General features: G+C 40.4%; 4 protein-coding genes and 2 long non-coding RNA genes across 6 annotated transcripts; 3 read left to right on the forward strand and 3 right to left on the reverse strand.

The window, feature by feature from the left end:
- Positions 1–14,923: 14,923 nt before the first annotated feature.
- LOC124266002 lies at positions 14,924–16,814 on the forward strand. Its single transcript, XM_046700819.1, has 2 exons — positions 14,924–15,232; positions 16,657–16,814. The coding sequence occupies exons 1-2, from the start codon at positions 15,041–15,043 to the stop codon at positions 16,789–16,791; spliced, it is 327 nt and encodes a 108-aa protein (XP_046556775.1). The 5' UTR covers positions 14,924–15,040; the 3' UTR covers positions 16,792–16,814.
- Positions 16,815–43,156: 26,342 nt separating this feature from the next.
- Positions 43,157–80,018, forward strand: LOC124265997 (DNA repair protein complementing XP-C cells-like). The gene is given in 24 exon segments (XM_046700817.1): positions 43,157–43,223; positions 44,736–45,882; positions 46,170–46,257; positions 46,467–46,551; positions 46,883–47,107; positions 48,018–48,086; positions 48,531–48,623; positions 50,085–50,404; positions 50,407–50,613; positions 50,968–51,095; positions 51,523–51,573; positions 52,073–52,165; positions 52,880–52,953; positions 52,955–53,036; positions 54,210–54,267; positions 55,303–55,414; positions 56,315–56,359; positions 65,761–65,805; positions 68,949–69,044; positions 69,177–69,258; positions 71,119–71,215; positions 72,655–72,748; positions 74,777–74,866; positions 79,680–80,018. Coding segments are annotated over 23 exon segments (3,519 nt in total). The 5' UTR covers positions 43,157–43,223; positions 44,736–44,753; the 3' UTR covers positions 79,836–80,018.
- Positions 80,019–82,836: 2,818 nt separating this feature from the next.
- Positions 82,837–83,658, reverse strand: LOC124265998. The gene is made up of 2 exons (XR_006895607.1): positions 83,278–83,658; positions 82,837–83,009 (listed from the first exon to the last, which is right to left on the reverse strand). It is a non-coding gene; the product is annotated as an uncharacterized LOC124265998 (long non-coding RNA).
- A 3,760-nt stretch (positions 83,659–87,418) lies between these two features.
- LOC124265999 lies at positions 87,419–90,914 on the reverse strand. The gene is made up of 2 exons (XR_006895608.1): positions 90,380–90,914; positions 87,419–87,601 (listed from the first exon to the last, which is right to left on the reverse strand). It is a non-coding gene; the product is annotated as an uncharacterized LOC124265999 (long non-coding RNA).
- A 26-nt stretch (positions 90,915–90,940) lies between these two features.
- On the forward strand, positions 90,941–113,430 carry LOC124266004 (G/T mismatch-specific thymine DNA glycosylase-like). The gene is made up of 7 exons (XM_046700820.1): positions 90,941–90,947; positions 93,119–93,168; positions 107,353–107,422; positions 108,637–108,769; positions 109,210–109,292; positions 110,421–110,497; positions 112,178–113,430. Exons 1-7 carry the CDS (start codon positions 90,941–90,943, stop codon positions 113,036–113,038), a joined length of 1,281 nt encoding a protein of 426 aa, XP_046556776.1. The 3' UTR covers positions 113,039–113,430.
- A 13,447-nt stretch (positions 113,431–126,877) lies between these two features.
- LOC124266000 (mannan endo-1,4-beta-mannosidase-like) lies at positions 126,878–128,602 on the reverse strand. Its single transcript, XM_046700818.1, has 2 exons — positions 128,318–128,602; positions 126,878–128,052 (listed from the first exon to the last, which is right to left on the reverse strand). Exons 1-2 carry the CDS (start codon positions 128,558–128,560, stop codon positions 127,090–127,092), a joined length of 1,206 nt encoding a protein of 401 aa, XP_046556774.1. The 5' UTR covers positions 128,561–128,602; the 3' UTR covers positions 126,878–127,089.
- Positions 128,603–143,017: the final 14,415 nt, after the last annotated feature.

Raw genomic sequence — 143,017 nt, forward strand, 5'->3', positions numbered from 1 at the left:
GACGACAAATGAAAGTACACACCTACTTTTCAGGAACTACTTTCCCTCAAAATATAGTACATGCTGTTCGCAAAACGTACACACTGTTTGGTGCTTGTAAATGACAATCGAAACACTTTTTTCAAAATATTTACGTTTAATTCGAAAAATGATCCCGAAACACCAAATGCATACTTTCTTTTGTACGTGAGTATATTAATTAAAAACATGGTCACAACTAACTGCATTGGGAAAATGAACAAAGTATATCCCAGGGCTTGGGAACACCACTTTCAGCAACTTTCTTGTTTTAGGGCAACATTTTTAATTTCTGTGGTTCTCATCGCCCGACCAACCCTTCTAATTTGATTGCCGACCCCTCAAAAAAACTTCTTCTTTTTCTCATTCTAACACCACCGACTCGAACCTATAACGTACCGCCTCGTCATATAAAATGTTTATCTTTTAATCAGTCGCAGTCACAAGTCCAAAGAACGCAAGAAATTGTAATAAGAATTACAATAAATGAGAATCAAGAACATTATTCAAATAATTTTGACATTATTATTATTTTTCTCGTCCAACCGACCCATGTTCAGAATTTGGTGGCTACGTGAAACACATAAGAAAAATGATGCCCTTACATCATGGATGCAGAAAAATTAGCTGACACATTATAACCATGTCTGGAATCGAACCCAGTCATCAGCCAGATTTATTTGTACTGCGAAGCATTTCGAGTCGGGGGCATCTCAATTTTTTAATCTATAATCTTCGCACATACTATACACGAGGGCCTGTGCCTCCTCTCCCTCCCCACAATCAACTCAACCGTTTTAAGACAGAGCAGAACGGATCGTGTCCTAAAACACGTCTTAATTTGGCACAACAGCAAACTGTCTCGGATATTCCAAACGTCAAACAAATGACACTTCAGCATTAACTGACTTTGTGTTTACGATCCTCAGTTAGCCCTTTCGTTCATTCGTCTCCCGTCTCTGTTAGTGGGCCGTCGTTTCACCGTTGAACATGTATTTGTAAATCGCCACACATTCGTCAACAGCCATGTTCAAACATTCCCTGTGTCGGTCCGCTGTTACGCCACCTGGCGGCATGATCGCGGCGCTGTCTGTCTAACAACTTCCTGTCACATTCGAGATCCTTCTGTTGCTTACAGAAAAAGATGCTACATGACTTTAATGACAGCAATGGTACTTTTAATGTTAAGTGTTAATGTTCTGACAAACATGGAAAATGCGTATTCTTGCCTCCATATCAGTTACGGGGCAACAAATAGATTAGTTGTATAAGGCGCTGGAATTCGCTGTACAGAGTTGCGCCCCTTTGACACAGAAACCCATTATCCTTTGTTCGAATCCAGGATCGTCCCGGCTATGTTTATATATAGGATAGTCGACACCATATACGCCTGAAACCTGAAATCACTTGAAATAAGGGTTCGATTCCCAAGATGGGTGCAACTCACGCCCTTAAAATAACTTAGTTAAGCACCCCCTGACATATCTCACTATTGACTGAGCCCCGATCTCAACCCTTTGGCACATATCTGGGACATGATTGGTCGTCTTGTGCAACAAAGGGATTCTCCTGTACAGAACCTTGCCCAATTGGAAGCTGCTTTACACGAGGAATGGCGTAGACTGCCACTTCAGAGGATCAGGAGGCTGACAGGGGGTATAAGGAGGAGAGTGCTGTCAGTCATACAGTCACATGGAGGTTACACTCGGTATTGACATTGAATCGCGTAAGGCACGCAAAGTGACATTTTGAATGTTCACATTCACCAATGAATTCAACATTAAACATTCCAGGGCCATACTTGTACAGATATGGTTTTATATGAAAATCAGTGTATTTTTAAAATGAGCAAGCATCACCTTAAAATCAACATGAATTCCAATCATTTTGTCATTTTGTATGAGTCAAAGGATCATACGGGTCATAATAACTCATGTTTTTCTATCGTGGTCACCACGAGAAGTTTTATGTACGTGTTGAAAACCTATCATTGCAAAACTACAGGGGGTGCTTAATTAAGTTCTTTGTGTATATATTATTAATGTTAACAAAATATGTAGATGCGTGAAGGATTTTGACAATGTGATCTTGTCTCCTTAGAGAAAGAAGGGGCGGCATCCAGGAGCGCTTTCATCTTAATAAATCCAACAAATATAAGACATCTTATTAAAATCAAATTTTAATTCTCGCTACCTGGAAACAAAGATCAGAAGACACTTACTCACACTACGGCCGCTATGTTCCTCTGCTTGTTTCCTGTTTCACGCGGCCCTCAGCAATATTCCAGCTATATGGAGGCGGTCTGTATTTAATCGAGTTTGGACCAATTAATCCGGTGATCAACAGCATGAGCATCGATCTACGCAATCGGGATACGACGACATATGTCAGCGAGTCTGACCACCCGATCCCGTCAGTTGCCTCTTACGACAAGCATGGTTTGCAACGCAAATTGAGGGAGTGAGGGTTCAACTCGCCATCTGTTTAGAGACTGACATTTTTAACCGATTTTGCTTGAAATCTAGTTCTCTATTTCTTTACACAGTCTCGCTTGACCCGTGGAGACCCGGGTTAGAACTGACAACCAGCAACCCATGCTTGTTGTTTAAGGATCGGGTGGTTAGACTCTCTGACTTGGTTGACACGTGTCATTGTATCCCAGTTGAGTGCGGGGTTAAAGAAAACAACAAAGACTGTTTCTATGCAACTGAACCGTAACAATTTTTCTGATATTTGAAAAAATAAATATCACAAAAAGTGCGGGTCCATTAGTAAGTGCAAACATTATATGTTTTTATTTTGTTTTTATTTTGAAGAGTCAATACATTATCCGCAGAGTAGCTTAACAATGAAATGACTCCCACTGAATTTTCCAATATGTTGAAAGAGTTCTATCTGAAAGTATTGACTCAAGTGGCCTGCTCGTACTATTCAACCGATGCCAGCTTACATCTTTCTACATAATGATCTCAAAGACGCTTCCAATATTGACAACCACGCTTCTACTAAAAAAGCTTCATAGAAAGCATATTGTCGTTGAGTTCTTTCCTGCATTTGCATCGCCTAGATCATGCTACAGTTTCGTGACTGATAACATATCGATATAAAAGGGGGACAACTCCAGGTGAAGACGAATAATACAGTTCAAGGGTATTTGAAGGACGTAAGCAATGATAATGTTGATTCAAAAATGAGTAATTGAGTTTAGTTTTACGCCGCTCTTAGCAATATTCCAGCAGTATGAAGACACCTGAAATGGGTTTCACACATCGTATCCATGTAGGGAATCGAACCCGGGTCTTCGGCGTGACAAGCGAACGCTTTAACCACTAGACTACCCCACCGCACCCCATTCAGCAATGAGTGACTGAGTATGGTTTTACGCCGCTTTTAACAATATTCCAGCATTATCCCGGCGGGGGACACCAGAAATGGGCTCACACATTGTACCCATGTGGGGAATCGCACCCGGGTCTTCGGGACTAGCGAACGCTTTAACCACTAGGCTACCCCACCGCCCCCTATTCAGCAATGACAGGAACGAGATAAACACGAAGTGATGTGATGATAATGAATGAGTGATGTTTTATGCCGCAATCAGATACAGCCATTAGACTGTATGCACAAAATAGGAGGGGCTATGCAAACCAGTGGTTGAAGTGGATGCAGGAAGCTAGTATGCAATAAGACGTCATATAACCACCGTTGTTTCTTGGGAGGAGCATTGCTGGTGTCCCCCGCCGTGATATTGCTGGAATATTGCTAAAAGCGGCGTAAAACTAAACTCAGTCAGTCAGTCAGTCTTGGGAGGAGAGGGGCAGTGGGTATCCAAGTGGTTCGCTCGTCACGCCGAAGACCCGGGTTCAGGACCCCACATGGGTACAATGTGTGAAGCCCATTTCTGGTGTCCCCCACCGTGATATTGCTGGAATATTGCTAAAAGCGGCCTTACGCCATACTCACTCGCTCACTCTTGGGAGCAGACCACTAGATATGCGAAGTGTTGAAAACGTTTACTGTGGGTCCTAAAACCTTACTCAGAGTAATCATTTCCAGAAACAGAAATTACATTTTTTTCATTATTAAAATTAAATTCATTGCAAATTGACTACATTTTTAACGTAAAAAAACCCATAAAGTTTCATAAGCAAGTAATCTGCATTTCAACGTATTTTGAAGGTGAACTCCAGAACCCGATTTTCGGTCCAAATGCATAAAAATATGAAACGGAAGGAAATTGCCTTATATTCAATCTGGAGCGTGTGCTGTAACCATAGTTAAGACACATGATCGGAAACTCAGTACCAGCTCCCTTGAAGATTTAATGCTTTATTGCAAAGACGAGACAACTTTGAGAGATTCCACATGTTTAACCACGAAATAGCTTCCAAATTGCAGACTGTTTATATAACATAAGGACAGACGTAACCTTTGAAGTTTCCGCCAATCAATCCACTTTTCGGGCAGTCGTAAACGCTGTTTGTCTCTATTGTTTGATGGATCGATCCTTCCCATACTTAAAGCATTGGCTTGGCGGCGAGGATTTCAGTGTCGGCACGATTTCAGTCAAATCTTCGCCTGATTATGCTCTCAGCTCGTCTTTCCACATACGGTAACTCGTTGTGATCGCTTGAGGTATGGTACAAGATTAGGTCCGTTATGTATATAGGTATGCACTGGTGGCATTGCCGTAGGTTGAAAGTGTAAAGAAGACATGGAATGGTGATGTATTTGGATCTTAAGAACACTATATCAGGCTCTTGGCGGTACATTAAAGAGTTGTGCAAAACTTTTCCATTTTTATGTGTGAAAGGGTTGTTGATGTGACCTTTCCAAAGTTCTGTGTCTGCTTGCATTTATTTACATCACGTTCTTTTTTAAGAAAGTATGTATGATTATGCCATGGACTTGCTTTGTTAAAATACTTATTGATTGTGAACTTGTTGAATTGTTTACTCAGAAGTTTATGAAAATCAATATCTTAAAAACCGTCGCAAATCTTTAGGGGAAGGTCAAAGGTTTTGCACTAGAAAGCTTTTAGAATATAAACAAACAACGAATTTAAAGAGGCTTTATCTCTAACCCCAAAATGTAATTCATCCTTTTATCTAATTTAGAACTGATTACTACAACTTGCCTATTACATAGGGCACTATGCACCCTGTGACTCCTAAGCACAAAGTATGTGCTGCAGCTTATGTCAAGTACAGTTTCTGACCTCTCGTTTACGTGCAGTGTGAAATTCAATGTCATGTGTTGCAATAAGTGAATTAATATTAAAAAATAAAATAAATTAATATTACAAGCCTGATTTGCCTTTCTCCCATGTTGACTACTCCATTCTCCGTGATATTGCTGGATTGTTGCAAAAAGCGGCGAAGAACTAAACTCACTCACTCACCTACTGGTGAGTGAGTTTAGTTTTTAGCAATATTCCAGCAATATCACGGAGGTTGGCACCAGAAATGGGTTTCTCACATTGTATTCATATGGGGAATGGAACCCGGATCTTCGGCGTGACGAGCGAACGCTTTAACCACTAGGCAGCCCCCCATTGGTCCACAGTCTTACCGTAAAACTGTGAGTGAATGCTATTTAGCGCCGCAGTCCGCAATATTATTTTTGCATCATGGTGGCTAGTCTGTATTGACCAGGCGGTCCAGGTACTGGTTCTGCGAGTGCCTGTTAAGTCGCAAAAGAGCTAGAGAGTAGTCATTATCTGCCGAAACAGATACCACTGGGCGCAATGGCTGGGTGAGTGAGTTAGTTTTATGTCGCTTTTAGCACTATTCCAGCAATATCACGGCGGGGGAAACCGGAAATGAGCTTCACAAATTGTACCCACTTTGGGAATCGAACCAGGGTCTTCGGCGTGACGAGCGGAGGCTTTTACCACTGGGCTACCCCACCACCCCTGGACGCAATGGGCAACACATTGGAGACAATGACATGAGAGGATCACTAAACTTCATTCTCGAGTCACCAGCATGATTACAAGAAGTCATCTCTGACGACGGGGAAGTCATAATCGGCATCTTTTCTACCCCAGACTCACCACATCACTCACCAACTGTGAGTTCATAGCTTAAAGGTATTATAGTATAAAATGTTTGTCAGGTGAAACACAAATACCAAATCTATTCCAGAATAATCGAATCATTTCCTGTGTTAAATTCAGCTAATTGTTTCAATCATATAAATGGTGAAAAGGCTTTCATACAATATGTATGATAAATCAATGAAATATTTCCAGACCGTTTGATAATATGAAAGAGAAACGTCAAACGAAAAGCTTCGCTCTTGGTGGGGATAAACATGTGTATTTAGCTGTTGCAGTCTTCATAGGGACATCTTTGCTGATATTTCATTGCCCCAAGAACATCCGAATAAACCCGGGAGTAAGTAATTATCAATATCCGCTGGTCGATATCCATTCTGACACTGTCAGACAGACCACTGGACCTCCTCCGCGAAGTGACTTCCTGTCAAGAGCTTGCCAAGGGAGGTCACTCTCATCTAATAAGCCTTCGTTCTTGTGAGATGATTAATTAAGCCAAAAGGCCCTCCTTCCTCACGACACTGGTGAAATTGAAGCCAGATCCGGGCTCTCGTGTCTTGTGATTGTGGGTGATTAATGTTTGTCCCTATTTGAGAGCCAGGGTGATATCTGACGTTCTATGGCCTATGTCAGGGGCCAGAAACGGTGGGTGCCGTTGTTTAAACGTCGCGTGGACGACGACTATTTGGCCATCTTCTGTTATAAACATGTCTTTTTACCAAGAAAAGAGCCTTGTTGGGCGAGCATCTTTTAAAGGTCGCGTGGACTTTGAATATACACAAACCATTGATATGTTGCACATCGACGTAAAGCTAGTTCCCAGGCCTAACTGGTGGTATAATCAGAACTGACCTGTCTTTAACAGGTTCGACGCCGGGGCGCTTTTAAGGCCGATTTAACCCGATTTACGGCAGTTTTTCATGCTGCAGGTACTTGTTATGTTTCGTACATCGACCACACGGTTTTGTTGTTACTATGGATTGAAAGCCCTGTGTCTTGGCTTTCACGTCATGTGCGACACGTACGGGTGTCGTCACGTTTTCCCCACCCTTAAAGCAGCCCGAAGCTAGGCCCCATGCGTGTGACGGGAGCCAAAACAGCTAAGATCACAAGGGGTCTGATCTGTGCATTAAACACTCAATCAACGATTGGCGCTTTCAGTCGTAATTCCCGCCACTTGGTTGGCTTCCATGTCTCACTCAGAAACTCTCGGGTTAGGCATTACAATCAAAACATCGGAACAAAGTTTGTGTGCCCCACCCAAACAAGTGCCTCTGCAAACATGACACCGATCAAGGCTCAATTGAAGACAATGTTGTGAGTAAGAACTCACCATGAAGCTACTTTAGGAATGTAATTGTGTTTATCTTGTGTGAAGGTAGCCTTTAGCAACAAACAATAAGAATTAAATATCACAAAAACCGTGTCTCCGTTTTCTCTTCACATGGAAAAAAAGACAATACCAAGGCTAAACACAACGATGAAAACGATTTATTCATCCTTCCAGGCAACATCAAACTAAGTGCAAACATAGCAAAATTGAGTTCGCCATCACACCAGGTGGAATTAAAGACTAAACCATAGCTAAGCGCAGCAATAAGAACGTTTAACATTCACCATCACGCCAGGTGGAATTAAAGACGCGATCCAGGAAAAACGCAGCAATAACAGCGTTTCATTTCATCCTTCCACACAACATCAAACTAAGTACAAACATAGCAAAATTGAGTTCGCCATCACACCAGGTGGAATTAAAGACTAAACCATAGCTAAGCGGAGCAATAAGAACGTTTAACATTCACCATCACGCCAGGTGGAATTAAAGACGCGATCCAGGAAAAACGCAGCAATAACAGCGTTTCATTTCATCCTTCCGGGCAACATCAAACTAAGTGCAAACATAGCAAAATTGAGTTCGCCATCACACCAGGTGGAATTAAAGACAAAACCATGGCTAAGCGCAGCAATAAGAACGTTTACCATTCACCATCACGCCAGGTGGACTTAAAGACGCTATCAAGGAAAAACGCAGCAATAACAGCGTTTCATTTCATCCTTCCAGGCAACATCAAACTAAGTGCAAACATAGCAAAATTGAGTTCGCCATCACACCAGGTGGAATTAAAGACAATACCAAGGCTTAGCGCAGCAATAAGAACGTTTAACATTCACCATCACGCCAGGTGTAATTAAAGACGCTATCCAGGAAAAACGCAGCAATAACAGCGTTTCATTTCATCCTTCCAGACAACATCAAACTAGGTGCAAACATAAGAAAATTGAGTTTCGTCATCACACCAGGTGGAATTAAAGACAATTCCAAGGCTTAGCGCAGCAATAAGAACCTTAAACATTCACCGTCACGCCAGGTGGAATTAAAGACAATATCCAGGAAAAACGCAGCAATAACAGCGTTTCATTTCATCCTTCCAGACAACATCAAACTAGGTGCAAACATAAGAAAATTGAGTTTCGCCATCACACCAGGTGGAATTAAAGACAATACCAATGCTTAGCGCAGCAATAAGAACCTTAAACATTCACCGTCACGCCAGGTGGAATTAAAGACAATATCCAGGAAAAACGCAGCAATAACAGCGTTTCATTTCATCCTTCCAGACAACATCAAACTAAGTGCAAACATAAGAAAATTGAGTTTCGCCATCACACCAGGTGGAATTAAAGACAATACCAAGGCTTAGCGCAGCAATAAGAACGTTAAACATTCACCGTCACGCCAGGTGGAATTAAAGACAATATCCAGGAAAAACGCAGCAATAACAGCGTTTCATTTCATCCTTCCAGACAACATCAAACTAGGTGCAAACATAAGAAAATTGAGTTTCGCCATCACACCAGGTGGAATTAAAGACAATTCCAAGGCTTAGCGCAGCAATAAGAACCTTAAACATTCACCGTCACGCCAGGTGGAATTAAAGACAATATCCAGGAAAAACACAGCAATAACAGCGTTTCATTTCATCCTTCCAGACAACATCAAACTAGGTGCAAACATAAGAAAATTGAGTTTCGCCATCACACCAGGTGGAATTAAAGACAATTCCAAGGCTTAGCGCAGCAATAAGAACCTTAAACATTCACCGTCACGCCAGGTGGAATTAAAGACAATATCCAGGAAAAACGCAGCAATAACAGCGTTTCATTTCATCCTTCCAGACAACATCAAACTAAGTGCAAACATAAGAAAATTGAGTTTCGCCATCACACCAGGTGGAATTAAAGACAATACCAATGCTTAGCGCAGCAATAAGAACGTTAAACATTCACCGTCACGCCAGGTGGAATTAAAGACAATATCCAGGAAAAACGCAGCAATAACGTTTTATTTCATCCTTCCAGACAACATCAAACTGGGTGCAAACATAAGAAAATTGAATTTCGCCATCACACCAGGTGGAATTACAGAGAAATATCCTGGCTAGTTCGTAGACATTGAAAGCATGTGCCCCTCACCTGGGAACAATACTTCCAATGCCTCGGCTGACCGACTGAATTTTGAACCAAGTGTAGAAAATTACTTGAGCCAAGGATTACATTTCAGTTTCACGTGCCCGACTTTACCTCGATGTTTAATTTTAATAGTATTATTAGTTCTTTGTTTCGTGTTCTTATTGTTTATTTTACGTTTTAACCTTCTTTGTATTAATGCTTTTTAGCTTTAAATTTATGTCATTGCGGTTTGGGTTAGTGATTTAGCTTAAAGAGAAGGCCGTAGGCTTTTGGTTTAATTTTATGTTAATTCGGTTTTGGGTTAGCGTTTTAGATTGGAGAGAGAAGGACTTACTGCCTTTTCACGTTAAGTTTATGTTTTAATGGTTTGGGGTTAGTGCTTTAGTCTAGAGAGAGACGGTGTTAACTTGTACTTTTATTTTTGCATTCCCCATTTGTATGACCAACATGATAAGGACGAAGCATTTGTGCAACACAGTCATATACCCACATGGATAACCATAGCTCACGAATTCAATACCCAAACAATTACATAATGGACAGATAATTCAAATATGTCAGCACAAGTAAATAATACGAAACATGAAACCTGGAAGGATACTACTTTGATTTCAAATTCTGATTGCTGTGAAGGCGCAGTTGAGTCTACGTAAGAAGGTCGTCGTGGTAGATCAGATCTCTGTGATGTCTCCAGGTACTGTTGATAATGGCAGTGGAGCTGCCACACGTGATGAACAACACATACTACACTTTACATCAACATGCATAACAAACGTCAGAAAACGTCAATGTCCGTCTGGCATGTCATGCCCTCGCGTCTACCCATCAACTGGGTGCCTCAGACACTACAGCAATAGACCTCTCCTTTCCCATATGCCACACCTTAGGGAATTGCAAAGATTTGATACGGCAAATCATGTACAGTTACCGCCAAGTCGTCTCTGAGCCATTGCCAAGACTCGAGCTGGTTTGCCTGTGCCAGTCGCCATTTCGCCACCATCGCCTCTCCTCTAGGGTCGGCCCTTCACCCCTGCCACACCAGCATTTCGTCCTGAAAATCACCACCGTTTGCGCGTGCTTACTGCCAAGTCGCCTCTGAGCCACTGCCAAAACTCGAACTGGTTTGCCTGCGCCAGCCATCGTTTCACCACCATCGCCTTTCCGCTAAGGGTCGCCCTTTCACCCCTATGCAACACAAACATTTGTGCTTGCTTCCAGCAAAGTCGCCTTTGAGCCACCTGTAAAGACTCAATCTGTTTCAGTTCTGCTACACCATGGCTGTCTGTACATCGAGCATCTTCGGGAGAACGAATGATGAATAGCATGAGCAACGTCGCGCGCCGTTAGACAAGCTAAGCACCAAGTGAACCAAGTGCTTGATTATGGTGGAGGCCGGAATTATCCCTCTATGCACTACCATCTTTCCGACCTCCGTGGGCAGACGTAGAGGGCAGCGTCGCAAATTTCACATCGTCGTGCCCGGGGAACAAAAGCACATATTTTCGAGCTAGTGGCCAACCTGGCTCCTTCCCCTATAGTTTGGCATGAAATGCATGTGGACCCGGTTTTTTGTAAATATCTCTTCAAACAATGACCCAATCGATCTCAAACTGTGCAAGTGGATGTTTTGTCAGACAACCTAATCACATTGTAAATCACCGATGTTATGCATTTGTATTACGGAATCTGTCTATGTAACTGTCAACAAAATAAACAGCAGAACGCAGACGGCTTGCAGAGGGAGGGAGCCAATGACCTGTAACAGCGGCAGTGGTGGGTCATAAAGGTAAATGCACGTTTTACATATACGTGTTATACGTTGTTAGAAGGGCTCTTTAAAGGGCTTTCATATAAGTTATAGAAATAAAGGATCGAAGGACGGGTATAGAAATTATAGCCAAACACTACATCCGCTGATGTCGGAGGCATTGGACACGGGAGCGGCATTTTCAGATGTGTGTAGCACATTTGCCAAATATTGCACATGTACGTGTCATACGTCGGTAGAAGCGCACTTTAGAGGGCTTTCAAATAAATTATAGAATATAGGATCGAACTAACTACGGGTATAGAAATTATAGTGGAACTGAACATCCGCTGATGGCGGAGGCATCGGACACAGGAGCGGCATTTTCAGATGTGTGTAGCACATTTGCCAAATATTGCACATGTACGTGTCATACGTCGGTAGAAGCGCACTTTAGAGGGCTTTCAAATGAATTATAGAATATAGGATCGAACTAACTACGGGTACAGAATTATAGTGGAACTGAACATCCGCTGATGGCGGAGGCATCGGACACAGGAGCGGCATTTTCAGATGTGTGTAGCACCTGTGCAAGATATTGCACATGTACGTGTTATACGTCGTTAGAAGCGCATTTTAAAGGGCTTTTCGATGCACTAAAATATGAATATTAACACTACAGGTATTGCTGTGATGGTTAGAATCCAAACTATTCTACTTTTTAGTTCTGTCAAGCATATTCATTCCTCCCAGAATGTATCACCTATTTCATCACGGCTGCATAAAGCTGCATAAATCGCCTTACACGCGCATACTGCGTGTCCTTGGATAGCTGGATCCAGCTGGAGCTACACGGAGAATGTTTCCGTTTGTTTTTATGCAAATTTATAGCCGAGCAATTATGGTTTCTGTGATTTTAAGCTGAGCGTTTTTCTTCCACGTAGGTCCCGGTGGAAGAAATTTGTTCCACCCAGCCTCCGGTGGAAGTCGCACGCGCCATTGCATTTTGGAAACCTTCTACTTTGTCATATCTATGCATGTTGTACATTGTTGGAAACCTGAGGAAACGGAAAGGAAAGGAAAGGCGTTTTATTGCCCGCTCTTAGATTGAATCTTTCCTCCAAAAAGAAACTATGTCGGTCAGAAAATGGAACAATATAACAATTATTCACATTTGACATATGCTGCATAATTTTGTTTGAGAAAATGGCGCACATTCAGCCTACTGGATGCATTCATCGCCATTATAAAATTACACCGTAACGCCAAATAATGTCATGTCACCGTACACGAACATCCTGCTCGAACCAAGGACAGAGGGAGTCAACACGATACGTGTATTGCATTACGATTAACCATCTAATAATCTTGTCTGTTCACGGAAACTATTTTTCATCTGTCACCCGAAAATATCCAAAATACACTATTGCGGACAATGATGTACACAAAGAACAAACTTTCTTGATAGGGCGTCTTCTGTATCAATCACAACGATGCACGGGTTCCTGGGATGGGACTTATTATGTGTTAGACACATATCGTACAAGTGGAAACTTTCTCCTACTTGAAACAAAGTTCGATCAAGTGTATACCTCAAACTAATGTTCAAGTAATGTTCATGTGGAAGATTAATAGAAGGTTGTACTACAAAGCCAAGGCCATTCTTGCAGTCAAAACACCAGTAAACGTGGTAAACTTAGGGAGGGCTGTGGGTATATCTTCACATGCATCATGACATGTTTCAGTGATCGTTTTTGGACTCGGCAGGGTCGCCAGTATGAGTGCGTATGATACCGACGACGATGTGTTTGTTACACAGCCTTGTTTCACGAACACTTTTGAGGTGGACATTAATTCTGATTTTGAAACTTTGTTAAATTCTGACTTAAATACACTTCCAAACTCTAATGTGGGTCAATGTGAGTTCATTGATTTCGAACATGTTTCCTCAGGTTCTGATTCTGATCTGTACAAAGCGAGCCAAAACATTGAATCTAACCTTGTAAATTTTCTACCTTGTAACCCGTGTTCGCACGTAACGTCATCAAGAATACTTCAAAGAGTCGTCGCGTCTGAACAAAGTGTAGATTCAAGTTCAGCAAGGTTTGGCCAGCCAGTATCAGATCTGGGCCTTAAGAAGTTCTGTAAATCAGCATATTTATCGAACACTGAAAACAAGTGTAAGTGGGCACTTGGTTTGTATCAAGACTGGGTGAAAGACCTGCGTAAGAGGGGCAGAACAGAGGACATGGAACTGAACCCTGACATCGTTTCCTTGGCTCATAAAGAAAGGGAGCTGAATAAGAACTTGATGTTTTTCATAACGGAGGTCAGAAATAAGAAGGGCGAGGATTACAGAGGAAACACACTGTATGAAATTATCTCTTCCCTTCAGTATTACATCAGAAGAAATGGCACTCAGTTAAATTTCTTCGAGTCTCCTGTCTTTCATGGATTAAGGTCCGTGTTAGATGCAAGAATGAAATCGCTGGCGGCACAGGGAATTGGGACGGAGAAAAGGCAGGCTCAAGTGATTAGTGTAGTCCAGGAAGACGTGTTGTGGGAGAAGGAAATCCTGGATGAACGTAACCCACAACGTTTATTAGATACAATGGTGTATTTAATTGGCCTTAATTGTGCTTTGAGAGCAGGTGATGAGCACAAGTCCCTCAGAACGGGTTCAAATTCACAGTTCGAAATAATAGTAGGTGACGATGGGTGTAAACGTCTGAAATACAAAGAAGATGTATTGAAAACATACAGAGGTCGCTTAATGCATCGAAAGTGTGAAAGAAAATGCGTCATCATTTCCCAGGATTTTGAGCGTCCAGAGAGGTGCCTGGTCCGGCTTTATCAAAAGTACATGTCACTCAGGTAAGTTATCGATCAATTTGTCAATAAAATATATCTTTAATTATTTTAATGAAGTGACATGTGAGAGTCTTTTTCGAGGTCTGTTTATTTGTATTGTGATCTTTAGTTAAGGCGAAGTAACAATTTACCTTCTGAAGTCACGCAGTTGAATTTGTTCCTGTGATTTTCTTGGTAGAACAGGCCTCGGTATACCTTGGCAGACTTTAAAGCGCGCGTGTGTGCGTGTGAGTGCGTGTCGGTGTGACGGGGTTGGGAGGGGAGAGGGTGTTGGTTGGGGAGATAGAGAGGGGGAGACGTGTGCCAGGTGCTCTTGAAGCCAGTGCTTAAAGCGTCCGCGCGTCGAAGACCCGGGTTCAGTTGCTCACAAGGGTACAATGTGAGAAGCCCATTTCTGGTGTATGCCGCAGAGATATTACTGAAATATTGCGCTGAGCGGCGTGAAACACAACTCACTCACAACATTGGTTGATAAAGGCTGCCGCGTTACAGCTGAATATTGCTGAAAGTGGCATTGCCGCTCATCTCCAAACAACCAAATATATTTGATTCCAGTGGTGTTAATACATTACTGAAAAGAACTACATATTCCAAGTAACCAAGAATCGAAATAAATCGAACAATATTTAACTATGACGTCATACTCTTGTGACGTCATTAAGGCATAAACAAAATAAAGTGCACAACCCGGTGCAAGAGAAAATGTCATTATTCACTTTAACTCTATCATGTTTGAGACATTGAAAACAATGTTTATAGTGATTACATTGATTTCATGTTATTTCAGACCTAAAGACGGAAAATGCACCGCATTTTACTTGAGGCCCCTGAAATTTATCAGAGACGATACATGGTATGCCGACATTCCAGTTGGGATGCACCCTCTAAGAGGCACTGTCAGACGACTGTGTAAAATGGCAGGATTTAGTGGGTTTTATTCCAATCACTCGCTGAGGGCAACTACCGCAACTACTGCAGCACATCTGTACGATCACGACTCTGGCCTTGAGGAACAGCTGACAACTGAGAAGACAGGACACGCGTCTCTGGCAATCCGAAGCCTCAAGGTATGGCTGGCTGCACTTGTTTATGTTATTTGCTTGTCCGTAAAATACTTCGCGGATTTGACAAAAGTGAGTGGGTGCGTTTATTTTTATGGTTTTACGCCGCTTTAAGCAGTATTCCAGCAATATCACGGCGGGGTACACACGAAATGGGCTTCACACATTGTACCCATCTGGGAATCTACCCGAGGACCAGGGGACGCTTTTAGCCACTTGACTACCCCACCATGTCAAAAGTCCATTCCGATATAGCTGTAACATGGCTGAGTGCGGCTTTAAACAACAAACAGAAACAAAAGTCCATCGTTAGCCAGTTAATGGTAATTTGTTAGATTTGAAAATAATTTTAAATGCCCTCAAGTTACCTAAAAAGTCGTTTTGGGGGGTAACATTGCAAAAAGACCTAATTTCGTATTCATGTGATACCTGAAAAATACAAGTGGTGGCATTGAGTTTATCGGAACGTTTTAACAACTATGCTACCTAGGGCTGCGGAATATAACCGGTTTACCGGTATTTACCGGTTCAGACATGAAAACGATAACGTATTGCGATATGCTGATCGAAAACCGGTATTTTGACGTGCTTTCGGAAAACTTCGTAACACTCGGAAATCTTCGGATATTTCCGTTTTTCACACCGGAAGTCAAGTTTAGTTCGGTTTGAAGTTGTGTTCTTAATTTTTGTTCAAGTGTTGCGCAATGTTTTGGATCTGAATGATTTAAGAATTTACTCATTAATGCTCAGTGGCTTTTTGAGAGATTTCAAACCAGTAACCACTTAGGTGATGTTAAATTGTTGTTTTCCTTGTTTCATTTGTTTCAAAATATTATTTACATTTTTATATTGTCATGATTGAAAGTTTTTATTAAAGCTTAATCAAGCATGGTGATTTTGTTGTGTTTTGCTTTATAAATCAAGCAATATCTCAATTATAAGTAGGTTTTTTGTTTAAAAAATCTTCTTGCAATATATGTTTTCGCATCTCAATATATTGCAATATGAAAATTCTCTGCAATACCCACCCCTAATTCTACCCCACCGCCCGGTGATCGATAGATGTTTTCTAAGAGGGTGAAAAGTTATTTATGTGTTACTTATCAGAAGGAGGAAAAGTAGCAATCTTGCCATTTTTCTAATGTTGATACTTTTTATGACATTATTCATTTTTTAATTGATCAAATACAGCTGAGCATCGTTCATTACTCGGAGGGGCAGTGGGGTAGCCTAGTGGTTAAAGCGTTCGCTCGTCACGCCGAAGACCCGGGTTCGATTCCCCACATGGGTACAATGTGTGAAGCCTATTTCTGGTGTCCCCCGCCGTGATGTTGCTTGAATATTGCTTAAAGCGGCGTAAATCATACTCACTCACTCATTACTCGGATGCAAAAACAAAGAAACTTAAGAAATTTATTCCTTCATTGTAGAGGACCTCGGCAGAGATGGAAGCCCGAGTTGATGGCGTCTTTCAGAGGAAATCTACTGAACCAGAAACGGCACCCACGTCAACCATATCAGCTTTGACCAGTACCGATGAGATGCATTGCGGCGCTGCTTCGTGAAGTGAACGCCATAATAAACTGGTTCTGAGGGACAGTGTTGTTTTGTCGCTAAAATTCTCATTTTGATAATAAACCTTATGTCAACCGTGATATAATCTAATGTTATATGTTGTTGAAGATAGTTAAAGGAACAATGTCACACCACACTTCTCTAAAAAACAATAAGGCATTTCTGTCAATAATCAGCCCTCAGGGAAGCTACCATATAATTTATTCAGAACAAAATGAAGTATCATGGTTTAAATTAAAATCTACACATACTTCCATACACAACAAAGGTTTTCCTTCGTTATTCAATGACAAAACGGCATACTGTAATACTATACATTGTCTAAAAAAGAAAACAGAATCCTTGATTATGCAACCTAATTTTGAGATTGCGGTTATCAGAACCATAACACATATGTTTAGGGACATATAATGTAGAAAATAGGATTGACATGTACAATTAGTGCCACTCACTGTCAAACACAATTCCCACAATGTCCAAATTCATGATTCGCAATAAGTATCGCAATACACGGTACCTGAATCGCAATACAATATATTTGCCAATACACAGCCCTACTGCACAGTGCACCTATCCAAAGTCAACAACGTTGATGTGACTCTTGTTTTAAAAATTATTAGGCCAGACCAATATTATTTCTTGTTTTACGGATCCGCCTGTCATATTTTTTCAAGAATAAGATTTTTTTTTATAAATTTCCAGCTTAAAACATAAAATCCTAATGTTTTTATTGGCCAAAAATGTAAACTTATTTAGAAGGAATATTACTTTGACTGGTGATTTTATTTTTATTTCTTTTCCCTCCTGCCTTTAGGTTTTCTGAGGACAAAAGTCCGTAAAACAAGAAATATAATTGGTCTGGCCTTACATAGAATTTCCTGCTCGAGACCTGTCAAGAACGCTCCTGTTCTTCCTCAACAGGAAAGTTTATGACTGCAAAATCCATGCATGGTATACGATTCCAAAGTCCTTCACCTTTACAATCACTAAACTGATAGAACATGCTGCCTTTTTATTCAATTTCGTGAGGACGACGACATTACTGTCCTGTTTTATCGAAATTACTACCTCATCCATTTTTTTATGTCTGGTGCGTTTTTCATGTTATTTGAACATGAGACATTTATGCTTTGGCAGTGTGCATTACGAAATTCAGTTCCTGATGTTTGAGGGGCGGTGGAGTAGCCCAGTGGTTGAAGCGTCCGCTCATCACGGCGAAGACCCGGGTTCGATTCCCCACATGGGTACAATGTGTGAAGCTCATTTCTGTTTCCCCGCCGTTATATTGCTGTAATATTGCTGGAATATTGCTAAATGCAGCGTAAACCTAATCTATCTAAACTAGCAACTAAACTGACCAACCAAACTCACTCACTCACAAATAATCTAATCACGTTGCTGGAGGTCTGTGTTTAGTATAATCACAAATTCCCACCCTCCCAGTTGGTAAGGGCGATTATCAGGGGATTGTGACCCCCTGACAGCGTATTACCTGGAGCCAACTTTCGCCTTAACAGGCACCTGGAGAATTTCATAACCTCCCTCAGACTTGACTTTGGTTTTCGTGTCCAATATTTGTATTAAGGACAGGATTTTCTGAAATTGTTCGATGTTGTTTTTTTCTTTGAATTCTGAGCCCGCTATGCTGGCAGCTCTTTAGCATTTAAGTCGGCAAATATTACCTTAAAGTTAAAAAAAAGACAAGTTAAGTCTTAAAATAGCTGCAACTTGTTTGTAAAAAGGTTAGAAAAAGCGAAGTGCTTTTTGTTTGTTGTTTAACACTGCACTCAGCAATATTCCAGTTATATGGAGGCGGTTTGTAAATAATTCAGTCTGGACCAGACAATCAAGTGATCAACATCATGAGCATCGATTTACGCAATTGAGATACGATGGCATGTGTCAACCAAGTCAGCGAGCCTGACCATCCGATCCCGATAGCCTTTTACGACAAACATGGGTTGCTTAAAACAATTCTAACCCTCATGGGTGTCCAGACATGGGTAACACTAGCATTTGTCTCTAACGTGGTGTCGTGGACACCACAAGTGACAGCGGTATTCACGACAACCGTGACCGGATCTCTTCACCTCCAAAACGGCTTTAGTGAGTGAGTTTATTTTTACGCCGCACTCAGCAATATTCCAGCTATATGGCGGCGGTCTGTATATTATCGAGTCTGGACCAGACAATCCACTGGTCAACAGCATGAGCATCGATCTGCGCAATTGGGAACCGATGACATGTGTCAACCAAGTCATCGAGCCTGACCACCCGATCCCGTTAGTCGCCTGTTACAAGCATATAGTCGCCTTACGTCTTCAGTAATATGTGCAGCCACAGAAAGCATCTCCGAATGCTTATCAAATCACTCACTTTCACAGACGTCCAACCCGACCTCCGACCCTTAATACGCTGACATTTTCATTACATTAGTAAACTTACATGGAACCTCATTATCGATTTTCTGCTAGGGAGAGGCTAAACAGACTGACCAAGAACGTCCAGGATTAGCTATCTGGTCATAGCTGGACGGTAAGTAGCATGGGGTCGGGCGTCACATTACGTCTACAGCCAGACTAGCTGAGGCCTGCCGTGAGATTCGTCTGAGTGGACGAACAACGAGGTTTGATCTGCTTGTTGGCGAGTGATTGCTGCGGTTATTATATCCTTCATGTTGAAAACTGACGTTCGTCAGACTGACACAGACACCAGGTCTATTAACAGCACTGCTGTAGGAATATTCAGTTGTAACTGAGTGTCTGGTGAGTGAGTGAGTGAGTTTAGTTTTACGCCGCACTCAGCAATATTCCAGCTATATGGCGGCGGTCTGTAAATAATCGAGTCTCGACCAGACAATGCAATGATCAACAGCATGAGCATCGATCTGCGCAATTGGGAACCTATGACATGTGTCACCCAAGTCAGCGAGCCTGACCACCCGATCCCGTTAGTCGCCTCTTACGACAAGCATAGTCGCCTTTTCTGGCAAACATGGGTTGCTGAAGACCTATTCTACCCCGGATCTTCACGGGTCTGAGCGTCTGGTACTGATTAAAAGTAGCATAGAGTAAAAGAGTGAGTGAGTTGGTTTTTTGCTGCATTTAGCAATATTCCAGCACTATCACGGCAGAGGACACCGGGTCTTTTGGCGTGACGAGCGAACGCTTTAACCACTGGGCCACCCCATCGCTCCAGTAATATCAAGGGGAGGAGGCGTCACCCAGTGATTAAAGCGTTCGCTCGTCATGACGACGACATAGTTCGATTACCAACATGGTTTTGGTATGTTACTTCACCACTGTTGGTTCAATCCCTCCCTCCATCAACCCGTGTACCCATGTGGAAATCGAACCCGGTGTTCCGCGTGACTCGTTAACCATAAGACAACTCCACCGCCCCTAAATTCAGGACGAGGGGTGCATACGAATAATAAACCTGGTGAGGATTAGCGCCAAAACAGATTTTTGGAAAGGGTCCAGGGTTAAGAAAGCAGAATTCTATTAGAACACGACATTCGTTCAAATACAAAAGGGGCGGTAGGGTAGCCTAATGGTTAAAGCGTCCGCTCTTCATGCTGAAGACCCGGGTTCGATTCCCCACATGGGTGCAATGTGTGAAGCCCATTTCTGGTGTCCCCCGCCGTGATATTGCTGGAATATTGCTAAAAGCGGCGTAAAACCATACTCACTCACTCACTCAAATACAATAGTGAAGGTATTAAAAATGCCAACTCTCAACTCTCAGGGGAGCGAACACCGAAATTTGACGTGATGGGGGAGTGTACTATCCACTCGACCACCACACAAACCACATGCATAGGGTAGATGAAATACGTGATACGTGCGCCTCGCCACTCACCCTTATGCAATTTACAAAATATACCTCTACAAAATTTTCGCATCACTCCAAATCAATGACATTGAAGTGTTTAACATGCGAGGTACTTTGTGTTAAGCCGTTTTAAAAAGTATTTTAATTGTGTCATGGCTTGTCGGTTCCGTATGCAAAACCATCCACGTTTACACTCTTGTTGAAGCCAAAAAGTAAGGTTCTGTCAAATCTTGTAACATGCGTCTGGGATTCGAAGTCTTTATCATAGGTTCCTATCACGCGTAAGGGACGTAACTCTGCACAGCGAAGTCTACCGACTGAGGCTACAGGGTCATCCATGCCACCGTTTATCACAAGATCTCTAGATGTCCTTTTGTCTGTTCACCAAAATGTACGTCCGGTCGCGTCCAAAGATTCCAACCGAACGGTCAAGCACTGTCCAGCAAGATACCAAAAAAACAAACTATCAGTTTGTGCTGTTGACCATCACAAATTCCTTGACCTCTACGAGAACATCAGAGTCTCACATTGCTTGTTTAAAGGATTATTTATGCAAAGGGCCATCTTAGAAATGTTGCAATTCATCTCCTCAAATATCTCCTAATGCGCGTTTGAAGCCACGGTTTGTGTATTTTGGGTGCAAACAAACATTTTCCTGTTTGAAGGAGTTTCAACATATTTTTCTTTCGCCAGTGACGCGTTTGGCCATTCAACCCGTCATGGATATGAATACAGGGATTTGCTCGTTATCCGTCTTTCAATACAATGTCTCACTTCTCAAACTGATATAACCTAGCATAAATTTGTACGTTGCATCCAAATAATTGATATTTTGTTGTGTTCGTGTTCTGGCGCTACGGCTGATCAGAGCCACACGATAGGCATAGTCGGGCCGAGGCAGTTGGTATTCGCATTTTTTAAACAAACACAGACCCAGCGTTGCCAATAAAAAGAATGTTATTTTCGCGATACAACGTGATGACAGAGGCCATCTGTTTTAAGCGTTAGTCGCAAGTTCAAGGCCTCGGGGTCGTGTGCAGCGGGTGATGTCACATAGGGCAACGTCCTCGGCAGCTTATTGATGTCTTGCGATATTTGATGATGATGTTTACAGCACAGGGGCTTGAAACACTAAACACTGTCATCAAGGTATGTACTGTCACTAACTGGGTCTTAGCACTTTATAAAAGGAAAGGGATGTAACGAGGTCAACACACCAAGTTCGTTTCAGGGCGAATTCAACAATGCTGTATCTGTCCCATTTAAAGTATGTACACATTTCAAGCCAATAGATGTACCTACAATATAAGACATACAGCACAAAACTCGAAGCAGTACTTTGGGAGCTAGGGTCTTCGGACGCTCGAAAAATCGTGATTTCTCGATTCCGAGCCAAAATCCCTGCTCAGAATTCGTAGCGGTAACTCACCCATTTTCCTGTTTATTTCACAGCATACACAAACGACATGCATCAAAACATGTTGAACTGATGGCGCCTGTCAGCGCGCTAGTCGCCATTCTTTCGGAGACACTTACATCTCACTGGCATAATGAGTATGCGCTCGCTCTCTCTCTCTCTCACTCTTCTCTCTCTCTCTCTCTCTGTGTGTGTGTGTGTGTGTGTGTGTGTGTGTGTGTGGTCACAGTTATCAGTGATCGCCCAATGTATCCCTTCGACATACATATTAGAAATTATTGGTTCTGTCTTTGGGTGGGATACAGACATAACATTCCACAGGACTGAAAACTTACTATCAGATAACAGGCCATATTGCCTGAGATGGTCAACATCCATTTGGTGCCACGTTCCGCAGGATCGTTCAGAAGGACCATTACGCTGATGGCAAATGTTTGTAAGGGGGTAGACATATTGATAAAATCTTCTTACAAATGACCAGGTCAACATGCTCCTCAATACTTGACCCAGCATTCTCCGATGACATTAGGTGACCCTGGACCAGGTTTCAATATGAGATTAAATACGACGTCCTAACCAGACAACACGTCCAACGATCACTGCAGGACCCCAAGAGTGAGTGAGTGAATGAGTGAATATGGTTTTACGCCGCTTTCAGCAATATTCCAGCAACATCACGGCGGGGGACGCCAGAAATAGGCTTCACAAATTGTACCCATGTGGGTAATCGAACCCGGGCCTTTGGCGTGACGAGCGAACACTTTAACCACTAGGCTACCCCACCATCCCTTCAGCCGCTGGCGTCTGTAGGAACTATTTAGCCAAATTTCAAAAGAACAAGATTACTACCTTTTAAAAGTCTGGTAAGTTTACATTTAGCTTTGAAAGTTTTGGGACTTGCGTATCCTCTCAGGAGGACATGCTGGGTTTATAAACTTGGGAGCAATGGTCACAGATACTGATACTGATTCGAATGTTTATCCGTCAAGGTGAACGCTTCAATGAGCTACCATATGGGAAATACGGCGATGTGATGGTGACTCTGTTTTGGTATGAGCTAGGTTACCTTAACCTTCATCACGGAACTGTCTCTATCGCCATTCGTAACTACTCGTGTCATTCCGGCAAGCCGCATGGCGTCTCGTACCCCTCTCGTGGCCATGGTTTATGACTGGGCCCTGTCTAAGTGCAAACGGGCATGCAGATGAAAATAGTCTAGTACTATTACCAAGGAAAGTTAACTCTGAATGTCCAAACATGGCTCCAAGAATATCGTATATCCCGTGGGCAAAACAGCAATACAGTTATTCTCTTTGTAAATATATTTCAGTGTTTAAAGTTGCTGATCCTTTAGCTCAAAGTTTATGTTTAAATTATGCTTTGCATATTTTTGAGAAGTTTCAAAGTTCAACAGCGCCGCCAGTTTTACAACGCGCGATTTGATTGGTTTGCCACGATTCTTGGCAATAATGGCGTACGATATGGGTACGAGTCTTCTTGTAGGTCACGGAAAGAGGCGAGTGGTTACGAATGTCTCTATCACGTCAACAGAAATCTAACAAGATTATTGTAACTGTTTGATTGGATTTTGCAGAGACGAAATTCCTCAGCCACTTATCCTTTCTGCTTGAACGATATTGGACTTAGTGCTACACTCCAGGATGACAATACCAGACCCCTCCGAACTCGCGTTGTTGAGACTTCAATAACGGATTGTAAGGAAACAGTGGACAGCTTAATCGCCGGATCCGGCACCAATACAACATCTTTGGGACGTCCATGGTCAAGGGTTTCGTGCTAATCTTGCACCTCCTGTAAATCATCAACAAACTCATTCAGTTTCTACAATCAGGGCACCAAGCCGTGTCTCGGGCAACTTAAGGAGAGTTGTTAGGTCGATGAGGCGCCGCTGTGAATACACCGAACGTAGAGGAGGCCATTCGCGCATTGTTGACATTTTGGTCTCCTGTTTCACTTTGTGAGGCGAAACTTGTCATTCCAAAGCTATTATTCATCCGCCATGGCTGTCGGTGATTAGCAATATCCCATCAAACGGTTTCAGCAAAGGATATACTAATGGTCTTTATTTAACATCGTACAGCTGTAATACTACTGAAACAAATACATACTCATGAGTTTGTCACAATAGTACAATCGACTCTGCTTTTAGCAGAGATTTCTCATGGATGTGGAAAGGGGTTTATCGCTTATACTTGATAAATGATTTGCAGGAACTGATATTAATACTGACCAATTCCAAGATGTTTTACAGTTCCAGTGTAACGGTAAGATACGAATATAGAGGGCACTCGTTTAATACATATTCACCTCGACACACAAATAGAAACCCACATTCTGACACACATGTACATACACACGCATGGACAAACACATGCTCACACAAGCGCAGACCTCACCAACTACCTTCAAGAGCCGTTATTTACACAGTATGATAAACTGGGCATTCATGTTTCATGGTAAATGTCAACGTGACCCAGGGTAATGAATGCTCCTGATACTATCTATTAGCGGTGGTCCAATTAATTGAAATAATCGAAGATTGGTCGCAATGACTAAACGACCAAGCAATCGATCATGTTTTGTCATAATCGAACACAAGCAATTTTGGAACACTTGTTTGCAGTAATAATATTAATCACAAGGTTGATTTTGAATGTTACGTTTTATAAGCACTACAAGCTCGTTCCAAGTCGTGATTAAATTTATCTTGAAGACTCCAAGAAATTTATGTTCCTAACACACTAGTCATCCTTTAAAGACGTGAAATTTGCACACCAAATACTAAAGGACTGCATGGGTTTTTTCATTATTTTTTGTGCATTAACAAACATAGCCAGGACAATTTGATAAATGACTCTAACCAATTATTTCGATGATTGATCGGTTGTAATGGACCAATCATCAATTATGAGATTTTAATCAATTCCCAACACTAGTATCTATCCAGTGATCTACGTGCGTTATACTGAGTTATTTTCAGAAAGAGTTTATACAATATTCTGGAAGCCATCCAGTGTGTCTATGGTGTACCTTGTTAATCTCGAGTACCTGTCAACGCCATTCATCACCATCACTCACAATCTTCATCGTGACCAAGAGGTTAAAGCGTTTGCTCATCACGCCGTATGCCTGGGTTCGATTCCCCACATGGGTACAATGTGTTCCCCGATGTGATAATGCTGGAATATTGCTAAAAGCGGCGTAAAACTAAACTCATTGATTTACTCCACGTCCGTAAGTACCTGAAACGGTTTTGAGCCTATCCATTTCATAAATGCAGACTGTACTAACGTTCACTGTTTAACACTGGAGACGGATGAATATATCAATGTTAACGCTTAGGCAACGCCAGATAAACGAATTTTCGTTTTCACTATACCGTTATCAGATGGCAGGTTGGTAACAGACGTTTATCTAGTTTGAACATGTACATGTTGGGAGACGATTGTTCTGCATATATTATACGTAAGTTTCATGTATTGTTTAGTCCATAGCAGTGGTAACGTAAGGTAAAATGATGATGAAAACAAGCAGTAGTAACAAAGCTAATTAATAAGTTTTGGACAAGCCTTCAACTTAAAGTGAGTGAGTGAGTGAGTGTAGTTTAGTTTTACGCTGCACTCAGCAATATTCCAGCTATATGGCGGCGGTCTGTAATAATTGAGTCTGGACCAGACAATCCAGTGATCAACAGCATGAACATCGATCTGCGCAATTGGGAACCGATGACATGTGTCACCCAAGTCAGCGAGCTTGACCACCCGATCCCGTTAGTCGCCTCTTACAACAAGCATAGTCGCCTTTTCTGGCAAGCATGGGTTGCTGAAGATCTATTCTACCCCGGATCTTCACGGGTCTTCAACTTAAAGCATGACCACTGGTTGTAGGAACGTATACCTATCGTATCTCTCTACGCAAAGCTGGAATGATGGATTTCTGGGTTAAAGTTTAAATGACTGTTCTGTATTTTAGTATAACAAAAGCAAAAGCAAACTGACAGGTTAAGGAAAGAATATGTTGGAAAGTGGCTCGTAGTGTTAAAAAAAACAAGACATGTTGTCCTAGGTTATTTATTTGATACGGTTACCAGTTTTGATTTATTTGTGTTTTTTCTTATTTACTCTATTTGTGTTGGCTTAAGAATCCTTTCAGACTGTTAACGTTTGGGTGATGGTTTGGGACTATTTGGTCATATCAAATTTCTATTTGGTCAAATTGCATCTCCATAACGTACATCAATGCCCAGGTCTACTCCCATTTGTGAGAACTCCCAATTGTGAGACTCCCAGTTCTGAGACAGTGGAGTAGGTAATTAACAAAGAAAACACACCACACTCCCCTGTCTGATAGAATGGCTTAACCCTAGCTACTTACTGATTTGATATGTAACTGAATCTTTTGGAGGTAACTTAATGAAACTTTATAAGATAAATTGATTAACATACTCCAGTAAATGTCCTTAAAAATTAAACACTTTGATAATGATAATAAAATATGTTTAAACCAAAATGACTTTCAAACTTCATAATAGTCAATAAAAATGTGTTATCATAATTACATATTCTTCTGAATAAATAAAATATTTAATGAACTATTTCTTCTTTGTAAATAAAATCTTTGATAATCTATTTCATTAGTCAACTCATCAATGAACTATGCCTCCTGTGGGTACTCTTCAACAACTGGGCTGATCCCACTTTCATTGTAGGGATGTGGAAACACCACCTATGTGCACTGAACCATTAATTAATGTGTCTCACAACTGGGAGTTCTCACAAATGGGAGGTCACACAATGCCCATGATGAATATATGTAACATATGTAATATATGGATAATCCGGCTCAGACAAGATTAGTTATATACTGACAACGGAGAGCTGTCTCGTAGCTGGAGTGTCGCTGAGTGCGTTGCTACACAAATAAGCAGAAATATGACTGTACCTGATTTCTGGGTAGGCGTGTGGAACTTGGTATGGATTGAAAGGTTTGATAAACAGTTCACAAGTTTGACAGGGCACATATACTTTTTTAATCAATAACAAGGCGTTTCGTGCCACGTTCCACCCACGAGAACTCCGTGCAGCAAGTGCAGTAAAGTCACACCTATTCGCGGTGGACGAGACAGCCTATGGTGAATAGGGATTTAGCCGGGTTATAAAACTTGGGCCAACTGTAGGGCGGGATATTCATGTGCAGAAGCAATGCAATTTCAGAGTACTCTCTTTGGATTCGAACCACGGACTTGATCCGATGTTGGACATCTTTACCAGAAATTGATTCCATAAGACCAAAAAAGAAGCCATTTTATTTTTTTGGCCCAACCAAGCTACTATACAAGTGTACCCATGTTGGAAATGAACAGATGTATTTCATACCAAATTTATAAAATTGAAAACGTAAACAATACAATATATTCGTACATAATACTTATGTTAGCCTATGAGTCACAATGTATTCAGTTTGTTTGACAATTTGATTATCCCATACACTGTATAGTCCAGAAGATTGACGAGCTTCAAATTCCATTTTCAGCCAGTTAGATTCCAGCCCGCATTGACAGTCATTTGACAATATGGAGTATGTAGTCTGTCGCCATTTATCATGATCTGGGTCGTGAGATTTCTGGGAAGGCCAATTAGTCCACCCAGTTTCAGCTTCATTAGATCAAGGCGCGTTATGGTAGCCGTGCGGTTAGGTAATACTGTTACTTTACCCAGGGAGTCAGGCGACGTATCGCAATATAATGAGCACCCTCATGGGGATTGCTGAGGAAAATTGATCACCACTAGCTGTGCCCTGTCGTAAAAGGCAACTTAAATCCAATGTGCTAACCCAAGGAGCCTGGAATATATTTCGAGGTGTACCGGCTGGGAATTAAATCTATGATCGGCCTGGGTTTCTGTGATCGATGTTATTGGAATCACATATGGGCTGTGTGATCCATTTGGGTCTTCAGTTTCTACAATAGCTTCCTCTCTGGTAGCTTCATCCCGAAGATAACTCTTCCCATTCTGGAATCCATCTGTCTCGTACAGTGCTTGTCAGTGCGTTCCACAATCCATGTAGCGCAAGCTGAGATATAAACTTTTAAGATATTATCGGGCGTTTCAGCTGATTCTGTGCGCACCTGATGAACTTAAGGTTGTGCTTGAAACTTTACTCGTGGTTGTGTTTGTATTGTCAAGCAGATCCCTCGCTCTGCTCTGAACAGTGACCTTGACCTTCGAAAATCTTGCTATCGTTAGATATGGCATATATGGATATCCTGGGAGAAATTAATGAAATTACATAAATTTTCATGAAAGTATATTTTGTGTGGTGTGACTTGCCGTCTGTTTAGTCTTAGATTCGTCTCACGTGGCAGACACATGAATGTGCATTCTAAACACATTCTACTGAATTCCCAATGTAGGACAGCAGGTTGTAAGATCATGCCACCCAGACCAAGAAACAACTATCCGGAAACTCCAAAACAGTTATAATACTTTGGCAACTCTAGATTTCTTCAGTTTCAGTGAAATGACATTCTTTAAACTTTCTTATAATATATAATGATAGACATATGTTACATTAAATTTCTTACAAAACATATATTTATTTTCATTTCAGAAATTAGAGGCAGACCCAAGCACTGGAGTCTCAATGATTACAAGCAGCTTCTAGACAAGGATCTTATTGATTACACTCAGTACTGGAGACCGATCCACAAAGCTTTCGTAACGTTACGACCTATCGTAACCCTATGCTTTAATCATTGGCTTACGACTGGCGTAGTGCTACGAACGGTTTATGACTAGGGTTACAAAATACAAACAGGTTCACCCTAGGATTGGAGACCTTCGTTCCGATCCACAACGCGTTCGTAACGTTACGACCTGTCGTAAATCCATAGTTTATCATAGGCTTACGAATGCCGTTGCCCTTCGAATGATTCGTAAAATGCCCTTCAGAATCACAAGTGTCAAAAAATTCCCCAAAATGGACACTGTCCAGTAAAAGAGGTTAAATATTTTAGAATATAAAGCAATGTATAAACAACGAAACATTATCAACAGCATACAAAAACAACGGATTTCGCCATACAATGACAAGCGAGAGGCCATAAAGAGGCTCGTCGGAATACGAGTCACCAAATATAACTCGAGCTAAATACAAGCAAGGCTGTTAGACACAGAGAGCACCTGATGCTAATCCCTGTGCTGTGTATTAGGAACTCAGTATCTACAAGCCAGGCTTCTCACTTTAGACATCTGACTCCAGTCTGCTTACAGTCCATGCGTCATGAGCAAGGATTCAGTTGGGAATGCGTCTGACTTCTTCGTTATCTAGAAATATTTCAATAGAACGAAAGACAAAGGTACTGTAGCCATTTAGGACCATTCGTATATTTTCTTGAAATTTCAAGATATTTTAAGTTGAAACTTATTTGTCTGAAGTCTTAAGTACCTATCTCGAAATATATTTGTATAGTGCACATATTTTGTTAGTTCATTACATTAATTTGAAATTTCAACTGGTCCATGGAGGGGTAGTCTAATGGATAACGCGTTCGCTCGTCACACCAAAGTCCCGGGTTCGATTCCCCACATGGGTACAATGTGTGAAGCCTGTTTCTGGTGTCCCCCCGCCGTGATATTGCTGGAATATTGCTAAAAGCGGCGTAAAACCATACTCACTCACACACTCACAACTGGACCGTAACATCCAATCTTAGCTTAAGGAAAGATGTTGCATGATATAAAATCACATGATATATCAAACGGATATTTCAGTAGTTTTGAACCTGTGACCTCTGTATACGTATCCTTGTGAGTGAGCCTCTAAGTGAACAATCACTGACAAGCACTGTCAACAAGGGCTGTAACGATGCAGCGAACTATCGATGAATTGCAATTGATGAGTCTCCAATAGCAATTAATCGATGGTAGAAACGAAAAACTATCGATTCATCGATAGTATGTGTGACTATCGATAGTTTAGTGATTGACTTCCGTTGATAAATGCACAGCGCAAAATACAGGATGTTTGGGTGCAGACTAGCATTGCGTTTATGTTTTAACTGTTTAATGGATCTGGGTTTCCAGTTTCTTGTCAGTTATTAAAAGAGACTGAAACTTCAACTATACATTCATTCAGGAAATAACTTCAAATGAGACATATGAAGGAGAGAAAAACTATCGCAATAGTATGTTGCAATAGACTATCGCTATCCCAATAATTGTTTTCACCTCAATAGTCACCCCTACAGTGACAACCTATGGTGAATAACTTTTAAAAGTCGGGGTTTTTCTTCAGTTAATTTTACGCCAGGAAGAAATATTTTACGTCCGTTTCTTCAGGTTCCTGATCAATAATCGGAACATAATGATTGAAGAATGGTTCATGATTTTCTTTCAGTCTGTGCGTTGCATACAACCTCCTACTTTTTATTGAATGAAAACCTAAGCCCGGAGAGCCCACTTTTTCTATTAGGCCTGCATTCTCAGTCAAGACATCGGAATCTTTTGTCATCCTTCACGTCAACATGTTGATCCTGGGTCATTGCAAAATGTAACACATTGACTTTTCAGTCAATAATTTAACTCCTAGCCTTAGAGATGAGAGTCCCGGCGACAGCACCCGTTGATATTACCACAGTCCCAACGATTGATTACACCTCCGTAGTGGAGACCAGAATCACAACAGGTGCGCCCTAGTACTGGAGACCACAAAACGTTCCTAACGTTACGACCTGCCAATTTCTCCTGCATCCCCAGTCAAGACATCGGAATCTTTTGTTATCCTTCACGTCAACATGTTTATACGGAGTCCTCGGAAAATGCAATGTATTCATTTTTAAGTGAATAGTTTAACCCAACCTCCAAGGATGAAATGGGCGGTCGGGTTGCCTAGTCGTTGAGGCGTTCGCCCGTCACGCCGAAGACCCGGGTTCTATTCCCGACATCGGTACACTGTGTGAAGCCCATTTTGGTATCCTCCGCCGTGATATTGCTGGAATATTGCCAAAATCGGCCCAAAACCTCACTCACTCACGAGATAAAACTCCGCATCCGCTTATACCAGAGACGGGGCGGTGGGGTAGCCTAATGGTTAAAGCGATGGCTCGTCACGCCGAAGGCCCGGGTTCGAATCCCCACATGGGTACAATGTGTGAAGCCCATTTCTGGTGTCCCCCGCCGTGATGTTGCTGGAATATTGCTGAAAGCGGCGTAAAACCAAACTCAGTCAGTCAGTATACCAGAGACAATCTCCGACAGCAGGATGAGGAGTTGCTCAACATAGATAATGATATGTACTGCACTATGTGAAAATGTTAAGAGAATTCTGGACTTGTTACAATAAACTGAAGTACAAAAAGAAAGTACACACTTTGTGTTTTGAGATTATTTTTTTATAAAAAAACGGCGTAAATGTTTTGAAAAACGTTTTTATTGTCACTTTCTAGTCACAAACATTGTGTATGTGTTACCAAAGTACCACATATCGTAAAGCACCACAGATATTGTATATTTTGGAATAATCCCCAAACTGCCAGAGATGTCGTGAGTGGATGGATGGGTGTTGATGGATGGGAGAGAGTGGATGGATGAGTGTTGATGGGTGGGTGGTGGATGGATGGATGGATGGAGGATGGAGTGATGGATGAGTGAGTTGATGGATGGATGGATGGATGGATGAGTGTTGATGGATGGGTGAGAGAGTGGATGGAGTTTGATGGATGGGTGAGTGGATGGATGGATGAGTGGATGGATGGATGGGAGAGGATGGATGGATGGATGGATGATGGATGGAGTGAGTGGATGGATGGGTGGGTGAGATGGATGATGGATGGATGGATGTTGGATGGATGGATGAGTGTTGATGGATGGGTGAGTGGGTTGATGGATGGAGTGAGATGGATGGATGATGATGTTGATGGATGTTGGATGAGTGGATGGATGGGTGAGTGGATGGATGGAGTGGATGGATGATGGATGAGTGAGTGGATGGATGGATGAGTTGATGGATGGATGAGTGAGTTGATGGATGTTGATGGATGAGTGAGTGGATGGATGGATATGAGTGAGTGGATGGATGGGTGAGTGGAGTGGATGGATGGATGAGTGAGTTGATGGATGGATGAGCGTTGATGGATGGATGGATGGAGTTGATGGATGGATGGATGAGTGAGTGGATGGATGAGTGTTGATGGATGGGTGAGTGTGGATGGATGGATGAGTGATTGATGGATGGATGAGAGTGAGATGGATGGATGGAATGAGTTGATGGATGGATGAGTGTTGATGGATGGATGAGTTGATGGATGGGATGAGTGGATGGATGAGTGAGTTGATGGATGGAGTGAGTGGATGAGTGAGTGGATGGATGATGAGTGGAGGTGGATGGATGGATGAGTGAGTGGATGGATGGCAAGCATGGATGGATGAGTGATGTGGATGGATGGAGTGAGTTGATGGATAAGGATGGATGGATGAGATGGATGGATGGATGGAGTGTTGATGAGTGAGTGATGGATGGATGAGAGTGGATGGATGGATGGTGAGAGGATGGATGAGATGTTGATGGATGGGAGTGAGTGGATGGATGAGTGAGTGGATGGATGGATGGGTGAGTAGGAGTGGATGGATGGGTGAGTGGATGGATGGGATGGGAGTGGATGGATGGATGGATGAGTGAGTGGATGGATGGGTGAGTGGATGGATAGTGATGAGTGAGTTGATGGATGGAAAGATTGATGGATGGATGGATGGGTGAGTGAGTGGATGGATGGGTGAGTGGATGGGATGGAGGATGGATGGTTGATGGATGGGTGAGTGGTTGATGGATGGGTGAGTGAGTGGATGGATTGGTGAGTGTTGATGGATGGATGGTGAGTGGATGGATGAGTGTTGATGGATGGAGAGTTGATGGGATGGATGGATGAGTGGATGGATGGATGAGAGTTGATGGATGAGTGAGTGGATGGATGGGAGAGATGGATGGATGAGTGAGTTGATGGATGGGCAAGGATGGAGTGGATGGATGGATGGTGAGTTGATGGATGGGTGTGAGTGGATGGATGGATGGGAGAGAGGATGGAAGCATGGATGTGATGATGGGCAAGTGAGTGGATGGATGGGTGAGTGGGATGGAAGGATGAGTGAGATGGATGGAAGCATGGATGGATGAGTGAGGATGGATGAGTGGATGGATGGGTGAGTGGAGATGGATGGATGGTTGAGTGGATGGAAGGATAGGATGGAGATGGAGGTTGATGGATGGGAGTGAGTGGATGGATAGGTGAGTTGATGGAAGGAAGTGAGTGAGTGGAAGCATGGATGGATGTTGGATGAGTGAGTGGATGGATGGGTGAGTGGATGGAAGCATGGGAGAGAGGATGGAAGCATCCATCCATCCATCCACTCAACAATCCATTCATCCATCCACTCAACAATCCCATCCATCCATCCTCTCAACAATCCATCCATCTATCCACTCACCTATCCATCCACTCACCTATCCATCCATCCATCCACTCACCTCCATCCATCCATCCATCCATCCACTCCACCTATCCATCCATCCTCCTCTATCCATCCATCCACCTCACTCTATCCATCCATCCACTCACCTATCCATCCATCCATCCTCTCAACAATCAATCCATCCATCCATCCATCCATTCCACCTATCCATCCATCCATCCATCCATCCACTCTCACCTATCCATCCATCCACCATCTATCCATCCATCTACTCACCCATCCATCCATCCACTCCATCCTATCCATCCACTCACCCATCCATCCATCATCCATCCATCCATTCACTCTATCCATCCATCATCCATCCATCCACTCACCTATCCATCCATCCATCCATCCACCTATCCATCCATCCATTCATCCACCTATCCATCCATCATCCATCTATCCACTCATCCATCATCCATCCATCCATCCACCTCACCTATCCATCCATCCATCCATCCATCCATCCATCCATCCACCATTCACTATCCATCAATCCATCCATCCACTCCATCCATCCATCCATCCATCCATCCTCACCTATCCATCCATCCATCCATTCCATCCATCCATCCATCCATCTATCCATCCATCCATCTCCATCCATCCATCCACCTATCCATCCATCCATCGTCCACCCATCATTCCATCATCCATCCATCCACCAACCCATCCATCAATTCCTCATCCTATCTAATCCTTCCATCCACTCACCCATCCATCCATCCACCCACCCATCATTCCATCACCCATCCATACACCCACCCATCCATCTACCCACTCACTCACCCATCCATCCACCCTTCCATCCATCCACCCTTCCATCCAATCCATCCACTCCACCAATCCATCATCCATCCATCCATCATTCCATCACCCATGATTCCATCCACCCACCCATCCACTCACCCACCCATCCATCCTCCAACCCATCTATCTATTCCACCTATCCATCCATCCATCCATCCTTTCAATCCATCCATCTATCCATCCATCCATCCATCCACCATCCGTCCATCAAATCCATCCTTCCATTCCTCCCATTTTCCATCCATCCATCCATCCATCCCATCCACTCCGTCCTCCAGTCCGTCCTTACCCATCCATCCACTCCTATCCATCCATCCATCCATCCACTCCCGTCCATCCATCCACTCGTCACCATCCTTCCGTCATCACATCCATCCATCCATCCACTTCACCCATCCATCCATCATCCATCCATGCTTTCCATCTCATCTATCCTTCCATCCATCCGTCACTCCATCCATCCATCTCATCCTCTCTCCATCCATCCACTCACTCCCAGTCCATCCATCCATGCTTCCATCCCATCTCCTATCCATCCATCCACTCACCCATCCATCCACACTCATCCAACATCCATCCATGTTTCCATCCTCTCTCCTATCCTTCCATTCACCATCCATCCACTCACACCATCCAACATCCATCCATCCTTCCATCCACTCTCCTATCCATCCATCCATCCATCCATCCATCCATCCATCCTCATCCATCCATCCTTCCATCCACTCACCCATCCATCCACTCACCTTATCCAACATCCATCCATGCTTCCATCCATCCTCATCCATCCATTCCATCCACTCATCCATCCACTCACTCATCCAACATCCATCCATGCTTCCATCCTCTCTCCCATCCTTCCATCCACTCACCCATCCATCCACTCACCCATCCAACATCCATCCATCCTCTCTCCCATCCACTCACCCATCCATCCACTCACTCATCCAACATCCATCCATGCTTCCATCCTCTCCCATGCTTCCATCCACTCACCCATCCACTCCTCCATCCAACATCCATCCATGCTTCCATCCTCCACTCTCCATCCATCCCCATCCATCCACTCACCCATCCATCCACTCACCCATCCAACATCCATCCATCCTCTCTCCCATCCACTCACCCATCCATCCACTCACTCATCCAACATCCATCCATGCTTCCATCCTCTCTCCCATCCTTCCATCCACTCACCCATCCATCCACTCACTCATCCAACATCCATCCATGCTTCCATCCTCTCCATCCAATGCATCCATCACCACATCCATCCATGCTACCTTTCCATCCTCTCCCATCCTTCCATCCACTCACCCATCCATCCACTCACTCATCCAACATCCATCCATGCTTCCATCCTCTCTCCCATCCTTCCATCCACTCACCCATCCATCCACTCACTCATCCATGCTTCCATCCTCTCGCCCATCCTTCCATCCACTCACCCATCCATCCATCCACTCACTCATCCAACATCCATCCATGCTTCCATCCTCTCGGCCATCCTTCCATCCACTCACCCATCCATCCACTCACTCATCCAACATCCATGCTTCGATCCTCTCTCCCATCCATCCATCCTCTCGCCCATCCTTCCATCAACACACACATCCATCCATCCATCCATCCATCCATCCACCCACTCACGTATCAATCCGTGTGAAATTATTCCCTTCTCCAACTACAACAGACGTGTTGCCTTGAAGCTTGTCTTACTTGAATCATGCGGGTTATGTAATTTAAAGAGACGATCTAAGGATGTCCATATTACGCACATACTTGTCTTAACCCTAACATACAAGAACGCTGCCTTTGTTGTGCTTAAATGCCGGGTCAGAAACTAAACAGCACAATTTCCTTTCAGGGAAATCTTGAGAAAAGACACGCATCTCTTTAGAAGGACAATTGCATCGTGTAATCACTTCACATTATACAGATCCATTTAAGGTGTTTCAGGACTTGGACGGTATACTTGTCTGGGCTGACCGGCATTAATCCCCAATGTAATTTGGATTTTGCTCTCAAAACACGTGATGCACTCACAGACGGCTTGGTGAACAGAAATTGAAATTTAAAGACCTTGTATATTTATCTACCCCTGGACAGCGACAGAGTCTGATCACGTAGTGTCGGGTCAGCTTCTACAAATCAGCTATCGGGTTCTATTAACGGGATCGATAAGGCACTATCTACTTTGGTTTTATTTGCGAGCGAGCTGTTACGTTGGGTTTGTCTAAGGGAAGCAACTCTACATAAACATTTTGTCGCCTTAGATGATGGGGCACCCCAGAAGTAATTTTTCTTTCACAAGTCTATAATTTCCCCACAACTTATTTATATTCAGGTGTTGACTAGTTTTACTTTGAGTAGTTATTATTGTTATCGGGCTACTGGTGGATAACGCGTTCGCTCGTCACGCTAAAGACCCGGGTTCGATTCCACACATGGGTACAATGTGTGAAGCCCATCGCAGGTGTTCGCCGCCGTGATATTGCTGGAATATTGCTAAAACTCACTCACTCACTCACTGATGCTGGTGGAAATCCTAGAGTGGCGCAGGTCTCAGGTATTTATCAATTATCAATGATGCCATCCACAGTATGGTGCCGATAAACGCATGATCGATCGAATTCACTTCCACAGTGGCCCAAACTCACCGTCAGCTATGCCCGTAACTACCCTGTCCCAAGTGACGACGACAGTGACTACTGGGTCAAGAGAGACAGTTTCGTGGAGGACCGACATTTTCATTGTCTCACGAAGGCACTGAGCAGAGTGGCTGCCTTCTGGAGAATATCATCGTTGATTTCACATCCATTATGTGTGTGAGTGAGTTAGTATAGCTTGCTCTTTGCTTTAGTTTCCCCATATCGCGGTGGGGAGCACAAACAACGGGTTTCACGGGTGTTCTGGTACTTAAAGTGGGTACAGAAGGAGCACGTTCCTTTCATATCACTAATGGAATAATATTGTGTGTAGGTGTATGTTGGACGGAACACAAACATGATTGAAACATGCATTATTCTGATGATGATGATGATGATGGTGATGATGTTCATCATCATCATACTCACTCACTCACTACATATTGTACAACACGGTCCGCGAACTACTGCAAAACCGCTAATGCGGCGTTAAATAATACTCACTGACTACAACATGGCCGACATATACCTTTGTTTGACTTTAAATACGGATAATTAAAATCAAAGTGAAGCTCTTAAAATTTATCTTACCAGCTGCTCTGACCATGGCCTTTGTCAGTTTAGCACACCTTGGCCAGCTGATCAGGTTCACTGACCAAAAACTTGCACGGACAACCAGTGCTGACGGTGAGGAGAATTTATTCATTACAAGCAGCTGCAGGTTATCATGCTCTTTGCCTTACAATTAGACGCCCCGGGCCTTGTCTTGGCATTTAGATGAACGGGAATATAGGTGGACACGTAACATATATATTCCTTAATTGAACCATGCGCACAATGATCGCGCAACTGGGGTAAACTCTACGGTATGTTGAAAAGAATGGATGGATCAGTCTCTCGTCAAACTAAGTCGGGGGGGGGGGGGGTAGGCATGCACAAAGGGAGACCACTCTTGTCAGCTTGTCAGCCAGCGTTTATCAGCGAATTGTTTTTCCGCAGCAAATTGTGCAGCTACCGACAACCTTAAACATACACCACAAGCTACACACCAGCAGACGGTGCCCATATCAGGTGAATGGACTTTGCCAGCAACTACTTACGTTCACCAGTTTGCTAGTTAATACTCGGGGTCGACATAAACACAACATGCACTTCCTTTTATCCTCAACGGTAACCATGGCAACGGCCGTCACGGCAGGATCTGCTTCCTTGTTTGTAGTCGTTTTCGTGTTTGTTTTGGTGAGAGAAAGGCCTTTCTTCCTCAGTTCTATGGAAACAAATGGCCCCTGTCGAGAAATCCTGACCTCTATATATATATTAACTTGGTGCAAATAACCTTAACGTATGTCTGTCCATTATAACCGGCACTGCATGTGTATAGACTGCAACTTCTCTTTCTGAGATAAACTTCTGTGAAATAACAAGAAAGGGAATCGGAAGACTTGGATCATTCTGACTGAAAACGATTCTCAACTTTCCTCACTGGTACTGATCTTAACAGGGCTTTAGAGAATTGACAGTGTGTTTTCAACATCTAACAGGTACGACGTTTTAGTGAACTACGGTATATCCGGTGTTTGAACATACAGGCATTGATTTAAAACCTAAAATTCGCCAGTTGTTTGGCCTTATGAGATGCAGCTAAACCTGGATGTTTGACGTTGCCAGAAACATTCGATGACGCCTCGTTCTGACTTCGTCTCCATGTAGTTACCGTTGTCGTTGCCAACGGTCCCCTCTGTTTTTAACAGAATCGCTATCGCTCTTACTACCTATCGCTCTGCATTTCGTTGACTACAGCATCGTTCCGAGTTCTGCTACTGACAAGATGTTTACAAGGCTGCATATTCAAGGTATTTAAGCAGACATTCATTGTATTTTAAAGTGTTTAAAGTGTAGATTACCAATGAAATTGGCCGTAGTTTGACAGCAGTAACGGTGGGGATGACTGGCCGCCATTTGCAATTTTGTGAAAATTCCCAAATATGTATCTGTTTAATGTCTTTTCTGCCAGTGAAATGAAAGCTCTCGGTATTTATATACGACGGACGGTATTGTTATAATCCTATAGACATGTTTTTACCATTTATAAGACATGGTTTCCGAATATTTTTTTCTGTCCAAATATTCGGGCTATAACGGCTTTAGTAATAGATGGATTGTGTATCAAAAGAGTGATTAAATGCCCATTATTATTCCTGTAACACATTCTCGTGGCCAATACTCTTCCCGAAAGAGACTCCATTGGCTCCATGGTCTATATTATTGGCAATCCGCCTGTCTACCATCTTTCGTTCTGGGCCCGCCCTGACCACGGCGAGACACTCCTGCCCCAGTCACCATCACCTATGTCGACTATTACCCTGTCCCAAGTGACGACGACAGTGACTACTGGGTCTATGAGGACGAGGACGACGACAGTTTTGTGGAGGATATTCACCCCGTGAGGAAGGCGCTGAGGAGAGTGGCTGCCTTCTTTAGGAGAGTATTCTCGTAGATTCCTCATCCAATGTGCATGTGTGTGTGCGTGTGTGTGATGTGTGTGTGTGTGTGGTGTTGTGTGTGCGAGAGTGCTTGTTGTATAAGGTGTGTTTGTGAAAGAATGCGCTTTGTATGTTTCAAGTGAGAGAGAGTGTGTGTGTGTGTGTGTGTGTGTGTGTGTGTGTGTGTGCGTGTGGCAGTGAATTTGTAGGTGTGAGAACGTGTTTATGAAGTTTGATCGGATGTAAACGTGTATGTGTGCGAGAGTGCTTGTTGTATGGTGAGGTGTGTTTGTGAAAGAATGCGTTTTGTATGTTTGAAGGAAGAGAGGGAGATTCTTCTGTGTCTGTGATGTACATGTGATTTGCATGCCTGTTCTGATGTGCATGTTTTCAGGTTGGCTGACACGTTTGGCTGCCCGTATAATCCCCTATTATCCCATTTACCCCTCTTTGGTCTTTTTTGGCTACAATTTTGGGCTTTCTTTTGGACACACCCTTTCGATCAAGTATCTTTTGGCATACCCTTTGGCTGACATTTATTCCTCTTCTAATAAGAGGACCATTCTTCCCTTTTGGCCCCGATTCGGATACTTTCTTTAAGCACATGCCATTCTATTTCTTGATATATAATAAATATTAGTGAATGGTATACACATGAGTCTGTTTTCCTTCCTTCTTTGGATCTACTAAGAACTAGGGGACAGTAACATAGCAGGAGAGGCAATTGAACCAAGCCTGTTTTATCGTTATACAACTTGAAGTTGCTATAAGAGTAAACGAATTAACAAATGAAGATATTGAGGGGTCGTTTGCTCTATCCCGCTGTGTTGCTGTCTTCTAGCCGAGTGTTTAACAAGTTCTCTGTGATGGAAATGACGGAGTCTATAGTCGTGTGCAGCTGTAGCTACAAACCTGATGTCGGAAGTCTAGATATTTTACGATGGCTTTACTTACTATAAGTTATATGCACAGGTGAATGATCGAGAGTGGTCTCCCTTCACTCTTTGTGGCTGTTTAAGCGTCACCCCGTCTTTAATGAGTGAGTCTGCTTTTACGCCGCATTGAATTGAATATCCTCACTGCATGGTGAATTCCGTAATATAAATAAGAGCATTGCATCTAAAGAACTACTTAGTTGGTGGTTGGTGTGTACGTAATAACAAGTGGATGATAGTGGTCACAACATAAATGGATTTCACACAGTATGGGTTCGAACCCAGGACTTCGGCGGAACAAACGCTTTAACCACTAAGCTATACGCCAGCCCATGTATCTTAAAGCATCAGAAAACGCCAGTTAAAGAATATCAGCGCTTAGTTTCAAAAGACTCAAAATCAGCATTAGAGATCATATCTACTGCCTTCAAATGACGAAAACTTAAAAAACTTCAAAATTAGAAAATCCCAAGAAGCAATCTGCATCACAAGATACCAACAATCAGCCGTGAATATATATGTTTTGTTTGAGTGGCATTCTTGAAGTTGGTGGTATAGAGATAACAAAAATTTATGGATGATCGACATCTTTATTTTATTGATTTCCGAATCTATACCGAAACGTCGCTATTGTGAAAATAAAGAAGTTGATCATCAATAATGTTTTATCATCTCCGTGAAAATATACATTCAAACATTAACATCTTAATGCTAGACATCAACATACAAAACTACTCAAAACTGTAGACTGAAACAATTACTAACAGTGGCACATGACATGACGCCAATTTCAAACATAGTTTTTATACTGAGAAGTGATATCTAGCCAATGGATACATTAAATAATATTAATGATGATAATATCTGAGATGATGGTTCCACAACATATTATTTTAGAAGTATTTATACATGTTGCACGATCACTACATACATGTGTGTTTATGTTTAATGCCGCACTCAGCAATATTCAAGCTACATGACGGCGGTCTGTAAATAATCGAGTCTGAACCACACAAGCCGGTGATGGTCATCATGAGCATCAATCTACGCATTTGAGATCATGTTACGAGACCCGTGAAGATCCGGGGTAGAATAGGTCTTCAGCAACCCACGTGCTTGCCATAAAAGGCGACTATGCTTGTCGTAAGAGGCGACTAACGGGATAAGGTGGTCAGTTTCGCTGACTTGGTTGACACATATGTCATTGGTTTCCAATTGCGCAGATCGACTGTTGATCACTGGATTGTCTGGTCCAGACTCGATTATTTACAGACCGCCGCCATATAGCTGGAATATTGCTGAGTGCGGCGTAAAACTAAACTCACTCACTCACTCTTACGATGACAAGCCTGGCCATCTCATCATGTTAGGGGGCAACAACAAGCACCGTGTCTATATTATCTTCACGAGTTTCTTACATAATGCTTTCTTAAAAGAAGTTGCGTGTTTAAAACCTTGCCACCTCTCATCGAGGCGAAGTGATGGAATTCATGGCGTCTTCAAAAATATAATTAATTTAGTGTTGAGCAGATCATCGTATACCAACTGCGTACATCGATGCTCATTCTGTTGATCACTGGATTGTCTGTTCCTGGCATGATTATTTACAGACCACCGTCGAATACAGCTGGAATATTACTGATTGCGGGGGGCGGGGGGTAGCCAAGTGGTTAAAGCGTTCACTTGTCACGCCGAAGACCCGGGTTCGATTCCCCACATGGGCAAAATGTGTGAACCCCATTTCTGGTGTCCCCCGCCGTGATATTGCTGGAGTATTGCTAAAAGCCGCGTAAAATCAAACTCACTCACTCACTCACTGATTGCGGCGTTAAACAACAAACAATCAAACAGCAAATTTCGCGCCAAACTACAAGGCGAAACTACCCTTTCAACAAAATTACAGTGGATGTCTTCCCAGTTCGACTTGCCACACGCCTCACATGTTCCAAAATTCGCAAAAGACTGAAGAGTTAGTGAGTGAGTTTAGTTTTACGCCGCAAATAGCAACATTTCAGCTTTATGGCGGCGGTCTGTAAATAATCGAGTCTGTACAAGACAAGCTAGTGATCAACAGTATGAGCATCGATCTACGCAATTGGTATACGATATGTGTCAACCAAGTCAGCAAGCCTGACCACCCGATCCCGTTAGTCGCCTCTTACGACAAGCATGGGTTACTGAAGATCAATTCTAACCCGGACCTTCACGGGTTCGAAAGACTGAAGAATAATGGACATTGAACAATCTTTCTCATTTATCTCACACCATGACGTTTTAAACAATTCCATACACATTGAAATTGTTTCACTTCCGTGCTTTCGTGAGTCACGAAAGAGTATTTATTTATTTAGAAATAATTAAGACACCGAATACATTTTGACAATCGAACATCGTGATGCACATTGAGCTAAAAGCACTCCATTGACCCTACATTAAAGGGAGGTCACTCTTATGCTAACCTCAATCGGAACATCTTCATGCCGAGAAGATCCGATTGTAAAATACTCTCCGTTCCTAGAGAAACCTTAACTCTCATGTTGCAATATTGATACACCTAAGTGGTTAGTAACTTATTACATTATATTATATGTATAAGTATAAATAGCACAAGACGCTTGTTGTATTTGGCAATACAGCGTAGGAGATAACAAACTGAAATTTGACATTTTACCTTATCTGGTTTGAGGCTAACTATTGCATAAACATAGCCATGTGCATTTGGCGGGTAGTTCTGTCAATATACAGAAGCAGAACTCAATTCTAGGTAATCATACATTGTCATGGTGCTTGGTGTGGATAGTTTATTTAATTATGGAAAACATTTAATTCCACCTGTCTAGTTGATTGATTGCAATTGAGAGACATGGCCAACTGTCGTCTCTATCAGCGGATTCTGTGTTGTCGATTTTGGGTGGAAGTGTGACCCAGTTTTGGTGTTTAAATTTTTGTTGAGTCAGATTTTCGTCAATCACGGTTTTTATCGCGGCTCTCGGCTAGGTATTTACTAATCTGGTAGCTATGAGGCAACATTCAAGTTTTCCGGACTTAGTCTATGTTGGCGCTAACTGCCGGCTTTCACAGATATAACATGCCTGAATTTCCGATCAGTTGTATTAGGCTAGGGTACATTACTCCAAACTCTGTCCTCAGCCTTTGTCAATCCATGGGTTAGGGTTAGTTGTGATGTGGGATGCACATGTTAGCAGAGACCATATACGGATGTATGGTCTCTGGTGTTAGCTAATATTAATACACATAAATATACTGATATGGATACGCGTGAAGGTCCGGGTTAGAATATTAATCTTTAGTAACCCATGCTTGTCGTAAGGGGCGACTAACGGGATCGGGTGGTCAGGTTCGCTGACTTGTTTGACACATATCATCGGTTCCCAATTGCGCAGATCGATGCTCATGCTGTTGATCACCATTTGTCTGTTCTAGACTCGATTATTTACAGATCGCCGCCATATAGCTGGAATATTGCTGAGTGCAGCGTAAAACTAAACTCGCTCACTATACTGTAAAGAAACCTGTATGATTTTTGTAAAGTATCCATTTTTGCAGAAAAAAATGGTTAATACATATGCACTTAAAATTTACTTGCAGTACAGTAAGGTAATTATTCAGGTGCCGATTACTGGGGTGAAAAGGTAACAGATCTGCACTAGGCTGCATTCACCAATATTTTTTATCCCAGGGCATAGGATTGGGGTTATCTACCTTGACCCTCACACAACTAACCCTAAGGATGAAGGAGGCATGAGAAATCAGTGAAGTGATAAGAAAGAATTTTTATGTGAAGTGCAAAGTCGTCTAGTTATATGCTGTATTATTTCTTTTTAAAAAATAGGGCCGGTGGGGTAGCCAAGTGGTTAAAGTTAAAGTGTTGGCTCGTCACACCAAAGATCTGGGTTTGATTCCCCACGTGTGTGCAATATGTGAAGCCCATTTCTAGTGTCCCCTGCCGTGATATTGCTGGAATATTGCTAAAAGCAGAGCAAAACCATACTCACTTTTAAAACTCTTTAATTGTTGGCAAACAGATTCTATAATCATCCATGGTCTATATGTTTTCAAATTATCAGAGGTGGGCCTGGTACCCTTCACTGTAAGGTAAATCCATAAAAATAGTTGTCTCATGTTTTCCTGGAAAAATGTGACTATACATCAAATATGTATATGGTTGTTTGTGCCTGTGTGATTATCAGGCGTTTGTCACCTGATAATTAGCACTTGTCACATGTGATCTGATGTTTTCTTGTTGATATTAAAGGTGGAGTAATAATCAGTAATGCCACCAAAGAGAAAAACAAGAGGAACTGGGAAATCACAGACAGATAAGGAAACCAAAGAGAAGTCAGATAATTATGATGTTGAAAAAACAGAAAGTAGCCAGAAAAGTTCTGTAAGAAGAATTAAAAATGAAACAAAAGAAAAGAATGAAAAGAAGACACGTCCTGTTAGGAAAAGAAGAAGTGAAGAAAATATAGACAAAAATGTGGTGCCATGTAAACAGAAACGAAAAGAAGTAAAACTAGAAAATTCTGTGTGTGAACAGAAAAGTTGGAATGGAAAGAAATCAAAATCTGGCAAATTGGTTCAGGAAGATTCACAGGAAAATATGACTGCGACAGAAGCAAAGAGAATGAGTAAAAAACAAATAGATTCTATTGATTCTTTTAACAACAAAAAAGCCTCAAAGAAAGTATTAAAACAAAAAGGTGAATTAATGCAAGATGGAAAAAATAAGCCAGAACAGGAGGATATATCTGATGAAGGAAAAATTGTTCATGAATCGTTGAAGAAGAGTGATAGTGAAGATGATGATAGTGAAGATGATGATTTTGAGGAAGTAGAAGACAAGACTGTTAAGGAAGTAAAAGTGGAAATGGTTGCCATGGAAACAAAACCCGATATATCACAACCTGTTGGTGTAATGAGTGATTCAGATTGCTCAGACTTTGAAAATGTAGAAAGTGTTGTTAAGTCCAAAAAAGATAAGGCAAAAACAGTTAAAAAGAAGCCTGCAGTTAAAACAGTTAAAAGCAAACCTGCAGTTAAAACTCTTAAAACTACACCATCAGCAAAGAGAAGAAGTAAATCTACTTCCGATGTAAAGAGCAAGTCTGGAACAAGAAAAAGGCAACATGGAAAAGCTGCTGCAGAGGTAAAATCTAAGTTCTCCAAGATGGATGGAGTTAAGCCTGAAGCAGACGTCCCTTCGGCTTCCCAAGTAGAGGATCTCGATGTGGGGGACGTTACAGCTGTCTTGTTGAGAATGGAAGGCGCAAGCTGCTCTCAATCAGTACCTTCAGGTCAAGGTGAAGGTGGGGAAAAGGTTAAAGGGTCAAGGTCAACAACTGATAGTGAAGATGATGATGAGGAGGAAGAGGATAGTGAAGACTGGGAGGAAGTGGAAGGTAATTGTTCATCAAGTTAAAACCACGGGTTTGATTCCCCTCATAAGTACAAAGTGTGAAGTCTATTTCTGGTAACCATGGTAACCCTTGCCATGATATTGCTGGAACATTGCTAATAGCCCAAACTATCTCATATCATTGTTGTGTGTGTGCACCTGTTTGGTTTAGCCATGCTGTAAGTTTTTACCCAAAACATTTTGTCACAACTTCACCTCTAACTGCCTAACCATTCCACATTTACAGGAATTTCTGTTTAGTTCAACATGCCAAACTCTCTTTTTATTCAGATCACAAAGGGAGCCCATTTAAATCTCAGATTCCACAAGAGCCGGTGGAAATCACTCTAGAAGCACCAGATATCATGAGGAAGAAAAGGTAGAGTGGAACCGTGAAGAAGAGTGATAGAAACCCTTCAGATGAAGTGTGTTCATAAAAGGATAGTCACACATTTTATTTCAGTGCTTGATGTTTCTCAAATTAAGTGTGAATTTTTTCACTTTTTATTATTATTATTTTTATTTGAAAAATTGTGAGGTTTTATTGTTTCTAATAACAAGGAACCAATCGTTTGTATTTTGCTAAAGGAAGAAGAAGAAGTTTGACTGGCTTGGTTATATTCAGCAAACAATGAGAAGATTTCAGAAGGATGTTCGAATGAACATTCATAAGGTAAGCATGTAGTTAAGTACACGCTGTTTCTTGACAATGCGCCTTCTCAGAACAACAACTTAGATCTTAGGAATGTACAGGTTAAGTTCCTGTATGTGGTTTAATTTTGGATTGAGTTTCTAAAAACTCCATCTAAACTGACATACCGTATCTCTAAGCCGACATTTTTCACCATGTTTATATTTCTAGGTTAAACTCACTCATTAGTTCTAGCAAGGGTCATGATCCAAGTGGACAACTGACCAGTATTTGACCTTCACATTGCTTATCCTTTGACCTTCACATTGCTTATCCTTTGACCTTCACATTGCTTCCCCTTTTACCTTCACAGGTGCATCTTCTGTGTCTGTTGTCCCATGGATTCCATCAGAGCAACATCTGCAACGCTGACACGCTTGTGGCGCAGGCTGTCTCGGTCATCCCTTCCAGGTTTTCCCGTGGCCCCACATCCTGCAGCTTGGAGGGGTTGAGGCAGATTGTGAAGTGGTTCCGAGAGGAATTCCCCCTCCAGGCCAAGTCACAGTACTTTGATGGTGATGAGAACAATCCTGGACTGGTATGTAGCCTAGTGTTCCCAGTTCTCACAGGACTTGTGGTATATATGGTACTGGCACATCATGCATTCCTACATATTGATTCTGTATTATCAGCTAGGGCTGGGATGGGTAGACATTTTGGACCACAATAGCTGAAGTAGCATAACCCAAACTGATCTGGGTTCTAGTTAAAGAGTTAATTTCCTTACATACAGGACAGTCATGGTGACTGAAACTTTTAAAAGGTGGCATTTGGTATTATTTTGTTCTGTATTCCACAATTTTGAAAAACAATATGAAACTTGTACAGTGCGGAACTGAGCTTTATAGCTGATGACCCATCCTCTCTGGAAACACTTGGCTTCAAACATGCTTTGTTCAGCATGTTCAATATAACGGCACAAGAGGCCATAGCCCTGCTGATGTGGCTGAACCATTCCTAAAGTAAAACACATATCGAAGATACAACATGCAAGTTCATATGCGATATGTAGCTTAATATAACTGTTGGTGATATTAAAAGAAATAACTTACATCGTTTTCCTGGCACATTAGCAATAGCAAAAATAGTGTGTTTTTTCTAAGGGAGATAACTATGCAAATAATTTCAAGGAATGTTTGTGTACTGTTTTTTGTTGTTTTTGTTTTGTTTTTTTTTTGTTTTTTTTAAATGTAGTCACTAGTCAAGGTGGTGAAGATTTGAAACCAAATGATTATTGAAACATGACATCGGACATCCTGATCCATTATATAAAATTGTGGTCAAAGTTAACCTAAGGATTCATTTGCTACGCCCGTCTATGAATGTGTCCTCGCATTTTCAGATGGAAATATATATCGGAGTTAAAGTTTTGAATGAGATTGGAGAATGACTTAATCATCATGTTTTGTTACCCTAAACAAGTTTTGTCAGACATTTGTATCTCTCAGATTAAAGAAGCTCAGTTAGAAGCAGCCATTTCAACCCGCCAGATCTGTGATGGCCGAGTTCTTGCGACTGTAAGTATTATACCATCTGATTTCTGTTACCGTTTCATGTAATTCTACATCTTCAGTAGTCCATATTCTATATTGTGTGGTCTGTTGTGATTCTAGTAAAAGATTTATCCTGGAACCACTAAACTAAGTGTTCGAGACTTGAAATTTTGGAGAAGGTGTTAATTTGTTGTTGAGATTTTTCCTCAAGTTGTTAGTTTGTTAAAGGCAGAGGTATTTTACCATTTTATTTTACCTTTGTATTTTGCTTTCAATGCAATAATATAGGCTAAATGTTTAAGTCCTGTACTGTTGTTCTGTCCTTTGATGTGTTAGGTACGTTTCCATGATAATTGTCAGTAAGTCAGACAGTCAGACAATAGTCTTCAGTCAGTCAAACAATAGTCTTCAGGCAGTCAAACAATAGTCTTCAGGCAGTCAGACCATGCTTTCTTCCAACCTATCCAGATTTTCATCATTTTCTTGCGGACAATGGGATTTGATGTACGACTGATGATGTCTCTCCAGCCAATGGGATTCAAGGTTATGGAAGAAGATAAGGTAGGTGTCAGACTATTACATATCATTATGATGTTTGATGATGTTGAACATACTAGTCAGGGTTACACCAGATGAAAAATGTGTTTTTACACCAGATTGTTCATGCAGTTTGAGAACATATACCGTATATTACCATAGATAAGTCGATCTAATAGATATGCTGACCCCCTATCTTTTTTGGTCTTCAAAATTTGGCTTATCTACGGTAATGTACGGTACACATAATTTAAAGTTAAACTGAGAGTCTTGTACTAGATGTATCCTGATGGACAAAATTTAGGAAATTATTGTTCCGATCAAAATGTGATTGTAAAAGTAATTGTGAGTTTGTGTGTGATTGGTTGGTTGGATCTTTGTTCGTGTTTCGATATGTAGAACTACATTGTATCATTGCTGTGAGTAGGTGGCTTCTTCGAGGTAATCCTCACTCAACCTTCCTAACCCCTGTCCAAGGGTCAACTCCAGACTAACACATTCTCTGCTTATCCTAAGGTTCAAATCCTGGTTAAGGGGCGGTGGGGTAGTCTAGTGGTTAAAGCATTGGCTCGTCATGTCGAAGACCCGGGTTCGAATCCCCACATGGGTACAATGAGTGAAGCCCATTTCTTGTGTCCCCCGCCGTGATATTGCTGGAATATTGTTTAAAGCGACGTAAAACCAAACTCAGTCAGTCAGTCAAATCCTGGTTAGATTGTCACATGTCACTTTTCAACCTCCCATCGCATTCCTACCTCATCCCTACCTCATCCACAATGTCATGCTTCGGTGGCCAACGGGTGATTGTGTAACTTTGATTGTGTACATTATAAGTTGTTCACTGGTCTTGAGGGGGACATGGGCTGATGTACCCTCGATGTCTATGTTCCCTGAGCCCGAAGGGCAAGGGGAACATAAAGAAACATTGAGGGTACATCAACCCATGGGCCCCGAGGGACCAGTGGACAACGTATTTATCTTACCGAACACCTCAATGATAATTTTGAGCTGTTTGAAGCACAGGTATCGGATCATAGTATGGAGTACCAGACGACAAGAAATGTTTTTTAGAGTTATCTCCCTTCCATCGATTTGCATTTGCAAAACATCGGTAATTTCAATACATCATACGTGATTCAATGTTATTCGAGACAAAGAATTACCACTACACGAAGTACCAAATGAGTTTGGCATTCCCAGCGGGGTACATAGAAAATGTTACTCGCTTGTAAGAGGGGTACATTGAAAATAATAGAAGAGCGCACAGCCAATCAGAAAACGACATTTATGTGTGAGGCAAGATAAAATGTAATAGAGATGCAGTACAGTAGAAAATCAAGAACAATGATTGTCAAGAACAAAAATCCTGAGAAATACCTTTGTCTGCCTTAATAAATCATGGTTTAATTTTGCAGGTGTTGTTGATGTGTAAGTAGTATGAAATTGGCTGTGTATGGATGGTAATACGGAAATGTTTATCTTCAGTTTAAAGTAAAGAAAAATCCAAAACTGAGGACAACCCCACCACTTCAGGAACAACTCAGGATAAAGAAGAAAACGGAGAAAAAGGAAAAACCAGTGTTGGAAATACTAAAAGATCAAAAAACTCAAAAAGTGTTTCTGCTGGACAAAAAATTAAATCTAAATCCAAAGTTATGGCGGACAAAGATTCTAAAACCAAAGCCAAGAATAAAAAAGCTGATAACAAGTCTAAGAAGGGCAAGGCCAGCAAGGGGAAACAACTCTCGAAGAAGAAACTTTCTTCAGAGGACTCTGATTCTGATGGGGAAGAGAAACCCAAGAAGACATTACGGAAAAGAGATGAGAAGAAAACGATGAAAGAAGAAATAGATGGGAATGAGTCTGGGTTTGAAGAAAGTGTTCCTAGTGACTGTGATAGCAGCTTCTCAGAGGAGGAATATACTGTGAAGAAGCAGAAAGGAAAGCGAGGAGGCAAAGGAAAACAGAAAGCAGTGAAGAAGGAGAAGGTGGAGGAAGAGGTCGTTGTACAGAGGTATGGTGGGATTTGTTGATACACTGTGTAGAAAGTTGTCTGATAGGTATTTCTGGTCGGTTTTGTCTGTTGCATTTCAGAAGCACTACAAGCTCGTTCCAAGTCATGATTGAATTTATCTTAAAGACTCCAGGAACTTTTTGTTCCTAACATACTAGTCATCCTTTAAACATGTGATATTTGTAAATGCATTTTGTGCAAAAACCTGAAAGAACTACATGTTTTGTTTTTATTTTTTGTGCATTAACAAACAACCAAGAAAATTTGATAAATGGTGCTTACCAATTATCTGTTATGAGAATTTAACCAATTCCCAACACTACTATGAAGTACAAGGTTCACTTGGTGCTTCAGCTCTGGGAGTGAGTTTATGGAGGAAGAGACATCCTTCCGAAGTCCCCTGAGGGAGAAGTTGAACAAGAGGAAGAATAGGAAGGTTCTGTCTTCTGACTCGGATGGCGAAGGAAGATCTGGAAATAAAGGTAGGTTTCCATATCAATATAGGATTTGGGGAATCTTTCAAGTTAGTGAAGTGGTTTGGTTATCAAAGGTGTGGCAGGTATGAAAGGAAGAAAACATACACCCCTAAACCCATACACCCCTTAACCCATACATCCCTACCCATACACCCCTAACGCCATACACCCCATACATACCCATACACCCCTAACGCCATACATCCCTAAACCCATACACCCCTAACCCATACACTCCTCATGTTCTTACACACATAAACATCTATACACCCAAACACCCTGAGGTAAACATCTGTACACCCAAACACCCTGAGGTCTACGGCCCTAAGGTCATAAACCCATACACCCCTGTGCTTGCACCCTTATCCCCATACAAAACTGAATGTGCCTCTAACTTTCAAATGTCATGATATAACCACTGATGGCGTTTTAGGTTGTGACATCTGGACGGAAGTGTTCCTGCCAAAAGAATCAAGATGGCTGTGTAAGTATTGCAGAAATATCTGCTTACTGGTTGAAACTGAGAAACAGGTTCACTCTAAAACATTACCCTAACCAATCATTTTGTTTGCATGTTGCTTAATGCTGCAATCAGCATTATGTCAGTTTAAACTTTCCCAGTGCTGCAATGTAGCCAAGAGTTGCTTCCCTTAGATGGTCGATCCCACATCAGATGAACCTCCTGTTTATTCAACTACTGTTTTATTTATGTTTCTATAGGGCTTTAAGATTATCAACTGAAAAGGCCTTAAAAGGCCTTAGATTTGCTGGCTGATAATCTATCCGAACCGTGTTATCAAACCAAACTTTCAAAGTGTTTGATGAACACAATTCGGTGTCATGTATGACTTGTATAATTTTAACAATGCCCTGTAACTTCAGTTATACAGAGAATGTATCGAACACACTGTATAGTAAAGAGTTACCTGCTGTTTTTGAATGAGTTGATTTTCAATTCATTTACCTTCATTCTCTTCATCCAGGTGTTGACTGTGTGCACAATATTATAGACAAGCCATATGAGATAGAATCCAAGCTGGTCCAACCAGTTCACTATGTGATCGCCTTCAGTGCAGGTGAGCAGACGGTCATATCGTGCTACAGAAGTTTTTTTGTTTGTTTATTGTTGTAAAACGTTACACAGAGCAATATTCCAGCATATGGCAACGGTCAGTATATAATCGAGTCTGGACCAGACATTCCAATGATCAACAGCATGAGGATGGATCTACGCAATTAGAATATGATGATAAAAATGTGTCAACCAAGTCAGCAAGTCTGACCACCCGATCCCGTTAGTCGCCTCTTACGACAGGCATGAGTTGCTGAAGACCAATTCTAACCTGAGTTTACCAGAATTCTGAGTTTTAAAGAATAGTGAAACTTCAAACACATTGGGACTTTATGCCATGGACCATGGGAGTTTTCAATCTTTGTTTGTGAAACTTGTTTCATGGTATACACCTTGTTTTAGCATACAATCTTTGTTAATAAACACTCTGTAAGGTATCAACATTGGTATCTTCAATGGCAGAGAATTTGGACATTTAAGAGCACGTATAAGGTTTGATTGATAAGGATAAGGCTAGAGGCATTGTGGAAGAACACTTTGTCTGCTTATTACGATCTGACCATGATGTATGAACTGTCGGCCATACACATATCTAGATAATTTGACTCTGTGTGGGATGTTGACATTTTATAGTTTGTCGCATTTCACTGAACTGGGCTGAAAATGCAGTTTTGAATTCTTACTGTATATCAGGCCTGTATATGTATTCTTGTGGTAGGTGGGTACCTCCGAGACGTGACTGCCAGGTATGCCTCTCAGTGGATGTCACACACACGTAAACTGAGAGTCGATCCAAGAGTGGTGGGATGAAACTCTGGAGATCTACAAGAACCCAGCTCCTGAGCATGGGGATAATGATGAAGATGATATAAGAGGTAGGAAGATGTGACTGATATCCAGGAGATATTTCTTCAGCTGAATTTCTTTGTGTGCACCACCTGTAGTATATTCTGACCCTTTGCATATTAGACACAGAGGTACAGATAAGCTGTGTATCTGCGTAAATTACGCAAATATTTATGTGAAAACTCAATTCCTATTAAGACTATTGTGTACAAGTACTCATAAATGTTTGTAAATACTCAATAGATATGATCTTACATGTGTACACGTAAAAAAATGATCAAATAACTGAGATATATTGAGAAAGATATTGCAGTCTTCCTTATCATTTCTCATATTACAGATCAAATAGAAATAACAAACACGTAAACCAACATTTAAGCTTTATTATATTTTTACAAGTAATGGAAAATGGCAAAATACTCAATTGAGTTTGAGTGAGGTGGGTACAATTTGTTTGGTTACTCAAAGGAAAACTAAAATACCCAATTGAGATGAACACAAGTGAGTACATAACTCAATGACCCAAAAGTTATCTGTAGCTCTTGGTGCATGCGATTTACACTTCTCGAAGTGGAAGTGGGCTCTTCCAGATGTTCGATTTGCACGCTTATCTTCTCAGAAGTACTTCCCGCTCTTCTCATTCACGAGCAGAAGAGCGTGATCTTCGGCTGTTCGATATAAAACCCAGAAGACTCCTCTTCCTGAACAGGTTTCTCTTCCGAGAAGACGGACCACCTCCGTGGTGTAGTGGTTAGAGCGTCTGCCCAGAGAGAGGAAGGTCGCGGGTTCGATCCCCGACTGCGTCATACCAAAAGACGTTAAAATATGGTACTTGTTGGTCCCTGCCTGGCGCTCGGCATTAATGGGTACAACAAGGACTGGTCGGCTCGGAGTCAGTATAATGTGTCTGAGTGGGGTATTCATGCTTCACTGTGGCATGGTATCTCAGTGGGCTAGCACTATAAAACCAGCTTCAGTCTGGGCTAGTACAAGCAGCTGCACATACACATACACACGCACGCACGTCGTCATATGAGCGAAATATTCTCAAGCACGATGTTAAACCCAATTTCACCTCACCTCACCTCCGAGAAGACGTATAATTGCATGCACCTCCTGAGACACTAACCATTTCATTCTCCCCATAACATGTTTGATGCCTGTAAGTGTGCTGTAATACAGGGCTTTGTCTCTACTTCCAGCCCAGCTCATGAAGAGACCCCTGCCAACAAGCGTCGGCCAGTTCAAGAATCATCCACTGTAAGCATGAGACAGCAACACTCAAACTGTTATTCCTCTCAATATTGTTGTAATTTAAACCTATCTAGTATCACCAGCAGGGATTTTGTTTAAGATTCCAAAGTTAGCACCATTTGCATGCAAGTTCAGATAAGATTATTATTCAGTGAGTGAGGGAGTGAGTTTAGTTTTACGCCGCACTCAGCAATATTCCAGGAATGTGGCGGCGGTCTGTAAATAATCGAGTCTGGACCAATCCAGTGATCAACAGCATGAGCATCAATCTGCGCAATTGGGACCGATGACATGTCAACCAAGTCAGCGAGCCTGACCACCCGATCCCATTGGTGCCTCTTACGACAAGCATGGGTTACTGAAGGCCAATATTCTAATCCGGACCTTCACGAGTGATTATTATTCAGTTGCTACTACGTTGACATAAATATGGAAGGATAAAATTTTCAATTTGCTAATTTTATTGATATTTGCTGCAGACTTTTGACCAAATATGTGTCTCTGGGCAGATTTCGATAAATCCCTGACAAGCTATCAATGTAGAAATCTTTCACTTTCATAACCAGAATCAAATATCTATCAAAATTAATGTGACAAATGTTTCATTTGCAAATTCTGCTATTTTTGGGGTTGAGTCTGATCCAGGTCGTGCATTTTATGGTTCATCTTGAGAAGCCTTGAAAAAAGTCAAAAAGCCTTGAAAAGCCTTGAATTTGTACAAAATCACAAATATTTCTTTAGCAAAGTATTAAATTCATGACTAATCTTACTTGTCGTACTAGCTATGAAAGTCTTGCTAAAGAAATTGTGAGGTTCGCCTCCCTTTTAGATCTTATAGAATGCTGTATTACAAATTTATTCTAGAGACCCAAGCTAATAATCCGACTGAAAGTGTCAAGATAGTATCAGTTGACAACCTTGAGAAGGCTCTGAATTTTAGTGTTTTATATCTATATGAAGCTTGGAACAGATATAAATAACTAGTTTGAAATTTGAGAAGCTCGCTCTAATACTATATGCCACTGTCTCATGTCCCATCAGGTATGCACTGTCTCGCCATCTGCTGAAGTACGAGGCCATCTTCCCAGAGTCCTCTATCCCCCTCGGTTACATCCGGGGTGAACCTATCTACGCCAGAGAGTGTGTACACACTGTAAGTATCACTGGTGTTCTAGATTCTTGGGAGGAGAGGAGGAATTTAGCTGGGTTACCAAGCAGTGAACCCTTGGTAGGCAAACTGGAGAAATTGCTTTTTTTGGTGTAAATTCTAATTCAACATTGCAGAGATGAAATATTAAATATTAAAATCCCTTCTAATTTATTGGACCTGTTACACGGTGTAAGATACAAATCACCCCTGTTTAAAAGGATTATAGCTATGACAGTGACAGATTAATTTGGGGATATTGTTTTTTGAGTTTGGAATTATTTACTGACAATGCAGTCTTTGTGTCAAGTCAAGGTAAATGAAGCTGACCCAGTGATCAAAGTTAGCTCTGCAGAGTTGTTTCCCTTTGCTGACAGGATCTGAACACTGATTGGCCCCAGTATGATTCATTGTGTGTGTGACCAGATCTGTTGTTGTATTTTGATATCCACAGTCTGAATCAGTTAAGGCTGCCTGGTCATGAAACAACTCCAGGAATTAATGTTTTCTGACACATTTTGGGAAGGAGTGTGTCGGAAAAAACTACTGAGATGCAAAAAAAATTCATTTGATGTTATCAGTGCGGGATGGTTCAAACCATCATTAAATAGTTATTGTAAACATTTTATACAGATATGCATTAGTCAGTTTTGTGGTGGTACTCTGTAAGTGACGCTGTTTGGGTGTTGGGTTGAATTTGTTCATCAGCATCCCATTCCAGGATTGGGTGATAGATTATATTGCCATGGCTGATTCCATGTCAGCATGCCTTGGTGGGATGGATTGGTGCTCACGATATCACTCACTGGATTATCTGGCCAAGATTCCATCATATAGCTGGAATATTCCTGAGTGCAGTAATTAACAACAAACAAATCTAAGAGTTGATCTGTCTTGTTTTCACAGCTCCATTCCCGAGAGAACTGGCTGAGAGAAGGGAGAGCGGTCCGGGTAAGAATGTTGTAATTGGTCAATTTAAATCTGCATGTAACTCATGAAGATCCGCTTTAGAATTGGTCATCAGTAACCCATGCTTGTCGTAAGAGGTGACCAACGGGATCAGGTGGTCAGGCTCACTGTCTTGGTTGACACATGTCATCGTATCCCAGTTGTGTATATCGATGCTCAATGGATTGTCTGGTCCAGATTGTATTATTTACATACCACCCACCGCCTTATGGCTGGAATAGAGCTGAGTGCAGTGTTAAACAACACCAACCAAATCTGCATGTCAGTCACCTTCAATCTGATTTTGAAAAATGTGATTTCCTGCATTGCATAATCATGTATTCTTGAACATGCTCCGTAAGTCGGGTCTTGTTTTATGAAATGGCCTCAGATCACATTTATTTCGCATCTGTGCTATCTAAATTGACGACACATGTAGACTGATTTCAAACCTTTCTGGCAATAAATATTAAGTTCGGAGTCAATATCAAACAAAATAGAGCAAATCAAATATTTGTCCCATCCTCACCTTGTCAGAATAAATATTTTGTTCTTTATTATCTACAGTGACAGAACCGTTTGCAGTAATTAATATTGGTCCTGGGCTGTACAGTAACTGCGTGCTGACTAAGGGACCATTCATATATATATGGCTAGGGGTGGGGGTGATGATGATTTTATGGAGAAGCATGTAAAATGTGAATGACAAACACCCCCACCCCCACCCCCATGTCATGTACAAAATCAATGACCTCCTCCCTCTTCCCATGTTTTTAAAGCATAATTTTTAAATAGTTTTATGTACAAAATTGATGACCCCCTAGAAACGTGTACAAAATTGATGACCCCTAGAAACGTGTACAAAATTGATGACCCCCTACCTCCCCAGATTTTAAACCAGGTTCTATATTCTGTGTTGGTTTTGGCCATGGGAGTGAGTGAGTTTAGTTTTCGCCGCACTCAGCAATATTCCAGCTATATGGTGGCGGGCTGTAAATAATCGAGTCTGGACCAGACAATCCAGTGATCAACAGCATGAGCATCGATCTGCGCAATTGGGAACCGATGACATGTTGCAACCAAGTCAGCGAGCGTGACCAACCGATCCCGTTAGTTGCCTCTTACGACAAGCATGGGTGACTGAGGGCCAATATTCTAACCCAGACCGTCTTTTGGCCATGGAAAAACTAAGGCTGGGTAACTGTGGTCTGAGGCCTATCAGGACACATAACAGTATATAACTGAACTAAAACTGAAAGGCATTGACTTTCACTAAAATGGCATTAAAAAGGCATTATTTTACACCACACTTCTCTCTAAAAATATCAAATGCATTTCTTTCAATAATACTAATTATCAGTCCTCAGGGAAGCTACCATATAATTTATTCCAAAAGCATTACATACTTAGATTACAATATTAAATTAAAAAGTTCGAATTAATTACTGCTAGAGGTGTGACGATATAGAAATTTGAGATTTGATGCATATCATGATATGCTATCTGAAGTTATTTTCTTTAAAAACATTTTGATTGCAAGTAACAGTGTAAATTTTGACATAACCGTCAATTTCTAGTGAAAATTATCAATTTTAAGGTCAGCGATACATATGATACGAAAGAAGGTATCGATATATTTTGCGTCAGATAAAGTATCACGATTATCGATACTATGATATATCGTCACAGCTCATATTACTGCAATGTCACATTAAATCGACTCTCATGCCCTCTACCGGCCGAAAATTATTTCAAGCGAACCCCATTGAGTTGTGTCCCTTGGAGTGCTCTTTACGAATATCCTATAACTCACTTGGAGACAGAACTCAGTCCTAAACAAAATGAAGTCGGGTACAAAAACATATGCGCAAATTGTGACTGAAACCATTTATTCAAACAATGTAAACACCATGTGCGACAGTTTTCGATGTACAGATCAATTGTTTACATTCCATATATGACAAGTGTTCTCTGTTTGGAAGCTGTTTGCCTCCGAAGTTTCAATTATCAATATCAGGCAAATCTTAAAGGATGATAAGTCTTTTATTGCATCAACAGGAAGCTAAAGTGAGTGCATATGCCCCAATATAATATAGGCCAAATTATTGTCAAAAATGTGTGAAATTGTGCCTTAAATCAATATTAAGCCAATACACTGTTCAAGGCTCCGAGAAAAACTGGAACCCTCGTTCATACTCAACTTCACATCGTGCTAAACATGTAGCATGTGAGTGTACATTTACATCAATTCATTTCATGTACATCATCCTTTGTCCGTAATCAAATATACTATCCAGGGATTTACAGGATGGGAATTCCTGCATCCTATGCGAATAAAAATTGACAATGGATGCAACAAAATTTATTAGCGCGTCCACTGGGACTCAGAAAAAGTCCAATATTTTTTTTAAAAAATCAAATCAAGTGACAATAAGTTATCACTGAGTTTGCTACTAGCTGGGTTATGGTATTATTTGCAATTAAATTACTGTAACAATGTGATGATCATGATACACAATACAATAACAGTATTAATAATAATATTTAAGTGTCTGGGACCCCATTTTGTTGTCCAGGACCCCTGAAAATTAAGAGTATGAGTCCCAGGGACCCTCAACTACAGGACTCCGTGTAAATCCCTGACTATCAAGAGGCACAAATTTCAGTCTGGTGAACCAGTTCTGTAATTTCTTTCCTATCTTGGATTATGTTCATGCCATTGTTAAGAATGCAATTAAAGTTTATGATTAGCAACAAAATAAGATCTGAATCTGTAGAAGTGCCTCTCCACCCCAGATACCCACGACTAGGATGAGTGATGAAGAGACCCCTCTGTTTGCCATGGCGAGGATGGATGGCACTGGGATTGCTGCTCCTTACTGTAACAGCATTTCCATCTCTGTTCCGCTTCAACAAACCAGTGCACCCAGCGAACAAAGCCCGAAACAAGATTCAAGAAAAGATGATTTGAAGGGTATGGATTTAGTTGACAAAGAAATGACTGGAGGATGGAAGAAAGCTCTGCAACTGCTTCAATCAGAATCCACTGACAGCGGCGCGCCCGAGCAGCAGACAGGCAGAAAGAGAAAATGGAGAGCATGCTGGAAAATAACACTAAAGTGTGTTGTGTGTGACCTTGTGGCACCTGAAATGAAGTTATACAAAGAAATCGAGACATGCAAGCCTGGACCAAACCAAGCACCACCTAACACTGACCTCTTGACTCTTCAGAGCACACATATTGGAAATACTAGAGCGAGGTTACTGATGGCAAATATGGACATTAAAGCCCTGTGTTGGAGCAGCAGGCAAAGGACTTTGTAAATAATCGAGTCAGACAATCCAGTGATCAACAGCATGAGTATCAATCTGCGCAATTGGGAAACGATGACGTGTCAACCAAGCCAGCGAGCCTGACCACCCGATCCCGTTAATCGTCGTCCATTCTAACCCGGACCTTCACGGGTTGGAAATAAATGAAAGCAGGATGAATGATGCCATGGAAGGCCAGGATAACATCTCGAAAACAACAAGCAGATGTAGACTGAGGAGAATGTATCACTAGCAGTTGGCATCACCTGGGAAACAGACATTGACTGACAAGGAGTTCATCATCAGAGTGTCATTCCAGAATATACTGATGGATGTGAAAATTCAAAGAGGGGGCGACACAGACTATTCTGCAAACATAACCTTACCCTCATTCTCTGAGTTTGAGAACTGGACATTGGAAATCTGCTGATTTCAGGATGTGTTTGTTCCAAGTGTGCTGATAAAGTTTGTTGCTACCAAAGAGGATTAAGTCTACAGGTGTGTACAAGAATCTGAAATGTTTTACCCCACTTAGCTCAGGGACAGTTTCATCAATGAAGTTTTGGTAGTTATGACAGTGATTTCAACCCAGATGTGTTCCCTGGCCAGTACTCATTAACTAGTGACAAGGAAAGTGCCGGTGCAGCCAGACGCTAACAGAACTCATGAAGGAAGATGCAGGCAACAAAATTACACATTTCAGTTGGATGACAATAATCAACTTTGAAGGAAATTCTCGCGGTGATCACACCGAAGACCCAAGTTCGATTCCCCACATGGGTACAATGTGTGAAGCCCATTTCTGGTGTCCCTCACCGTGATGTTGCTGGAATATTCTAAAAGCGGCGTAAAACCAAACTTGTTCACTCACTCTCGGTGAAGCTGAGTGTGAATTTTGTCTAACAAATGAAACTGCATGCTGAAGTGAGAAGACCAGTGAGTATTCCTTTGTCAAATAACATGAACTCTTCACAAAACATGAGCTTTGACTATTCATAGGTTCAACAACGTCCCATCAACAAACAATAAATACCCAGATTCTCACGTTGAAGGACTGGTATAGGGTCAAACAGTGTGGTCACTTTAACAAGTGGACAAGGAGGTTGACCATCACAGGGAAAACCAGAAATGACATGATGTGAAAAGACAACTTTGTGCAATGTACCAAAGATTTGGGAACAAAGTAAAAAACATAATTTTAAAAGTGCATGTGTCCATGTTTCACCATTGACGTTCATATTGCAATATATTAATGCATGCATTATATATGTACTAATTACTGTTTTTTGTTGTTGTGAACATCTCCTATTTCTCCAAGGCTTGCATTTTAAACCTGCTCTTGATTTTCATTTAACGTTTGTAACCCTTAAAATGTTGACGTAAGGTAAAAGGACATGGGCGAAAGAGGTAACATTAAGACATTATAAATATATTTGAGGGCTTTCTTCTGCATGTAAGTCCGAATTCAGCATTGAATTTCTTGCAAACGATCTCTATTAATAGGACTGGCGGTCATATCCCCACATTGTGGCTGGTTTGAAAAAACATTCTTATTGGTCCATCAGATGGAGCTGTGGAGCCAATCAAACTGACTAATGAAAATCAAGAGCAGGTAATTTACATTTGTAGAATAACAAGAGTGGATCCAGGGGTTTGTGCTGATTTACTGAAATGTGAGCCCTGGAAATATACGAGGTGTACTGTTAGCTGAAATACAGAACCAAGTTATATTCAAGCTGTCATTTGTATGCATGCAGTGTTACAGTCAGCTGTTACTGTAATGGATATCAGCAAATAAATAAAACATTTAATCATACGCAATCAGTTTGCCTTTGTTGTTGCCAGTGGTAGACATTTTATAAACAGTCAAGATCAGTGAAGATCAAAGGTGCAATAGTACATGAGCATCAAATTTGATTTCATGGGGCACTGGGGTAACTTAGTGGTTAAAGCGTTTGCTTGTCACGCCGAAGACCCTGGTTCAATTCCCCACATGGGTACAATGTGTGAAGCCCTATTCTGGTGTCCTTGGCCATGATATTGCTGGAATATTGCTAATATATGATGCTGGGGTGGTGGGGTACTTTATTGGTTAAAGTAATAACACAAAATGCCCAAGGCCTGGGATCAATTCCCCACATGGGTACAATGTGTGAAGCCCATTCCTGGTGTCCCCTGCCGAGATGTTGCTGGAATATTGCTAAAATCAATAGTGAAGGTATTAAAAGGCACAAACTCAACTCACTAGTATGGTGCTTGCACTCACCCATTACAACATGCATAAAATATACCGTTCAAGAATAGAAAGTCATTTCAAATAAAACAATATTTCAAGCTGAAAACACATGTTAGCAGATTTCAGACCTCTCTGCTGATAAATACGTAAGGTTTCCGAATCTTCAAATATAATAGAAGTCACACGCTTTCATTTTCACAAAAATCCACTGTAAGGCGAATATGATACATATCATAAATATTGAGGGCGGTGGGGTAGCCTAGTGGTTAAAGCGTTGGCTCGTCACGCCGATGACCTGGGTTCGAATCCACACAAGGGTACAATGTGTGAAGCCCATTTCTGGTGTTCCCCACCGTAATGTTGCTGGAATATTGTTAAAAGCGGCGTAAAACCAAACTCAGTCAGTCAGTCAGTCATAAATATTGGGTAATGAATACAAATATTGTGAAGAAATATTATAAAAAGTAAGCAGCTGAAGTATAATTCATGATATTTAGTGAAACAATAACAAACAAAATTCTGTGACATGATTGATCATGTTCACAGTGTTTCTATATCACAAGAATGACCATTATCTACGTTATTGTCCAATCAAATATATCATTGCATTGATTATTATCCTGTCTGGCTTGGATATTCCATTTTGCATATTCCACTGAATTGCTGTGGTCAATAACACCAGCTTCAAGTAAAAACACACCATTTTAGAAAAGTCATGAAACTTTGATTCCAATCATCATGAACAAGTTGAATTCATGAAAGTTTATGGCTTGATTTACCAAACAATGCAAGTGAGTTGTAACTTCCCTAATCGGAGCAACCGCCTCCGTGGTGTAGTGGTTAGAGCGTCCGCCCGGAGAGTGGAAGGTCGCGGGTTCGATCCCCGACTGCGTCATACCAAAAGACGTTAAAATATGGTACTTGTTAGTCCCTGCCTGGCGCTCAGCATTAATGGGTACAACAAGGACTGGTCGGCTCGGAGTCAGTATAATGTGTCTGAGTGGGGTATTCATGCTTCACTGCGGCATGGTATCTCAGTGGGCTAGCACTATAAATCCAGCTTAAGTCTGGACTAGTACAAGCAGCCGCACATACACATACACACGCATGCACGTCGTCATATGACCGAAATATTCTCAAGTACGACGTAAAACCCAATTTCACCTCACCACACCTAATCGGCGCAGTTCATAATGATTACTATCAGTCAAGGCGGTTCATTGTGTACATGTTGAGCAGCCCACCTCCAATACCTTAAACTGCAAAACATCTGCCGTGATCCCCCATCTAGATTTCACAGCAACCACCTTCAACAATGGTAACTGAAACACACATCAGCCTTGAACTTGGGGTCAAATCATGGGAAGCTGGAGTCGGTACCATGTGCACATTGTGGATTCGCAACAAAATACAAGGATACAATACAGAATACAATCCTGGGTCTAGATTTTCAAAATGTTCAAAGCCCTACGAACTTCGTAAACCCATTCTTAACACATTGGTTACAATCAAAATTAAGAATTCTTAGGGCTACAAACGTTTCGAGAATGTAGGCACTGTCTTCCATTTATGCCATCACTTGTCACTCCAACATATTTGGCACAGGCTGAATATCCTTCTTGAACAGGGCACTATATGTATTCTACTATTTCCTCCGGGGCATGTTAATCCTTAGGTTGGGAAAGTGTGCACTGAGGCCAGTTACGGGAAGTGATGAATGCTTGTTGATGCCATGAGATAAATTGATGATGTGCTATAATTACATGTCAGTAATGTTTCAGTCATGCCAAACATCAAAATTCTTACAAAACGGACTCTGACTTGCCTTTCTGTTGAAAAGAAAAACGACCTCTGGTTTATTTTGTTGTCAAAAATATGTTTTGAAAAAATCTGAAAAATCCAGGGCCTTGATTTTCGAAGCTCTCTTTGCGCTAAGATAGTCGTAAGTTAATGTTAATGTATGGCACTTACGACTATCTTAGCGCGTTAAGAGAGCTTTGAAAATCTAAGCCCAGTACTCTAACCTTGTGCGTCACATACTGGAGACCCAGGTTCGATTCCCCACATGGGTACAATGTGTGAAGAATATTTTTGGTGTATCCTGCAATGATATTGCTGGAATATTGCTAAAAGTGGCGTAAAACCCAACTCACTCACTGTTAAGTGATGAAAACACACTTCTACTCTGCAACAAACTTACGTTTATCACAAATATAATTGTTTGGGGATTTTTTGGTTGTGAAATGACATGATCATGATATGTTTTATAAAGAAGGGTGGGCCGTTTCGAGACATAACTCAAGAACCGTTCAATATTTTTCAACAAAACTTGGTAGATATATCAAACAGATCCTTAAAGTGGTGCCTTTTGCTATTTACAGATGTTTGGCATTTTTATTTTCCGGTTTCCATGGAAGCGATTCAGACTTAGTCCCAAAAGTGAGGGTGGGCCGTTTCGGGCATAACTCAAGAACCGTTCAATATTTTTCAACAAAACTTAGTAGATATATCAAACAGATCCTAAAGTGGTGCCTTTTGCTATTTGCAGATTTTTGGCATTTTTTTTTTTCCTGGTTTCCATGGAAACATTTTGGACTTAGTCTCAAAAGTAAGGATTGCTTTCGTTTCAGACATAACTCAAGAACCGTTTGATATTTTTCAACAAAACTTGGTAGATATATCAAACAGATCCTAAAGTGGTGCCTTTTGCTATTTGCCGATTTTTGGCATTTTATTTTCCTGGTTTCCATGGAAACGATTCAGACTTAGTCCCAAAAAGTGAGGGGTGGAAGCCGTTTCGGACACAACTTCGAAAACTTCTCTATATCTTTCAGCAAAACTTGGCAGATATGTGAGAGGGCAGATCTTGAAGTGGTGCCTTTTGCTATTTGCAGATATTTGTGATTTATTATTTTCTCTGTTTCCACGGAAATGATTCAGACTTATTCTCAAAGGAAGGGTGGGTTTAGTTTCGGGCATAACTCAAGAACCGTTAAATATTTTTCAACAAGACTTGGTAGATATATCAATCAGATCCTAAAAAGTGGTGCCTTTTGCTATTTGCAGATTTTTGGCATTTTACTTTTCCCGGTTTCCATGGAAACGATTGGACTTAGTCTCAAAGTGAGGGGGTGGGCCGTTTCGGAGCATAACTCAAGAACCGTTCAATATTTTTCAACAGAACTTGGTAGATGTATGAAACAGAACCTTAAGTGGTGCCTTTTGCTATTTGCCGATTTTTGGCATTTTTATTTTCCTGGTTTCCATGGAAACATTTTGGACTTAGTCTCAAAAAGTAATCATTGCTTTCGTTTCAGACACAACTCAAAAACCATTATAATATTTTCAACAAAACTTGGTAGATATATCAATCAGATCCTAAAGTGGTGCCTTTTGCTATTTGCAGATATTTGTGATTTATTATTTTCTCAGTTTCCATGGAAACAATTTGGACTTAGTCTCAAAAGGGAGGGGTAGGTTTTGTTTCGAGACACAAGCGAAAACTTCTTAATATCTTTCAGCAAAACTTAGCAGATATGTAGGAGGCAGATCCTAAAGTGGTGCCTTTTGCTATTTGCAGATTTTTGTCATTTATTTTTTCATGATTTCCATGGAAGCGATTTGCACTTAGTCTAAAATCAAGCTAGACTTTAAGTAACTGTCAGATGATTTGTTCTTTCAAAGATGTGGGGGCGGGGATATGTCATCTTCTGATGACTCTTGTTTATAAATGTAATTCCTAAATGATAAAGTGTAGTTGGATGAATAACTACCAGTGGAAATTCATAATTATTTGAATTTCAAAAAAATATTTTTAGAAAAAGTTTTCATTACTCATTTCCTTGTTCTATTTCAGCTGGGTGAAAGTACATATAAAAATGTGAAATCAAGGAAGAGATGGGTGAGTGATATATATATTATAAAAGAAGTTAACGCATGATCACTAATATCACTGTTTACTGAATATTGATGTGAGATTTTTTTGCTTCAGTCTACCCCTTCACTTCAAATGGCTTTAGGGCGGTTGGTAGCCTAAAGCGTTATTTCGTCCACGCTGAAGACCCGGTTGAATTCACATGGGTACAATGTGTGAAGCCCATTTCTGGTGTGCCCGCCCGTGATGTTGCAATATTGCTAAAAGTAAAACCACAACTCAGTCAGTCAGTCAGTCAAATCACTTTAAAAACTGGCCTTATACATGGCAGTAAATATATACTTCCCATCAAAAGTTTAGACTCACTAGTGTAAATATAGCCACTTACTTCAGGCAACTGTTCTAAACTAGATTTTGCTATATATTCCATACTGTTTAAAGGTACTGTTAACACATGAACAAATTCGAAACGTTGAAAAGATTATTGTCATGAGTTCAAGAAATGATAAAAATCAGTAAAATATGGCGAATTCTTTACGAAACTTTATACCAAAACGCAGCTGTTCACATGCACAATATTTGCACACGCTTTTCAGTAATATAATGCATGATCCTCATGCAATTCATCTGCATAAGGTTTGCAGTTGGTTCCCCCAAGTTAGTGGAGAAATCTATCTTCGATGCAATCGATACATATATACATAACATATGGTAAGTGTTTTGAAGTGAGTCTAAACTTTTGATGGGAATTATATTAATCCATCATGAATTAAACAGATTATTTTTAGTAATATGAAAGTACCTTTATGGATCCGGCTTAGAATTGGTGTTGAGCAAGCTATGCTTACGGCTAACCGGATTGGGTGGTCAGGCTCGCATGTCATTAAATTCCATTTGCATAGATCAATGTTCATGCTGTTGATCACTGGATTTACAGAGCGCCACCATACGACTAGAATATTGCTGAATGCAGCTTTAAACAACAAACAAAAACTCAGTGTTATTCTCTCTCACCCGCCCACTGACACTTATCAAGAACCCAGTCACTGTCAGAAGTTCACTCTCTCTCACCTTCACATTCTGTGTCCCAATTGAGCAGATCGATGCTCATGCTGTTGATCACTGGATTGTCTGATCCAGACTCCATTATTTAAAGACCGCCGCCATATAGCTGGAATATTGCTGAGTGCGGCGTAAAACTAAAGGACTGTCGGAAATGCTAGAAAAATGCTTTTTAGCCTTAATATCTTTATAAAGGTGATAAATGTACTATGTTGTCAATATATCAACTCGCCTATTGTCTACCTAATTTTTATTTCAATCGATTTAACAAACCAACTTGCATTTTAAAGGGCAGTTTACTGATATAGAGAATTTGGTAATAATACAGTTGGTGTAAAAATATGAATTAACGTTTTCCTAAACAAATAAATATTCAATGTTTGTGTTACTTTACTTAATTATCGTTTCTTTATTGAAGAAATATTATTATAAATGTTAAGTCTTGATAAATAAGTTTCCGTCATGCATGTACATCTTTATCACACAGCGTCCACTATGGCCAAGCGATTTGTAGTCGATTGTTGCAAAGGTTTATAGTTTTTTTCTGCTTAAAAAGACAGAGGTAAACCTTTCATTAGTTTAGAAAGGGTTTATTACAGAACTTGTAGAGCTGTAGGTATGTCTTACCAACAAGTTTACAATATTGTAAACAAATCAGACAAGACAGGGACCGTCTCAAATGCAAAACCGGGACGATAAAACCATCCTTGACAACTTTGACAAGGGAGTGCTTAGGCGAGGCGGTCTACAAACTTTATGAGAAGAAAAATATACATATTCTAAAGAAGCTACACCAGTGACTTCGTTAAATCTTTGGCCAATGTTCACAACTAGATTAAACTGACCGAATTACATCCATATGTTTTCAATGAAATATACTGTTGACATGCAAAACATTTATTAAAAGCGTTGCACATTTCTACAATCAATCGATAAGATAACACAAGTGATTGGACTCTTTCCAATGTACAGTAATTCGTATGTTTATTTCAAAACAAACACACATACACAAATGATCCCTTACATAACCCGATCGTATACTATAATGCACACATATTCAACATTTTGCAGAAACATCTATTGAGATGACCCGCTTGAGCGCGTGCTCAGGTGTCAATTTCACCTGTCGATACCGTGGATGCTGATGACGTAACACAGGCAATTAATGTTTATATCAAATAACGTCCCACTACCCCTTATGTTTGGTATTTTCATCTGTAAAAACACATTTTAGGGCATGTCTCACAATTTATTCTCTCGGTCTACATTAGGTAGATGTTTCTTGAAGTGATATTTGTTATTTAAGTAACTGTAATACCTCTGAATTTTAAATATAAGTCAAAAAGCATTTTTCTAGCATTTCCGACAGTACTTTAACCTCACTCACTCACTTTACATTTTATGCCATTCACTCACTACCTCACTGGTTGGCCTTGCAGCTCTTGGTGTCCCATCTAGTAATGTATTTGCTCTCTCCCTTCTCACTCCACTCCACTCCACTGCGCTCTGCTCCAATCCACTCCGTTCCGCTCCACTCCTATCCACAAAGCCTGAACCTACCCCACCCTACACCCTCTTGTCACTAGTACTGAGCCACTGTCACTATCAGTCCCTCATTCTTCCAGTAACTCCACCAACATTTCCCTCTCCATCTTGAATCTCTCCTTCATCACTCCAGTTGTTCGATACATTTCCCTCTCCATCTTGAATCTCTCCCTTCACTCACCATACTCCAGTTGTTCCGATACATTTTCCCTCTTCTCCATCTTGAATCCCTCCTTCACTCACCATACTCCAATTGATCCGATACATTTCTCTCTCTCCATCTTGAATCCCTCCTTCACACCATACTACCCAGTTGTTGTTCCGATACATTTTCCTCTCCATCTTGAATACCTTGAACTCACCATACTCCCTCATTTTCCCTCTCCATCTTGAATCCCTCCTTCACTTACCATACTCCAGTTGTTCCGATACATTTTCCCCTCCATCTTGAATCCCTCCTTCACTTACCATACTCCAGTTGTGTCGATACATTTTCCCTCTCCATCCTCTTTACTCTATTTTGTGCTGCTTATGTGATGTTCACACTGTCATGTCTTTTTCAGAAACAGAAACTTCTTAATCCAGATCCTGATGCCCTTGACCTTGAGCTGTTTGGACTTTGGCAGACGGAGATCTACATCCCGCCTCCTGCTGTTGATGTAGGTTCTCAAACCATCAGATAATAACTTTTCTCCAAGTTGATTTGATTTCAGCATAAACACATTTTCCTGGTTTAGTTTGTAGGATCTAATCTGCACTTTTTTCTGTATCAGTATGTTCTGTTCTTGCAGGGCAAGATTCAGCGGAATGAGTATGGGAACGTTGAGCTGTTCAAGCCGTGGATGTTGCCGGGGGGAACCGTGCACCTGCAAGGTAATTGTCTTCATCACTGTATTTCCTGGACAACGTGGGAGGGTTCATTTGCAGGAAGGTGACTTGTTAGTTTTAGCTTTTCGCCTGAAGGCGAAACACAGTACCCTTTCATGTTTAGTGTTATTACAGTAATGTTTATGTAAGGTCTTACCGGGGGGCGGTGGGGTAGCCTAGTGGTTAAAGCGTTGGCTCGTCACGCCGAAGACCCGGGTTCGAATCCCCACATGGGTACAATGTGTGAAGCCCATTTCTGGTGTCCCCGGCCGTGCTGTTGCTGGAATATTGCTAAAAGCGGCGTAAAACCAAACTCAGTCAGTCAGTCTTACCGGGACATTAACAGGGGATTTGCGTAAGGGTGGTGACTAAATTTGTACTAATTTCTACGTGAACACAGTTCATGGGTCGTTCATGCTGACACTGATTTCGTGAACAGTTTTTGCCGAACTGTTATTTACAACTGATTGGTCATAAGAATTATGAGTTCGTATCAATCGCATAAAACAACGTCAACAGTTTTGTCAATGTCAACGGTACAAGGGTAATCGTTACTTTCGATTTCTGAGACATGGTGAACGCAAAGCTACAGTACAAGAATCAAGAACAAACAACAACTTTGAAGGTTGGCATGGGCGCTTGACGAAGTTGTTGGCAAGGAAATTAAATCAGCACGTTAGATGATACTTTGTACATATTTTAATGATTAAGAAGGATATATGAATGTCGCCTTCCTCTGGGATTAGGGTTCTTGTGTAAACATCTGAACCCATTGTTGCAAATGTCCACCCTTTTCGCACGAAGGCGGAAACGAAAAAGGGCCCATGTTTTTATACGCCCCAAAAAGTTGCCTTCCTTCGAAGACACCCATGGGAGACATATAGTCTCTAAAATGAACATATTTTACAGTACAAAATGGTTAAGACTTTCTTCATTCGGAATCTGTGGTAATCTAGACTTGCATGGGCTGCATTGGCTATATTTGTTTGAGCGCAGTGTGCAAAATAGCCACTAGTTCGTGGCTAGTAAAAATCCAGTCGGGCCAGTAAATCTCCACAGTCACTGTCCCAACTGGCTAGTGAATTTTCATGGGGTCTTTTTGTAAATATATCACTCTCTCCAACTTGTGAAGTTATAATACACATTTTAATCATGCAAGATTATGACCTGATATATATCTTCATCATATTAGCAGCTTAATGATGAAACCCATGTCATGCCGATATTATCTTATTCTCATCTATTTTTGTTATATTTTGCTTAGTTTCTACATTCAAATTTCGGGCAAGTGAATTATGTTGTGGGCTAGTAACTTTCAAGCATAGCTAGCCCGACTGGCTAGCCAAATTTGGAAACTATTTTGCACACTGTTTGAGGGTCTGTATGACAGAGTAGTAGGAGAATAAACTTTTAAAGATCTAGTTTAGAACTGGACTTCAGCAACCCATGCTTGTCCAAAGAGGCGATTAAGCGGATCAAGTGTTCAGGCTCACATGGTTGATGCATATCGTATCCTGATTGCAGAGAAACAATTAAAAAGTAAATGTCCAGAGACTTTTCTTGATAGTCAAGTTACATCTCAATACATAATACAGTACAAAACTGATAGCCTCATCATGTCCGGAGGCAGTCTCCATCACCAAGGAGAGAAAAAGGAAGCCCACTGATTTATTTTCAGGTGATCAGAGTCATTTTTGTTATATTACGAAAAGGAAGCCCTTTAAAACATCTTCATGTGATCAAAGGCTTTTTTTGTTTTGTTTTCTATGTTATATGTACAAATTGTATTGTTTGAACATGTGACCAGCATAGGCTAAGAGTAGTGTTGTCAGTGAACTGACACTAACCAGGCTGTTTGTTGTACAGGATTCCCAGCTCTGAACCGAGTCGCGAAGAAGCTGTACCTGGACGTTGCACCAGCCATGGTGGGGTGGGACACTCACTGCGGTTTCTCTCATCCTCTGTGAGTTGATCGTAGAATAAATAGGAACATCTGTTATTGTATCTGCTGTCGTTATGTGTATAAAGGTGTATGGTTGATTTTATTATCCCCCGCAATGCGTTTTGCGGGGGGTATTAAAATGGACTCCGTCCATGCGTGCGTCCGTCCTTCGTGCACATTTGTCTTTTCCGGGGCAGAACCGTTCAATATTTCTTCACCAAACTTGGCACATAGATAGATCTGGTGGTGTACTGGTGCCTTTTGGTAGTTTTGGAATTCTGAATAAAAAATTTTTGGCATTTTTTCATGGCAACAAGTTTGACTTAGACTGAAATTGGTGATTGTGCTCTTTTCCAGGGCTGAACTCTAAAACCGTTCACTATTGCTTCACCAAACTTGGCAGATAGATTGGTCTGGTGGTGTACTGGTCCCTTTTGGTAGTTTTGGAATCCTGAATAAAATATTTTTGGCGTTTCCATGGCAACAAGTTTGACTAAGCCTGAAATTGGTGGTAGTGCTCTTTTCCGGAGCTGAACGCTAAAACCGTTCACTATTTCTTCACCAAACTTGGCATATACATAGATCTGGTGGTGTACTGGTGCCTTTTGGTAGTTTCGGATTTCTGAATAAAATATTTTTGGCATTTCCATGGCAACAAGTTTGACATAGAATGAAATTGGTGATAGTGCTCCTTTCTGGAGCAGAACTTTAAAAACCCTTTTCAATACTCTCCTTCCACTTTTCTATATACACACCTAAATATTTGACATAATCATAACTCGTAGACATAATCATGAAGAGTAGCTTTTGCCATTTGTGAAGGGTTGAGGTTTTATGGGGATATTGATGACTTTGTCTTCTTGTTTTTATGCAGGTGATGTCAGGCCTGATGTCTGGAGGGTTACCTTGTTGAATCTTAATAGATGTCAGTTGTTGTGGGGATGTGTGAAGGGTTGAGGATGTCAGTTTTGTAGGGATGTGTGAAAGGGATGTGTGCAGGCCTGATGTCTGGAGTTACCTTGTTGAATCTTAATAGATGTCAGTTGTTGTGGGGATGTGTGAAGGGTTGAGGTTTTATGTGTGCAGGCCTGATGTCTGGAGTTACCTTGTTGAAGCTTAATAGATGTCAGTTGTTGTGGGGATGTGTGAAGGGTTGAGGTTTTATGTGTGCAGGCCTGATGTCAGTTAGTATTTTGTTGTGTGCAGGATTTATGTCTTGAGATATTTTGTTGTGTGCAGGATTTATGTCTTGGGATATTTTGTTGTGTGCAGGATTTATGTCTTGGGATATTTTGTTGTGTGAAGGATTTATTTTTGGGGATATTTTGTTGTGCGAAGGATTGACATCAGGAAATGGTTTTATTTTCATTTTGTGCAGGATTGATGGCTGATTTATGTCTTGGGATATTTTGTTGTGTGTAGGATTAATGTCAGGAAATGATATTGTTTGTTGTGTGCAGGATTGACGGCTGGATCGTGTGTGAGGAGCACAAGGACATCCTGATCGCCGCATGGGACGAGGACCAGGAGATACAGAAGCAGAGGGAGATTGAGGTACATGGCTGTCAAATAGGTGCCAGGATTTGCTAAACCTCGCTCACTGGTACCCTGCTTTGTCCAAAACAAGAACTTCCTGTTGGTAATCTGACTGCGGAACCACATACTGCATCCTGCAGCCGCAGACAAAGGTCTTGTGTCTCAAAACAATTAAATTGCTTCCACTACCTTTTAGATCTGTGTAATGGAGAAGGTAGGGTCTGTTCAATTTGCCACTGAGGGGTATTTGTCTCTCTTTATTGATTTGGTATAACGTTGTTTGGGAGAGACTAGTTATGTGGCATACAGTCTCTGTCAGTCTGGACCTGAGATTAATGAGTTCACTTGTCCTTTTGAAAATTGATTTCTGTTGAATTAAACATATGAGTGAGTATCTTCCTATTTGAACAGTCCTCCAGTACTAACGCACAGCTTCATGTGGGAGAGTCACGCCGACGATTCCCCACATGGGTACAATGTGTGAAGCCCATTTCTGGTGTCCTCCACCGTGATATAGCTGGAATATTGTTAAAAGTGGCGTATAAAACTGAACTCACTCACTCACTCTCAGCTTCATGTGGGAGAAAAGTACAAAGCCATACAAGTCTTAGATGGTAGATTCTTTGGTGAATCAAACTGGAATTTGAACCAATGATCATAGGTTTCTGGCTTGCCCAAGGAATGAAGCTCTCCTTTGTGAATTTCTCCATGTTGGGCAGCTGGGCAAAGCGGCAAAGCATGGCCCTTGGAAAATGAATGGCTAATCTTGTTAACTTCTGATTTGAGTCTTATTACCCACTGCTCTAGTTTAAACACACCTGTTAAAAATTACATGTGCACTCACTCTTTGGTGTGCTAGAAATTGTAAAGAGAGAATTCTATCCAAGAATCTATCTGTCAGTGCCACACCTGCGCTTGGTTTCTTCAAAGTTTCTAACATCTTAAATCTGCATCAATACAGACTTTCCCGCACATTAAGCTGACATGTTGAAGTGACTGAAGTCATGTTTGATTCCGTACCCCCATCTTTGTTTCTTAATATGCTGATAATTCCTGTCACTTGCACTCTTGGTAAAAGGGTGGGTGGGGTAGCCCATGGGTTAAAGCATTAATTTATCATGCTGAAGGCCTTGGTTCAATTACCCGCATGGGAACAATGTGTGAATCACATTTCTAGTGTTATTGCTGGAATATTTGACGAAAAATTTGACAAAACCCAACTCACTCACTCACTCAACTCACTCAACTCACTCAACTCACTCACTCACTCACTCACTCACTCACTCACTCACTCACTCACTCACTCCTTCACTCACTCACTCACTCACTCACTCACTCACTCACTCACTCACTCACTCACTCACTCACTCACTCACTCCAGGTAAAACAGGCCGTGGGGTAGCCAACTGGTAATCACATCGAAGGCCCGGGTTCAGTTTCCAACATCTGTACAAAGTGTTTGATGAATTACACCACATGAGGATCATCTTACTAAACATTTGGGCTTCATAGACCCACTCCGGGTTGTAGTGGTTAGAGCGTCCGCCTGGAGAGCGGAAGGTCGCGGGTTCAATCCCCGACCGTGTCATACCAAAAGACGTTAAAATATGGTACTTGTTGGTCCCTGCCTGGCGCTCGGCATTAATGGGTACAACAAGGACTGGTCGGCTCGGAGTCAGTATACTGTGTCTGAGTGGGGTATTCATGCTTCACTGCGGCATGGTATCTCAGTGGGCTAGCACTATAAAACCAGCTTAAGTCTGGGCTAGTACAAGCAGTCGCACATACATATACACACGCATGCACGTCGTCATATGAACGAAATATTCTCAAGCACGACGTTAAACCCAATTTCACCTCACCTCACCTTGGGCTTCATGTGAATCACATCCTTTCACAGTTTATGTACACATTTGAACATTTTATTTACAAAAACTAAAGTATGAAAACAAAACTCGCCAACCCAGCTTTGGATGAAACTTCGAGAATTTATCTTTTGTGGCCATGCTAAGAGCATTATACTGATTGTATCCTGTACATCCACAGAAAAGGGAGAAGCGGGTGCTAGGCAACTGGAAACTGTTGACACGATCCCTCCTCATCAGAGAGAGGCTGAAGAAGCGATTTGATCTGCAGGTGAGTTGTTATCGATTTAAGACAGTTTGACTACAATATCTCAAATGTGACATGAAATTGTGAAAAGTTCCCGACTCATAGATAACATCCTTACATAATCCAGGTAAGAATCAATGTCCCGAACAATGTTTGCTTGTAATTAAAGGCAACTGATGAGAACTGGGTGTCAGGAATCGTGGTTGTTTGATCTAAACTACATGGATAGAATAATGAAGCTTAAAACTTTGTGGATAAAAACTTGTTTATTTCTTAGAGACCCTATTGAGAGGGTACATAAGTCCCAAAACATTCAAAGTAAATTTAAACTCTCCACTTTTTTAATCGTAGCATATGTGTATTTTTAATGTATGGCTAATTACATCTAAATTGCTAACAGCTAAAGGGATGATGTAAATCCAGCTAGGGCCCATGCAGGAAGCAAATATACTGCAAGTCCCCATGACCCTAGTATGGTGGTCTACCTTCTATAGCCAGCTTTTATATTGTATTGTACTATATAGTATATGATTTTAAGTTCAATGCCAGTTTTAAATCTCTAACTGTGATATGCTAGTTGTTTACTGTCCTTTGGCGACAGATTTTATATTATAACATTATAAAGTAGTTACATATTAACTGTTTTAGTCCGATATGGCTGAAATATTGCCAAAGTGACAAATTTTTAACTCACACACTCACTCAATTTGATATTGTAAAAAGTTTCTAGTTTTTAGTTATGGGTAATACAATCTGACATAACGTAAATTACACGCGTGCTGTCGACAATTGGTTGTTGCTTACATTGCAATTTTGTATGTTTGCACATGCGGACTTGATGGGTTTTTTCATAAACAGTTCCTGATTGCTTTCAAAACTTAACTACATTTGACTTGTGGTAGTGGTGGTCATCTTAGAGGCAGCTTTTATTGACGGGAACGTCACTCACCGACACCAGAAAAACCGTATCCCCTACCCATGTATGTCAATCCATACTAGGCATTTGTTTTAATGACGTGTTAATTTTCTATACTTTACTTGTTATCATTAATGTCTTTAAAGATCTAAAAGTGATTTTGGCCTCATGAATCGCATCTTGCAAACTCAACGACTGCAATTGTCCACTCTCATTGGGAAGGATAGTCTGTCATACAGACCCTGAAGCAATTATATCCAAGAAATCCCACACAAGTCTAGAAAATGTGGCAAGTCAAGACTTCCACAGCTTCTGAAAATGAAGAAAGTCCCTGGGCTCCTTTTTATTGTATTTCCCATCAGTGACACAATGTCAGGAAGACGACTGACTTTACTTTGAGTGCTGGTCCATTGTGTACGAACAGGACACAGACATTAGGACTAAGCAGCATCTTCCGCACAGCGGTTGCATGGAGCATTGTTCTTGTATCTGTTTTTTCCTGGCTAGGGAACAGACTAGAATAATGATTAGTATAATTTTTATCCCCCGCAACACGTTTTGCGGGGGGTATCAAAATGGACTCCGTCCGTCCGTGCACATTTGTCATTCCGGAGCAGAACTCTAAAACGGTTCAGTATTTCTTCACCAAACTTGGCACATAGATAGATCTGGTTGTGTACTGGTGCCTTTTGGTAGTTTTGGAATTATGAATAAAACATTTTTGGCGTTTCCATGGCAACAAGTTCGACTTAGACTGAAATTAGTGGTAGTGCTCTTTTCCGGAGCAGAACTCTAAAACGGTTCACTATTTCTTCACCAAATTGGCACATAGATAGATCTGGTGGTGTACTGGTGCCTTTTGGTAGTTTTGGAATTCGGAATAAAACATTTTTGGCTTTTCCTTGGCAACAAGTTTGACCTAAATTAAGAATCCTCACACAGGGCTAACTGGCATGCTGTTCTGCTGATGTGTCTGCCCCCCAACGTTAAGATGAACGTTACCAAAAAAAACAAATGATAACAGTTTGATGATGGTTTACATTTGGATTAAATATCTTCTCTTAATTATTTTAATTACATCTGTGATTAACGTAAACCATATGGGGCAATATGAACGTCACTTTTCTACTACCAACGTAAGTTTAGATCAGTACATCCCGATGAAGCTGAGTAGTCAAACGACATTCCACGATTGCATTGTGGGAATGTAAACATTTCGAACGTTACCGTGTCGCTGAAAACTTGTGAGTCTAATTGAGACATTTTAACCATCGTAAAACATAAACTTAACGTTTCCACAAGTGATGTTAGCTGCGTGAAGCAACTGCAAGCCAAGAAACGGGATGCAATGGAGTAGTTTACTGTAGGAGGCTGTACGAGGCGATGACAACTGACTTGCATCGTGACGCCGCTTACATTGTGACGTAATGCAAAGTTGTTCGATTACAAGGGGGCAGACTAGAATGGCGCAGCGACGCCAATACATTTTGACGTAATGCAAAAAAGTGCACATTATCGTCTGATAAAGTACTGTCGGCGCCTTTGATCTTTCACCGAAGCATCTTAGAACAACAGTTACCGGTAATTGATAACAAGTAGCTCACAATTGGATTAGGCCAGACCAGAGAGTAAGAACAACAAATAGCAAGTCATGAAGCAAACATACAGGAAGGATTAAATCAAACATGCTGATGTAATGGTAACTGATGGATAGAAGTTGATACTACGATGACGAAGTTAGTGATGTCCATCACTTGATTGTCTCGCCTGCATTATGAAATTTATGCAAGGAAGACAAGTGTCCCTTGTTATAATTGCAGAAGTCATGCTTTTTCTCTGGAGATATTGAACTGTATTGTCATACCAGATTAACTTTACTACAGCAGAAATAATGAATGAAAACACAGTCCACAACAAATGATTTAGGGACCGTTCATAATTTATGGCAAGGGGGGGTGATGATGATTTTTATGCAGAAGCATGTACAATGTGAATGACCCCCCAAAAAACTTACGTACAAAGAAAGTGATGCCCCTTGCATATCATGTACAAGATCAATGATATCAATTTGGATAGTGATTCTCACCAAGTTCAGCATTCATTGGTTTCACATTATTTTTCAACTCGCTGTGCTCATGCGTAGAGCGTGTGAAAAACATCCACTGGCATGTTTCCGGTTTGGTCATATGTTTATCGATAGTGTAAATGCACTCTAAATAAAAGCTGTTATGAAAATGATTTACGTTGTGACAACTGTTCATAGCTGAGTACATACTTCCATTTGCCTCTGCTTTTCAATAATTGATGTCCTAATTTGGTTGCAATTTTATGAGAGATGTGTTTGTTTAGTTGTGAGAAGGGGATGTGCAGGAAGGACGGTGGTGGTGAGATGTCTTTATACAAGAGCTTGTTAACATAAATGAAGCTATTTATTTAACTAATCCCAGCCTCTGTTTCATAAATCAATTGGGCTCAGTTGTATTCGACATAAAACTATATATTTGTTTTGATTTTTGTTTTCTTTGGAGTGTTTACACTATCGATAAACATACGACCAAACCGGAAACATACCAGTGGATAGTTTTTGCACGCTCAGCGCATGCGCACAGCGAGTTGAAAAGTAATGTGAAACCAACAAATGGAGTGAGCTCTGTACTTTTTATGCGTAGGTCAAGCAGTTGTGACAGTCACCAAACATGCATGACTGTCTTTGTTTTTGTAACTGTGTAAAAGAATCTTACAAATACACAGCTGAACATGGAGTCGAGATATTCTAGATGTTGTTGTACAAAATAACCTTAGCGCTACGGTTGTCTGAAGTCTTTGTTATTGAAGCTAAGATCACTTTGTGCAACGGCACCAAGTACAGAGTCATTGGTTGTGGTGTCCATTATGTTCACAGGATTCCGCTAACTTGTTTAACAAAACTTGGAAAATGTACAGCCGACATCCGTGACCATGTTTGTATATGCATTACAGTCCGTTTGAGTCAGAAACGGACCGATGAATTGCAAATTTTATCATTGTACAAAATTGCCACATAAATATAAATAGTACACGTTTATCATTTACTAATACCCAACAGCTTTCTTATATTTGAAAATTTTCCAGACTCCACCACAAAAGTTCTTTAAGAAACTATCATTAAAATTTTGACACAGTTCACTTTTTGTTACGAGGGAGGAGTGCAGAGAAAGGGACAGCCAGGTGTGCGAGAAAGGATGGAGACGGCACAGCACAGGCTAATAAATCAATAACTTGCTGGGCACTTGTACACGTGCTGCTCTAACACCTGGCTGTCCCTTTCTCTGCACTCCTCCCTCGTAACAAATAGTGAACTGTGTCAAAATTTTAATGATAGTTTCTTAAAGACCTTTTTTGGTGGAGTCCGGAAAATTTTCAAATATAAGAAAGCTGTTGGGTATTAGTAAATGATAAACATGTGTACTATTTATATTTATGTGGCAATTTTGTACAATGATAAAAGTTGCAATTCATCGGTCCGTTTCTGACTCAAACGGACTGTAATTGGGAATTTACCTGTTTTTGATTTCATGTCATGAAGTTGAATTGAAGTTGTGAAGCTTGCAAATGATATTCAGTTGAACTGTTATCGCCCTGGACCTAGATTTTCGAAGCTCTCTTAGCGCTAGGGTAGTCGTAAGTGCCATACATTAACATTAACTTACGACTATCTTAGCTCTAAGAGAGCTTTGAAAATCTAGGCCCTGATGTATATGAAGTCTGCAGGCTTGGAGTTTTTTGTGTGAGCATTAGTTTGACAAAGCTTCTTGTAGTAATGTTCTAATACTCTTAAGGTCAGGGTTCCATGCTTACATTACTTTTTTCATGCATTTTGATGCATAACAGATACGTGTTATGAAGATGTTTGATGCAGTATTTGTGGATTTGTGTTGCCAGGATACAAATGCCGAGGAGGAGATGGAGGAGAAAGAGGATTGTGGGGAGGAGAAGACGGGAAAGGAAGAGAAGGCTGTAGACGTTGTTCAGTCGTGGCCGGCAAACAGGCAGAAGGGGAAGCACAAAAAACTGTCTGAAAACACTGAAACCATGTGATCTGTGGAACTGTCAGTGAGATATGTTTGTGGGGCTGTGGCTGACAGTGAGATATGTGAATGGTTGAAGCCATCTTTGAGATAAACAAACAGCTGTAGCTAATTATGAAATGTTTGAACAGTTGAAGCTGTTATTGAAATACATGAACAGCTAAAGCTTTCAGTTAGATGTGCTGAACAGTTGAAGCTGTTATTGAAATACATGCTAAAGCTTTGCTGAACAGTTGAAGCTGTTATTGAAATACATGAACAGTTGAAGCTGTTATTGAAATACATGAACAGCTAAAGCTTTCAGTTAGATGTGCTGAACAGTTGAAGTTGTTATTGAAATACATGAACAGCTAAAGCTTTCAGTTAGATGTGCTGAACAGTTGAAGCTGAACAGCCCCTTATATTGCACATATTTTCTTGAATTAACTCAAGAGTTGTTTCCATTAGCAGGTTCCTATGGAAACACTCAAATCTTAAACTTCATTCAACCAAAGTTGCATAACTAGTCTTAGGATGTTTACTTCTATGCTACGTTTCTCCAAACGGAAAAATTGGGTGTCATGGGTGCTGAGTGCCTTTATGAAGTACCACTTCCACTGATCAAACTCATAGTGCTTCTGGGATAGAGTATACCCATGAAGGTCCGGGTTAGAATATTGATCTTCAGTAACCCATGCTTGTCATAAGAGGCGACTAACGGGATCGGGTGGTCAGGCTGGCTGACTTGGTTGACACGTCATTGGTTCCCAGTTGTGCAGATCTATGCTCATACTGTTGATCACTGGATTGTCTGGTCCAGACTTGATTATTTACAGACTGTAGCCATATAGCTGGAATATTGCTGAGTGCAACATAACACTAAACTCACTCACTCTGGGATAGAATAGGTTCCAGGTATCCAATGCTGGTTGTAAGAGATGTAGACAGTAACAATAGGTCAGACTCATTGTGTTTGTTGATTGTTTGCGCCAGATTGTGTCCAGTGTTTTTATTTGTGAAGATCGAGGTTAATTTGATCTTCAGCAAGTCATGCTTATCATAAGAGACTGGTTGGTCTGACTCACTGACTTGTTGGATGCGTGTCATCATGTCCCAGTTGCATAGATCAGTGCTCATGATGTCAATCACTGGTCAAGACTTATTATTTACAGACCACCGTTATATAGCTGTAATATTGCTAAGGATGCTCTTAAGCTAAAAGGTCATCATTACTGCCCCTGCTTTATTGTCCCAGAACCCGTGAAGATCTGGGTAAGAATTGATCTTCAGTAACCCATGCTTGTCATAAGAGGCGACTAACAGGATTGGGTGGTCAGATTTGGTTGACATATGTCACCGTATCCAAATTGCGTAGATCAGTGATCATGCTGTTGCTCACTGGGTTGTCTGGTCCAGACTCGATTATTTACAGCCCGCTGCCATATAGCTGGAATATTGCTGAGTGCGGCGTAAACATTGCGCACTCACTTATAGTCCCAATTTTAGTGTCAGTGAAGACTTTGTACAGTAATCATCAGTCATTAGTCATTTAGTCCACAACAAATAATAGCCCAGACCAACAAGTTGTTTTGTCCACAAGTGTAATTTTTAACTTAATCACTCATCTGAAATAAACTGCGGGCTAACTTGATGTGGGGATGGATTGGCCATACGCTCCACAAGCCTGCCTCAGGCCCCGTCACCCGTTAGGCCCTAGACTGGAATCCACAAGGGAAGCGGAAAGTGGGTCGACCAAAACAGACTTGGCGCAGAAGCATTGACGCAGAGGCAAAGGCAGCCGGAACGACGTGGGCCGAGCTGAAGAGGATCTCCCAGAACCGCGTCCGTTTGAAGGGGTGTTGTTGCGGCCCTTTGTTCCCCAAGGAATCAAGAGGCATAAGTCAAACTTGATGTGACCAATGGTGTATAATCCTAACACATGATTTCAGAACACGTCATCGGTTCCCAGTTGCGCAGATTATTTTCAGAATGCCGCCATATAGCTGGAATATTGCTGAGTGTGGCGTAAAACTAAACTCACTCACTCATGGTTTCAGACCAAGGAACCAAGGGAGACAACTCACATGGTGTCGCTCATCTCATCCCATCATCATCCTTTAAGTGCTGATTGTTGTTTTATGTATGGCAGCATTATAAAGAAAATTCAGGTTTGTGACAACTGCCATTCCAAGAGAAACTGTTTAAGAATAGATTGATATTGTCTAGAATTTTATACTGAAAATATGAGTAGAGTCTGTGATGTTTTTGACAATAACAATAAACAAAGTCAACAACAGTTTCCATTTTGTGTTGTTTTTCACAGAAGACCATATATTTTCTTCAGGATCTTGGTCTAGACTGGACTGTCTCTGGGGTCTAGAGGTCAGAGGGTCTTCCCAATGTGTAGGACAATGTCACAATTTCAGTATTAATAAATGTATTAGATCTTATACCAACAGTTAAACATAGGCCATTCTTTCATATTCAGTTTGAAGATGTTAATTCACTACTTGAGGTCACCACTTTGACAACATTTGTTTCATTTGATTCCACATTAGAATACAAATTAAATCGAAAACTAAAGCACCTCGTCAACAAACACGGGCTTACCATCGACTAAATACAATGTGTGGTGGACCCTTGAAAATCTGGTTAGAACTGGTCTTCAGCAACCCACGCTTGTCGTAAGAGGCGACTAACGGGATCAGGTGGTCAGGCTCGCTGACTTGGTTGACACTTGTCTCATCCATACCCAATTTGTGTACATTGATGCTCATGATGTTGATCACTGGATTAGCTGGTCCAACAACAATTATTTACAGACCGCCACCATGATACTGCTAAAATATTGCTACAAGGGGCATAAAACCATTCTCACTCAAGAAATCCATTTTTTACATATCTGACACAGCAGCAGCTGCATCTAGTCATTTATGCCAATAATATGGAATGAAATTTGGTACATTGTAGAAAGTAGTATATGTGTTTTCTGTACTTGAATGGTGGTAAAAATAAATGTAGGAGAATTCAAACCAAATAATCATATTTTTATTTATTTTAAAGATTTTTCAGTCAACATATTTACAATCCACAACTGATTCACACACATTCACACAGCACCATATTCTGTCAAAATACCAACATCTCGTTATCTCGTTTCCTTACACTATGACTGATTTCTTTAGAAAAAACCCTCAGAGGGCCTCTTTCTGAGAGACCAACCTTTATAGGACCTCTTTTTGATAATTTTTATACAGTTATTTCACTCAAATATAAGTGTAAACCTTATACCAGTTTTGTAAACAGTCATAATCCCAGAATCCTTGTAAAAATAGCTGAAAGTAGTGTAAAAAGCACTTTTTCTCATGGGCCTCTATTCATAACATCCTCAATGTACGACCCGAAAGTAATTAATTTCCAAAATGATAATCATTCAGGAAAAGATTTGTTAAGGTGAGAATTTGAAAGTTTACAGCGAATGCTAATATCGACAGACTGGTTGATGATAACAGTCTCAAAGAAACTATCAAATAATCTATCATATGTTCCTCCTCACTTCACAGTTCACAAATGGTAACCCCAATTATCCAAAAATGAAAGGAACACTGACACTATTTGTCCTAAACTGAGAGCATAATATTTGAAGTCAAAATATTTATGGATAACAGCTTCTTTCTTTTTGTCATGAAAGTTAACAAATTTGTTATCCATGAAACTTTCCATTGCTTTATGGTCTTCCAACTTCTATATGACTGGCGAAGATTTGATTTAACAGCATATCTGTTGTCATCTTTTCATCTGTTTATGTCAACATGGCACGAAGAAATGACGAGTCTTTAACTTATGTCCATTTTCCAGGATGTAACTGATGTCAGCTCTTGGACCTTTCCAAAGCAATCTTTTTCCTTTCCTTTTCAATCAACTCATCCATGTCCTGTAAAATAACATACAATCAGAACAAGGTAGATTAAATCAGCCAAGGGCTTTCACAATTCACCCCTATATTCTGTAGTCATGTACAAAATATGTAACATAAATACAGCTCTGAACAAGCATTCCATCATGTCTTCCAATAGCCTAACACTACACGACCAACACGTCGAGGATTATGTATACCAATGTCAAATGATCATCGACAGTCTTACAACATGTATACCTCCATCCAGTGGCCAATCAACAAGTCAAACACTATGTATACCTTCATCCAATGGCCAATCAACAAGTCAAACACTATATACCTCTATCCAATGGCCAATCAACAAGTCAAACACTATGTATACCTACATCCAATGGCCAATCAACAAGTCACTCACTATACATACCTACATCCAATGGCCAATCAACAAGTCAAACACTATGTATACCTACATCCAATGGCCAATCAACAAGTCACTCACTATACATACCTACATCCAATGGCCAATCAACAAGTCAAACACTATGTATACCTACATCCAATGGCCAATCAACAAGTCAAACACTATGTATACCTACATCCAATGGCCAATCAACAAGTCACTCACTATGTATACCTACATCCAATGGCCAATCAACAAGTCAAACACTATGTATACCTACATCCAATGGCCAATCAACAAGTCACTCACTATGTATACCTACATCCAATGGCCAATCAACAAGTCACACACTATATATACCTACATCCAATGGCCAATCAACAAGTCACACACTATATATACCTACATCCAATGGCCAATCAACAAGTCAAACACTCCATCCAATGGCCAATATACCTACATCCAATGGCCAATCAACAAGTCACACACTATATATACCTACATCCAATGGCCAATCAACAAGTCACACACTATATATATACATATGGCCAACATCCAATGGCCAATCAATCATCAAGTCAAACACTATGTATACCTACATCCAATGGCCAATCAACAAGTCACACACTATGTATACCTACATCCAATGGCCAATCAACAAGTCACACACTATGTATACCTACATCCAATGGCCAATCAACAAGTCACACACTATGTATACCTACATCCAATGGCCAATCAACAAGTCACACACTATGTATACCTACATCCAATGGCCAATCAACAAGTCACACACTATGTATACCTACATCCAGTGGCCAATCAACAAGTCACACACTATGTATACCTACATCCAATGGCCAATCAACAAGTCACACACTATGTATACCTACATCCAATGGCCAATCAACAAGTCACACACTATGTATACCTACATCCAATGGCCAATCAACAAGTCACACACTATGTATACCTACATCCAATGGCCAATCAACAAGTCACACACTATGTATACCTACATCCAATGGCCAATCAACAAGTCACACACTATGTATACCTACATCCAATGGCCAATCAACAAGTCACACACTATGTATACCTACATCCAATGGCCAATCAACAAGTCACACACTATGTATACCTACATCCAATGGCCAATCAACAAGTCACACACTATGTATACCTACATCCAATGGCCAATCAACAAGTCACACACTATGTATACCTACATCCAATGGCCAATCAACAAGTCACACACTATGTATACCTACATCCAATGGCCAATCAACAAGTCACACACTATATATACCTACATCCAATGGCCAATCAACAAGTCAAACACTATGTATACCTACATCCAATGGCCAATCAACAAGTCACACACTATGTATACCTACATCCAATGGCAACAATCAACATCCAGTCACACACTATGTATACCTACATCCAATGGCCAATCAACAAGTCACACACTATGTATACCTACATCCAATGGCCAATCAACAAGTCACACACTATGTATACCTACATCCAATGGCCAATCAACAAGTCACACACTATGTATACCTACATCCAATGGCCAATCAACAAGTCACACACTATGTATACCTACATCCAATGGCCAATCAACAAGTCACACACTATGTATACCTACATCCAATGGCCAATCAACAAGTCACACACTATGTATACCTACATCCAATGGCCAATCAACAAGTCACACACTATGTATACCTACATCCAATGGCCAATCAACAAGTCACACACTATATATACCTACATCCAATGGCCAATCAACAAGTCCACTATGGCCAATCAACAAGTCACACACTATATATACCTACATCCAATGGCCAATCAACAAGTCAAACACTATGTATACCTACATCCAATGGCCAATCAACAAGTCACACACTATGTATACCTACATCCAATGGCCAATCAACAAGTCACACACTATGTATACCTACATCCAATGGCCAATCAACAAGTCACACACTATGTATACCTACATCCAATGGCCAATCAACAAGTCACTATATATACACTATGTATACCTATGTATACCTACATCCAATGGCCAATCAACAAGTCACACACTATGTATACCTACATCCAATGGCCAATCAACAAGTCACACACTATCCAATATACCTACATCCAATGGCCAATCAACAAGTCACACACTATGTATACCTACATCCAATGGCCAATCAACAAGTCACACACTATGTATACCTACATCCAATGGCCAATCAACAAGTCACACACTATGTATACCTACATCCAATGGCCAATCAACAAGTCACACACTATGTATACCTACATCCAGTGGCCAATCAACAAGTCACACACTATATATACCTACATCCAGTGGCCAATCAACAAGTCACACACTATGTATACCTACATCCAATGGCCAATCAACAAGTCAAACACTATGTATACCTACATCCAATGGCCAATCAACAAGTCACACACTATGTATACCTACATCCAGTGGCCAATCAACAAGTCACACACTATATATACCTCCATCCAATGGCCAATCAACAAGTCACACACTATGTATACCTACATCCAATGGCCAATCAACAAGTCACACACTATGTATACCTACATCCAATGGCCAATCAACAAGTCCACACTATGTATACCTAATCCAATGGCCAAGTCAAGTCACACACTATGTATACCTACATCCAATGGCCAATCAACAAGTCACACACTATATATACCTACATCCAATGGCCAATCAACAAGTCACACACTATGTATACCTACATCCAATGGCCAATCAACAAGTCACACACTATATATACCTACATCCAATGGCCAATCAACAAGTCACACACTATATATACCTACATCCAATGGCCAATCAACAAGTCACACACTATGTATACCTACATCCAATGGCCAATCAACAAGTCACACACTATATATACCTACATCCAATGGCCAATCAACAAGTCACACACTATGTATACCTACATCCAATGGCCAATCAACAAGTCACACACTATATATACCTACATCCAATGGCCAATCAACAAGTCACACACTATATATACCTACATCCAATGGCCAATCAACAAGTCACACACTATGTATACCTACATCCAATGGCCAATCAACAAGTCACACACTATGTATACCTACATCCAATGGCCAATCAACAAGTCACACACTATGTATACCTACATCCAATGGCCAATCAACAAGTCACACACTATGTATACCTACATCCAATGGCCAATCAACAAGTCACACACTATGTATACCTACATCCAATGGCCGATACATCATGTGTATTGTCTGAGACCCAGCAAACATGGACAACATGGCCGCGGTTGTGAAGCGCAGGTACCGGCCCCAGGTCACACCAGCAGGCATGATGGGATGTAAGGGAACCAGTACTGAAGTGTATGCACGACCTAGGACGATGCTTCAAGTTCTAGAGCTTTTCTGATGGCTTGCTTTCTCTTGTAAACTGAATCTGAAATGAACAGAAAAATGTTCAGATATTCTTATGAATACCAAGAATATTATAGAATTAAGCCTGTGGTCTGTAGCTTGAATATCCAAGTCAACTGGAATTGAGACAGTGTTTGCAGCTACTTGCGAAAATTGAATCAGTCCCAGAAATCCTTCCATATAATACATACATTTATACCACCAATCATTTCCGTTGTGACACCACCAGTTAAGTCTCCTATGACCTTGCTGTTAGCTATAATAATGAAAACCCAAACATGCATCTCCATTGTATTGGTATAGCATCGATTCTGAAAACATCAACTATGGTTATTTCCTTGATCTTAGGTCTTTGTTGAATCTGAGAAACACCAGTCACCTGGGTGTCCAATCTAAAAGCCTTAGTGTCTGATACTATTAGAAAATACGCCTGAAGCTACCTCCTTAGGTGTCCTATGACCTTCACAGAAAGGTAATACATTGGAATAAAAGAACCGTTTTTTAAGACTGGCCTCCCAACAGATATCAGGTAGTGATTTGTAGCTACATAATACAGTGGAAGCTGTCTAAACCGGCACTCATCTGGACTGAAGAAATAATTCGGTTTAGACAGCTTGTAGAGCGGACTCAGTTACCTACGACTAGATTTGAACTCATATTCACTTTTATTCACTTAATAACATAAACATGAAAAAACAACACATTGGAAAAAAATCAGACATTTTGGTTTGTTTCTTCGCAATTGACGATTCGAGAGTGATTTTCAATGTTCTCAATGTGGGACAGCACAAATTATCTTGATGGCTACCGCACACTCATAATCCCTTGTTATTTCAATGCAGGATTAATTGGTGACAATACACAACCCACAGACTCCTCGCCAACCGCCAGATTAGACAGTGCTGATTACTGTATAAACACATATTCGGGTAACTCATTTTATGTCGAGATCCGGAATTGACAGCTGCCGGATTTCAGAGCTTTTAAATGATGATAAATGTTCTAGCCATGGACGGGACTGAGATTTTATGCCAGTGTTGACAATTTGCCGTATTGGACAGCTGCCGATTTCTCGACGGCTTCCACTCTACCTGCAATAAGGTAGACATGGATAAGGTAGAGGCTGATGACAACACAATGTCACCTACCGAAAAATATCCATGTCAAATTGTTGTAGGAATGGTTATCTTACTGTCGTCTGCTAAGCAGCCTATGCGCATGCGCTGAGTGGAGGCATGTGTGATTGGATGACTGAGCGAGAGTTCGACGCGTGATGTGCTTGAGTACATTATCACGCTTGCAACGTGACCTGGTAGTTTGTGACTATGACTATGCTGTCGACACATGGAATAAAGGTGTAAACCTGAACTCTGCCTTCTTTTCAAAATGATTGAAAACTAACTTCCTCTACAAAGGAATGTATATTAACAAACTCATGGTCTGCCAATGGCTATTATCTTGTCTGACAGAGATAACTGCGATGAAAACTTTGGAGTTTTCTGCTTTTTTCCATCTTTTTCCTTTTCAGAGAAATAACCTGCCAACTAGTTTTACCCCCAAAGGGACTCCAAAAACTGCTTTTATTATCTATATTGCAATGTGTAGAGAGACATGTTGAACAACTTGTTTGTGTATCTCCGATTGGAAACAAATAGTTTACAGATTAAACAGTGTTTTTGAGGAAGACGGGTTGTACATGAAATTAAGTCAAATCATTTCACGAATTAACCACTACTGAACAAATAACAAGTATATTTGCTTGGTATTTGTTTTGTTTGTTTTTTATGTTGTTTTTTTTCAGGGTATGTTGTTTGGGTTTTGGTTGTTGTTGTTGTTGTTTTTTTTATGTTGAGTTTTAGCTGATTATGTGGGATTATATCCGACCAAGGCGGCCAGGTTTTATTATAAATATACTTTTGGCTTGGGCAATATTGAGTAGGCTTAGGAGTGTTTCAAGTGTTGTGTCCAGTGAACTCTGGAGCACCATTCTGTGTTGGAAAACCAAGTTCTATGTATAGTCAACTTCTTTATTGCAATGAGTGTGACGTTTCGGTGTAGGTAGCAAGTGATGAACGGTGTTAGCACCTACACCGTAACGTCGCACTCATTGCAATAAAAAAGTTGACTATCCATATAACTTGGTTTTCCTTCACCTATACAACTTCTAAAAATGCCTCTCAAAGAATAACCATTCTGTGTTGTTGGTAGTGTATGCCAGAGGTACAGATAAGCTGCGTATGTGCGTAAATTACGCAAATATTTATGTGGAAACTCAATACCTATTAAGTCTATTGCGTACAAGTACGCTTGAATTTTTGTAAATACTCAATAAATGTGATCTTACATGCGTACACACAAAATTGTCAAATCTTTGTTTGACTAACATTAAACTTTATTATATAAATTAAAAATTAATGGAAAATGGCAAAATACCCAATTGAGTTGAGTGAGGCGAGTACAATTTATTTGGTTACTCAAAGGAAAAGTAAGATACCCAATTGAGATGAACACAAGCGAGTACATAACTCAATGATCCAAAAAGTTATCTGCAGCTCTGGTATGCAGTGTAGTAGGACATATTCAGACATTCTGTTTGATGCAGTATGTGCAGTTGTCTTTTTGGTGATTTTTTATTTCATTAACTTTGTTAATTAATACCACCTTATAAATTACAGGGTATAATTACACTTGTTAGTTAAAACAATAGTGTTAAATAATAACACTCAAATAAGTGGATTTCTACAATTGGACTAGTTGTGCCATTCACACCCAGACTGTCGAATGTTTTATCAATACACACCCGGACTGTCGAAAAGCAGTGGAGCGTGGCAATGCTCAACACTGCTCTAATAACACCAGGAGTGTCGACTGCCTTGGAGAACATGAACCTGAGAACAGCAGAAAGACTGCGCTAATCCGCTCTACTCTAATTAACGAGGGAGAAGACATGAGTGCTATTGTTGTTGAAATGAGAAAAGAGTTTGAGTTTGAGTTAGATTTGTCACATTTCCTTCTCAATGATACAGATACAGGCGGAAGTACACAACTGTTGTTGTTGAAATGAGAAAAGTTAACTAGATTTGAATCAGATTTGTCACATTTCTTCTCACGGATACATATGTAACTATATAAGCTAGGTAAGTAACATAAACGATGTCTATATCAGCTATATCATGTTATAAACGCCCCAAAACCATTAATAAGCCAACTACTAAAACTTTATAATACAGCTTGGATAAACGGTCAAAAACCAAAAGCCTGGAAACATTCCCTTATCATACCCATACACAAACAAGGCCAAGACGTAAACAAAGCCGAACCATATCGGCCAATATCTCTAACATCTAACATACGCAATACCATGGAGGGTACAGTTAACAAGCGCCTCACACAATATCTTGAAACACAAAATGTACATAATACAACTTATCAGGCTTTCGCAAAAAAAAGGTTTAAAAGGGGCACTTCTAAATTTTGCATCAGCCTTTCTAACAGACGGAGACTTTAAGGTCTCCATAGACCATCAAATCTGATGATATATTCAACAACCTCAGTAAAAACATAAACAAATCCCAGTTTGCCGACAATGGAGCAATATGGGTTAATGAAAACTAGCACTTAACGTGGAACAAACACGCTCAATTCATACAAGAAAAATGCAAGCCAGATCTCAACATTATGAAATACTTATCACATAGTAAATGGGGTAGCAACAAACAAACATTACTACTACTATATAAATCACTCATCAAATCTAAATTACTCTATGGCTGCGAAATATTTCAAGATATGGCACAAACACCAATTCCAAGCACATTCTAACAAACCCCAAATTAATTAAACTACCCATTAAATATCTCATTCATACAAAATGCCCGAGCATGCCCGTATAACAAAGTGGCCACAATAAAGAATGTACTGTATAACTTATTTTGTTTTCCATAAATGCCCGGAGCGTCGAACGCCATAGTGTTAACGCCTAATTACCTCTTACGTAATACCCGAAACATCGAATTTATTTAATTTCAATTTTTGACAGTCCGGGTGGACACCAGTTGTGCCTCCCAATCAGCAAGTAATTTGGAGAAGAGGTTACTTCAAATGTAAATATGCTTCAATGTGGTTAACATTTCACAACCATTTGTTGTGTTTGCATGTTAACTAGTGTGTTCCATTTAATTTATGGCTTGCATTTAAAAAATCAAAGTCAGAAAGTCCCTTTTTCACTTTGGGCAAGGTTTCATTTTTGTGAGTTTGATTTTATTTATATAGCTTGTTTTGTAAAACCGTAAGTAATATATATGGTGCGTTTTTCGCTGTGTAGGAGGTTTGTATTTGCTATAAGCCTGTACGAGAGAAAGAAAGAAAAAGATTCTTTCTAAAGTGCTGCAGGGCATCATTTGAAGTTAAACCCTGTTCACAAGAACAGAAGTAACTGGTTGCACTGTCGTCACTGATTTTGTAATAGAAAACAAATCATGCGCAAAAGTGCTTTCCCTGTGACTAGATTTGTAGCGTATCTGTCAAATTCGTTTGTCCATTTGATACTCTGTAAGATTCCAGCTTTTTCAGAGTAGTAAAATTGCTATATTATGTTGAAATGAAAGTGTTGCGCATAATATAGCACATATATTGCAGCCATTCTTGAGGGAGAGGTAACTTTGACCTTCAAATCACTTTCATCATGTGATCGAAAATTGAACAAATTGTTCCACTTACAAAAATTTACTTCTCCAACTTGCCACTTGATCATTGAAAATTCAACAGTAGCTCCAAGAACGAAAAAGCAAGGAAGGAATCTATAAATGCCAAAAGTTCGCTTTCCTGGCCATTTGTCTATAACAGCTCGAATAAATTGATCGACTGACATTATTACATTGTGTAAACAAGGAATTTGTGCATGGCTAAATGGGCGCGGCCATTTTCTTTTTTAACGCATGCGCATTAGGAGTAATGGCGAATTTCTGCTTTGTAAAGCTATATTTGATTGGATCCTTTGTAATCACTTTAGCCAATCAGTGGTAGTTTGTTAATCGGGCTTCTGTTCGAAACAAAGCCAACATGGAGTGAACTGGCGCTCGCTGAAGCTGGAAAAAAATCTCACTGAAGGTACATCTAGAGGCTCCCGCGGTAAATGCTATTGATCGTCGTTATCTTTAACGCTCTCTTTCCCCGTTGCTCCATCCTTTCGGCTCAGCATCAATGCGATCGCAGAGTAGAGCTGCTTGAAAATTACAGCAAATGTCATATCATCAAAACCTTTTGTAGATCGTCATCATCCGCTGACATTACATTATGGAAGGTTGTTATTTCATGTTCGATTTTTTAAACATCAAAACTGGCACGCTATATCAAACGACAGATTCCCATGTTGTGTTTGCAGGCACTGGTGTTTGGCAGTGGGAACCAAATTTTGATATTTTTCCGTGGTAAATTTGTAGTGTTGCCGAATTTGTCGACACGTTGTAGTGAAATTCTTGCTCGTAGATCTAGGTCTAATCACCCAGTCCTGTGCGACCATGTTAATTAGCATTTGCAGATGAAATTATACATGGAAAATGTATCGAAATTAACGTCGAAATTGTCATTGTTTATGAACAGTACAAGTTAACTTTCATTTTTGGACCATTGTGGGTCAAGTGTGAACTGTCAGATCTAGAATAGCAGAGACTGCCACTGCCACAATTGTGTTTCTGATTTGACATGTCTTGTTCAATTAGATGATCACTTTCCTCTCTGATTTGTAACCCAGTTCCACTTTTTAGTGATTTCAAGCTTTCATATCCCATATTAGATTCTGATTAAAGTAAAATAATCACACTGCATTATTCCAATTTGTACAAAAGAATTCCATGGATATAACTTCTTTAACAGTGAAACGGCTTATTACTCATCTTTTCACCAAATCCTGTGAAGTTCACATTGTCTTGACATCTCTTTGTTGTATTTGTTATGAAAATATGGCAGTTCTATTATGTTAGTGGGCATAAAAAGCTGTGTTGTATCTGTTACTGACATTTTGTGTCAGATGTCATGCATTCTGAGCTTCTACCTTCACTCTGCCTCATATTTTGTACACCTTTTGAACCTGGTAAATCATTTTTCCAATTTCCATTCACTATTATGTTTACTGAAATTTTATCTTACTGTAAAATACTTTTTCAAATGTTTGACGCAGATTGAAATAATATCAATTATTTTAATTTGGGTATCACTGACACTAATTTAAACAGTTACTTTGGAATTATCATTATCCATTATAATTCTAACCATGACTATGTCATACTTGTGGTTGTGGATATCACTGAGTGAGAGTGATGGAAATAGTTCAACACAGACATGGCACATGTCATCATGAGTTTATCATCATGAACAGGTAATACAATGCATATCATCTTTGTGATCATGAGAGGCATGTGATGTAGCCTAGTGGTGAAGGTGTTGGCTTATCAATCAGAAGAGGTGTTCTATTCCCCACATGGATACATTGCATGAAACACATTATCTGGTATTCACCTTGTGTGATTCAGTGTTGTGTGTGACATGCGTCAAGAACACACATTTGTACAGAATGGATGCAGAAAAAATATATACTGCGTTACCACAGAGGCACAGTAAAATTAATCGTGCCAAATTCTTGACAAAAAGTTTAACTTTCTTGTAAATAAATTTATTATTGCTCTTACAGATCAGACCACTACACCATTTCAGTACTTTTCAGGAAACATATTTCCTAAAAAAAACTTTGTAAAATTAGTAATTGGAGGTTCACTGGGCCCCTAGGTTTGTAATTGTTGGTAGAGCTAAAACCCTGGTGATGTTTGAAATGAAGAATTGAGTGTCAACTCTGTTGTTAAAAGATAAACTATGTGTAGGGGATCCATAGATTCAGTGGCATGTTGGTTAAAGCGGTGTTGAATCCTGCTTACTATTCATTGCATGAGGATTCTTTCAGAGCTGACTTAACTGAGGATCATTGTGGTCCCAGCTGTTGTTACAATGTGACAAGTCTTCCACTTATGTATGGGTGACTTCAAGGAAAGAAACTGAAAGCCTATCATGGTCAAAACTGAAACATTGGACAAACGTGAAAATTTGCATCTTGGGGGAAGTGACTTTTGTTATGACAAAGACATATTAGTGTATATAAAAATATTGTTATAATGAACATAAATATGATGTAACATATTTCCAGTTATGGAAAAGAGATTTGTTATTATGAAAAAGGACTCACTATAGCAAAGACAAAGTTGTTATACTAAAAAGAAAAAATATTGATACTTACTCTTAGTTCCAAGACATAAACTACTCATACACATGACAACACACAGATTGGTATTTACAGTATAAGTAAGTTACACTAATTCAAGTCCCCAAATGCAACATCTTTCAGACATGATTGTAAAGCTGGTGGCTCAGGACATAATGACTGATCATTACGACTGTTTCATATTCCTCATATTTTATTTGCAAAAAAATAGAATTGTCTTTTCTTCAGGCTTTCATAAGAATGTACCAGTCTTGGCATCACTGTTTTACTTGATACATACATGTGCTTCCAGTACTCACAAATACAAGGTTTGAGCACAAGATACATTGTTGGATATGTCCCTGCAATTAATGATGTGTAAAGCGCCATTAAACATTTATGCAGCTACATTATCACATCCTGATGGGAATCAACTGTATTACTATCACTATCAGTCGAACAATGCAAAGGAGTGGTTGATATAAAAGCTGGATTCATACTGTTATCTGGTCAAATATAACACATGCATCCTTCACCTTCAGTCGGTGGTCAAACTCCAAACCACATCATATCAAAAGGTGCTTGTTTTCATCATGCTTGGCGCTTGTCATAAAGGGGCTAATGCAAGAGGTGGTCATCTCAGATTCAGTAGTGTGTGTAGGGGTTATCCATGCAGCTTGGTATCTCTTACTCTCTCTGTCATACAAAATACAGCAGCTTTATATCGGAAAAGCAAAATCACATTATTTTTCACCAAACCACTTGTTTGTTAAGTTACAGTGCCTCAGAACCATCCATCCATCATCCATCCAGACAAAAACAAGACATTGCCAACAATAAGCATGAATAGTAGCAGTGTTCACGAATAGCGTCTGACCCTCTGACAAATCTGGCAGATTCGCCAACGGTCTGATAGAAGTCTCAAACTGGCCCCAGTGTCTGACTGTTTGTTTCACAATGACTTTGACTGAAGTTGTTATATGTGACACGTGACACTTGTTTGCTGTTTATAAATCTTATATTTGTTAATAATTTGAATGCCAGTTATAAGAAATGTTCAATCTGAAATGTGTGTTTAATTTCATTCTATGGGTCCTGTGAATTTTCAATGTGTCTGACAGACATCTGAAACTTGCAGGACCCAATGTCCTGTTACTTTGAAACACCATTCGTGAACACTGATAGTAGTCACATTCACAAATACTGTCCACCCTCTAAAGCATTTCATTTTTCCTTATCCTGACTCATGCTAATTATGTCTCCTTCCTCTTGCAAATGATAGTGGAACACTTGAAATCCCTTGAAGCTCCCTTTAAAAAAGCGAACGTAAAATCCCTCACCCAGAGTAGCGTCCCTTCTTCCCTTTGGCACCCTTTTGGTCACCTGACCGACCATGCCTTGTGACTCTCTCCTTCTTCGCCCTTGAGGACGGTTGTGAGAGCACCTGGGTCCCTATACGGCACATATCCTTTTATATTGTCGGACCTTACATCAAAATTATTGCCGTATACGTTTTTTAGGATTATATTCTACATTACGGTTTGAAATTTGTTCTAAATTTCTGTTGTTTGACATGTGTTTTCTTCATGTTTACAATTGATGAAAACTTGTATTCGTTGTAGGTACCGAGTGTCTGCGGCTGACCCTCATTTATTATGTCCTAATTGCATGTTCTTTCAGCTCTCGCTGTAAGTAGTGTGTAAAATTAAATTCGGTTGAATTTAATAATTACCTTATTTTCCATCCATAGATGTGCTGAGGACTGGGTACCTAGGTATTCACAAGTCATGTCTAAATCAAGTGATTGCGCTGATAATCGTGTGTTAACCACTGCTGCAGATATTCATAATTCTAGTGAATCGCTGAACGTTTCTCAGGAGCAGGTCGATGTATCAGGGGTGAACGCCGGAGGCCATAAGAGATCGTCTACTGAGCTGACCTCATCGCAGATGAAGTAGGCCAAATCTTCATCTTCGCAGAAGAAGAAGGCTACTACCATGAAGACTTCAGCGAAGTCTCAGATCAGCTCTACACAGAAGACGAGGTCTTTCTCAGCCCAGATTGTTCCTCCAGAAGAAGCAGATGCTTATGATGATCCACCCATCCTCATACCTGAGGTCACCATCGTCAGCAAGGAGACGAAGCCTGCTTCTACAGCTACATCGACATTGCTATCAGCGCAGACACTGACAGAAGACCTACTTTCAACGCAGACATCGAACGGTTTTACTCCGACATCTCATTCGTCCAGCAGACTACCTCGCCAGCATAGATCTGCAAGATGCGTACCTCCACATCCCGATACATCCTGACTCAAGGAAATACCTAGGTTTCCTGTTCAACGGACAGCACTTCCAATGGAAGGTTCGGCCCCCTGGTTGTTTACTCGAGTAACCAAACCCATCGTCGAGGTCTACGCAGTGCTTTCTATCTGGACGACGGGATTCAAGCTCATGAAGATCCCAGTCAACTCAGACTGCAACTAGACTTCACCATCAGGCTGCTCACTCAACTAGGATGACTATTGAATCTCCTCAAGTCGGAACTGGAGCCGAAACAAGATCTGCAATTCCTAGGAATTCGACTCATCACACCAGTGAATCGTATAGTCGTTCCAGAGGATCGTTGGGTCAAAATACAACAAATGATATCTCAAGCATTCTCTCCGTTGACACTACGTGCTTGGCAAAGCATGCTCTGTCTACTCTCCTCAGCTCAAGACATGACTCGCAGAGGGTGATTACAGTTGCGCCGACTACAAGTATTTGTGAACGCCCACCTAGACAGTCTAGATCCGTTAATACTACCGGACAGCCTGAAACCATATCTCCTATGGTGGACTCGGAAGTCGAATGTTTGCGGAGGGACCTTTTTGTCAGAGCCGGTTTGCAACACGCATCTCTACCTGGATGCCTCCCTATAAGGATGGGGTGCGCACTTCAACAACGAAGTAGCAGCAGGGAAGTGGTCGAGTCAGGATCAGAAGTTACACATCAATCTGTTGGAGATGAAAGCAGTTATCAAGGCTTTACAACATTGGTCCAGCGTACTAAAGAACGCATGACTCATGGTACACACAGACAACTCCACAGTGGCGTTTTACAACAACAAACAAGGGTCAACAAGATCAAAAAGTCTGCTACAACTCAGCTTTCTCCTGTTCAGCATAGTCGATGACCTGAACATCTACATGAAGGCATGCCACATTCCGGGAGCAAAGAATGTCATAGCAGATGCCCTATCTCGTCCACTACAACCATCCCCGACGGAAAGGGTGTTGCATCCAGAAGCATTCCAGTTCATCAGACAGACTTTAGGATCCCCACTAATAGACCTGTTTGCAACAAAGTTCAACAAACAGCTACCAACATTCGTCTCACCGATTCCAGATCCTCAGGCATGGGCAACAGACGCTGTAAGCATCTCATGGGAATGACTAAACGCTTACGCGTTTCCGCCTCCTGCACTACTACCACAAGTACTACAGAAAATCAAGCAGACGACTCGCTGCAACTGATTTTGGTCGCGCCCTGCTGGCCAGCGAGGGTATAGTTTCCCGTCCTCATACAAGAACTCGGAAGTCCAACCCTGAAACTACCAGAGTGGTCGAACCTACTGGTCCATCCACACACCAAGCAAGCTCACGGTAACCCGACACTGTTCCAACTACACATGTGGAGCTTGCCTGAAGACCAGAGGATACTCCGCCAGAGCAGCTAAAGCAGTTACACTAGCTCTACGCAGATCAACTCGCAACTAGTACGACGACAAGTGGCAGAAGTTTGAACAATATGCTAAGAGGAAAGGCTTTACATCGGTGAAAGCAACACATCCTCAAGTGGCGGAATATTTATGTCATCTTCGACAGACGAGACACACTCTCAACGAACTTGGCTGCCCTCAGTACAGTTATCACCATGAAAACGGGTATCAAGCTGACCAAAGTACCAGAGATTCTGGCACTACTACGCTCGTTCAAGTTGGAAGACCAACAAAAGAAATTTAAGGCTCCTGCCTGGGATCTCAACATAGTTCTACAACATCTCACCAGTGATGCCTTCGAACCTCTAGAATGGACATCCTTTGAGCTACTAACTCAGAAAACGCTGTTCCTGATCACCCTAGCAACAGCTGCACGGATGTCAGAAATACATGCTCTGGACTTTGAACGAACACAATTTGAATCAAGACATCGTACATCTGGGACTGAGATGGGATTTTATCGCCAAGAACCAACTGCCCGCTCAGCCTGACAGACAGTTCCACATCCCAGCACTATCTACAGTCCTTGGGCCTCAGGATAGGCAGGAACTATCCTTATGCCCAGTCAGAGCACTTAAAGTCTACTTACAGAGAACTAAAACAAGGAGACGAAAATTCAAGCGCCTATTCATCCCCTTATCTACTGAGAGGCCCACGGAAGTCTCACGGACAACGGTATCGATCTGGATGAGAGCCGTTATACTAAGGGCCTGTAAAGCAGCAGGACTTGAGCCTCCACGAGCCTCCAACCCACATGAAGTCAGAGCCCTGGCGTCAACACTTGCTCTGCATGGACTCTGCTCAATTACAACTATAATGGAGGGCTGCTTTTGGAGATCGAATACAGTGTTTGCCAACCACTACCTCAGAGACATTGCCACTGAAGACGTCTCAGGCATTCACCAGTTTGGGCCACTTGTTGTAGCACAACAACTAACGGTTCCACAAAGGCGCTGAGTAAATCTCACCCCTTTTATCACGTGACTTGTGAAAACAAACGCTCTGGAGAGCAATGGCTATAAGTCCATGCACACATCTATAGTTTGGCATGAAATGCATTTGGACCCGTTTTTTTGTAAATATCTCTTCATCCAATGACCCAATCGATCTCAAACTGTGCAAGTGGATGTTTTGTCAGACAACCTAATCACATTGTAAATCACCGATTTTATGCATTTGTATTAAAGAATCTGTCTATGTAACTGTCAACAAAATAAACCGCAGACTGCTTGCAGAGGGAGGGAGCCAATGACCTGTAACAGCGGCAGTGTTGGGTCATAAAGGTAAATCCACACGAAAATGTCAGGAGAAGTTCCGGAAGAAATCTGACAAGTTGTGGTTCCCCCCCAGACTCATCAGAGAGAAGTTGAAAGAATCTTCAACAGTGCCGTCATAAGTTCTCATGGGAGGTAATACAGGACGTAAATCTACAACTAGGGAATCCAGAACGTGGTCTGATCCACCACCGTTTCCGACGGATTCTGCAAGCATAATTAGCATGAGTCAGGAGAAGGGAAAATATGTAATTTTCTGCTTAAAATTTTTATACTTATCCTGACTCATGAGGTTAGCCCTCCCAACCTCCCCTCTTATGGCACTCTGGATTTCCCTGTAAATCCGGGTGTCTGGCTTTCATACAGAGAGAGTGACAAGGCATGGTCAGGTGACCAAAAGGGCGCCAAAGGGAGGAAGGGACTTTTACGTCCGCTTTTTTAAAGGACACTTCAAGGGATTTCAAGTGTTCCACTATCATTCGCAAGAGGAAGGAGACAAGCATAATTAGCATGAGTCAGGATAAGTATAAAATATCAATTTTAGTCAGAAAATTACATAATTGTCTATTGTCACACCTAGGTTTTTCTCCCCGAAATTCTTGTTTTGCCAGTATTCTTAAAGATAAAAACCAATTTGAATCAGACTCGTTTAATAATTTCAGCGTTTCATATAATTTTGTTTTTATAGCAATGTGTGCCCCAAAAGGTTTCGAGTCCACTGGCCTAACCTCTCTACATTTTGACTAAACACTAGTCAGAATGTTGTTTTAAAGGCTGTTAATAACCTTCTTCATTTTGTCATCAAGCAGTGACCACATCTGAAAACTGTAAACATGATCAGAGGCATTGGTGACCCTACAATTCTCACAAACAGTTGTTTTCATCTGTACTGTCATTATTATAATATCAGTGATTGTGGGTTTAACCAATTTATCCAAATTATAATGCTTGTTGGTTTGTCAGAACCATTTATACATCTGATTTTAATTGAAGTGGAACAAGTTTTCAACCAGTGATGATCAAGCTAAAATAAAAAAATTTTAAAGTTGTGTTCAAGCCAACTTATTCACCAATTTATCAGAAACATCTGCTTGTTAGTTTTACATTTTGAAAATCGATGTTTTGATGTTTTCTGTGAATAGGGTGCCTTAAGAGGTGACAACATATTTGAATAAGGCACAAAAAGATGCCGAGAAGATATTTTTTGTAATTTGATGTATGGATATTGATAGTGTTCATGTGGCACACATTTGATGCTGTAATTTGTTGCAGGTCCCCTATCCCCAAGTTCCGGGCCACACCAGTATTCTCCTACCCAGTATTGGTCACAATAGCAACATGGACGAAAGCGTGCCCATTTTGTGAGTATAAGCTACCTAAGGTTGTGCTATGGTGACATGAGACATGGCATAAACAAACAAATCAAGTCCAGGGCCCCATTTAACAAAGCAATTGTAGCGCTAAGGTGATCTTAACTCAAACTCACATTTTTAGACTTACAACTTTCATAGCGCTACAATCGCTTTGTTAAACGGGCCCCAGGGCATTTGTGAAACAAGCTATTTTAGATGTGATAATTAATATATTTAATGTATGAAATATAGACACAACTGACTTCAATCTGTAAACTGTGTATTTCAATCCAACAGTACAGAACTTCTATCTTCTGTGCCAGATGCCTTTGATTCCTCCAGCAAGGCCATCCCAGTTTTGTCTTTCTGTGATTTCCCCTTCTTTTTTCATTAGCTTTGACTCTTGATAGTATGCATATGGGCTGTAATAGAATATGCTCACCATCCTCAATTATGCTGTGTTGTGTATCTATGAGTGAGTGAGTTTAGTTTACACTGCTTTTAGCAATATTCCAGCAATATCACGGCAGTGGACACCAGAAATGGGCTTCACACATTGTACCCATGTGGGGAATCTAACCCGGGTCTTCGGCGTGACGAGCGAACACCTTAACCAATGGGCTACCCCACCGCCCTTGTATCTTTGACTAATGTATGCCAAGGTTAAAGTGATGAAGTTGCAAGGTGGAAGTGACCAATTCACAAGACCTTGTTCTTTTGTTTGGTTAGAATGAGACTGAAGTTAGTGGTCCAATCAGTTACACTGTCCTTTTTTTATGAAACAAGTGGCGATTATCACTGGCCTTGTTGCATGCCATATACTACTGGAAACACATGGCATTAAAGTCATCCCGTCTCCATCTTTATAAGCAGGAAAACCTATCATAGATAGCAGTCATCTGATTTGAATAAATGTATTGAGGATGAACTCACACCATTCCAAAAGTTTAAAATATACCCAACTTATGTTCGGAATTCTATGCCACGTCATTGATTGGAGATTGTGATGACAGCTCCGAACTGAAGCCAGTGTGTGAAATTTGCGCTGGTCCTGTGGTCCCTGGCTAATAAAAATTCATCAGGACCACTAAAATGATAAGTTTGCAGTGGTCCTGGTGGCCTGTGAATTTTGTATTGATAGTTCAGAAAATCTACAAATGTTACTTTGGACCAGTGAGGTACAGACAGGACCACTAATCATTGTCCACCCACTGGCCCTGAGGTCTTGTGAGAAATTTTGAAATGTTTCTTTCCCTGTGAAATTTGTTTGAAATAAATGGTCAACTGTTTCTCAACAGGGAATGTTTATTAATTTTGTATGCTATATTCAGAAGAATCAAAATTCCAAGCCCATCTTCCTTATCTGTTGTTCCACTGTCTTTATACTTCACTGTCTTCATAATCCTTTGTCACTGTTTTAGCTTCAGTATTTTGTTTCTGTGTAACCCTGTACTTAGCAAGACAACATACTGCAACAAACATCAGTGTTGTTTCTCCTCTGGAGCTCATAAGATTTCTAAAACAATTATTCACTTGGTTTACTACCTTTCCTTTGTCATGTGTATAGTTTTACACCTAGATTCTGTTTTGAAATGCTTTTGTCATTTATAAGAAAATAAGATGTTCAGGTTGAGCATGTTAGACCAAAATAGAACAAGGTATTTTGCTTTTTATTACAACTTTGGCTGTCTGTGTGATTAGTGTTGTATAATCAGAACAGGGTTTTACACTACACGGTAATGTGCTTATAGTAAGCATAGAATGAAATATATATACACAATGATATTTACTGTACCAAATTCTTGCCGGGATTAATAAAGGTAACGTAATCAAAGTTATTATAAAATTGTACAGATCAGTACTCTACTCCATTTCATTACTTTAATGGACCATCATATTTCAACTAAGGTCCCGTGAAATGAGTAATTGGGGACCTCTGTACCCCTGGTTTCGTAGGTAAAGGTAAAACCCTGGTATAAGTATATTGTGGTGTTGGCACTTGTTTCCCAGTGTTTTGCCTCTAGTGTGTATAGTCGTGATTATGCAGTGAGCATTCACCCAACCATGTCAGCAATTTTACATCTATGCGTATGTATTAAGAACTAAAATAAGTTGTTCAAAACAACAGGATCACTTTTAATTTGTTCAACTACATGTTAAAGTTTGTTGCAAGAGGTTAATTAAATAGGAACTTGGTGGTCACAAAGGCTGCTGAAACTGATTCTTTTTGGGGTGGCCATATATAATTTTGTCAATGACAAACATTTCAGAAAATAAGTATCAGTCTGTTTCATAAAACTTCGAAACACTACCATCCTGAACATGGCTCTTGGCATCATACTCAGATTTTACTGAAATATTGACTGTACTCACTTGACCAAAGAGCCTACAACTAGAATTAGAACTAGAGTAATAGTATATGAACATAATAAAGAAATACTTGACAAAAATGTATTTTGTCTTGTTTTATATGTAATGAAAAGGCTACATTGCACATGTGCTCCAGTAATTATGTGGACTGGTATAAACACAGTTATCCACTGATTAAGACAGTTCAGGTGTAATATTGCTGACTAGGCAAAATGTTATTCACTCACTGTATTGATGTAGCATGTGTAGTCTCAGCATGTTTGACGTATACTTATTGCAGTACCCCAGCCCAGTTCCAACTCCCAGCCAGATTCCAACAGATACCCAACCCACTGCCCATGAACATGATGCGGCCGGGGCCTCCCGGCGCTATGGTCAAAGCATACAGTAGTATGATGTTTGACTATTGCAGCACGCCTGCTCAGTTCCAACTCCCTGCGGGGTTCCAGCAGCTCCCTGACTTAATGCCCATCAAACAGGAGCCTCAGGAGCCTCAACCTGCCCAGGACCATCAACCCCCTACCAAATCCAAGGCCAAGAAGAAGAAGGTGAAGAAGGAACCACAAGACAAGTGAGAGAATTTGATAAGGATATATCATGGCATATCTCTATAAGGAATTGTTAATAGGCGATCAGTTTGCTCCTAACTCTCCTTTTGAAATACCGTATACCGGGAAATTTTCAAGGTATTAAAATTTCGAGGTTTGACACCTAAAATTTCGAGGTGATTTAAATTTCGAGGTTTGGGGACCTAAAATATATAAATATTTTAGACAATGTTAATTTCGAGGTTAGAAGAAAGTGGCCAGAAACATCACTTACCGGACCAATACTCACTGAGCTATCGGCAAAACTCCTAGTAGCCAGTGATAACTGCTGTCTGACTGTTATAACAACCGGTATACCAGTCCATGGCAGCAATAATAGTAATGAAAACAAACGTTTGATCCTTTGTTGTGATAAATGGCCCATGAAACACTGTCGGCAGAGTTCAAACATGACTCCATTTTTTCTCAGACGATATTGTTTTCTTAACTAATTATAAACATGTATGCATGGGTCTCTGCTGAAACTATGTTGTTGTTAGAAAGCTGAGAAGTTGAACTCTTTTGTTTACGATAGTTTATACATGTAAGTAGCTTGACTCAAACGTGCCATCGCACGAATAAAAGTTTGTTTCAGTCGATGTCGTTACATTTTGACGAGACAAAATGAGTCTAATAGCCGTTCAGGGTCACTGAACCTTCAGATTAGTTGTAGACAGGCATTACAGAGTTAATGCGCATGTCAGGAAGTCATTGTTTGCCAGCAAAGGTACGAAGTTCGGAAAAGTTCATGGATATAATATTTTCGAGGTTGCGTTTCTAACCTCGAAAACCTCGAAAATTAGATACCTCAAAAATTTCCCGGTATACGGTATGAGCGAAGGGCCAACTTCTTGCTTCTGGTCAGGTTCCCAATTCAATGTGCGCTACGACATGTAAAAACAGAGCCAGTCTCATGCCTTGCTCTGTTACAAATTCATTAAAAAATGCTCATTTAAGGCAAAATGCAAATAAAACTGACATATTTTCAGTGATTGTTAGTTTACAACGGCATCAATTGTTCAATGTCCAAGTTCAATACGACTTGACACGATGGGTGATAATGAGAAAAACGCAATGAAAAATCAGTTTGTCATTTCACGTTTACCATATTTACAACACTAACAGGGTCAATATGGAGATTGAAATTTATTGTGAATATATTGCTTTTTATTTACCGGTATATGATGAAAAATTGGTAAGTTTGCAAGTACCCTTGAAAATATATTTAGTCTAGTATAGCCTCTTCTGTGTCTGAAAAAATAATATTTTCCTCTATATATTCCAAATTTATAAGATTGTATTATATGTAGGTGATGATTGACAATTCATCCATGACTGATTATTTTACGATTTCCTGAACATTGTTTCTCACCCCCCTCAGTAAATATCTGTGTTGTAAAAATTCAAATATGTACGGGCTAACAAAATTCTCGCGCTGCATACAATGCCTTCATATTTTGCGTACCTCATCAGCTTGCAAGCATATAGCCTAATCTGTGATAATACAACAGAGATTTGAGTAGGTATGCAATGAAAATACACTTCAGGTTTAAAAGTGTGATATTCAAACATCTAATGCAAGACTTAAATCGCCAAAACATGACCGAAAATGAACGATCAGCTGATCCCACCACTTAGCTTTGTTTGAACGTTTATCAGGTGAATCATTATCGTAATGTAAGCAATCATGGTCCTCCCTGATGTATCATAGAATCATGGAACAAATAATTCAGGACATAACAATAGATATATCATCTTAAACGAAACGATAAATGAGAATGCTACACTGGTTAATTGTCTATAAGTATACTAATAACACGTACAGCTCACATCATGCATACAACTTCCACTCCCAGTTTAAGGTTTGAAAATTCGGATCAGTACACATAGTGGGTTAGTGAAGGGAAGATAATTTGAATAATGTTGAGCCAATATGATGTTATGAATCATGAATATTGTTGGATGTGTTATTATCTTCAGTTATTAACCTCACCATAACTGAAAAAGGGAATAAAGGGTGTATGCTATTGTTTGTATATTGTTATGTTCATGATGTCCGTGGTGGGAGTAACGTGCTTAAACGTAACCATGTCCTATGAAAATTTCTTGATTTCACCATGTTAACATTGAAGTGCTGGAAATTTATAGACAGATTTTGAAATGCTGGAATGTAAGTAATATCGCTCCAGCTGTAACAAAATTGCTTCTGAAAATTATTACCATCAAGTTTAATGCATTGTAAACTTCTTCTTGCTTACAACTGACAAGAAAGATTGTCTGTTTGGGGTTACATGCATTAATTGGTTTGTGCATTGGGAAAGGTACTGACATGACTGATTTTGATTTTCTCAGGCCACTTTGTTTAGATTCCTATATATACATCCTAGATTTATGATGAAAGATTGATCAAGGGATCTTGACTTCAATTTGTTGGTTAGCGATTCCCTGAAACTGACAGACACATGTTTCTACTGGACACTACTACTTTTTGAAAACTGTGACAGATTATATTTGCTGATTCACTCTGTTTTACTCACACTGATTTTGATTTCTCAGGCCACTTTGTTTAGATTCCTATATATACATCCTAGATTTATGATTTTGATCAAGGGATCTTGACTTCAATTTGTTGGATAGTGTTTCCCTGAAACTGACAGACACATAGGTTAACTTTTTTGACTTTTACTCACATTTTTGTTAATTTGTTTTGTTATTTTTGCATCACATGCACTATGTATGAATAGTTATATGTATTACAATCTGTTCACCAAGTATTGAGACAAATGGCCATTGAAACTGCATTTTTAGTGGCAGATTTCATTCCTTCTTACCTTGCTGGATCAATCGGCATTTCCACCTTGAGTTGAACTGATTTGAAACTTACAAAAAACATGTTAGTTATAGCACCTTTATGATATTAATCCGGCTTAGAATTGGTCCTCTGTAACGATGCTTATCATAAGATGCAACTAACAACATTGGGTGGTCAGACACGCCGACTTGGTTTAGACATATTATATCCATTTGGGTAGATCAATGCTCATGCTGTTAATTATTTGATGACACGATTATTTGCAGATTGCCGCCATACAGCTCAAATATTGCTGAGTGAGGCATTAAACAACAACCAGACCTAATGGTATCAGCTTTGTATAATCACTATGCGTTCATCTCACCAGGTTGGGATCAATCCAGGACTGTTTGCTGCCTACGTTGGACATCATTATGCTGGGCCAGGAAACCACTTCTGTAAGTGCACTGAATGCTCCTGAAACTAAATTTAATCGTATCAACTGAGTAATGAGTGAGAGAGTTTAGTTTTACGCCGCTTTTAGCAATATTCCAGCAATATCGTGATTGGGGACACCAGAAATGGGCTTCACACATTGCACCCATGAGGGGAATCAAACCCAGGTCTTTGGTGTGATGAGTGAATGCTTTACCCACTAGGCTACCCCATCGCCCCTCCATCTACTTAGTACACTGACAGTGTACATTGTAAGGCTGTTATGATTCACTCACATATTCGGTGAATCGAAGCCCTTCATGAATTCAATTCGTTATTCGTGGTCACCAGAACCGAATATTAACGAATATTTACAAAAATTTTTAAGGGAGCATGTTTTACTTGAACCCTTGTTTTCTTTTGGAAAGTGAGATATGCAAGGATTGAATATGTACTAGCAATGCAGTAGCACAAGTCATGTTAGTTTGCCAAGGCCGCACATGGTACTGTCGACTATAACTATTACATACCAAATTTGAGTGTTATGAGATCACTGGTTATTGCTGTGACAAATCAAAACTGTCAACGTGGGCATTCCATATTGTACATCAATCACTTAACTACAATATTGTATTAGTGAATAATTATTCGTATTTGTTACCCAATATTCATGATACGTATCATATTCGCCACATAGTGTATTCGTTGCAGCCCTAGTACATTGTGCTCTCTGGACCAGTTCATAGCATGATAGAGCTGCATGTGTCTCACTCCAGTAATTAGCCATACATCACTGGACTAAATCTGTGTAGATGTAACATCTGATATGAATTTATCTAAGCCCTATCAGAGACAGATGGCATTACAGATCCAAAAACTGCAAGCAATATGATTCACATTTGCATTTGAATTTGAAAGATTGTAATAGGTCTTTTCTCCCCAAAGTCACTCAATCTAGCTCAGTTTTATCTTTTTCAACAAACAATTAACAAAATAAGGAATAAAAAATTCCAGTTAACCAGCCACAGGCGACAAGTTCAAACAAATTTTTGAATAAGATCTGATATTTTACCAATATAAATATCAATGTAAAAAGAACAGAATATGATTGTGCAGATGGAAAATAAATTAACCACAGGATATTTTTAAAAATGTCCACACAACATGATTCTCAAAGCATATATCTGTGGGTGATGCAAATCACATAATGACACATGAGTTTACGCTCGTCTTCCAGGGAAATGTCTGTACCTGTCAGGACTGATCCCAGAACCCATGAATGCTTACCAGGATCACGAACTGCCCAATTTTGGCATTGGCTTCACAAATATTTGTGCTAGGACCACAAGAGGAAGTGCAGATCTGAAGAGGTAAGGGACATAACTCTTTCTCTCTCTTTCTCGGTTTATCTTCTTTGCTTTCCTCATGAATAATACACAGTCGTGAAAAAAGGTTGTTTTCATGCTAATGATTTTATTGAGACTTTGCTGTAATTATTTGTTCCATGCTGTTCAGTAACTCTGGCTAATACAAGATATTTAATGCTGCTTTTGTTTCTAAAAGACTTACCGTAGTACTCCCCACTCACAGACTATGGAGGTTATGAAAGTCAGCTTATAGCCTGGACCCAATACACTTAAGCAAAACAATATTGTGAAAATCCCAGATTTGAGGCAATGGTTTATCAAAATCAACTCCAGATTTAGCTGTTTCACCATTGTGATAATATGACCAGCTTCATATAACCTTGAATAGTTCTTCCCACATCCAAATTTCCTGACACAGAACTGACATTCTGTTTTTATTGTAGGACTGAAATCAAGGAGGGAGCCGGTATACTAAAGGAGAAACTACAGAAATACAAACCAAAGATTGCAGCATTTAATGGAAAAGGTAACTCATCCTGAAGAGAATAGCTTTTACTTTTTGAGCAATCGGTTCAGTTATCCCCTGCCACAAGGTGAGATGTGTTTATCATGCTACATCACTTAACCCTGTGTAATGTGTGTAAAGCTGAATCATTTACCTTAAATTGAGTCTTTAATGCCAGGGGAAAATCATACGGAGATTGATTTGGGCATGAAAGATGATCAGGATGACTGAGTATGGTTTTACATTGCTTTTAGCAATATTCCAGCTTTATCACAGCAGGCGTCACCAAAACTGGGCTTCTCACATTGTACCCATATGTGGAATGGAACCTGGGCCTTTGGCATGACAAGCAAATACTTTAACCTCTGGGCTACCCCAGGTAATCATGGTCATGTTCTGGGAAGCTTTATTGTCCCCCGCCGCAACGCGGAACGGGGGACTATGTATTCAGCAGCGTCCGGCCGTACAGCCGTACGTACGTCCCGATTCTTGTTAACGCGATATCTGATGAACTGTTGTACCCAATGTCTTCAAATTTGTCGACAGCCTACATTGGTAGATTATGCAGACACCAATCGATTTGGGTGACCTTGACCTTATTTTCAAGGTCATAACGACACTTTGACCACTTTTCAAACTCTTGTTAACGCAATATTTCATGGACTGTTGTACCCAATGTCTTCAAATTTGGTGACAGCCTACATTGGGGGATTTCACAGACACCAGTGTATTTAGGTGACCTTGACCGTAGTTTCAAGGTCACCACGACACTTTTAACACTTTTCAAAACGGCATCTCATGGACTGTTGTACCCAATGTCTTCAAATTTGGTGACAGTTTACATTGGGGTATTACACAGACACCAGTTTATTTGGCTGACCTTGACCTTATCGTCAAGGTCACCACGATACTTTGACCGCTTTTTAAAGGCGATATCTCATAAAACATTGCACCCAATGTTTTCAAGTATGTTGACAGCCTACATTGGGTGATTATGCAGACACCAGTCATTTCAGGCATCTTGTATGTGACCCAAAAATAAAAAGTAGTAAATATAGATATTCCATTCTTTAGCGGCTGGGGACATTGCCATATCAGTGGCAAACACTTGTTAAGTACTTGCATCACTTCCTAATGTTTTTTCTGCAGGTATTTATGAGGTGTACTGTGGCCACAAGAACTTCATTCTGGGTAAACAGCCTGAGCCAGTGGAAGGAACAAATACAGTAAGTACTTTGAAGTACTGTGAAGCCTAGTGTTCCCCCTTGGATTCAGAAAGGGTAACTTCGTAGAAAAGGGCAATTTTAACTTACGTTACCATAGGTCTTATGCATATTACCTCAAGCTCCGCTTAAAAGAGATCAGACAGTCGTTGATTCACCATTCTTCTAGAATGGCTGCCTTGTGAATCGACGAGTGTACAAAACCCGAAGTGACGTGATCTCCCCTCCCACGCAACCGCGGTCTATCCAAAAATCACTTTTACTTCAAGCATACTGCGAGTCAGACGGTTTTTGTTTCACTACTTGCTACTTACTGATACTTTCAGCCATTAAAGTTCACGTTTGTATTTGGTATGTATGTTTTATATGTCCTATCTTCTTTGTGTGGGTGAAGAGGAAATAAAAAATAAGTTTTCACCTACCTTGCTGCCTCGTGTCTCTCACTTCGGCAGAGTGTCACTTCGCTTGTGCGGGAGGGGAGATCACGTCACTTTTGTTTCTGTACACTCGTCGATTCACGAGGCAGCCATTCTAGAAGAATGGCGAATCAACAAGTGTGTGATCTCTTTTAAGCGGAGCTTGAGGTAATATGCATAAGACCTATGGTAAGGTAAGTATTTAAATATCTAAAATATTTAGATTTTAGTAACTTCGTAATGTAAAGGGGCATTTTGGTGAGGATTATTGAAAAAAATAACTATATATATATGAAGTCACACTCTTATGATTTTAATTCTCAAGTTCATTTATTACTCTTCTCTCATTCTAATTTAAGAATATTATTTGAAAAAAGTATTTTAAGCCATTGGTCTGTTATCATCTGCATCATGATGAGATAATCATCATCTAAGAAAAATATAACATCTAAGGGATTGCAACAACCATGCTGGTTACATTCTCAACAAGTGGAGACATCAGTCATATACATAATGATTTAGATCTGATCTATGGTTGTATAGTGGACTGGCTATGATGTTATAAGAGGTTATACATTTAGGTAATTATCAAAAGGTTATTATGTGTATAATCCTAAGAATACTTCCTCTATTACTTGAGGATTATCCCTCCCACCATGCAATATCATGTTATATGAGGCACCTAGGATGTGCTATTATTGATAAGGGACATTTTACCCAGTGATGCATATGCAGATGATGTTTGAAGTGAATATTTTCTCTTCCTTTGAATTGGTTGATGGATAGAAGTGAAAAGAAACACACATTGAGAAGGTTTAATCCATTGCACAGGAATAATGACTATGATGTTATGGAGTTAATATTGTTAGAATATAACAGCTATATCTATATCTGTGAAAGCACCCTTGGACCTTACTTGTTGGCATGCAAAGTGTGAACATTGTGGTTTGTTGATTTTCAGCTTAAAAATGTCTATAATATGATGGCCACTTTTTGTATCATCCGCTGTTTCTGGAATATTCCGGAGTATTATTATGACTATAGCTTTTCTCATACATGTTGACACACAGTGGTATGACTTAAGTATTGCTCACAGCTTCTTTGCACTTATTATCTCATCCCAGTAGCAGACTCGTGACTATAAAATTGATAAACAGATGGTTGTTATTCTGTTCATAAATATCACTCCACATATTGAACTGAACCATTTTCCCAACAATATGTGATTTTCATACATGAAACATAATGCTATGTCCATTGTTGTCAGATGGTATATGTGATGCCCTCGTCCAGTGCTCGATGTGCTCAGCTGCCAAGAGCTGTTGACAAAGTCCCTTTCTACCTGGCCTTGAAGAAGCTGAGGGACTACTTGCGAGGAGACCAACCGATCCTTGATGAGTCTGAAGTGTGTTTTCCGAACCTGGAACTCAAGATTAAAACTGAGCCCAAAGTTGAACTTGATGCCGATGGCCAACCTATCAAAACTGAGCCAAAACCAAAAGCTGAAGCAAAATCCAAATCCAAAGGCAAGAAAAGTAAAGCCCAAAGTCAATCCCAAACTAGTCAGCCCCAGAACATTCCAGTACCAACTAGTCATGGCCAGACGGCCAATGGGATGTGGTCTGCAGTGAAGCAAGAGAAGCCGTATGATCCAAGTGAGTATGGCGGGCAGCCCTACGGCACTCCGATATCTGCTGCTTGTTCTGTTCCCTTGTCCACTCAAATGATGCCAGTGTACCAAAACGCCCACATATACTCCCAGCCAAATGGGCAGAGTAGCGCACAGGGTCAAATAACCATCCACAATGGCACAAAATCCACACCTCAAGATGCTATGGGAAGGACTGTACCAAACACAACAGCAGTTTTCTACCCGGGGTCAGCGCAGCCGATGTACCAAGGGCAGATGTACTCCCAGGGGTCTTTCTTACAGCAGTTACAGGAACCCAACCTGTCCAATGACACAAACTCACAGACCTGGCAGTATCCCTCCTTCTCTGCCAATCAAATCCTGGATGACAACTCAGCCAATAAGACGACAGAAGGCAATGATTCATCTCAAGTTGTCCAGATCAAAACAGAACCTGAGGATTATGGCTATACTGAGATTCCTTTCAATAGCATGTAGCAGTTTGTCATCCTGTCATTGTGTACACTGATCATACAAATATGTCTGTCAGTTCACGAGATGGCGTACAGCTCAGGGTGTTTTGCAAAACCCATCATCGTGCTACGACTGGTGTAACTGAAACCTTCAGGTGTAATGTCAGATTTCAAAGCTCCATATCACTAGTGATTATTTGGAATTGATCCTGAAAAACATCTTTCCATATCATCATGGTGACTATGTCAAATATCCAGTAAAATACTGACAGCAAGGATCTATCTGGACCTGCTAGCAGACTGATATCTAACCCCAGTCTGCTAAAAATGTCAGTTAAAAATCTTAAATTTGAATGAAATTATTTCCATCTGCTGTTTTCATAGATTTAAAATAAATAATTTTATGGTTATATTTTTCAAATAGGACCTGTTTTTCACTGAAACGGGACCAATAAATTGCAAAGTTTTTAATACTCTGTTTTATATCGCTTCTGTAAATACACACTCAAAATACAAAATTCTCTGAATTTAAGAAATTTTGAAGAAATCCCACTTTTAAACAAAGTAACATTTGTTTCCCCTGCTTTGGCTACCATGGATACATAGCTTAAGATCCTGCATAAATCCCTGACAGGCTTAAGGTTGTGAAAAAGATGCAGGCTTTGTTTGAGATTCCAGACGTCCAGCCATCAGCGGCACATGTCTTTGAGTGAAAGTTGTTGTAAACCTGAAAAAAAGTGCATATTTCTCAAAAAATTCTTGGCATATGTTAAATATTGATAGACCATAGACATGGAAGTAGATAGAAATCTGACCTTGCACCATTACAGATGGACTTCTGACAGACTGCTATGGAGAAAAGGGCCTTGATATGTTTGCATAGATTCGTGAGAGATTAGTGTTTTCTTATATCCTCCTGTTAATAATCATGTTCCATGTAATTGATCTCATGTGAGGCATTACTGTCCAAAGTTTGTCAGAAGGTGCAACAGAACAAACCATTATGACTTTTACATTTTCACACTCTATGCCGAGGCAAGTCTAGGAAATATCAAGCATTAATATACATGTGAGTGTCTGACCTCTCACATTCAACTCAGTCAACTTGAAGATGCCTAAAGCATTTGTTCTCTTAAACATGTTGAAAGGATGGTTTTTCCATTCACTACCACTGGGAAGACTTGATCTGCAATTTGAACCAGTGCTGAACTGACCTCGATGTATTTGTATTTTTTTTCACAGTGCTGTTGTGGTTACCATGGTTACTGGGGTGTGGAAAAAGTGAATTATTTAGTTTGATTTTTTAGTTAACTCTTGAGCTGAAACATCCATGGGTCTGACCTATATATTTTACAATGATCTCTTCTCAATATAACATACTGATCACAACACCACTTTGAATGAAGAAAGTGTTTTATGTGTAAAGTTCCTGTTATTTTGAAGAACACATCAGTGTACAATGATATGACCATGTTATGTTGACTAAATATGATAAAGAATATTTAATGAAATAAATACAGAATGATGTATTGTAAAAACTGGTTGGTCAAGACCCTATTAATCTATTGTACAATTAACGTTGGGAACACAAACATGAAAGTGGTATAGTTTCCATGATTTTTTAATCTGTAAGTTAGCAAATTAAGATGAATTCCTTGCGAACACTGGTATCTGGTTTAATAGAGTAATTTGAGGATATTTTGTACTTGCTTTAAAAGAAGTGAGTATGCTTTTCAATTTTCTGCCCCTTTTACAAGTTCTATAACACTGCACTCTTCAAACATTGGAGATTATTTTCATGGTAACAGGAATAATTGTGTTTGTGACATAAACTTGAAGTCAGCAATTTTGTACTCAAACGTTGGCATGCTTTATGCATTTTATTGAATGGTCAAGGTCAACAAAGAACTGGCAAACAGTAAGTTTACACCATGAACACCAGTTTTTCATATCATGATTTGTGAATATAAATTGTTAATAACCTGTGAGTTAATTGGTGATATTCTCCAAGTGATTTACCAATGACCCCATACTATATGAATGTTTGGTGAAACCCAGCAATATTATCAAACCACTATTTCCACTATTTAGTCTAAGCATGGTTTGACAACAATATGTCTTACAAGCCCCAAGTTTCTTTTGGTTCCATACACTTGTGACTTTGAGAATATCATTTTAGATTGTGCTTACTTTTCTTGCAATGGCAATATGTTGAAAAGCATTTCAATTTGTCCATATATCAAATTCATGGTTCATTGCTTGAAGATACATTAATCATTGTATTTATATTTGCTCACATTGTTACCATGGTTACCAGGGCACTGTTCATTTTATCTACAAAAACAAACTTTGTACTCAATATTCTTAGGAAAAGAGGTACATGAGGCTGGGTGACATGGAAAGGATCCACTGATTGTAGGATCTTTTTGCTTAAAAGTCACATCTCATGAATTGCACAGAAATGGTATGTATCTAAGACCTGCCTCATTTAAACTCACTGCCGAAAACCATTATATCCTTTTAAAGTTTCAAAGTATGAGTAGTATATACAATGGGGGTTCTGGATCACTTTCAACCAAAGCCTCTGCAAAGCCTTATTTCACAAGTAAGGCTTTTTTATAGTAGGGGTAATGGTAGCAAGAGCTAAGGGCCCGACCAAAGCCTTACTTGTGAAATAAGGCTTTGCAGAGGCTTTGGTTGAAAGTGATCCAGAACCCCCATTGTATATACTACTGTATGCCCTGGTAACCAGACATCTAGAGAGCGGACAGACATGTTCAACATTTCTTCATTTTCCGTCAATATGTATAGTGTATATACATCACAAAATGAATTGTTCAGACGCTGTTGTAATTTGATGGATATTGTAATGATTTTTTAAAGTGTAAAATTTACTGCTGTAAGTTGTTTATGTATTTTTTGGCATGTGTTGTCTGATTTTATGATTTTGTTGACTTTAAAAGTAAACTGTAATTAGAAATATTAGTAGTCTTTATATTGGAATTGTGCAACTCAGCTACAATTATGTTTTTACCTTGCTGGTTGATATCTGTTTGGTTAAGCAATGATCTGTAAACTACATTATGGCCTAATGAGGTATTTTATTGTTTTCATATATTTAAGATCAGTTTACTGACTTAATCAAAATTAGAATCAATATTGTTAGAGAACAACCACTGTTAGCTATAGCTACTAGTTTTGTTGTTTTATGAAGAAAATGGACATTTTAATGAAGCATTTCAGCTGTTTTAAGACAAGTGGCATTATCATTTGCTTAGAATTGTCAAAATATTTGTCACATGTGCTAGCTAATCACCAGTGTATTGCAGTTATTTCCCTGTATAATATGATAAAGTTAGAGAGACAAGTTTACAGCTGAATCTATGCCGTGGCACTATGAAGATAACTCACAACTGACTGGGTGTGTTTTGATGCAAGCATGACCCATGTTTAGTTTAGACCATTTCAAGAAGAACACTTCATGTTTCTATATACTAACCAATGTCCAGGTATTTTATATGTCACAGTTTACAATTTGTGGTTGTGTTGGGTGCTTTTAATGAAAGTTGTTGAAGTGAAACTTACGGAACAAATCTATGACTGAATTGATTCACTGTTTAGGACTGCTACAACACGTCCACTACACTACTATAGAGAGACATCCATTACTCATTTGCTTATACTTTGGCAAGTTGTTACTGATAGACAGGATCAATTAGATTTTTGGGTTGGTCGTAAAGGGAGAGAGTCTGGGCACGTCACATGGTACGTTTGTGCGGGAAAGAGGAAGGGAGGTAACTCGTGGGTGAGTATTGTACGTCCGCTTCGGGAACTTCAAGGGATTCAAGTGTTCCACTACCATTCGAAAGGGAAAGGGAGATAAGCAAAGGGAAAGGGAGATAAGCAAAGATCATAAGTATAAAACTTCATCAAAATTTAATACATCACCTTTCTGTGATATTCCAGTAAAAGAAATAGTGTTACATGAATACTTCCTACAGTTCTTTACCATATGTTTAATGTATGAGTGATGCATATAATGTTGACATCACAATATATGTTGACGGTGAGTCAAATCTGGCCAAGGATTGAAAAGGAACATTGTCCTTTAGACAGCTGTCTATTTGACTTCAGGGTAGCCAGACATCATCAGTATAAAGTACATCAGAAAATCTTACCTGGTTTTGGCATGGTTCCATGAGGGTGTCTATCCCCATCTAAGCTTAAACTTTATTCTTCCTGTAATATTACTTCAAGCAAAGGAAATAGGTACACAAACAGTACAAGTAAGGACTGTTACAACTGTCAATTTCCACATGAAAACCCATTATTTATACTGTGATTTAAGCTGTGTACTTGATGGTGTACATAGTGCCTTCTTTGTCCTAGAGCAGAACATGTATGCTTGCTTCAATGCAGATGCAAGAAATACAGTAGTCTGTAATAAAGCAGTGACTATTACTTGTAATTTGAGGGAAGTGAAGATTTTTCTGTATTCAGAAGGAGTATTTGTTTCAGATCGTATAAAGATAACTGTCTTAATTCAATATGTATTTATTTCCTTGCTTGTTTTGTCTTCCAAAGTTATTGTGTCTTGCCAAAATTTAGGGTGACCGATTTTGTTAAGAACCAACTATGGCCAGTTTTGATCCTTAAAGATATAAGTTGTTGTATATTTAATGCACATATACTACAAGACATTTATAGTAAGGACAAGAATAGTTATCTTTAGTGAAAGGTGTGGTCCTTGGCAAATGTAGTGTACACTGCTGTGTACTGTTTAAGTTGCATTTCAGTCCATGTACACTAGTGATACCATGGTGACATTTCCTGAAATGAAATCATGTTGCGCATGACATTTCATACTTTTATACTGCAAACTGAAATCAGTGCAATATTTTTTAATGCAACTACATGATCATTTATCTCACTATTGTGCCACACCTTGGCTAGGAATTATAATTGTGTTTGACTTGTGTAGCTCATCAAAGCAGTTTTGGTGTGACAATAGTGTAAGTCGACAAAAGAGTGAAGGCGATACAAGTATCATATGTTTACGATAGCTTTGGAACTTGTGTCCAACTTGATCCTTAAAAGGATCACAGAATTTGGCTATTGTATGTCCATCTTCTCCACCAGGGTTTGAAATTAAGGGGAACCTAGGGTCCTTGAGATTTCCTCCTATTTGAATAAAATTCAATCATGTTTTATTTCGAACACTGTACAGTATAGATCAACCAACAGCTGTGGCACTGGGAATGACCCAGACCAGTAGCGACGAAGTGGGTAATTAAAGATTTATTATTGATGTATTTCACAGATATTCTTAATCATGTTAATGTCTCATTGCTTCTTCAGCAAGTATGAATTGTTGGTCAGTTTGGCTGTTCATGACGTTGTTACCAATTGGATTGTGAAAACACATTTGTCATACATTCACGTAAAGTGGAACCTCTCGTTAAAGTATCTGTAAGGATCGATAACTTCAGGTCAAGTATTGATACTTTGAGGTTAGTTATTGAAAACTTCAGGTCAGCAAATAATCAGAAATAAGCTACAGAAAAGGAAAACACCTTCATAAAAAATTTCAGTGTCAGTTGAAATGTGCTCAGCCAATGAGTAGAAAATAGTTTGTCAAACTTTTGCAAAACACTATTGGATTGTTTAATGAAGAGGTTCTGCTATAAACATGAATCAGGTTAAAGTATCAGCTTCATCATGAATATAAAGACGACACCACACATGTTGCTTTGTATTATATGCAGTAATTTATTACATCGCATCATTATTTCATGTACATCCCGAACAAGTCCAGAACAAAACAGTTTATTTGTGTAGTAGTTTCTTTGTAACCAACCATCTCTGCATAGACCTAACATTATAGATATATAGTTTAGTATTTGGCTGAAGTTCTAGTAGGTGTCTTGTTTTATGTTATTGAAGATTTGAATGTGGATGTAGATTGAGTGATATAATTGCTGAAAGTCGGCCTGTGTTTCCTTATACTAACTGTTTAAAGTGTTTGTTGATATACAATGTTTAGCTTTACATATTTATGTGAACTAAATTATGTGAATCAGATATTGTACTGTATATGTATCACCCTTTTTATGGTGAACAAAATGAAATATAGTTTCATAGCATTTTACAAATGTTCGTTGTTTTGTGATTAATGATGTCCATCAGCCTGGGGAGAATTAGTTCTAACTTGGTTAAGGGATGGTTGGGTAGCATAGTTGTTAAAGCATCCGCTCGTCACGCCAAGGACCCAGGTTCGAGTCCCCACATGGGCACTATGTGTGAAGCCCATTTCTGGTGTCCCCCGCTGTGATATTGCTGGAATATTGCTAAATGCAGTGTAAATCCAAACTCACTCACTCTAAATTGGTTTTCAATTGTGTCATTGATGACAATATTAAGTTTTCCACTGAAAATAGATTTTCCTGTTGCCATCCCTGGTTAAATTATTGTTATTTGATCCAGCTGTCTGCTTGTGTTTATGATAACACACAAGGCACGCTTGTTAGCCACCAAACCAAATTTCACTGTATTGGAAAGTACAATTTCTAATACTTGTTTTGATTAAATCAAATGCCATCTGGGATCATACACTTGTTAAACCATGATCACTGTGGGTATGTCTACCTTCTAAAGCTGATTGGCAGTGGTTCGCTCGTCACGCCAAAGACCAGTGTTTGATTCCCCACATGGGTACAATGTGTAAAGCCCATTTCTGGTGTCCTGTGATAATGCTGGAATGTTGCTAATAGTGGCATAAAACTAAACTCACTCATTCACAAGGGAACAAGAGAACATGTCATGACAAACAGAAATACTGTCTAAAGCCAGATCAAACCCATTGCCTCACTGGATTTTCATTTTGAATACCCAGAAATGTAAAGATCAGGTAAAATTTGTTTGCGTTTTCTTTTCTTTGAGCACTTTTCAGGAACAGGGTCGATCCTGAAATCTGAAGGATCCCCAAGATAACAGGTGTCAGTAATCATAGACTTGGAAAGTTATATATATTAAGGATGAATATAGATTCACTTCATGGAAGACATATTCTCATAACACTACGTTCACTGCTCACGTCCATAGAGATGCAAAGTGTACATATACTGTGAATAAAAAGTTAAGCGCCACCCAGTATATTTTGCCAATATAGGTTGTCTCATAGGAAATCTTTCAGAAAAAAACTATCATAATTTGGTTTAGTACTTTTAGTTTAAAAACAAAACCATTATCTTTTACTTTAAATAGGATATATGCGCTTTTGGAAAACATGCATTTTGTTTTCCTCAAAAAGGTTACCTTCTTTTGAAAAGTGAAAATCAGAAATGATTGTCATTTTTGACAAGTGAAACCTGAGTTTAATAGTGTTGTATAAGCAGAATAGGAATAGTTATTTTGCTTTAAAAATCAGTGCCATCATATCTTTAACAATATTTTCTTTAATTGTAAATACAAATGATTATGATATCTCTAAATCAGTTACCAGATGAATCTTCTCTAAATATGGATTGGTCTTCCCAATTATTTTAGCCTAACATTTCCACAGCTTCACATCTTAGTTTTGCAATAGGCTGGCGCTTAACTTTTTATTCTCGGTATATAATGACTACCAATATATCAATATTCACAATTGAATGATAACCTTGAAGATCCGGGTAGAATAGGTCTTCAGCAACCCATTGCTTGTAAGAGGCCACTAACGGGATGTGTGGTCAGGCGCGCTGACTTGGTTTCATCGTTCCCAATTGCGCAGATCGATGCTCATGCTGTCGATCACTGGATTGTGTGGTCCAGACTCGATTATTTACAGACCGCCGCCATATAGCTGGAATATTGCTGAGTGCGGCGTAAAACTAAACTCACTCACCAAGGTCTCTGGGCAGGGGTTACGCACTACGACTGTCCGTGGTCACAGAGTGAGTATGGTTTTACGCAGCTTTTAGCAATATTCCAGCAATATCACGACGGGGGACACCAGAAATGGGCTTCACACATTGTACCAATATGGGGAATTGAACCCGGGTCTTCCATGACCAGCGAACGCTTTAAATAACCCCTAGGCTACCGCACCGCTTCCTTAAGTTCTGAACTGACATGTTATTCATTATGGCTTTGTGTTGATGGGTTGTATCGATAGTCCTGCTATAGTGACTGCTATCGTGTCACTGTTTATCAAAGATGAATTGACTGGAACATGTACATCATTGTTACTAAAGCAGAAGATCACCCTGGCATCTTAATATACGTATGGGGAGAGGCAAACTGACAACTGTTTGTGGAAGGGGAAAGACAATGTATCTTATATATTATTACAAATATGTCCTGCTACATGCTCATTTCACATAGTATGAACAGAGTTACGAGCTTACGAGTATAATAGTGCTACGAACGCTTGTGGATCGGGTCCCTGGCACCCTATTCATTCAGGGTTCTTGTTACGCCTGCATTCGATCATTTACCAATGAACAACCTAAAATAACTAAACATTCTTCAGAATAATGTTTTGAACGTTGTGCGACATATCACGACTGTACTATGCTTTGAACCAGGGTTTATGTGTACCGAACGAATATTCTAACCATTAGGCTACCCATCACCATTTTCATTGACTAATTACCTCACTAAATCCATACAAATACGTCATTACATTTATCAGGTTTAAAGGACATTGTATCATTATTACAAAGTTCATGAATATTTCTAGTTATCGATCCAATTTATTCCAATCTTGGTTATAAGGACTGTAACGATATATACACTACGTCGAGAAAGACAGGCCAGAATAATATCCGCAGTAACATAACTATGGTCATTTGAATTGACTTTAAATTTGTTAACATACCGTCGGAAAATAGTATTCAGTATATTTCCATAACTATGCCTTTTCCTCCACATGTTGTATACCTGTATTATTTCGTGTACAACGCTGCAGTAATCCAAGCATGGAACAAAGAATCCCCAGACGCCCACCCTAATTGGTCGGTTATATCCCTAGCGTACTTTTGAAACCCATATTCACTCTCCTTCTACCAATATTAAAATAATGCAAATAAGGAATTTATGAATATACTTTACATAGATAACCACAAACATGTTTGAGTGGCATTTTAGAAGCTGGGGAGTACAAAATAGGCAAACTTTATGGATAACAACTTCTTTATTTCGTGAGTGCCACGTCTCCCTGCTTGACAAGAATCTTATCGAAACTCACTCACGAAATAATGAAGTTATTGTACATAAAGTTTGTCTAGTATGCACAAACACATTGTTTCACGACATATTCCTGAGAGACCTTTAATATTGTTATTTTCAAATTTTCCGTTGCCCAGCACTTCCAAGAATTACTTTCAGATTGTTACTTTTTGGATACCTTTCAAAGTTCACGCTGTAATCGCTATTTTCTTAAGCACGTCAATTAAAGCAATTGTAAATATTTCAGAAATATCAATAATTAATGTCTAAGATCATTTTCATTTCGGTTTTAAAACAATTCTCACCGCTTTCCTTGAACAATATGGACATTCACCGGTTCTTTTCTTCAATTGTTGACTTCTGCTGCCAAATAGAGGGTCTCGAATGAACGCGCACGGAAAACTCGTGCACCGGAAGTGAACGCCGATTGGTTAAAATACACCGCGTGATATTGCTAACAAACACCTGCATGAAATATACAAGACTTCAAACCGGAATTGACATTCTTCAACTTTGTGTTACCTGGGTCGTAGCTGCCATTATAAAAAAACCGGGCTTACACATGATTTTGCTATGAAAGTTGGGCAAGCCCTCAATTCTATCTGAATATAAAGCTTTGCAACCTATCGGGCTAACACGAAAATAGTGGCTTGCTACGCGCCTGGTTATCATTCTACAACGAAGACAGACCCTCTGATGTTTAGAAGCAGCGATAAGCAATAGGAATGCTTCCGTATTTGTGTAATCAAGATAATATTTACATATTAGGCAGATAACGCGTTTACGAGAAGTAGGCGGTGCACGGCAAATGAGCGGTACCCAATGAGCACACCCATTTGGTTTGTGAAAGGTAGAGCAGATATAGGCTAGTGCACGTGCATTACATGACGATGAAATTGATTCCGCGCGTAGCTGCACACGCCTTGCTCATACGACTCTCACGTCGGTGTAGCAAGTCGCACTATGCTTGATAAACAACCAAATGCTGTTTTACGTAAGTGGCATTTCACAAATATTACAACTATCCCCGCACATCCGTTGTTTTCACGTCTAGAATTGTGATGCTTTCTTATGGAACTATGGAATTGTTTTAAACTCAGGTATACGTGTTTTGACATCTGTCGCGTCAGCAACCGGAAGCTGGGACAAGGCAGAACATCGTGTTACCAGCTGTTAACATTTCACATTCAGTAATTAGATTACAATCACGATATTGATAGACAAACATCATTAATGACAGACCTTGACCTGGTCGACTAGGGGCGATAACTAGCGCACAAGACCGTTTCATCAGAACGAAATATCAAGTTTTTGAAAGAAACTTGAGGTTGCGAGAAAATATTTGAATGAACTAGAAATTAGTCGAAATTTCAAGTTTTTAAAGAAACTTGAAGTAACGATAACATACTCGAAGCAACTATAAAAAAAAGCAGCAAATATTCGAAATTTCAAGTTTTCGAAAGAAACTTGAGGTAAAGAGAAAATACTCGAAGTAACGAGAAATTAATCGAACCAACGAGAAAATACACAAAGCAACGAGAATACTCGATTTTTTTAAAGTGTTTAATGAATCTTGAAGCAACAAGAAAGTAGTAGTACTCAAAGCAACGAGAAAATAGTTGAAATAACAATAGCAGCGAGAAATTTCGCTGAATTTTTTTGTTATGCTACAAATGCGGCAGCATAAGGCTTTCGGAGGAAGGAACCAAACTGACGATTTTGAGTTTACATAGAAAGTGACGTGATGAACAGTAGGGCACTTTGGCCCATCATCTGTGGTCATCGGACGTTCGACTTCTAATTCAAATCTCAGTCAGATCTCCCAGTTACACTGTTAAACTATTTATCTCATTAAAGATAGTTGTGAGATTTTATTGGAATATTGCTAAAAGCGGCGTGTAACCCCCAACCCCACCCCTAACCCCCCACCCCACTCCCACCCCACATTAATAGTATATGAAATAACCGTTACTTTATTGAAAGATGTAGGCTATCGGTGGTCCAGTAGTTTTGTAACAGAGGTAGACGTCTGTGCTGCCCTTAAACCTACAATGGTCTTAAGTAAGTGTAGAATATTCATGGGTGGATGGAGCTTATGTGCTACGTCACATACACGGCGCGTTATCTTCAGACGTCGATGGTAGATCAATGATGACAAACACTTATGCAGGATTGACAGGGATTTATTTAGGAATTGGTGGCGTGGATATCGAGATCTCCAGCTGGCTCTCAGTCCAGATAAATAAACAATACAAAACGCCCTGAATGATAAAATATACATTAATTAATACACGTCTCTCATATATGCAATACATATCATGTTACACATTCAATTACGTTAATATATAGCTACGATAGTGACCATGCCACTATACTATTAATACTTATCTAATAACTGCCAGATAAACATACCCATATCATGTATATAACATGACAAACACAATATACACTAGTTATGTCGTAGACATACGTACTGACCTTATTGACCCTAATATACATAAATTTGCATATATAAACTAAACCTTATAATAAACCTGCATGGTACACATTACTGCATCACGCCAGTCATGAAATAGCTAATACAGCCATAGCCATACAGATACATGCTACGTATACATGATACAAATTACAGTATCATGGTGGTACAAAATACCCTACTGTACAAATAAACTCATACCAGTATACTAGTGTGCTGGTAGACAATACATCATGTATTTGTCTTAAATACTAACGATGCATATAAGTTATATTTTTATAGACAAACACCTAACATACACTAACTATGATAAAACACTATTCCTTAAAACATGTAATCTAACACACTAAATCCTAATAGCCCTACTATACATATAATACTAAATAATTAAATTTTTATTGTGTTCATTAAAATTCTGGCAATCTGATTGGTTAACTGGGAACATTTCTTTTGATTTCATTTCCCAATGAATCTAAAAAAGTAAGCCACGCCCACCGAACCGGACTACTTTCGGACCTGAGGAATGTCGGGGAATACCTTTACACAGCGACGGAATTCCCTTGCACTCGGGTACCTTAATGAACTTTGGATAAACATTGAAGCGATACATTGTGGTTAACGTAAACAAACAACTCAAAATTATCCGTGAACGTTAATAAAGTGTTTATTTAATAAAAAAGTGTTTGTCATAATACATAATTTGACTGGTTACTGTGGTTATCACGTGCAGTCAGCGAACAGTCGTCTGTAACTTGTCTTGTTTACATTCGAACAAGATGGACGATTCCAAGTACGGACGTTTTGATCTGGGGAATTTTGAGTCGATTTTCGAAGATCAATCTACCGGAAACGTTGCAACTCTTAGCACGGATAACATTGATTTTCCGGATGATTTAGACCTGGAAGAAATTGAAAGTTTGTTAGAGATAACAGCATCAACCAGATCTACAAAAACATCGGCATATCACGAGATGACGTGTGCAATGCAAGTCGATGATAAGCCATCCCAAACACATCGTTTCAAACGTTTATCAAATAATGATTTACTTCGAATGGACGACTACAGACAATCAACATCCACAAAAAGAAACACAAAATGGGGTGTTAAACTATTCCAAGGTAGATATACACAATTCATATAAATGTTATTTTCAAATTCCATCCTACGTATATTTTCTCAAAACGAAACACAGTTCATCAGCACAAAGTTGTATTTTTAAAAATGGAACAATTATCAGAATGAGATTAAATTATGTAGATCTAACCGAGAAAAATGATTTGCTATAAAGTTACCTAGTTCAAAGTTTACATAGTTGGGTCTGTCTTAGTCAGGTTTCTAGATATTGTTTTCCTTCTGTTTATTTAGATTGGTCGTTCGAGAGCGAGGGGAGGACTGTGGATTTTTCAACAATTACAAGAGAGGAACTTAACACAAAGTTGAGATTTTTCTACACTGAGGCACAGGAAACAAGATGTGAAAATATGCCGGCTGCACATGCTGCCGAGTATCACAAGACCACTTTAAAAAATGTTCGTTCTGCCCTGAAAAGACACTTAAATGATATCGGGAGAGATATTGACATTGTAAGAGATAAGCAGTTTAAGTCTGCAAATGATATGCTTGATGCTAAATTAAAGTACAATGTACAACATGGCTTGTTTACATTCCAACAAGATGGCCGATTCCAAGTACGGAAATAATTTAATTATAAGGATTGACTGTGTATTTCTTTCGTTGCATTGAGGTATGAAACTAAAAACCAATGTGCTACGCGGATTCATACAGTTTGCACATTGGTTTTTAGTTTCATACCTCAATGCAACGAAAGAAATACACAGTCAATCCTTAAAACATCTAACTTAACTTACCTCATAATGTGCTGGTGTTGTGCTGTGATTCTCAAGGAGAAAGATGCAAACTGCCACGAGTGAAAGGCAGTAGAAAGCTTTAAATATGACAAGAAGGTCGGCGATAGCTGAAATCTATGAAACAATAGGAACCTTGACAACAGTCCAAGGCAAAGATTGAACCTGACACAGATCTTAACTTAGACCCCAAGCTAGCTGATGCTACTAGCTTACCAGTGAGTAAGTAAAACAGTGTAAGTGTTACTGTAAACACAGACCAGTTTGGTAATGATAGAGTTTCATACCTAAGTTTAGGAAAATGAATTTAACACATTGAAATGGCACACTTTTAAGTACACACTGTTACCATTTTATATGGCTTTAGATCCATCATTATGTCAGCTCTTAAATCTGGAATGCGTTTTAACTTTTCTAGTTTGATAATAATTATCACTTAATTACCTCTTTAATGATTGAAATTATGCAAACTTGTTCATCTTGTTCAACATGTTTACATATTCATTATTAAGCAGAATGTATTTATTTCACGAGGAGTACATATTTGGCATGTTCTTTTCCCACAGAGTGGCAGGGTCATTGAAGAACTTCAGGAAGTCGTCTGCTGCGGGATGTCCCTTATATGGCGTATAGGGATGACCGCACTTCCGGTCACCCGAACACCTGTTAATCCACGTAGATAAGTACGCAATGCCTAGAGCTGTCTTACTCTCTTTCATGGGCTTGAGGACCAGATCCATCCATAAATTGGGATGGTTATCTACACTTGGGTTGTTAGATCCGAACTCAGTCACAGCCGCTATCTTATTCCTCCTCTGTGCCACATCAACAACGCTCTCGATTTTAGCGATAAGATCTGTGGGGTTTCTTGAAGTCGAACCGGTATAGTAGTAGTCGAGACCAAGTACGTCGACGTAGTCGTCACCAGGGTAGGTGAGCATGTATTCATGGTTATCTATCACCGAACCGGGACTGTACGCGTAGAGGAAGTTGTGGACGTGTTTGACATCACGGAGGTAACGGACAAGGAACTGCCAGAGTTGCTTATACTCGTCCGGGGTGTTGTGGGCTGCATTTCCCATCCCCCAGAAGAACCATCTACCATTCATCTCATGGTAGGGACGGAATATGACAGGAATAAGCTTCCCTTGAGGATCTTTAAACTTAAGCGCCCAGTCAGCGATTTTGTCCAGGTTCTTCGTCAAGTTAACGTTATTCGGGCCACCGGGGAGAAGTTTCTGGATGGTGTGGGCCACGTCTCCGTGGTCGTCCGCAATGTAGAACTTTCCTCCCGTTACTGGGTTACTATGGTGCCATGAAAAGGTAATAACTTCTCCTCGAGCGTAGGCTTTGTGGGCAAGATATGTCACGGTGTCAAGGTAATAGGGTGTTAGATCCCGGAAGTCCATACCCATGATGCCCGGATGTTGGTTCGTGATTGAGCAGACGTCACAAAGGTCATCGTTATCCTTATCGTGTGCCTGTTGACTCTTGTAAATACAAAACAAAATAAATAACAATGTAAAATAAATTTTCATAAACAGGTAGGCAACCATCCATTAGCAATTTTAGGCTATAGACTTCTCTACTTTCATCAAATTATCTTTGTAAATACGGTTGACAGTTTTAGTAAATACGGTTGTCAGTCCGGAATTGTTGAAATGTTAACTCTTTCGTCACCATTCGCGTCTTTGCGTCAGCATTCGCGTTTCTCCTGAATGACACGAACGGAATAACAAATAGTCGTCAACTCACGGTGAAGGCCCATCCTTTGGTATTTCCATTCTGGTAAACGTGGTATGGCGAGTGGCCGCCATATTCCCCCCACTGTGTCGATCCCTGCATCCCAAACACGAACCTGCTGCCATCACGTGACAGCTTCAGTAGATTGCTGTACAAGTTTTTCGTCTCCAAGGTTGCCTGTTGATCGATCGGAAGTCCGTAGCAGCCATATTGAATCGAAGTAAAAAAGAGCAATCTCTTCAACACAGGCACCATGCTGTCTTATATTATGGTTGTAAGATACTGTTATATGCTGGAAGCCCGAAGAAGACAGGTCATGTTATCTGAGTTTCTAAGGACAACAGCTGTTGTCTGTTCTGAATAGGTACAAACAAACTGATTTGAGCTCTAGGGATTCCCTTATGATAAGATTGTGTTTCTTGTTTAACGCCACGCGCAATATTACAGCTATGTGACGGTGGTCTGGACCAGACAATCCAGTAATCAACATCATGAGCATCAATCTACACATTTGGCATACGATGACATGTGTCAACCAAGTCAGTGAGTAAGACCACCTGATCCCGTTAGTCACCTCTTACAACAAGCTTGGCTTCCTGAAGAACACTTCTAACCCGGATCTTCACGGGTATATCTATCAGGAACGTAATGAGCACCATAACTGTCCCAGTATCATACAAGAACCGAACCATTACGTCTGTTACCTGGGTTGAAAATGACCACTTGACGAGGAGCACAACCCCTCTTTCGGTCTTAGAATATGTACAAATATTTAAAGACGAGGTGGGGGCGGTAGGGTAGAATTGTGGTTAAAGCTTTCGTTCATCTTGCGGAAGGGCCGGGTTCGATTCCTCAAATGGGTGAAGCCCATTTCTGGTGTCCCCCGCCGTGATACAGCTGAATAATTGCTAAAACCGGCGTAAAATCCGACTCACTCACTAAAGACGAAGTGACGGTTAAACAGTTACAAAGTGTGAAGGGAGACCACTCTCGATCATTCGAAGACAGCGGTGAATTATTGCTGCAAGCGGCGTAAAATCCGACTCACTCACTAAAGACGAGGTGACGCTTCAACAGCCACAAAGAGTGAAGGGAGACCACTCTCGATCATTCACCTGTGCACGTAACTTATAGTAAGTGAAGCCATCGTAAAATATCTAGACTTCCGACATCAGGTTTGTAGCTATAGGTTCCACTACACTAAATCAGTATCACACGCTCCCTGCGCGAGAGCCGTATGTAAACAAGTGTAGAGAGACAGAGACATGTGACAGCTGTGATTGGATGAAAGAGTGTAAGATGTTTGTTTTTTAAAAGCACATCCAACCAGTAATTAAAACTGACCACAATTTTAAGTATTTAGTGCTGTCATTTTTATCACCATCACTTATGCTTATTATTGTGTGTACATATATTTTCCAGTAGGTGACATTTGGTGCGGAACTGGGGTTGATGTGTTCCGCTTCCTGTGCTCGCAAAACGAGCCGGACAAGTTGGCCTGATATTTTGTTTTATGGTAGTTTAAGGGCCAGAGTGTACCCATGTGTACATGGAATGGCTGTTGATAGCCTGGATATTTTTAAAAAAATATAAGGTTACTATAGAAGTCTATGGGAAAACATTTGGTGGTGTGTAACCTGTAGCTGCACACGACTATAGACTCCGTCATTTCCATCACAGAGAACTTGTTAAACACTCGGCTAGAAGACAGCAACACAGCGGGATAGAGCAAACGACCCCTCAATATCTTCATTTGTTAATTAGTTTACTCTTATAGCAACTTTAAGTTGTATAACGATAAAACAGGCTTGGTTCAATTGCCTCTCCTGCTGTGTTACTGTCCCCTTGTTCTTAGTAGATCCAAAGAAGGAAGGAAAACAGACTCATGTGTATACCATTCACTAATATTTATTATATATCAAGAAATAGAATGGCATGTGCTTAAAGAAAGTATCCGAATCGGGGCCAAAAGGGAAGAATGGTCCTCTCATTAGAAGAGAAATAAACTCAGAAATGTCAGCCAAAGGGTATGCCAAAAGATGCTTGATCGAAAGGGTGTGTCCAAAACAAAGCCCCAAAATGTAGCCCAAACAGACCAAATAGGGGCAGATGGGATAATAGGGGATTAAACGGGCAGCCAAACGTGTCAGCCAACCTGAAAACATGCACATCAGAACAGGCATGCAAATCACATGTACATCACAGATACAGAAGAATATCACCCGCACACACACACTCTCTCTCTCTCTCTCTCTCTCTCTCTCTCTCTCTCTCTCTCTCTCTCACTCTCTTCAAACATAAAGAGCGCATTCTTTCACATTCACACATTATGAGTCAACGAAATGCAGAGCGATAGGTAGTAAGAGCAATGGCGATTCTGTTAAAAACAGAGGGGACCGTTGGCAAGGACAACGGTAACTACATGGAGACGAAGTCAGAACGAGGCGTCATCGAATGTTTCCGGCAACGTCAAACAGCCAGCTATAGCTGCTTCTCATGGTATCAAATACCTGACGATTTATAACTTTTAAATCAATGCCTATATGTCCCAACGTCGGATATACTGTAGTTCACTACCACGTCGTGTCTGTTAGTTCTTGAAAACATGCAGTCAATTCTATAAAGCCCTGTAAATATCAATACCAGTGTGGAAAGTTGAGGGTTCGTTTTCAGGCAGAAATATCCAAGTCTTCCGATTCCCTTTTCTGTTATTTCACAGAAGTTTATCTCAGAAAGAGAAGTTGCAGTCTATAGGCTACACATGCAGTGCCGGTTATAATGGAAAGATATACGTTAAGGTCATTTGCACCAAGTTAAAATGTATATATAGAGGTTAGGATTTCTCGACAGGGACCATTTCTTTCCAAAGAACTGTAAACAAACATGAAAACGACTACAAATAAGGAAGCACATCCTGCTTTGCCAGCCGTTGCCATGGTTTCCGTCGGTGATAAAAAGAAGTGCATGTTGTCTTTGTTTCGACCCCGAGTTTTAACTGGCAAACTGGTGAACGTAAGTAGTTGCTGGCAAAGTCCATTCATACGATATGGGCACCGTCTGCTGGTGTGTAGCTCGTGGTGTACATTTATAGGTTGTCGGTAGCTGCACTAATTGCTGCGGAAAGCTAAGCTACGCAATTCGGCTGGGTCAAATCTGGCTGATAAACGCTCGCTAATAGTCTGACAAGAGTGGTCTCCCTTTGTGCATCGGCCCACACCAAGCTGGATAAGAGAGACCGGTCCATCCATTCCTTCCTTCAAATACACTAAAAGCTCATTAACCTGCTTGCGCGATCAGTTTGTTAATTTTGTGCACGATTCAATCAAGAAATTAAACCCGGCTACATAATATTCCATCCATATTCCCGCTCATCTGAATGCCAAGGCAAGGCGTCTAATTGTTAGGCAAAGCGCGTGATAACCTGCAGTTGCTTGTAATGACCGACCTGTTCTGACAGGTGGTAGTGGTAGCAGTAGTTGTGGTGGTAGTAGCAGTAGTAGTAATGGTAGTGGTAGTAGTGGTGGTAGTTTGTAGTAGGAGAAACAGTAAAAGTAAAAGTAATAGTAGTAGCAATCATTGTCATCATCATCACAATAAATATTGCATGTTTGAATCATGTTTGTGTTCCGTCCAGCATACAGCTACACACAATATTAATTTCCACTCGTGACATAAAAGTAACGTGCTTCTTCTGTACTCGCTTTATGTTTCAGATGATACGTGTCCAACTAAAACGTGTGAAAACCATTCTGTTGCTAAGAGCCAACTACACTCACTCACTTTGAAGTCATGGCGATTTCCGTGTCTAAAATATCAAGGGGAGTCTAGACCTAGTCAAAATGACTGTATTTGTGGGTTTGGTTAACGTTTCTCAAACACCACTATGTTTTCTTCATCCAATATTGTAGCCTATATCTATCAGGGTTGGTTGGTTGTTTAACGCCGCACTCAGCAATATTCAAGCTATATGGCGGCGGTCTATAAATAATCGAGTCTGGACCAGATAATCCAGTGATCAACATCATGAGCATCGATCTACGCATTTGGGATACGATGACATGTGTCAACCAAGTCAGCGAGCCTGACCACCCGATCCCGTTAGTCGCCTCTTACGACAAGAATGAGTTGCTGAAGAACACTTCTAACCCGGATCTTCACGGGTATATTTATCAGGAACGTAATGAGCACCATAAATGTCCCAACATCATACAAGACCGGAAAGTATACGTCTATTACCTGGGTTGAAAATGACCACTAGACGAGGAGCACAAGCCCTCTTTCAGTCTTAGAATATGTACAAATATCTAAAGACGAGGTGGGGTGGTAGGGTAGCCTTGTGGTCAAAGCGTTCGTTCATCCTGGGGAAGGGACGTGTTCGATTCCCCATTTCTGGTGTCCCCCGCCGTGATACAGCTGGAATATAGCTACAAGCGGCGTAAAATCCGACTCACTCACTAACGACGAGGTGACGCTTCAGCAGCCACAAAGAGTGAAGGGAGACCACTCTCGATCATTCACCTGTGCACGTAACTTATAGTAAGTGAAGCCATCGTAAAATATCTAGACTTCCGACATCAGGTTTGTAGCTATAGGTTCCACTACACTAAATCAGTATCACACGCTCCTGCGCGAGAGCCGTATGTAAACAAGTGTAGAGAGACAGAGACATGTGACAGCTGTGATTGGATGAAAGAGTGTAAGATGTTTGTTTTTTAAAAGCACATCCAACCAGTAATTAAAACTGACCACAATTTTAAGTATTTAGTGCTGTCATTTTTATCACCATCACTTATGCTTATTGTGTGTACATATATTTTCCAGTAGGTGACATTTGGTGCGGAACTGGGGTTGATGTGTTCCGCTTCCTGTGCTCGCAAAACGAGCCGGACAAGTTGGCCTGATATTTTGTTTTATGGTAGTTTAAGGGCCAGAGTGTACCCATGTGTACATGGAATGGCTGTTGATAGCCTGGATATTTTTAAAAAAAATATAAGGTTACTATAGAAGTCTATGGGAAAACATTTGGTGGTGTGTAACCTGTAGCTGCACACGACTATAGACTCCGTCATTTCCATCACAGAGAACTTGTTAAACACTCGGCTAGAAGACAGCAACACAGCGGGATAGAGCAAACGACCCCTCAATATCTTCATTTGTTAATTAGTTTACTCTTATAGCAACTTTAAGTTGTATAACGATAAAACAGGCTTGGTTCAATTGCCTCTCCTGCTGTGTTACTGTCCCCTTGTTCTTAGTAGATCCAAAGAAGGAAGGAAAACAGACTCATGTGTATACCATTCACTAATATTTATTATATATCAAGAAATAGAATGGCATGTGCTTAAAGAAAGTATCCGAATCGGGGCCAAAAGGGAAGAATGGTCCTCTCATTAGAAGAGAAATAAACTCAGAAATGTCAGCCAAAGGGTATGCCAAAAGATGCTTGATCGAAAGGGTGTGTCCAAAACAAAGCCCAAAAATGTAGCCAAAACAGACCAAATAGGGGCAGATGGGATAATAGGGGATTATACGGGCAGCCAAACGTGTCAGCCAACCTGAAAACATGCACATCAGAACAGGCATGCAAATCACATGTACATCACAGATACAGAAGAATATCACCCGCACACACACACACACACTCTCTCTCTCTCTCTCTCTCTCTCTCTCTCTCTCTCTCTCTCTCTCTCTCTCTCTCTCTCTCTCTCTCTCTCTCTCTCTCTCTCTCTCTCTCTCTCTCTCACTCTCTTCAAACATAAAGAGCGCATTCTTTCACATTCACACATTATGATACATCAAGCACTCTCGCACACATACACGTCTACATCCGATCAAACTTCATAAACACGTTCACACACCTACATATTCACTGCCACACGCACACACACTAACTCACACACAAGCACGCACACACACACACACACACACACACACACACACACACACACACACACACACACACACACACACACACACACACACACACACACACACACTGGACGAGGAATCTACGAGAATACTCTCCTAAAGAAGGCAGCCACTCTCCTCAGCGCCTTCCTCACGGGGTGAATATCCTCCACAAAACTGTCGTCGTCCTCATCCTCATAGACCCAGTAGTCACTGTCGTCGTCACTTGGGACAGGGTAATAGTCGACATAGGTGATGGTGACTGGGGCAGGGAGCGTCTCGCCGTGGTCAGGGCGGGCCCAGAACAGGGTGAAAACACTCAGGGGGTCGGGAGAGAGGAGAGGGGACGAAGCCAGGGGACGCTACATCGGTGAGTGGGGAGGGTGGGAGAAAGGAGGGTCATTGGGCGAGGTTTATAGGAGTAGTTTATAAGAAACAATGTCAGAAAAGGTCATAGTGCATAGTCCCAGATTACACACTTTATGATGTATAGTATCCCAAGACAAACAGGCTGTGCTGACAGCTGCAGATTGTTAGAAAGTTAACGTGTAATTGGGTGAGGGGTACCCGAGCACTGATTTTCAGCACACCATAACAGAGAAAATACAATAAAATGCCTCTATTATGCATACGACGATTATGGAAACTTGGACAAAGAAGCAAACTATTCCGTCCCAGCTAAAGAAGATGTAGATAAAATGCATACACAGTCGGATTCCTCATCCAGCGACGGCCATAGACTAGCAGCAGGAGTGACATGATACCGGATCATATCTTCCCGTGCTGAAAATAACCAAAACAACACATTTAAATACACATTAAATACATGAAGACTACGGCGACTACAACCAAAATGATTTAGGGGCCGTCGAAACGATAGTGGACAAGCGGATTGCCGATAATATAGACCATGGAGCCAATGGAATCTCTTTCGGGACAAGTATAGGCCACAAGAATAATAATGGGCATTTAATCGCTGCTTTGGTATACAATCCATCTATTACTAAAGCCATTATGGGCCGACTATTGGAATGAAAAGTGGACAGAAAAAATATGCCCAAACTATGTCTTATAAATAGTAAAAACATGTCTACAGGATTGTTACAATACCCTCCGTCGTATATAAATACCGAGAGCTCTCATTTCGCGGGCAGAAAAGTCATTAAACAGATACACATTTGGGAATTTTCACAAAATTGCAAATGGCGGCCAGTCATCCCCACCGTTACTGCTGTCAAACTACGGCCAATTTCAATGGTAATCTACACTTTAAACACTTTAAAATACAATGAATGTCTGCTTAAATACCTTGAATATGCAGCCTTGTAAACATCTTGTCAGTAGCAGAACTCGGAACGATGCTGTAGTCAACGAAATGCAGAGCGATAGGTAGTAAGAGCAATGGCGATTCTGTTAAAAACAGAGGGGACCGTTGGCAAGGACAACGGTAACTACATGGAGACGAAGTCAGAACGAGGCGTCATCGAATGTTTCCGGCAACGTCAAACAGCCAGCTATAGCTGCTTCTCATGGTATCAAATACCTGACGATTTATAACTTTTAAATCAATGCCTATATGTCCCAACGTCGGATATACTGTAGTTCACTACCACGTCGTGTCTGTTAGTTCTTGAAAACATGCAGTCAATTCTATAAAGCCCTGTAAATATCAATACCAGTGTGGAAAGTTGAGGGTTCGTTTTCAGGCAGAAATATCCAAGTCTTCCGATTCCCTTTTCTGTTATTTCACAGAAGTTTATCTCAGAAAGAGAAGTTGCAGTCTATAGGCTACACATGCAGTGCCGGTTATAATGGAAAGATATACGTTAAGGTCATTTGCACCAAGTTAAAATGTATATATAGAGGTTAGGATTTCTCGACAGGGACCATTTCTTTCCAAAGAACTGTAAACAAACATGAAAACGACTACAAATAAGGAAGCACATCCTGCTTTGCCAGCCGTTGCCATGGTTTCCGTCGGTGATAAAAAGAAGTGCATGTTGTCTTTGTTTCGACCCCGAGTTTTAACTGGCAAACTGGTGAACGTAAGTAGTTGCTGGCAAAGTCCATTCATCCGATATGGGCACCGTCTGCTGGTGTGTAGCTCGTGGTGTACATTTATAGGTTGTCGGTAGCTGCACTAATTGCTGCGGAAAGCTAAGCTACGCAATTCGGCTGGGTCAAATCTGGCTGATAAACGCTCGCTAATAGTCTGACAAGAGTGGTCTCCCTTTGTGCATCGGCCCACACCAAGCTGGATAAGAGAGACCGGTCCATCCATTCCTTCAAATACACTAAAAGCTCATTAACCTGCTTGCGCGATCAGTTTGTTAATTTTGTGCACGATTCAATCAAGAAATTAAACCCGGCTACATAATATTCCATCCATATTCCCGCTCATCTGAATGCCAAGGCAAGGCGTCTAATTGTTAGGCAAAGCGCGTGATAACCTGCAGTTGCTTGTAATGACCGACCTGTTCTGACAGGTGGTAGTGGTAGCAGTAGTAGTGGTGGTAGTAGCAGTAGTAGTAATGGTAGTGGTAGTAGTGGTGGTAGTTTGTAGTAGGAGAAACAGTAAAAGTAAAAGTAATAGTAGTAGCAATCATTGTCATCATCATCACAATAAATATTGCATGTTTGAATCATGTTTGTGTTCCGTCCAGCATACAGCTACACACAATATTAATTTCCACTCGTGACATAAAAGTAACGTGCTTCTTCTGTACTCGCTTTATGTTTCAGATGATACGTGTCCAACTAAAACGTGTGAAAACCATTCTGTTGCTAAGAGCCAACTACACTCACTCACTTTGAAGTCATGGCGATTTCCGTGTCTAAAATATCAAAGGGAGTCTAGACCTAGTCAAAATGACTGTATTTGTGGGTTTGGTTAACGTTTCTCAAACACCACTATGTTTTCTTCATCCAATATTGTAGCCTATATCTATCAGGGTTGGTTGGTTGTTTAACGCCGCACTCAGCAATATTCAAGCTATATGGCGGCGGTCTATAAATAATCGAGTCTGGACCAGATAATCCAGTGATCAACATCATGAGCATCGATCTACGCATTTGGGATACGATGACATGTGTCAACCAAGTCAGCGAGCCTGACCACCCGATCCCGTTAGTCGCCTCTTACGACAAGAATGAGTTGCTGAAGAACACTTCTAACCCGGATCTTCACGGGTATATTTATCAGGAACGTAATGAGCACCATAAATGTCCCAACATCATACAAGACCGGAAAGTATACGTCTATTACCTGGGTTGAAAATGACCACTAGACGAGGAGCACAAGCCCTCTTTCAGTCTTAGAATATGTACAAATATCTAAAGACGAGGTGGGGTGGTAGGGTAGCCTTGTGGTCAAAGCGTTCGTTCATCCTGGGGAAGGGACGTGTTCGATTCCCCATTTCTGGTGTCCCCCGCCGTGATACAGCTGGAATATAGCTACAAGCGGCGTAAAATCCGACTCACTCACTAACGACGAGGTGACGCTTCAACAGCCACAAAGAGTGAAGGGAGACCACTCTCGATCATTCACCTGTGCACGTAACTTATAGTAAGTGAAGCCATCGTAAAATATCTAGACTTCCGACATCAGGTTTGTAGCTATAGGTTCCACTACACTAAATCAGTATCACACGCTCCCTGCGCGAGAGCCGTATGTAAACAAGTGTAGAGAGACAGAGACATGTGACAGCTGTGATTGGATGAAAGAGTGTAAGATGTTTGTTTTTTAAAAGCACATCCAACCAGTAATTAAAACTGACCACAATTTTAAGTATTTAGTGCTGTCATTTTTATCACCATCACTTATGCTTATTGTGTGTACATATATTTTCCAGTAGGTGACATTTGGTGCGGAACTGGGGTTGATGTGTTCCGCTTCCTGTGCTCGCAAAACGAGCCGGACAAGTTGGCCTGATATTTTGTTTTATGGTAGTTTAAGGGCCAGAGTGTACCCATGTGTACATGGAATGGCTGTTGATAGCCTGGATATTTTTATTTTAAAAATATAAGGTTACTATAGAAGTCTATGGGAAAACATTTGGTGGTGTGTAACCTGTAGCTGCACACGACTATAGACTCCGTCATTTCCATCACAGAGAACTTGTTAAACACTCGGCTAGAAGACAGCAACACAGCGGGATAGAGCAAACGACCCCTCAATATCTTCATTTGTTAATTAGTTTACTCTTATAGCAACTTTAAGTTGTATAACGATAAAACAGGCTTGGTTCAATTGCCTCTCCTGCTGTGTTACTGTCCCCTTGTTCTTAGTAGATCCAAAGAAGGAAGGAAAACAGACTCATGTGTATACCATTCACTAATATTTATTATATATCAAGAAATAGAATGGCATGTGCTTAAAGAAAGTATCGAATCGGGGCCAAAAGGGAAGAATGGTCCTCTCATTAGAAGAGAAATAAACTCAGAAATGTCAGCCAAAGGGTATGCCAAAAGATGCTTGATCGAAAGGGTGTGTCCAAAACAAAGCCCAAAAATGTAGCCCAAACAGACCAAATAGGGGCAGATGGGATAATAGGGGATTATACGGGCAGCCAAACGTGTCAGCCAACCTGAAAACATGCACATCAGAACAGGCATGCAAATCACATGTACATCACAGATACAGAAGAATATCACCCGCACACACACACTCTCTCTCTCTCTCTCTCTCTCTCTCTCTCTCTCTCTCTCTCTCTCTCTCACTCTCTTCAAACATAAAGAGCGCATTCTTTCACATTCACACATTATGATACATCAAGCACTCTCGCACACATACACGTCTACATCCGATCAAACTTCATAAACACGTTCACACACCTACATATTCACTGCACACACACACACACACTAACTCACACAAGCACACAGCACGCACGCACACACACACACACACACACACACACACACACACACACACACACACACACACACTGGACGAGGAATCTACGAGAATACTCTCCTAAAGAAGGCAGCCACTCTCCTCAGCGCCTTCCTCACGGGGGTGAATATCCTCCACAAAACTGTCGTCGTCCTCATCCTCATAGACCCAGTAGTCACTGTCGTCGTCACTTGGGACAGGGTAATAGTCGACATAGGTGATGGTGACTGGGGCAGGGAGCGTCTCGCCGTGGTCAGGGCGGGCCCAGAACGGGGTGAAAACACTCAGGGGTCGGGGGAGAGGAGAGAGGGACGAAGCCAGGGGACGCTACATCGGTGAGTGGGGAGGGTGGGAGAAAGGAGGGTCATTGGGCGAGGTTTATAGGAGTAGTTTATAAGAAACAATGTCAGAAAAGGTCATAGTGCATAGTCCCAGATTACACACTTTATGATGTATAGTATCCCAAGACAAACAGGCTGTGCTGACAGCTGCAGATTGTTAGAAAGTTAACGTGTAATTGGGTGAGGGGTACCCGAGCACTGATTTTCAGCACACCATAACAGAGAAAATACAATAAAATGCCTCTATTATGCATACGACGATTATGGAAACTTGGACAAAAGAAGCAAACTATTCCGTCCCAGCTAAAGAAGATGTAGATAAAATGCATACACAGTCGGATTCCTCATCCAGCGACGGCCATAGACTAGCAGCAGGAGTGACATGATACCGGATCATATCTTCCCGTGCTGAAAATAACCAAAACAACACATTTAAATACACATTAAATACATGAAGACTACGGCGACTACAACCAAAATGATTTAGGGGCCGTCGAAACGATAGTGGACAAGCGGATTGCCGATAATATAGACCATGGAGCCAATGGAATCTCTTTCGGGACAAGTATAGGCCACAAGAATAATAATGGGCATTTAATCGCTGCTTTGGTATACAATCCATCTATTACTAAAGCCATTATGGGCCGACTATTGGAATGAAAAGTGGACAGAAAAAATATGCCCAAACTATGTCTTATAAATAGTAAAAACATGTCTACAGGATTGTTACAATACCCTCCGTCGTATATAAATACCGAGAGCTCTCATTTCGCGGGCAGAAAAGTCATTAAACAGATACACATTTGGGAATTTTCACAAAATTGCAAATGGCGGCCAGTCATCCCCACCGTTACTGCTGTCAAACTACGGCCAATTTCAATGGTAATCTACACTTTAAACACTTTAAAATACAATGAATGTCTGCTTAAATACCTTGAATATGCAGCCTTGTAAACATCTTGTCAGTAGCAGAACTCGGAACGATGCTGTAGTCAACGAAATGCAGAGCGATAGGTAGTAAGAGCAATGGCGATTCTGTTAAAACAGGGGACCGTTGGCAAGGACAACGGTAACTACATGGAGACGAAGTCAGAACGAGGCGTCATCGAATGTTTCCGGCAACGTCAAACAGCCAGCTATAGCTGCTTCTCATGGTATCAAATACCTGACGATTTATAACTTTTAAATCAATGCCTATATGTCCCAACGTCGGATATACTGTAGTTCACTACCACGTCGTGTCTGTTAGTTCTTGAAAACATGCAGTCAATTCTATAAAGCCCTGTAAATATCAATACCAGTGTGGAAAGTTGAGGGTTCGTTTTCAGGCAGAAATATCCAAGTCTTCCGATTCCCTTTTCTGTTATTTCACAGAAGTTTATCTCAGAAAGAGAAGTTGCAGTCTATAGGCTACACATGCAGTGCCGGTTATAATGGAAAGATATACGTTAAGGTCATTTGCACCAAGTTAAAATGTATATATAGAGGTTAGGATTTCTCGACAGGGACCATTTCTTTCCAAAGAACTGTAAACAAACATGAAAACGACTACAAATAAGGAAGCACATCCTGCTTTGCCAGCCGTTGCCATGGTTTCCGTCGGTGATAAAAAGAAGTGCATGTTGTCTTTGTTTCGACCCCGAGTTTTAACTGGCAAACTGGTGAACGTAAGTAGTTGCTGGCAAAGTCCATTCATCCGATATGGGCACCGTCTGCTGGTGTGTAGCTCGTGGTGTACATTTATAGGTTGTCGGTAGCTGCACTAATTGCTGCGGAAAGCTAAGCTACGCAATTCGGCTGGGTCAAATCTGGCTGATAAACGCTCGCTAATAGTCTGACAAGAGTGGTCTCCCTTTGTGCATCGGCCCACACCAAGCTGGATAAGAGAGACCGGTCCATCCATTCCTTCAAATACACTAAAAGCTCATTAACCTGCTTGCGCGATCAGTTTGTTAATTTTGTGCACGATTCAATCAAGAAATTAAACCCGGCTACATAATATTCCATCCATATTCCCGCTCATCTGAATGCCAAGGCAAGGCGTCTAATTGTTAGGCAAAGCGCGTGATAACCTGCAGTTGCTTGTAATGACCGACCTGTTCTGACAGGTGGTAGTGGTAGCAGTAGTAGTGGTGGTAGTAGCAGTAGTAGTAATGGTAGTGGTAGTAGTGGTGGTAGTTTGTAGTAGGAGAAACAGTAAAAGTAAAAGTAATAGTAGTAGCAATCATTGTCATCATCATCACAATAAATATTGCATGTTTGAATCATGTTTGTGTTCCGTCCAGCATACAGCTACACACAATATTAATTTCCACTCGTGACATAAAAGTAACGTGCTTCTTCTGTACTCGCTTTATGTTTCAGATGATACGTGTCCAACTAAAACGTGTGAAAACCATTCTGTTGCTAAGAGCCAACTACACTCACTCACTTTGAAGTCATGGCGATTTCCGTGTCTAAAATATCAAGGGGAGTCTAGACCTAGTCAAAATGACTGTATTTGTGGGTTTGGTTAACGTTTCTCAAACACCACTATGTTTTCTTCATCCAATATTGTAGCCTATATCTATCAGGGTTGGTTGGTTGTTTAACGCCGCACTCAGCAATATTCAAGCTATATGGCGGCGGTCTATAAATAATCGAGTCTGGACCAGATAATCCAGTGATCAACATCATGAGCATCGATCTACGCATTTGGGATACGATGACATGTGTCAACCAAGTCAGCGAGCCTGACCACCCGATCCCGTTAGTCGCCTCTTACGACAAGAATGAGTTGCTGAAGAACACTTCTAACCCGGATCTTCACGGGTATATTTATCAGGAACGTAATGAGCACCATAAATGTCCCAACATCATACAAGACCGGAAAGTATACGTCTATTACCTGGGTTGAAAATGACCACTAGACGAGGAGCACAAGCCCTCTTTCAGTCTTAGAATATGTACAAATATCTAAAGACGAGGTGGGGTGGTAGGGTAGCCTTGTGGTCAAAGCGTTCGTTCATCCTGGGGAAGGGACGTGTTCGATTCCCCATTTCTGGTGTCCCCCCGCCGTGATACAGCTGGAATATAGCTACAAGCGGCGTAAAATCCGACTCACTCACTAACGACGAGGTGACGCTTCAACAGCCACAAAGAGTGAAGGGAGACCACTCTCGATCATTCACCTGTGCACGTAACTTATAGTAAGTGAAGCCATCGTAAAATATCTAGACTTCCGACATCAGGTTTGTAGCTATAGGTTCCACTACACTAAATCAGTATCACACGCTCCCTGCGCGAGAGCCGTATGTAAACAAGTGTAGAGAGACAGAGACATGTGACAGCTGTGATTGGATGAAAGAGTGTAAGATGTTTGTTTTTTTAAAAGCACATCCAACCAGTAATTAAAACTGACCACAATTTTAAGTATTTAGTGCTGTCATTTTTATCACCATCACTTATGCTTATTGTGTGTACATATATTTTCCAGTAGGTGACATTTGGTGCGGAACTGGGGTTGATGTGTTCCGCTTCCTGTGCTCGCAAAACGAGCCGGACAAGTTGGCCTGATATTTTGTTTTATGG

This window comes from Haliotis rubra, unplaced genomic scaffold, assembly GCF_003918875.1.
Source record: "Haliotis rubra isolate DU_JTF1 unplaced genomic scaffold, ASM391887v1 Scf1226, whole genome shotgun sequence".
NCBI lineage: Eukaryota > Metazoa > Mollusca > Gastropoda > Lepetellida > Haliotidae > Haliotis > Haliotis rubra.

Coding starts and splice junctions, on each gene's coding strand:
- LOC124266002 (XM_046700819.1), top strand. CDS start 15,041: ATGCACCCTCTAAGAGGCACTGTCAGACGACTGTGTAAAATGGCAGGA. Junction 15,233..16,656: donor TGGCAATCCGAAGCCTCAAG/GTATGGCTGGCT, acceptor CCTTCATTGTAG/AGGACCTCGGCAGAGATGGA.
- LOC124266000 (XM_046700818.1), bottom strand. CDS start 128,560: ATGGTGCCTGTGTTGAAGAGATTGCTCTTTTTTACTTCGATTCAATAT. Junction 128,053..128,317: donor CCAAAGGATGGGCCTTCACC/GTGAGTTGACGA, acceptor TGTATTTACAAG/AGTCAACAGGCACACGATAA.
- LOC124266004 (XM_046700820.1), top strand. Junction 109,293..110,420: donor TGCAGCATTTAATGGAAAAG/GTAACTCATCCT, acceptor TTTTTTCTGCAG/GTATTTATGAGGTGTACTGT. Junction 110,498..112,177: donor CAGTGGAAGGAACAAATACA/GTAAGTACTTTG, acceptor CATTGTTGTCAG/ATGGTATATGTGATGCCCTC.